The sequence below is a fragment of the Rhea pennata genome, chromosome 11 (genome assembly GCF_028389875.1).
Source record: "Rhea pennata isolate bPtePen1 chromosome 11, bPtePen1.pri, whole genome shotgun sequence".
Classification (NCBI taxonomy): domain Eukaryota; kingdom Metazoa; phylum Chordata; class Aves; order Rheiformes; family Rheidae; genus Rhea; species Rhea pennata.
Window position 1 is genome coordinate 20,023,932 of NC_084673.1, and position 115,507 is coordinate 20,139,438.

The 115,507-nt window shown below is 43.3% G+C and overlaps 2 protein-coding genes across 3 annotated transcripts in view; one reads left to right on the forward strand and one right to left on the reverse strand.

Moving 5' to 3' along the window:
- Positions 1–2,390: 2,390 nt before the first annotated feature.
- On the reverse strand, positions 2,391–77,305 carry DCX (doublecortin). Of its 2 annotated transcripts, none has more exons than XM_062584445.1 (7): positions 77,219–77,305; positions 75,356–75,746; positions 64,922–65,262; positions 22,002–22,104; positions 17,831–17,953; positions 7,244–7,338; positions 2,391–4,713 (listed from the first exon to the last, which is right to left on the reverse strand). In XM_062584445.1, exons 2-7 carry the CDS (start codon positions 75,717–75,719, stop codon positions 4,657–4,659), a joined length of 1,083 nt encoding a protein of 360 aa, XP_062440429.1. In that variant the 5' UTR covers positions 75,720–75,746; positions 77,219–77,305; the 3' UTR covers positions 2,391–4,656. The 2 variants fall into 2 exon arrangements, with proteins under 2 accessions (XP_062440429.1, XP_062440428.1); XM_062584444.1 differs by having other exon boundaries at positions 17,816–17,953.
- A 29,604-nt stretch (positions 77,306–106,909) lies between these two features.
- The window catches only part of SERTM2 (serine rich and transmembrane domain containing 2), a 9,663-nt gene continuing 1,065 nt past the window's right edge, over positions 106,910–115,507 (forward strand). The window contains exons 1-2 of the mRNA XM_062584989.1: positions 106,910–107,368; positions 112,535–115,507. The exon at positions 112,535–115,507 is cut by the window's right edge and continues 1,065 nt beyond it. Of these exons, the coding sequence (XP_062440973.1) occupies positions 113,139–113,417 (279 nt within the window). The 5' untranslated portion in view covers positions 106,910–107,368; positions 112,535–113,138 and the 3' untranslated portion in view covers positions 113,418–115,507. The remainder of the gene's footprint in view (positions 107,369–112,534) is intronic.

Here is a 115,507-nt window from a genome sequence, read left to right on the forward strand (position 1 = left end):
ACTCTAGTCAAAAACAGCTTTCCAGCTGACCCGAGTGAATGTGGGGTACCACTGATGTCAATGGCAAGATCCTCCCTGTGCTCCTACTGCAGTACACAAGGCTCATACTGTAAGGTCCATACTGTGCCCTTGCAGAAAGCATGCAGCTTCCAGGGATGGCTGTCACTGGAACAGCATCTGATTAGGGATACAGCATGGTCTTACAGAGCACTTTTGGGAGGTATTCTATGATTTAGCAGTAAGATCAGCACCGAGCAGGAAATGATGAAAAAGCAAACAGAAGACATCCTAGAAAATGTTATCACTATTAAAAGGATAAAAGGATACTAACACTTATACCATTGCTTCCTATTAAAACTCCCTACATATAACACTGTCTTGCTGTTTGCCATGATTATTTTGGTCCTACCTCCCTTTTTTCCCTTCAAAAGCACTATTCAAGGAAATGAGAGTGAAATAACAGCTAGATTCAGAGTGTGATTGTTTGCATGCACATATACATGTTAGCTAAATGTGAAAGAGTGATGTGGAAGTTGTTTTCTGGTGTCTATGAAAATAACAGTTAGTGCTGCCAGCTCCTGAGAAGTCTATGAACGATGCGCAGATATAGGAAACACAGACAATATTATGCAAAGCTATCTCCACCTCCCACCGCAGCGTGGACCAAGTTAAAATCCAGTTACCAAATTCTTTCAAAATTATTTTAAGGTGCAGAGACTTGGTTAGCTACTAAGCTGGTGGACTTCAAGTAGCTCTGTAATTTATACTAGATGAGGCTTTAATCCAGAAATCCGAGGATATAAATGCTTTAAAAAGTGACAAAAATGCCAACTTCAAGAACTTTGCTGCATGGCCCTGATCTTCTGCAGTCAAGACTATCACTGCAAAGTATGAATATGAATACTAAATATTTAAGTCTATCTATGCTTTGAGGGTTGTTCTAATTTCTCCTTAACAATTATGTATCTGAAAAAGGTATTTTAACTGTTTTATATGCAAATTCACTAAAATATATGGGGTACTGAATAAATAAAGGCAGATTACTAAGAAATAAAGCTCTACTAGTTTAAAAGTGTCTCCAATTTATTTTTAAATACTGCATTGCTTTAAAGCAGTGTAGTTTTAGTGATTCAATTAGTCTCTGAAAACACTAAAGGCAGCCTCAAGAGGGAAATTAGACAGGACCTTTATAGCAGAATTAATATAGCAAATCCTCATATCCTGTGGAGTTTTATGTGCTTATAAAAGTAGAAAAAATATAAAAAGTAAACTCTGGAGTATATAGTGGAATTACTATCATCTGCTCCAGGAAATCATAGGGTCTGGAATTATTATAGCATATTGAAAGTAACTCCTAATTCATTCCAGTTCAGGAAAGCATTCTGACCAAGCCCAAGCCAACACCTCATGAGAAATCAGCAGGAGTAAAGCACAAGCTGCAAGTTAAGCATATGCTTAAGTTCTTTTCTGAATCAGGGCTGTCCCTATATTTAAATGACTAAGGTATGATGCCTGTGCATTATTTGTCTTCATATTCAAATCTATGATCCTACAAAGCCAAAAATACCTACTGCTGAATGTATACTATGTTCCACATGCATTTCTGTACACGAACTCATGCAATATCAGCATTAATACAGACTTACCTATATGTTACGGCTGAAATGCTCACTGACTTCTACCTACTGCCCAGGCATTTCTATCTAAAAACCTGCTTATTAAAATTTGGGAGTTTGACCTCATACCCTGTTTTCTTTGTGGTTTTTGCTGGCTTGAATGGCTATTTTTCCCCCACTGAAGAACTTTCTCTCTTCTGTTAGGTCTCTTCAAGTTCCCTTGCTAATGCCACAAAAGTATTGCTGGGCTCAGCCCCCTGCAAGGTGATCCTGTACCAACAAAACTCCACTCCCAAGGGAGCATTTGCAGCTTGGAAAGATGACCTCAGTGATTCCTTAGCACACTCCACCAGAAAAGCCATCTTTAAATAACCGAATACTGATCGTGGTGGAAAGGAAAGTAATAATCTCTCAACAATGGTAACAACTGTCCATAGCACATCCACAGGCCCATTTACCCTCTGCCATCCTGCTTTACCTTTTCCAAACTGAACTGATGGATGCTGGAGGAAAGTACATCTCAGACTCCTTTCATATCGCTGTCAGCTCTAGCCCTTCAGTCTGCTCATAAATATCAAAGATTTAGATTTTCCTGGTGCACCTGTGGTGAGTGTCCTGCACTGGACACTGGCTGTGAGCAAAATGGCTTGTCACTGAAGTGACACCATCTTTGATTGGAGTTCAAATCCATTATCTCTAACCACCAGGGCCATGACTACTAGTCAGGGGCCTTGGAAAGGCAGAAGCGGCCTTTGACATCCTTATTCTCTCTACAGTAGCACCCAAAGGATTAAACAGCCCAAAATTAGCACCCATAACCAAATCTGCACCTAGAATAGCACCTTCTGTCAGAGGATCTGAAAGCACTTTACAAACGTTAGCAAACATTTGGCCTCACAACCCCCAGTGAGGTAGAGCAGCATTATCCCCATAGCACAGATAGACGTATTGAGGCACAGGATTACCAAGAGATCTGCTTGAGTTCCAACACCAAATCTAGCAGTGCCAAGAGCCGAATGAAGGTGTCCTGACTGCAGCAGCTACGCTGTGTCCACAGGACTATACTTTCCCCCCACAAAGCTTCAATGTTAGCCCTTATCCTTTCAAACTGATGTGGGCGTCTATGTACAATACGTCAAACGTTTAGCGGACATAGAGTGTTACTCAAAGCTGTTTATGGGCACAAATATTTTCTTGTGCAAAACTCTGAGTGTGAGTGATCAAGCACTAAGACTACAGGGTGCAAATTTGGTGCACAACAGCTCTGACCCCTCAGCAATTCCCAATCCTGTCTCTCAGATGCAGCTCTTTAAGTTGCACTGTATGCATCATTGTGTGAACCTCTGAAGACACAACCTGCACAGATTGTTTCATACCAGTAATGCAAAAATGTGAGTGGCTTTGGGAACAACCCAGCATTCATGTATGGTCAAACATCACAACATTATAATTCTTTCTAATCACAAGGGGCTGCAAAGGAATAAGGAATATGTATATACATTGAAACAAAGGCAAATACAGCAACAAAGAAAGGTTTGATTGCATGGATTTCATTTAGGTAAAGTTCTGTAATTCTCAGTTTCATCCAAAGCATATTCCATGAGAAATAGAGGCAATGCCAGCTAGCCTATGACAAAGCTTCGGTGTAGTAAAAACCACCAGCCTTGCATAAATAGATGAACTTTGCATTCTGTAGGAGTCATTATTGATTAATAAAAGCAAAAGATTTCTCTAAATACATTGTTTGTTTTTGTCCGATAGAAGAGTTTCTTAAAATATGGTTTTTTGAACACCACAAAGTTCCATTTGTTATATAAGTAGAGAATCTGGCCAAAGTTAGGAATACTGAAGTGTAAAAAACTGAATATGCAGCCTTAAACATTACAAAAACTATCAAAACGTTCAATATTTTGAATTGATTCCTTTTTTTCCCCTACAAGTGTCTGTTTTGGCAGTGACAAGAAGATATCTAAATTAAGTTGCTATTACTGTTCTGCAGTTGTTGGTTGGCTTTTTTTTTTTGTACATTTTTCTGAATGTGTTTTTTAAACAAAAGAAAACTACCAGCTTTTATAAAAAAGAAGGAGCTTGAATCCTTACTCTCAAAACACAGATACAAGGTTTCCTTTATAAAAAGTGTATTGATTTTTTGTTATAAAAAGTGACCTATAGGGTGTCAGACCTGAAAACAAATTTTCACAGTGTTTTCAGTGTTGGCTGTTTACAAGGCATTACTACTGTAAGCAGAGATAGAGAGATACCATAGAGTAAGTATAAAATTTGTCATCAGCCAGCAGTATCTTTGGATCATATATGAAAGCTGTTCCACTCTAGACAACTCAGCTGACTTTTTTTTTTTTTTTTTTTTTTGCTTAATCACTATAAAATATTCCAGTATTTGAATATCTGAAGAATCACTATTGTACTCACTTTAGTTAGCATCTTATGCAGCCATTCCCAATCTTTTCCAAGCTTCTGCTGGCATAGTAAGCTTCAAACTAATAAGTCATTTCCCTCCCTGTCCTCCAGAAACAAAAACAGTATTAATTGGCATGCAGGTGCTACAGTCAGGGGTGAAAATGAGAAGCAAGTATGCTAGCAAACACTGGCAGTTTGGACAGGTGAAGTATATAATTTGTTCTACTTGAGTTTGCAGATTGGTCAGCAAGAGATTGATTTGCATTCTTCCAGGGGAGCTATTTTACTATCACTAGGAAAATCATGTAGTTGCAGCAGAGGAAGAAATAACAGAAGTAAATGAGAAATGTACAGGTCATTGGCACTCTGGCCTAAAATTACTGGCACTGTCCATTTTGCATCCCTATAACTTTACTGAGAAGAATGGTATCCCTCTATCTCTATAGATTGATAGGTGTTGATTTGTGGCACGGAGGATAAATCACAGAAAAAAAAATGACATATAACTGTGTGTCCTTTGTCTGATCTGAAAGCACCAGTCACCTATCTGCTTCTTTTGGCAGAAGTACTCTACTGTATCTTAACCATAGCTTGCAATATGGACATTTAGCTTCATGTCGCTTTACATGGAATCTCCCAGGGAATCAGAGTCATCCAAAGACAGAGGCAGGTACAAGTCCTGTAGGGAAAAATAAGAAAATGTTAACTCACACACTTAGTTGCCAACTTTGCTCATGAGCAGTCAGCTAGTCCAGTTCCATGTACTTCACAGGGATCGGGTGAGTATCTTGGTCACTGGTTATGGGGTGGGCAAACCAGTCAGCCAAGTAGTTCATGGCTAACATCAAGGCAGGTTACTTGCACAGTGGATCTCTGTGCCAAAAGAAAGATGGTTGTTCAGTGATACGTTTGAGATTTTTTTTTTTAATCACTTCTGGATCAATATATTCATTGTAGCATATGCATGAAATAAGATCTTTCCTTAAATAGGTCATCTTGAATCTCAGTGCACAATAAAGAATCTTACTTTATTTTTTTAACAGCTGTCCTTAGGATCACTTTCTAGAAAAACCACCTGTTCTATGATTTGCTCTGTATTTTAAGCTATTTTGGATCGATTAGAAGGCTTAGGAAAACAATCCCCAAATTATTATTTGAATCTAGCACTGAATGTAAAAGTTCTTCAGGGTCCCTTTCTGGGATACCATTTTATTCCACTTCTTTACATTTCTGTATGGAACTAGGTACACTAGTTCCATACATCCTGCTCTAGGGCTAAAGCTTTCCTTGGTCCTTTTTGAACCTTGACCTATGCACAAGGAATAACTGTGAGCAAAATAAAGCAAAGCATAAATACACAGAAAGGGGAGTCACAACAAATGCTGACATGAGAAGAGGTAAAATATGTCTTTATGGTGAACTAACCCTAAGCATTTATCACTCAAACTTTAGGGGAAAAAAAGAAAAGTGATACTGTCATAAGCAGGAAATAGCTCCTAGGAGGAAAACAATGATGCATGAATATTCTGGTAATCTAAAATGTTACATTCATGTCTGCTGATTGGCTTAATTTAGTGGAGAAGCTCACAGATGGATTGGCTTTGCCTTCAGCAATCACCATCCACTATTGTGGATGTTCTGGGATTTCACTGCAAAGGTCATAAATCAGCCAGCCGAAAATATACATAAAACATTAAAGAAGGTGAGTTTATACTTGTCTTTACCAGGAAGCAAATCATCATCTCCAAATACCTAAATGAAGCAGTGTCTGGAAAGTATTTTCAGATCCTTAATTACTGAGGAAAAGGATGCAGTTTGCAGTTTACAGCTGTTGAATGCAAACTATGGGCCAGATCCTGTTCTCAGTTATAAATAAATAATAAATCTGGACCCATTCCATTAAAACCAGTAGGCTTCCTCAGACTTCAGCTGAGCAGCTGAGATCAGAGTGCAGTCCTGAGGAAAATACCAATTTCATCTGGTTTCAGCTATGCCTTTGTTAAACTCAGTCAAAGCGGAGTGGCTACAACCTCTCCATATGTTGCAAATATGTTAAGGACATGATTTCTGAGAAGCCGTAACTCCACCCCCGGCTCCCCAGGACACTGAACCCTATGTCCAAAGGTCTATGATCCAAGGTGTTATGTATTAGGGGTGTCATCCAAAGCCCACTGGACTTTTGGAGGGTTCTTCCCATTGACTTCTCTGTGCTTTGTTCTATCATCGCAACACCGTTGGTCCAACTTCTGCTACTATTACTCACTTTGAGAAATATAATCTTCAAAGTAATGAGTTGAACTTGTGCAATATAACCCACAACAAATGATGTGGCGGCTGACTGCAAACCCTCAGCACCATCACAATTTTGTAATTAGTGTTCCAGATTTTTATCTCAAGTCAATTCTTTCAAAATCAAACTCAGGCTGAGGAGGAAATTTTGATTAATAAATTCAAGCGGCATTTGATTTCTAAAGCAGAAATCCCACTGACTTCCTCTTAGCCCTTAGTTTATGTTCAAATTCCATCTAAAGGCTGTTGGAAGAAGCAAATAGCAACACTGTAGTTATCCCAGACATAAGAAAACCCATGGAAATGACAAATTGGATTCAGTGGGGAGACACTAAAAAGAACCATGAAAAGCTAAGACTACTGGTACCCCTTTCAAATAAATCAATACAAAAAATCATCTACAAGGCCAGCCCAAGTTTACTGATTTCTGCTAGGACTGCTAGCTACTTCTTAGACAGCTTGGATGTTACTAGGTAAAACAGCTACCATGGCAGAACACAATTAGTACACCTCCAGTAAAAGTCACTTATTGCCTGTAAAACAGAGCATGACGTAAAGCTTTTTAAAAAAATTCCTTTTGTAGCAGCACTAAAATGAAGTGTTACAGCTTCAATAACATTCATGTTTCTTCTGCTGTTTAATGCACCAGATTTGCCAACACTTAAGTTTTCCAAGAGAGGAAGATTTATATGAAGACGGTATTTATCAGTAACCCAGGAATTCTTTCAAATACTGATACTGATTTTTCATCATGTCACTAGCACCCAAAGTGACAATATTTCTAGGTAATGGGCCAAATTCTCCACTGGTTCAACTTACAGAGCTGCGCTTCCAGAGAATATGGTCCTGAATTAAATATCTTACATATCTGAGCAGACTAAGAAAGAAACAGATGTAGTAAGGTATAAGAAACGTAATACCTTGTGCTTACGGAGGCTCCCTGGGCTGGTGGGTGTGGAGATCGGAGACTGCTTGGATTTGGGTGTAGACAGCTGACTGCTTGAGGTCCCATTTGCTGTCACAAAACAAGAGAGAAGTCAGCAATCAGACAAGCAAGAACCCAATCATTTCTCTTCTTTCAGTAGATGGAAGATATCTAAACAGTCAAAAAAGAAAAACTATAGTTTATTCATGTTATGCAGGGGAAAAATAAACAAGCATGGCCATGCACCCGATTTAAATCTTTCTGTTGTTCAGGATACTGATCTGTAAAATACAAAGAAATTCAAAATACATTGAAGGAGCAACATTTTGCCTTACAAGTATTCACCAAACTGATCCAAGATATGCATCAATAGAAAAACAGAAGGACAATTTCTACATTCCCAAACATTTTAGCATGGCTGAAGCCCCTCGGTATTTAAAGGTATGAGTGGAAACCAAAGGCTGCAGATATCCTGGATCCTACACAAGAAATGCTAGAAGTCAAGTGCACACTAGAAATTATGCAGAAATCTAAACGACTGAGGGCCCTTCTGAAAACTCAGCATAAGCTAGGCAGTGGCTCCTGGTTCCCCTTGGCATCTCAAGGCTGGACCTGTTCTGTGGCTCCACCGCTGCTGGCCCTGACCTGCAGAGACATGAACGTGGCCTATCAAGGCGAGGAACAGCGGTACTGCATGAAGCAAAGAACCCCATTTCAAAGACCAAAATCTGGCCTTTGGAGTTGTTTCATTTGTTTGTGTTGTTTTGAGGAAAACAAAATTATTCTCAGTGTTCCTAGTCATTAAAAAATACGATTCAGCAAAACCAGCTTTTGGAAAGGTTGCTCTGTGATCCATTGGCAGAGATGGCTTTTAGTCAAAATGAAGGTGCTCGGGTCAATGCCAGAGTTGGCTATAATGTATTTATTGGACTAAAAAGAAATTAAAGGAAACAGCATATTACGGAGAAAATTGACAGGAAGCAAAATGGAATAAGGAGAAATTTAGTTTTTCTTACCACTGATATTCTTTGAAGTAAGTTAATGCCTTTGATAATTAACAAGTATCACGCTAAAAATGTCATAAGGGCATACTTCTAGTGAGTATGGTTGCGCATACGTTGTGTATCAGTTTCATGGATACAGCCCTTCACCCTGGCCTTGTTTCCACGGACTGCAAATGTATAGCTCTGGCAGCACAAGTAGCATTACCTGGGGGGAGGAAATTCAAACTCATGATGGCTATGTCTAAGCGTATTATCTCTTCTGGCCTTTTCTTTTTGCAATCCAAGCAGCAGCAAGCTGGAGGCCTTATGAGCATTAAACTAGGTTTCCTAGTCAAGCCTACAGGAAGTGACATTTCCAAAACCTATTCCAGATGTTAACATAGTCAGCACAGTCCACAAAACTAAACCCCAAGTATTTTGATTGTCACTTTCTTAAATGGCACTAATGTCGCCAACCCTCCAGACAGCTATACCAATCCCTCCCCCTCTTTTAAAGAAACTGTTTTTAATTGCTTTGGTATTTCATATAGAAAGACAAGCACGTAATGATTCAGGCTTGTCATCCTGCTCTCTGAGCGCCCAGAACCTGTGCATACCATTACTCTAACTGTAAAGGCACGTGACATCCACTGGAGGATGGATAACTTCAACATACAGGACTTATACTTTCAGTTATAGTAATTGCATATGCAAATTAGATGTACAATTCAGCAAGTATCTGAGTGTCTAGAGGAGGCCTTAAAAGTATAAAGTATCATACCTTGCCACTGGTTTTTAAGAGCAAAAACAGGAGTAATTGATAAAGGTGTAGTCAGATAAAGCAAGGTGGTAGCATATCAGTACCTGCACCTCCAGCCACCTGGCAGCCTCTTTGCCACTGACATGGAAACTGGAAATGAGAATTAGGAGCATCTCAGAGGGCTGCAGCCCTAAGGAGGGGGCGAGGTTTAGCCTGGGTGGAGATGGGTGGGCTGAGTCACAGCTGTACAGCCCTGACTCCAGTGATTCTGGCCAAGATGAATTGAATTTTCATGAAAATGTGGGAGTATATTCCCTACCACAGGTTTACATGCATGTGCAGCACCCAGTGGGGCTAAAACACATCAGGCCTTTTCATCAGTGCTTTTTTTGCAGAGTCTGGTCCCAATCAAGTAAGTATGTTTAACCTCAGGCTCATTACTGTGAAGGATGGCTGGAGGCAGACAGTTAAGTGTGTACTCGATTAACTGCCTCCAAGGGTCAACAGCAGAGCCTGGCTTGGCTTCAGCACTGCCAGATGCTTCACCTCAGTGCTCCAGCCCTTGGTTTGGACTATGCTGTGATCAGCCTGCTCAGCCCCTCCTCACAGAGCAGCTCCACTCTTCAAAATTACCAAAAAAAAAAAAAAAAAAAAAAAAAAAACCACTTGCACAGGGACTGATCTGATGTTCCTTATATGTCATACGGAAAGATATGTTCCTCCTTCCCACTCTCTGATCAGCAATTCCACATTGGACCTTCGATCTCTTTTCTGTCAACAAGCCCATACACCCTTCCTGCTAAAACTTATGGTTTCAATGTATTAACTTTTTTTTACTTGCAAAAATATTCCTAAGAGACTACAATCTGTAATTTGCTTTTTTAATCCATTTGTTGTTGGCTTTTAGGTCCTCGTTATTTGCCTCATTGCTCTCTGATGTAGTAACATCACTCTTGTTTTCATTCCTGAGCTGGCTTCATCCCTCTCCTCTCTCATCTTCAGGGGGCAGTTAAGGTTAGTTCTGGGCAGTACTACTGGATCAAATGTAGAGGTTATACACGTGAAATCGAGTGAGTGTAAAGTGAGTGTAAAGAAACATATGGCCCAAACCACAGGACAGAGGAGGAGAAGCAAGAGCAGACACGTTATTCCACCTCAGACTCAACAGATGCACAGTGACATGGGACCTCCATCTTCATATCCATCATTTCTATGCAAAAAGGACTGTTGGGAAAGGAGGCTATCCATCATAGATAGCTTTTTCTCATTACAAATGCACCGCACTGAGGAAGTAGGTATCTCTTAAAAGGTGGTAGAAATAATGATTTCTCTGTATTTAGGAAATGGAGTGACTCTTCACCTCCCTGTTCCACTCAGACCACTCCTTACTGGGGGGGGGGGGAGGGAGAAAGCTAGTTACAGAGACCCAGGAGCTATTGCACACTGGTCTCTGCTCTGTGACATTTCCACTTTTCACTTTGCTCCAGTTCTAAAAAGTGAATTGCCCTTAAGGTTGGTGGGAAGTAGAGTTCACTAGCTGTATGCCATATGATGAAGGCACTTCAGACAAAACCAGCTTGGATCTCTTTTATGTTTCCTTAGCAAGTGGCTTTGAATTTCCCATTAAAGCAAACGTGGAGTAGAATAATTCTAATGTCCTGTATTAGGTGGAATGCATCTCTAATTTCTAACATGCCTCTTTGTATTTATTTCCAGTTCTCACTGATCTTGAGGCAGGCAGTAATCCTTCCTATGATGAAGAGCACCACTTAGAAATCCCAGGAAGAACCCAAATTTCCCTTCCACAAACAGAAAAACTGGAGAATGGCTAACATTCAGTGTGTAGCAAATTGATGTAATTGCTGTAGGGAAGGAGAGAAATTCCCTAATACAATAAGACTTTTAAGTGCTATAGTGGGATGTTAATATTTTATGAGCACTGATGAAAAAACAGACACGACATCCCAACCAGTAATCCAATGAGACGGATGTATATCCGTTGCTGCAGCAGCAGCAGCAACAATTAAGAAACTCAGTTTAATTTTCTCTGTGTCTCCTAATGAAGAATAGCATTCATAATCAAACTTGCACACATTTCTTTTGAACTCAATGCAAGGAAATCACAAAAGGCAAAGAGCAGATCCCAGGTGGTATTTAATACAGCTACTCCACTGAAATTTGCTGATGACTTGCAGTAGCTGGGGATCTCACATAAGCTCAGCTATTAGATACCATTCTTCATAAACAGCTTTCATTTGAATTCATTTGTTCTTTCTGTGGCTTTACTGTTTGTGTTTATCTCTTATGTATGGCATTGTATCTGTTTTGCAACCTCAATTTACCTTAAATCTCCTTTGTGCCTATGACAGGTCCTTTAATTGCACAATCATCTGCCTCACCTTCCTCCCTAGGCCCCTTGCCTCATTCAGTGCACAAGACAGTTTGTACTCAGGAAAGGAATCATGCTTGTCCAGCAAAGGAGAGGGAGGATAGAAAAGACAGCATCATGTTGTGTTTGAGATGGCTATGAGATATCCAGGTAAACTGTAATCTCTGCCTGCCTCTCCCACAGATATTTTAGCTGAACTTCTCAAACACAGTCGGTCCTTGAGTGCTGCTCAAGTTTATTTGGCTAGCTGGGACTTTGGATCTGAATTTGCAGCACTGGTAAGCAGCGAGACCTGCAAATGAGGTTAGGGAGATCACTTTTTCAACCTGACATTTCTATCAATGAACAGAACCAGAAAAAAGCAGGGCCCAGAGATCAAAGGGAATGCTCAAAATCTCCTTTCCTCGTAATTTGAAAAATGAGGCTAATACTGCTTGCAATTTTGGGGTTCTGCAGATGACTTCTTCATTTGGGGAGCACAAGCTCATACACCAAAAAAGCGAGAGAAAGAAAACATGAAATTCACAGACAATTTTGTCTCCAGGTCAGGGACTGAAGAGTCACCAAGAAAATAAGAAGGGCAATGACCACACAAGCGGAGCACAAAGCAGATGTACCAATCGCAGCTCATTTACTGAGTACAAGCGATCCAGCCCCCCAGGACAGAGGAGCCTGCAGAAGAACTACAGACTCCATTATAGTGCTCACTTGGGAGCGGAAGAATTCAGAATATGCTGACATCCTCCACTCAGGCACCATCCTAACTTCTACGCGCTCAGCTTTGCAGCGTTGACACCCTTTTATCAGTGTTTTGCAAGGGCGATCCCTCCACTGGGTGCACACTGTGGACTGTGAGCTAGCAGAACGTAAGTGCAAGTGGGATAACAAGCTGCTCTGTCTTGTGTGCAATGCAAAAGACATCTGCTGCCTTTTTAACATATTCATATGTAATGACCCTTGGGAGCCAGATCTGCAGCCAGGACAGACTGAAGTTCTGTATCTGTCTTGCTAATTGTTGCTGCCTTGTGAATATGCTTTTGTCCCTCTCTGAATCCTGTCATTAGAGGAGTGAGAAATTAAAGTCCGAAGCCGTGCCTCAGAGCCCTGCTCGTAGGCTCCCTTAACCAAATCAGCGCAAGGCTGGGGAAAGCTGTATTCACGTTTCAGCACAGGCACCTGTGGCTCCGTACTGCAAGGAACTGCAGTCAATCTGTTTTTAAAAATCATAGACTCTCCTACCACAGCACCTGTAGTTACACAGCAGAACAATCATCTATCAAGCAAGTTACTGTAAAATTAATGAAGGTTTTCAAAATAAAGAAAAAAAAGGCAAATGACATCCTATTTTCTCCACTGCGTTCCTCACCTGAAGGTTTGACTTCATATTACAGCAGCCTGTTAAAGAAATCTTTTGTCGTAATGTTGCCCAACTTCATGCTGACCCTACCACATTTAAATTTCACAGACTCTATACAACACCTTCGTGCATCCTCCTCCTGGACTGCCTAACACATACCACAGCATCACCATAACACAGCATTTCCTCAGCACATCAGCACATAATGAATGTTTGTGAGCTGTTATGGAAGGACACAGCAGCTGGAACCCAGAGCCAATCTCATCTCACCCAGTCCTCCTCTAACATGTTACGAGAAGGCATTGCAGATATGGCTTAAGCTGGATTTTATTTCTCTAAGCTGAGTCATTTAGCAAAGCTGACTTCATGGAAAGAGATGTAGAGGCAGGGAAGAACCACAGAAGCTCCGTATCTCCAATTCAGTGCTCAAATTGCAATTGGGTATATTTGGGTCATCCTCAATAGACATCTGTCTAAATTATTTTCTAAAAAAACCCAGCAAGTCTGACTGGGAATCACAAGCTCCCTAGGCAACCTGTTTCAGCAATGAACGATCCTTTTAACAGAAAGGTATTACTAATATCTAGTCTATATATACCTTACGAAAAATTAAACCAATTACTTCCTTTCTTATTCCTAATGAACAGAGAAAAATTGACCCTATCTTCTTTTTAACACTTTGAATGCATTTGAAGGGTGTTAAATTGTCCTTTTGTGAACTTCCCCTTTTCTAAGCTGTCAGCTTCCTTCAACCTTGCCTCCCAAGCCAGTTTCTGGGAATTTTCTTCTATTCTGGATTTTCTCTAGTTTGCCTACATCTTTCTTGGATCTTACATCTTTGCCCTGCCCAGAACAAAGTACAATACCCCTAGCTCAGCCAAGGCCAAATAGTGAGAGCAGTCCCAGCCTGAAGGGCTGTGTTCCTGTCAATATGTCCCAAGAAAGGCTTTTGCCTTTTTTTAATAGAGCACCCCCTGGTTGATGTACATGCAGACAGGGTTCCACCGTAACTTTTAGATCTCTAGCCACAGCTCATCCCAGTTCACACTGATATATGAGACAGTAAAATCAATGGAGGTCTACTAGCTGTCATTTTGGGGATACAGAAGAAACAGGCACTTGGCTACATGCTTGTAGAGGGATCAGTAAAATGTTGTTGTATTTTGCTAACTGCCTTGCTGGAAACAATATATTGCAGGAGCTGCGTGATGGATGATCATGCAAAGCTGCATCAGAGCTTCAGCATCAGAGAGATGAGAAGCTAAAGGATGTTTGTGGAAGGACAGTGGGAACTGATGAACAGGTAGGCAGGGCCTTTCAGTCAAAACAAACCTAGAGGTGAAAACGGCTCCAAATGGAACAATCAGGACAGTATCTGCGGAAACTGCTGAATCACAATAGAAATGCAGTGGCATCACTGAGAAGGTGCATATATGGGCTGGAGTGGTGGGGAATGAGAGAAGAAAGAAAGTATTCTTCTTGGGAATATGGAGCTTGCTTGGGAGCTCTTCAAGTCCTGTCTCATCAGCACAGCTAGAATTCTCTCAGACACTGCACTCTGGCAACTGATCTCCACCAGAGGTAAGGAAACACGGCTATAAGGACTGTGGTCTTTACCACCTGATTATATGAAGACATTTCTTCATTGTCTGTTTATTCTTTCATCTCATGTTCATTCAATCATTCATTTAAATAACTGTAGGACAGAGAGATAAAAGTTCTGTCTCACCTCCTTTTCAGTGGCTTTGCAGACTTGTTACACATATTTCCTTCTGTATTCTGCCCTCATTCTGACTCAGCCTTGGCCCAGAGACCACAGTCAAGAAAAAGCTGTGGATGCCATCAGGGGAAACTAGACTCTGCCTCGCAATACGATCTCCCTGCGGCTCTCCCGGAATGTCCGTTGCACCAGGACCCATGTCACTCATTGAGAAGGAGATCACTGGATCCATAGCAAAAACCAGAAGGAGCAAAGGGTATCAAAGGTAAATAGCATCCGGCACAAAAAACAATCCCTACATAGGAAATTTCCAGGCTAGTGAATCAACTGCAATGGGGATCTGCGCAGTGTAATTTCTGTGACTACGGCTGACACAGCGTCAGGCCGCACAGCTGTGTTAATCCACCTGCACAATCTGACAGGTTACTGCAGCAGTATCGAATGGCTGTGGCAGAGTGTGTGGCATGCTGGAGCAGTCTTTGACCGCCTGGGGGGTGGCTTCCTTTGTCAGAAGGTCTGGGGCACGTGCCACAGGACACTGGGCACGCATGCACTGGATATGGCTCTCATCTCTGGCAATCTGGGAGCTCATAGCTTTTGTTTTGGCAGTATTATTCTCCTAACGCTTTCAGGCACACAAAAATCCCTAAATAGAGAGCCTAAGAGCTCTTTTTCCTGCATGATTCCAAATGTGGATTATACAACACTTTCTACCAATTGGTATTACTATCCAGGATGATCCATTAGGAAAGCAGGCCTAAGCAGTTTCAGCGATGTACTCAAAGCCACAGAGTGAGTCAGTGGAAGAGAATGGGGTAAAAGACACAAGTCTCCAAACACTGTGTTTGGAGGATAGCTGCTGGTTGTACATGAAGTGTTTCCACAGCTTTGAGTGAGAGGTGTTTTATTATGTTGACATACGAAGATCAGAAGTGTTCTTAGTGGTGAGCGGCAGGGTAGCAGATGTAATGTTTTCATGCTGCCAGCATTTCATCCTCCATATTAGCAGCACTAGCAAGCTGTGCTGAAGTTGCTTTTTCTTCTCTGTGTTGTAGCAGCAACATATTTCTTCTGTCCACTGTCTGCTGGCAGCACTGGAGTCCGTGCCAGTGCATGAGGCCTGACCCTGCATGCACAATTTGCTTTAAGACTTAAGCTGCCTGCATGGATGATGGATGAGCACTGGCAAAGGCTATTGACCAGGGTCCAGCTGTAAATCCACTGCATTCTACGTTTTGCTCTTAATAAATAATGTACCATTTTTCCATATGCTTTTGAAGGGAAATGGAATAATTAGGATGAGAAATGGAAAAAGAAATAACATCCTTTCCTATAATGGCAGTGCAATTGTAATGGTGATGGTTCAGACATTTCATTCAAGCAACTTGGAGATTTATCTCAGAATCTGCATTTACGTCTGCAGCAAGATTTCACAGTGGCCCTCAGAGACTATGGCAACCAAAATGATCAAAAAACTGTGGAAAAGAACTGAAAAGAACAGAATCTAATGACAGAATCAAGGAAACTCCAAGTTCTGATATGACGACTATAACAATAAAAGAGAGCAAAGATAAAAGTTGCAAATGGGTAGGAGATCAAACACATAGCAAAATATTTAACATACTTGAAATAAAACAGCTTCTAAATCCTTTCACTAATGAAATAGGTGAGAATTTGGCAAAAATGGGTCTGTTTTTTTATTGATCAGCCTTTGTTCAGCCTTCCTGCCTTTTTTGATGTGATAACTTCAAAACGCAGCCAAGCTTACTGCTTGTTTATGTAACAGAGTATTCATTCTTAAGTAGCACATAAAGCAACTGTTTTTATTACAAATCCAAAGGGACAAGAACACAAGATCATATTCTTTTTTCTCTCTATCCTGATAAGACAACCGTCTTTGATTACCTTTCCAGGACCAAAAGATCTCCATCATTTTAATTCTCATTGAACAGGACACACTGCCATTTTTTCTGTATTGAAATCACAGAGAAAAGTTTGAAAGACTCTTGTCTAGATGGATTAGAGAAACCTGAATTGTCCTTCATTACTGGTCTTAACTCTCGGAGCTGACTATTGTTTAGTGTTTGTGGTTATTTTCATTTCCTTCCTAAAAGCTTCACTAACTGTTTGACCTGAATGATTCTATGATTCTATGAAGCAAACAAGTAACAGTGTGTTCATTAAACTTCATCAGATGACTCACCATTTGGTTCCTACTGAGTAAATCAACCAGTTAAAATCAGGGACACAATAGTTGCCATTTCATATTATACTATATGCTCATGCCATAAGGTCTAATTCTGGTGATAATAAGCACTTGATGCTTAGTTTAAGTGCTGTCTCACAACTCATGCATGACCTGATTCCCAGATCACTGAATGTGAATTACTTACCAACAGTTTTGAATCTTGTCTTCTGTACACCTAGGGAACTCTACCATGCATTGGGGATTGTAAAAACTTTTTAGTTTGTAGCAAACCTAAGTTAAAGAACAGTGGATATGGGAATCTTGAAGGAAAGGTCTATAAATGCAGAACTACTCTCTAGAGAAGGAACTTTTTTTAAAAAACACTGAGTCTTCGCATGGATCAGACAATGTCATGTTGTCCTTTCCAATAGCTGAAGAACATCATGAGACTCTAAATAAATGAACTATTTTCTGGGGCAAATCTTTCTGAATACTGTCAGGAGAATTTTATTTCCAGAAAGCCAGTTCCTACTGATAGTCAACTGTTGTGTTGTGTTCACATGCAATGTGTTACCACGAAGGAGAAAAGCAATTTCTGCTATGCGTTGCCTGGGTTAACACTATGAGTCACTTGAATTCAAGCTACGAAGGTCTCCTGGAACAATTAAATGCTTATTTGGGGCTTTGGCTGTTTTAATGAAAGGCCACATGGGGACCTAGAGACCCACCCTTTCCGCTGCATGACTCTAAAAGCCACCAACTACCAGAGGTGTTGGTGATTCCCAGTCAGGCCTTAAGCTTACATGCACTGCAGGTCTCAAGGTGTGTTACACTGCCGTTCCAGTCGCAGTGCAATTGTTCCAGAGACACTCCTAGGCTGTGCAATAACTAAGTTTGCATCACACAGGAGCTTATTCTAGATCAGTCTGTATCTATAGGAAACACACAGGAGCACTGGATGATCCTTACCCCGCTATTACGCTTAACCAACCAGAGAATCCCTCTCCAGTATTTATTAAGCACCTCCTCACACTAGCACCAGCTTTTTGTGTGTAAAAATGCCAAAGTCTCAAAGCCAAACACCCAAGGTCAGTACATCCAAAGACAAACAGTATTTTTTTTCCTCTCCAAGCAGAGTTAATATTCAGACACCAGAAAACAATCACTCACCGTCCTGATGGTTACCTGAATCGGCTGGAGACTTACTCCGGCGCATGGGGGCTGGACTCTTTGCTGAGCTCTTCTGAGGTGTGGGAGATGACTTGCTGCCTGTGGCGGCTGCAGGGCTCCCTTTCATCACTCGACACTCTAAGGAACAGACAGCAAATGTGGTTACATCCTGACCCATGCTCTCTGCCAGGCAAAGTGCCTACGGATATGAGATATGAAACACCCACAGGCAGCTTAGGGCTTTCTGTCTCCAGGGAACCATGAAAGTATGAGCACCACGTGCGAAGTGGGTGTCAGCACGCTTTCTCCAGGGCAGCTGCACCAGAAACAAGACTTTCTGGAATGAGAGCAAGGAGCATTGCTCCTCCAGAAGAAGCCCTGAGAAAGGCTACGTCAAGACCAGGCTGGCTCCCAGCACTGCTCATCTCTATACCTCTGTCCTAGATGGATTTTCTGCCCTCTCCCTTCCCTTGGGGTCCCATCAAGTAGTGGACACCATGAAAGTGGTCAGAACCTACTGAGGGAAAAAATCAGGCAAAAACCAGTTAATTTGCTGTGAGCATAAAATGTAATAAAATGATGAGTTCAATTTACACAGGTGCAGAAAGCCTGCTCACAGCACCACTTAAAGATCCTGAAGCGATGCACGGGCCACCTGGGCCAGGGGGACTTTCACCCAACCTGAACCAACCTTCCTTCTGTGGTTTCACCAAGTTGCAGCATTTCAGATGCTATTTTTGAAGACAGAATAGCTTCACAAGAAGCTAATTACAAGGTTTGCAAAAGCATGTCCTCTGTCCTGGGCACTAAACACTTTTGGAAAGCTTTGTATACATATGTCTAGCAGATTTATGTACTTAAAGACATGAGCCCCAACCATGTTTCATTAAAAAATAAATAGACTAGAAACAGGGGAAAATGTAAACACAACCCACAGTGCCCTGCAGAAGGGAACTGAAATGCTAACAAACCTCCATGTGTCCTAGGATTTCAGGCGTACCAGACCTTCAAAAACAGGGTTTATTTACATGTAGAGCTAAGAGAAAAAGCAGTTTTCCATCTCTGAACTCAGTTAACAGGAAGACAACAAAAGTGGGATTTCCTCTTTGTCAAATGCTGACTGGTCTCACCTCATCTCTTACAGACTGTTCTCACTAAATACGCGAGAAATAGCTCTTTATCCCAGCCATGAAATAGATGTCTGACATACAGACTATGTTTCAGGGGCAAGTTCAGCTCAGCTTGCATGGCTTTTGCCTGAGAATCCCCTTGACTGGATTCTCTAATGGGAATGAAATAAGGCAGCACATAGCAGACAAATAATTGGTCAACTGAAAACAAGTTGTCTGACCTAAATGTGTGTTATTTATTTATATATCAGAATATCTTTGAAAATGTAATCACCCTAAATTTTTCCCCAGGCTTTCCTCATTATCAGTCAAGAGTCAGTCTCTTTTTCTTCCAGATGGTCTGCGAGAGAGTTTGCTGTTGGGTCATGCAGTGAAAGAATATAAGGAAAGGATGTTCTGTGCTCCAGGGATATTATGTGGGGATAATTAACCTACAAGGACTTTATCCCCTCACCTAGTAGATAGTACAACATAGATTTTGGAAACTGTAAATTAGAGATACAAACAATGTGCATTTTTTCTTAAGATACCTGATATCTTAGAGCTGATGCCACGGAAAGCTTGGTAGGACTCCAGCACTGATATATCCTCAATTTTTTTTACACAAAGGACAGTAATGGGGTGGAGTGGGGGGAAGACAGCCTATTCCTCCTTGTCAGTAAAGAATATACACTGTCTTATGTGCCATGGTGAGATAGCCACTAGGGAGAGCTGTGCGAGACTCTGCTCATGGTGTTAACCAGCCAAACCAAAACATGGGCAAAATCATCTTCAGTCACTGCAGAGGAAACATTTTTTCAGGGCTCTGGCACATACCTGTCTAACAAAAGCAGCGCAACATTTGGGTCTCGGGATGTGATTCAGTTGCCCAGCCACAGGCACTAAGGGCTCTGTGAGCTGTCCCGGAGCACAGCCTCTGCCTGATACCCGTCAGCCCCTCACGGGTAACTCAGATAGTGAGTGGCATCTCAAATGGTGCCAAGCACCTATATTTAGGCACCTGAATTATTCACTAAATATAATTTCGATTGGAAAAAATAATCCTAAAAAGTGGAAATACTCGATTTTGCCTCTTTTCAAGAGTTTATTCTGATTCCTCCCCCACAGTGGAGATATTCCTCAGAAAGGAGCTCGACACTGCATTTTCCAGCTCAGAAGAGCTGACGCTGAGGAATTCCTCCAGCTCTGCCGCAGGCAAGTGCCAGTGCACCAAAGGCAATCACTGCCTGTTTGCACGCCTTGAAACAAGGCACCAAGGGGAACCCTGCCTGTGCTGACAGCAGTGTCAACATGCCCCTGAACGTCTCTGGCGTGTGACACCTCAGTGCGTTTGGACTGGAAGTGGTGGGTACAAATGAGACAGAGCAGCAGCATCTGGAAGGTGCTCGGTGCAGGGATTATGAGGCGGAAGCTGCGGTGGGCGGTGAGGAGGAAGAAGATGACATAATCTTCTTTCTTTTATGCTATTTCTCATTTTGTTTCCTGATGTCCTGCCAGAATGAACATAATAGCCAGCAATCTGAGCACATGTCATCCAAACGGGCAAGAAAAAGTACCCGTGACAGAGGTTTTAATAAGTGACATTGATCTGCAAGACATTAGGACTCTCAGCTCTCCTGGCAGTGTCTGACTCGTATCAAGGAAGGATGATGGATGCATAACAGGAAAACACTGCTGGCTGAAAACTCTTCATATATTTCTTGAGAAGGGCAGGGCACCTCACTTCTCCTGAAAATACCACTACGAGGTGCAGTTGCTCAGTGTTTGCCCAGCAGCAGGCTTGGCTTATTTTCTTAGAGAAATCCAAGTAGGAAAAATTAGCAGTAACCAGGAGTGTAGGCAGAGATCTGGGCTTCCCATCAAGTCGTGCTGCTAGGATTGCATCTGAACTGTTTTACAGTTGAAACCACCACTCCCCCCCCCAGCTGACTCAACTGTGGAGCGTTAAAATAAAATATGAAGTTCAGGTTACAGATTGCTTCCCCGGCCTGACACAGGCTTTATTCTCTGTCTGCAATATTTCAGCTGAACCTTGGAAACTTTCTTTGAAATACCAAAGACCACCAGATGGGTTCATCTGGAGTACACAGGTCAGAAGTACCAGCATCAAATAAAATCAGGCTTGCAAAGGAGTCATAAAAATGCAGTGCTTGGAGATCGAAGGCCACTTGGCTTCCTGGTATACAACAGAAGTCCTGTTTGGTCTTCAAGCCTGAGTCAGTTTGCAGCACATGAGATAGCAAGTGACTCCTGTTCCTTATACAAGACACCTAGAGCTTTGGGAAATACGAGTCTGAATGTTTGGAGACCACATTTTCTCCTAGTTTAAATAGATTGGACTAATTTACAGGTACAAGTGCACAGGTGTGCTACTGGTATGCACAGTCGCCAGGTGTGGTAGGTGACAATCCTACAAGCAAGCTCTGTTTGTTCTCTGAAATCAAAGATTTCACGGTTTAATTGATCACATAAACTTGCATTATCACAGATCTGTGGTTGCAGTCATAACAGGGACAAATACTGGTGCTGTTCCACCTAAGGTGGGAATTATTAGCCTTTCAGCTTTTTCCTTTTTCAGTCAGCAGGAAGAAGCAGCAGAGAGATTTTTCCCCTTAACTATGCTTGCTCCCATTTTTTAATGTCCATGTACATACATAAGGACAAAAGTGATGAACTGCAGGTGTAGGTGTATATGTGTGTTCCTCTTGATCAGAAAAATAAAGATTATTTTCTTGCTTTTTGTTCTCAAGAAGAATATATCCTACTGAGTGTAATTAGGTAAAACTGAAAGGATATATACTAATGGATTTTTCAATAGATGTCAAAATGGTGGTATATTGTAGAATTCCACCTATTTGGACTTAGGCTGCATCTGTCAGCGTTTGTCAGATTATAATATTTGCTGACTGTTCCAATATGCGAAAAGGATGTTGTATTCCATGTACTAGGTCTTAAAAAACAGCACAAAAGCATGCAGCATTATTATTATCCAATACAAGCAATTGAAAGGAAATCAGATAAAAACAGAGACTGGAGAGCAGTGTGTTTGATGTTACCGCTTTCATCCAGAGAGAAGTCATCCTGTGCATAGCGGAATTTTTCTGGACCACAGGCGATAAACACATCATCATCCCCAAAGAAATCATGGAGACAGGTCACCTACACAGAGAACAAAGTCATTTATTTTATTTTTAATTGGCAACATTCTGATGTGGCTCAGTTTTAATTTAAGCATGAGAGTACTGCTTCTCAGTTCCCCCCATCCCATGCTAATTCCGTCCTTTTTTCCATAAGCTTGTTGCACAACACACAACATTCTCCAGCAAGTCAACCGTTACAGTATAATTTAAAAAAGGAAGAAAAAATCCCAACCACCTTACAAAATCCAATGAGGTATGCCCTTCCCACCCATTCAGGAGCTGACAAACTACATTAGTCATCCTAATGAATGATTCAGGCATTCCTGATCTACTGCGAAATACGAAGCAGGGGTGGCCCCCCACGCTGTATTGTTCAGCCAGGCTATGACACCATCGCCCACGCTGATGAGTACCTTAGTACCAACAAGGCCTGCAGAAGCAAAGGACCACTAAGAAGGTAAAGAGCTGCAGAGAATGGGATGCAGAAAGCTGTCTGAGATACATGGCAGCCACAGTCATGATGGCTAATGTCTCTGAACACCTCGCTTCTCTATTTTGCCATCCTAAATAGGCGGAAATTGTCTTGCAGCATCCGGAGCTCCAGATCGCATGTCTTGCTGTGCAGGGCTGAATGGAGCTGGAGATGAATGAAAGCAACACACAAGATGAGGGAGCTTCAGATCCTCTGATTTTCTCAGAGACCTGACATCTAAGAGTATGAAAATCTGAAAATGCAAGGCAGGTCTCAGGAAGCATGCTGTGAGGAAGGGAAGTTTAAAATGCAGTCACCCTAGGAGCTAATCCCCGATGAAAGCATATTCAACTGGCAGGGATCCGTAACTCACCTTAGTTCTCTACAGATAATGGATGTGTTGTTATTTTAACAATATTTTTAACAAGATCAAGAGGTTCTATTGATTGGTCAGAAAAATATCTGCTTAAAAGGAACAAGGGAAATGAAGAAAGTACTAAAGAATTAAAGTTCTGAAAAGCAGGTCCGAGCGGTAAACCTTGCTCCAAGGCTGTGCTGAGCCCTGCAGGCACACAAGGATGCTGGTATCTTTGTCTCCTGTCTTCCTGATTCTCTGTAATTAGCTGGGAGGGGAAGTAGAAGACAAAATTACCACCCTCCTCTGTCATCCCTGCTGGCTGAGGAATACCATCGCAGTGGCTGCTGGATGCCTTAGCTCTCTTGACAGCCAGGGCACTCCATTTGTTTTTCTCCCATCGCATGGGCCATGACAAGCTCTCTAGAAGCATTTGAGCAGTCTTGACAAATAAAATCCTGATCTGGATTTCATTTGTTTGCAACAGGACTCAAGTTTCTTACAGGGTGTTAAGAAACTTTCTGTGGAGTACATGGGGATGGGAACGGATATTCTCTGGGCCTTCCTGGCACAGCCACCTACTTCATACTTAAATATAATTGTAAAGAAATGGGCCCCCGATCCTATCCTGTTTCCACCATAATGAGAACTGAAGCTACAAGGAGATACCCTAGGACACATCAAAATCTGCTGATGCTCCCTTTCCAGAGAGGTGGGCCTGGCTCTGCTCGAGCTCACCTCCTTCAGCTGGCACATCCTGCATGAGGTATAGCCCCCTCATCCCTGTCTTCTACCATAAATACAGTACACACACATGAAAGAACATTCAGGCTTTCCTCAAAGTGAAAAAGATGGTGACTGCACTCATATTAAACCTTGATTGCCCAGATCCTAGCCCACATGGTGTGGGAAACACTCTGAAACCAAAATTAGCTGACTCCAGCTGTATGCTATGGCCATCAGTGCGAACATCACTTGGGAACACTTCTGTACCCAAGTAGCTTGCAGGGCTCTCCCAGTCCTTTGTCACCGTGCAATAGGTTGGCTGGAAGAGCTGGAGTCTCCCCGTGCATCTTCCAGATCGGCCAGGACAACACTACCAGTCACAGTCCAAAATCTACTTCATTAGGCGCTGCAGTGTGAATAATGAACTATTCAGATTTTTAGTATTACCCCCTGCACAGTTAAAGTTGTGGCACGTTAGTTACCAATGAAATTATGGAGGTACTTACATAGCGACAGCAAGATAACTACGCACACGATAACTCCCCTGAAACCAGTAACTCAGGTTAATGCTGTTGTGTTATCTCCAGGTAACTGGTGTTAATTCATGTCATCTCAGTGCAATGACTGGGGGGAAACGTGTACATCATTGCACTTTGGAGAACACCTTTAACACTACCACTTCTCATCAATATCTGGCAGAAAACGCCTCTTATCAGCCCCTGGCAGGCTGACAGGTGGTCTTCCGAAGCACAGAGAGATGATGCTCTTCCCTCTTCACAAAACACTTTGAAAATCAGTATGAAGTGTAAAGTATTGTTGTTATCTTTTAAGAAAGGAAAAAAGTTACTGAGGTAACGTTGGCAGCGTTTCCATGTTCCAAGCAGCTGTGTAGCCATCAAGAAGTAAATGCTCAGCACAGTACCTGCCTGCAAAGAGTTCTTTAGGAGACACCAAGGTACCTCCACTCGATTGACTTTGCTGGCTGTTCCCTCCCCTGGAGCTTCAGCCTGAGGTCCTGACATCCCTGAACCAGCCACTTAATGAGTTAGTGCTGTGTCACAAGGACAAAAACTGCTCATCCTTGAACACGGCACGTGGGAACACCTCCAGCAGCCTGCTGCAGCCCACCAGCAATGCTCTGCAGCGCCTGGGTGGGCTCAACCATACAACCATGCACCTGCAAGAGATGTGTGAACAGCTTAAAAAAAACAAACCCAGGTTCCATTTTTGGAGGCAGTTCCAAGCAACTGCAAGATCAGCACTGACACTGGCAGTGGAGGCACTGGGCTGGCGGCCGCTGTCCCTGGCTCTGGCAGGGCGGGACACCAGGGTCTTCGCAGAGGGTCGGGGCATAGCAAGGGACTGTGGAGGGCACTGGAAATAACAGCGACAAACTTACTGTAGATGGAGCTGAATTTCCTTATCTACTGATCTAGTTGAGCTGGACTGTGAAAAGTTAATTTCAAGCTCTAATAAATCAAATATAAAGAAGGCTTTTGGCTACCCTAATAAGGCTCAGAATTTCACGCTGGTTAATATAATGTACAATTAAAGCAGAGTCTAAGAGTGCCAGTTCTGGCTACAATGCCAAACGTTAGCGAAAAGCCTGCTTTTCACATCTGCGTGGCTTTCAAAATGAAGCAAGCTGAAATCTGTTATGGCTTCAATCGAAAATAGAATTTTCTTGGCAACTTTCAATGAACTCCAATTTCTCTTTGACTAAAATTAGGTTGAAAATAGTTAACGCATTACCTATAAGGAATTCTTCCACAGAAAAGACGACATTTCAAACCAGAGCAGGGCATTACAGTCCTCCCTAAGGATATGTGCCATTGATTCATTTGCAAATAATTGGGTTTGGCTCAATACACAAGTTCCCATCTGAATGCTATGCCATGTATTTATACCATGGCAAAGACTCACAGGTTGCTTTGCTCACCCTTCAATACGGAAGCGTGGTGTAGTTAACTTAGTGCTAAGCTAGATCACAGCATAAGGGTTCAAAACCTTTGCAGCCTTTTGGATTAAATCAAGAAGAATCTAGAGGTACTTTTACTGTCTCCAGGTCATGATACAAAATGTGTATTTTCTCCCTGAATTCCTACCACCACCGCAAGCAAAAAGGAAAACTAAGCAACCAAGAAACCCCTGAGAAATAATTCAAAAGTTCAAATGTAGTGGAAAACTGCAAGCATGCCCCAGGATAGAAACTTGATTACATGTCAGGCAGGGATACTTGCAACTCACTTTGTTGCATTCCTGTTCCTTCAGATAGTAAGATATTGTGCACGTTTTATAATTACGATCAGCTGGTGGGCTCAGTACTGAAGGCTGATAAAGAACTTGGTCTGTTTGTTGAGCTCCTAGTATTCAGGAAATTATAACTTCTGCATTTGCTTTACTTCTTCCCTTTTCTTTCCTGTTGCAATTTCCACACTTAAAAACTCATCATGGTATAGTAGAAAAGACACCCAGAAAACAACTCCTCTCCTCCCTTCAAACAGCAAAGTTCAGGAAATGCATCACATGTTATGCAGGTTTAACTTGGCTCCATTGCCTCTGTTCACCATGTAAGTGGTATTTCCTGTTTCACTTTTGCTCATTAATTGTAAATCCTTGCCCTGGATGCCTTGATTATTACTGTATGTCCCTGCAACGTGTCCCATATGTATTACTGTCAACACGAAGTTGTTTGAGTAAATTTTCTTAGTGGAAACATGTGCCTTAAGGGCTGGATCTTAGCGCATCAGACCCAACTTGTCCAAGAGGTGCCTAGCAAACACACCCCGGGGGAAGCTCCAGATACGCCCAGCGGCGGAGGCCCGGCCGCGGGAGGGCGGCGAGCGGCGCTGCCGCGCTGCGCCTTAGCCGGGACTCACCGTTTTCTCTCCCAGCGCAAGGCCGCTCTTGACCAGCAAAGTGCACATCAAGAGAAATGCATCCCTGCCAACAACCTCAAAAGCAGCGTTTCAAACGCTGCATTCTGCTGTTATCTATTAATTTATTAAAGCGCAGGACAGAAAACTGATAACAGCCTGCTAGTGCAAAGATCTATGCTACTATCTGAAATGGCAGTTTTGCTGGTGTAACTGTCACCGTGAACCAGCAGCAACAACACTGGAAACCATCAGATTAGTAAGATTTTGGCTTTCTACATTTTTTTATTTCCAAACTTTTTTCATTGTATTGACACATAAACCCTGTGTATACAATAGAAAAAAACTACAATAAGTAGAATAAATAGTGTTGGTTTCCAAGATAAATGTGCATGTCTTTGTTTAAAAGAGGATCATGTTTAATTTGAAATTCAGGATTAGAAAGACAATATTGACTTAAAAAAAGATCATATTGCATGAAATGTTTACAGTCTATTTCCTGTAGCTTAAACAATTCTAATGAAGGAAGTTGTGTCATCACACTCCAGTAGAGTAGACAAGGCACAAATTTATTTCTTGTTAAGCAATTATTTCTAATAGATTTCATAAACTTCCTTCTTTAACGTTTGATTTTTCTTTAACTTATAAATTACAGAAGAAATAGAAATTGGTAGAGATTAACAGAGATTAACAGGGAATGCAAGACGACTTGCAATTTCTCAGTTTTTTATTAAACATGGCATATTTTCTCCTTAAACGGAATCCTGCTCTGCTTATACTAGAAAAAACCTTTCCTGAGAGGGCAACGTAGCTAGGATTTCCAAGAGCGGATCTCTGCAGTGACACTCCATTAGTGTCTGCTGCAGCAATTTTAATTGCAGAAAGGAAAGATATGGCCTTCTGAGAGATGCTGAGCCTCCTCGTTCATTTTCACACAGGATTTGCAGAACTAAGCATTTTTCAGGATTTTGCAAACTGCAGCTCGCTTCAAGTATCTCTCTGGATGTGAGCTCTCCGTTGGCTGAAATTGCTGTGACACTACAGACACCGGTCCGTGTTCACCTGCGAAAGGAGCACTAAATACACAGGACATACCTGCAGCGTTGTGAATAACCAACTGTTTCTACTATCCTCCAGGAGGCAGCAGGAGTATTTAAAAAACATAATTCAGTGACAAATAAATAAAAGGAACTAGAAATTAAAAGCCTTTGTCCTCCAGGTTAAGCAATATAGCTTCATTTAAAAGCTACCAGTGCAAAACCATGCTGTGCTTTAAAAAGGTGCTGTGATTAACCAGCACCTCCCACTCCCTTTAACAACGTGCCGCATGACACAGTTTGCTGGGTCTGCGTGACCAGCAGGTCGACCTCAGAGTCCCTCTCAACTACCACAAATACTAAGATCGGCACAGCAGCAATGCAGACCGCTGCCACATTCCCGTTACTTTCACTGCTTGATGGGGCTCTGCAGCTCCTGGGTTGCCGCTTCAGCAGCCTGGTCTGGCCTTCACTCTTGCTGAGAGGAACATGGGGCACATCTCTGAAAAGGGGTGTGGCACAGGGAGGGTTAAATGAGCTGTCTTCCTCCCCATCTTTGAGAAATGGCTCTATCAGAGGTTCCTCTTCATAGCGGGTAGAGTCAAGTGAGGCTGTAGACAAACAGGCTAGTGACTCTTCAGAAGAGTGATATATGTGCATAACCCTGCCCCCAGACTTTCCATCTCTTCCTTGCATGCAAAAACCTCTGCCTAAGATGACAAGAAGAGATCTAACTAAGGAGATTTGCAGTAAGATCACAACAGGATAAACTCAGAGCTGAATTTCTTCCGCCTTGGGGGTTTTCACCTTGAACCAGCGGCTTGATTCTCCCCAAGCCTTAGCGGAAGTTGGGGCCAGCACTAGGCTTCTTTCTCTGTTTCTTCCTCCACTGGTCATGATGACTTTGTTAACTTCTCTCTCAGATCCCTCCTGTTCAAGGATTTAGGAGACAACAGGAAAAGATTCCAGCACAGGGGCAGGCTCAACTGTTCCCTGCATTTCTGCAGATCTGATGGCTATGCTCAGGGAGAAGAGAGATATCTATTTGCTTTCTTCTTCAAACTGTCACACTTCTGCAGTTTGGAAGCCTCGTAAGTTCAGAGCAGGGGGGAAATTGTCTTCAGAAATAATTTCCTTTAAGTCTGTAGAGGCCACAGGGGACAATTTGTATCTGACACATACATAAAGCCCATCAACAGCAGAACTGAGTGAACACTTACTCAACACTTAGCACTTCTCTAAGTTGCTCTGATAAATGCTATAAAATTCAGCATACCAGACCACCTGTTAGCTGAAGATAACTAACATATTTTAGAAGCCTGTAAATGTGCATTCTCTCTCAAGTGTCAAGCACTAGAAAATGTAGCTGGAGCTCAGAAGTCAGTGTAGAAGCTAAACAGACACTGAGAATTTAACTGAGTTGAGACCATAACTAAACTCTCTTCAAACTCTGGTTTAAATCAAGCCAGAAATCTGATGGACATCTTTGTATACCAGTACCTACCAGCACTACAAGTCAAAGTGGCAGTGGTATGTTTATTTTAGATATGAAAACCTGAAGTCCTAAATCATCAAAGCAACTTTGTTTTACAGTTAATCAGTTGCGTGTTTACAATCAATAAAGCATGATACAAAAACAAAACACAGAGACTTGTCCGGAGCAAGGTCATGTGTCAGAGTGAATATCAAGAACAAATGAACATGCCCAGTGGACTTTACAGAAATTACTTTCTCTTCTCTTGCAAGCTCTTCACCACATGTCCAGAAAGGAGATTTCAGGAGACTTAAGGGGTTAAGTAGATGTAATGGAAAATAAAGATGTTGATACTGGAATGCACAGCACTTAATACAGCTTTTTTATAACAGTCTAAAGACATGACGGCAAGCCCAGCGTAGACACTGAATTGATTTAGCTTTTATTAGATTCTGGTTTCCTGCATTTAAAAAGAAAGGATGTTTGGATTCAATTATTTTTTTAAGTTTGCGCACACCCACTCAATAGATTCCACATTTTCAATTTACAGAAACGGAATTACTGATCTGCTCTCAGGAGAAAGTACTGCTTAAAACAGATGAGCAAGAGAAAGATGAACTGAAAAATCAAGGATGTTGGCATCCACAAATGAATCAGGAACACCCCTGTTCCCCCAGCCCATGCCAAGGAAGTACGTGCAATTAAACTGTCTTTGGGAAGCTGCCCTCTGACCTGCCCAGCGTTGCAGGAAGAAGACTCTGTCCTCTGCTGTCCCATGCCACAGCACACCCATGTAGAAGCCAGGTCATGCCGCCCCTCACTGCTGTGGTCACAGCGAGCCATCACAACGCGAAGAAAGAAGCATCTCTACCACCTAGGTTTCAGGGCCTGTGATTTGCCCCCTTTACCGCTCTCTATAAAAGCCTAAAGCGAGACTTGCATGGCTGAAAACATTAGTCAAAGATTGCAGCTCTCTCTTATGTTGATGGAGAGCCACGGCTCACAATTACGTCTAGATTGATTAAAACAAACTCCACTCTTCTGTAGAGGTTTTTTTTTCCTTTCTCACCTCCAGCAGGGAAACTTCTAGCCAAGTTATCATGATTCAGGTGTTTTCTGTGATGCGTTAGGGAATTTTTACACTGCTTTTCATCATTTCTCCAACTTCATATTCTTTTTAATTGATGAAAAACCTAGATCTTCTTAATTAGGCTGAATAGTACATTAGGTTGATTACAGGTGCTTTATATCCACTTGGACTATTTTGTTTTAGTGCAACTAAACTAGAGTAAGGACACTAGCTTCTGACCAACATATATTATTTGGACTGATTCTGTGATGCTTATTCAAGTGGAATAAGAAATATTCTTGCACGTATATTTTCAGCAGCTTGTAAGACTTCATGCATGAAGAAGTGCTGCTCTTGATAGAGCTGTAGTACAAGGTGCCTCTTTATTTAAGTATTGGGAAAAGATCAGTTTGAAATAGAAAAGAATTAAAAATAGGGGGAAAAAGACAATAGGCAAAGTATCCAGTAGGAATGTTAAAACTGAATTTAATATATCTGGTGAATAATTGGTGCTTCCAAACTGTGTGAAATCCAATTAGCCCCTGGAAGAAAGGTTAGTTTGTTATCCCCATTCCCTATTCATATGGAGGGGGACTATGAAACAGATATTCAGGCTGCTGATCCTTTTTACCTAGAAGAAAGGCTTGTTCTCACATTCACACGGGAATTATGCCGAGGACAAATGTGTTGTGCAGTTCAGGGGCACGAGTAGTGCAGACATCAACACCACTAAATAAAAGGTCACCCTTTCTCCAGTCAGAAAACCATAAAATCAAAAATCCTAGGTGACAAATTAAGACCAGGAAAGGAAAGATTTCCAGCACAAATTGCCAAAAAATAGGTAGCATATAAGAATCCAGAGAATGGTCAAACCATTCTTCCTAAGTCTCCCCCTTTGCCATTCCAAGAGGAAACAGTTGCTCTGGAGCACAAAAGACCATCAGGGACTTTAGAAGTAGCATAACTGCACGGCCAACGGCAAGCGACACTGCAAGAGATGGCAGCCTTGGAAGTGGGGGTGCCAGGAGCCTATCAACCTCAAGGTCAGCCTCAAAAAACGATGGGCTGAAATTTCCAGTTAATGGGATTTCCAGCAACGAGCTCCTAATACCGATAGCTGTTGCTGATCCTGTTGTGCATATCTTCATAAAAGAGAACAGCTCTTGTTCTGCTTTGTGCGAGTTTTTCTTTAGCTACGACAACGGTGCTGACTGTGATGGAAAAACGCTGGTAAATAGTTCCTCACCCCGGTTAAAAAGGCGAACAAAACACTCCTGTGCCAGGCCCGAGTGGGTTGGATGCATGCCCACAAGCAACTGCCTCTGTCTTCAGCGAGCACAGGAAGAGTATTACCATTACCCAGCCAAAAAGCCCAGCATGGTAAAACACTATGCTGAGCATTTATGACTTATAAGTAAGCTCTAAGGGTCTGGAGAAAACCAAGAGTTGATCCTTACTTAGCCTTGCAACTGGTCCTTGCTCACTAAGAAGCCCTTTCCTCTGTTCCCCACTCCTCCACGGCTGCCTGACACCAGTCAGGGCTAGTGTTCCCCAAAGTCCCACCTCTAGTTGGAGAAGATACTGGGGAAGGGTGGCAGTAAAACTCTTTATTTTTGCTGTGAAAACTGCTCCTATCCTCACCTGCAGCATGCGTTGTTTGCCTAAAAGCCTAAGACGGCATCGTGGCTTTCCCTGTTGCTACCCACCAGGAGGGCACCTGGGGAGAGCCGTTCTCCTCTCCCACCATACAAACCTCCCTGGCTCCCACTCCTTTCCTTGCACCAGCCAGCACTAAGCAAAAATACTTCCAATAGTTAAGTGTTTTGTGGTTAAATGCACCAGGAACTTAATTCTCAGCCTGAATGTTACAGATACATTAACCATCTGCCAAAGAGATTTTTTTTCACCCACCTGGTTATGGACTTCAGCCCAGGCACACTTCTCCCAGTGGCAGTGGCCCAAGAGGAATCCTCCCAGGGGGAGGGAACTAATTTATTCATGCATTTGCACGTTCTGGCGATACGACCACTGCTCCTGTGAGCCCCCTGTTCTGCCAAACAACCGCCAGCACATAGCGATGGAGCCAGGGACAGCATCCCCCGGGGGCCGTCAGGCTGAGCAAAGATCAGGCAAAATGGAGAGCGTCGCGGAGGTGGGCAAAGCAGCAGGACTAGCTCCTACAGCCTCTCGGCAACATAGTCTAAAAAGTCACAAGAGAGGAAATTCTCTCTTTGATAATCACCTACAGTGACAAAGGAAATTGTATTAAATGAGAATGGGTTCAGTAACCATGCAACAAGCAGTATGTTTTATTACCCACTGAGGCTGTCTCTCTGTAAGAACTGCAGTTACTCCACTCTGTAGTGTGCCTGGATGACGTCAGTAACTTCTAAAATAAACGCTAGGGAAAAATCAGGGTCAGACTTGCCATTATTATTAGTGCTCACAAGAGCAGCTTGAGCTCAAGTCAGACATCGCCACTGACTCTGAAGGTGGCAGGTTCTGCACGAGCGGTGCCTTCCCCAGCGCTGCGGCAGGAACGCACTAGCACACTTCACTGCGGATAACCTTGTCTTCCCTAGGGCCTGTGGTAGGTAGCATATGTTAATGAACAATATGGCAATATATTATCACATTTTTTTTTCTGGGGGAGCTGCACTCCGTGTCTCAGTTTGAACTCAAAGCCTTTTTCTGAGCAGACAAGACTATTCTGCCAATTCAGCTTATACACATCCTTGTATCTCAGCCTGTGCTGAGTAGCTTCCAGCTTGCTTTATTCAGGGTCTGAGTCTCAAAACTACACAGACTTTCAAATATCTCTGCTATTTTTATCATTTCTAAAGATACTTCTTCTATTAATTAATTCTTGGATATGCCACTGGGCTCCTATTTTGAGAGTCCTCCTCTGTTTTGTTAAATACCTGAAAAATCTGAAACACCAAAGCAGGTATCAGAAAACTATTAACATTTTAGTTTCAATCAACATTAATGAAAATGACACGAGTATGACGTAGCCAACCTTCAAGCCATCCTTCCCAATACGCATCTCCAAATCTGACAGTCCTGTCCTCCTAGAGCATAACTTCACCTGCAGCCTCTGGGCCGAAGTCAGCCTCACTCTTGAAGAGGAGCAGGGGAAGGAACTGGTCCTGTCTCGTTAACGCTGGCCTTGCCTTTCACCCCACTCACAGCATCTGAGCTGTTGCTCAGTTGCTAAAATATTCCGAAAAGGTCCTGAAGGCACTTTGGTTAAATTTCAGTGTTTGCAAGGATCTTTATTGCACTGTTAATTCTGGAGATTAATGGGAATTAAAAATGGTGTCCTTTAAAAATTAAATTGTACCAGATGCTACATTAAACCTAAAGGAAAGTAACAATTGCTATCAAGCTGTTCTTTGAGGGAGTTAAAATTACTTCCTTAATTATAATTCTGAACATGTTCTTTGTGTTTTGGGAGATTTCCTGAATTTGCAGCAAATACATATGCCCTCACTATTGGAACAATTTTGTTTTCACCCTAATTTCTGTTAATCTTTGAATAAAGCTATTAATTTTTTCCTAATTAAACAGGTCTTTTCAGTTCAGCTGACAACTGAACTGAAAATGCAGCATTATGTCCTGAGCTAAACCACATTAGGGTAGAAATTACCAATGTTAAACAGGCTGTGAGATAAAAATACTTTGCACAGAACACGCAGCGAGGCTGCCGAAATGAATGTCCCAAACCCTCTCAAATGAAAATGCCTTTTTTTATTTGAAATATCGGCTATCCTTCCCATGTCTACATGACCCGGTGACAAGTTCTCGCTTAGCATGCAGTAATATTAATGGAATAATTGATGCAGGAGGACTGAAATAGATGATGTGTAAAATGGCAGGCTGCATAATTGTCTGGAGTGAGCTCAAGCATTTCTGCAGTGAAAAATGGTCCTGCTTTATAATCCTATCACGTCTCCCTGCTGCTGTGTAGCAGGCAAATTTCATTTGGAGACGATCCCAAGATGCAGTTGATTTAACAAGGGGATTCCTAAAGGCAGAAAGTTATGGCTTTCCTACCCCAACTAAACAGCACCAGGGAGGGATATTAAAGGGTCCACAGTAATTTGGGGAGTATCATTCAAATTATGTCATTATAATAAATGTATAGTGCATCAAGAGATATTCTCCATAGGCTGAATTTTTGCCATAGAGCAATGGCAGAAGTTACCTGGTAAAACACACTCCTTTTCAATATTCCCTTCTTTGAAATACAAAGTATTATGCAATGGAGCAAGGGGGAAAGCAGGAGAATTATGATGTGTTTAATTTCTATTTATCTGGAACACACAAGAATCTTTATATTTGGTCAGTATTTCTCATAAGATGAGTTTTAGGCTACTGAAACAATTAAAAATTAATTGCTATTTGCTAAAAAAAATCCCCCAAGAGATTCACAGTAAAAGGAATAGGAGACAGCCAGAGACTTAGCAGCAGAACTGTATCCAGTTCCATCCCATCCTCTCCGAAATAGCAAGTGCCACTTCTGCCTGTGCAGGGGCGACTGTATGAGCTCACACGTCCGCCGGCTGCAGATGGTTACACACATTTCCATTTCCTTTGTGCCTCCGTCTCTGGGATAATCGGCTATCGCTTTTCTTACTTAAACCACAGAAATACATCTGGATGTTTTCGCTCTTTTCTCCTTTGCTGCATGAATTCATCAGCTCTTCACACATCATTCGCTCTCTGTCTCTTCCCCATCCCTCACTTGCTAGATTGACTGTGTCATCTCCATGATAAACGGCTCCTTTCTGCTGGTGTGAAGACCATGAGCATCTGCCCACGTGGGGCTTTTCGCTGCTGCTGCTGCTGCTGCTGCTGCTGCTGCTACGAGCAGCGACGGCAGCAGGCGTCTCACCCTGAGCAGCAGTCTGGCGTGAGCCCGTAATGAGCCAGATCACACCTCGCAATAGTCTTCCTCCTTCCACGGAGAGATGTTTTAGGTTGGGGGGGGGGGGGTCAGATCCTTCCAGCACTGACATCCTCTCCCACCCTAGCAAAATAAAATATTTCTTGTTCCTTGCAGATTATGAGACAGTTTCTGATCTCATTTATGCACCCAACAACCCAAAGTTAAAGCACTGATTCTGAATTCTTGCTGCAACAGCGGTGATGCAACTGTAAATCATACCAACAAGTCAAATAAAAGATTCAGCGAAGCTGATAACGTAATATCAGTTAAGAGATAAGGGTTCATGTCTTTAATTTGTTGTGGAGGCTAAGAAGCTGCCTGTTCACTGTGAATAAACTGCTCATAACTAAACTCTTATGTAGACACTGCAAAAAGACTAAATACACAGTTATGAAAAGAAGTCTAAACAAAAGGGCTAAATTTGTATTAGCACACAAGCCTCTTGGTAGAAATCCACTAAAGTCAAAGCAATTACACACAGCATCAATCTGACTTTACTTCCCGATTAAATATACTGACAGCACTTCTAAAACTTTACATTCTTTTATTTTTTCTCTCAGATGCTTTAGAGCTTCCTTTTGCTCCCTTGCCCTTTCGTCTCGGATCACTTTTGAGAGGTAAGCCAGCACTAGCAGCTCTCCCGCTGGTGCGCTTCGCACTTGCTCTGGCGCCCTGGCGAACAGGGATGCCCAGCTGCGGGCTGGGCTCCTTCGAGAAGCCCCCGGAGCCTGCGCTCCAGCCGGTTTCACAACGCCCCGCAGCCGCCGGCACTCAGAGCCCGGCACAGCAGCAAGCGGCAGGGAGAGGTAACCGTAACAAGCCCAGTCCGCTGCGCTCGCCTACGACACGTTAGATATGTTTTCATTATCTCTGAAGAAATCCTGTTCAGTCCAGAATATACTTTTGCATAGGGAATGCAGTGCTGCTTCCCTGAAATGTCACGGTACTAAACCAACTGCCCCTTTTCTTTCCCTTATTTCTTCTCCGTATCAAGAGGCATTAAAAGCATCTGTGACAAAATAAGGCAACACAAGAACATCCTTAAAAAAAAAAAAAAAAAAAAAAATCCTGACAATTAACATGCTGGTGCAGTCAATGCTTGCAGCATCAAATCTGCTATGATATTAGCACACTAGGATGATTTAACAAGCGTTTTGCTTTTGCTGTGCTGCCTTGGACTCAAACATGCTGAAGTAATTAAAAAGAACTGATACTCTCTCCTTTACAGACTAGGCTAACCCATGCAGAGCCAAATGGTGTAAGTACACAGTTATTAAGGAATACCACAATTAAACACTAGATCGCAAGGAAAAGTTGCGAAAAGTTCATTAAAAATTTCATAAAAAATTTGTGCTATTCTGGATACTGGACTTAACCGTTAGGCCAGTAGCTGGCAGATAAAATTCCCAGTCTTTTCCTGAACAGATTTTTCTTCTCTTCAAGCTATAAATGGAGATCATGAAAGTCATATCTTGTGGGCTGGGCCGCTATTTTCCTAATCCTCCTTAAGACCCTCAACTCACCTATACTGAATTAAAAATAAGGCATCAATAGTGTCGGCCTTCCTGCCTTGCCCCGGTGATTCACTCTCATTCTGCCGTAAACAGCTATGCCTGAGGACTTCAGACAGTCCTTCTCCAGTCCTTGGCATCTCCCCTAATCCTCACGAGAGATCCCTCATCCACTCGAACATCAGAATTTAGTCCTTGAGCTTCCCCTTGTAAGTACTACCCCCAATGAGAAACACGGTCCTAAGTGTTTCAGTCCTAAATTTCGTACTAGCAATGCTTGGTAGCTGCTCTAATAATTATATTTGGTGCAGAGTTTAAACAATGTGACCTATGGCAGTCAGAGGCAAGGAGCAGTACCATTATGCATTGTGGTGCCTGGGCTGTACTAGGAAAAACATCATTCCATAATGCTATTCAATACAGGATTGCCTTGTACTAGATTTAATTTTGGACTTGCTGATGAGAACCTGCCCTTTACAGCAGGTACTATATAAACATTTAGACTGTATATGTTTTCATTTTGTTGTCATTTTCTACTCACAGTTACAGCCACTAATGAGACGATTATTGCTCTTTTCTCGTTGGTGTAGCAGACCACCTTGCCATTTGGGGGTTAACGAATGATGGCAAATGGAAGCGTGAAAATAAAATTAGCAATGCCCAGAGAAACCCACTTTATCAAACCCACCAGTTTATAGGATTAGCAATGGATTCAGTGCAAATCTCTGCTATGGGTATTATGAGTTAGATTTATGCCAATTAGCAGTAACAGTGCAGATTATTTGGGAAGAACACTGACGATAGTTTAAAGCTCCTTCTACTTTTAAACTACGGTGTTAGGACATCCATTTCAAGCATTCATGTCCACTTACAAGTCTATTTTTACTCATCTCCCAAGAGCTATTTAATTTCTTGCACGCATTCATGGCATTGTTTCCTGAGGCATTGAAGAACACTAAATAGTTCCTTTTCTAAGCAAAGTCTTCCAGTAGCTACTCTCAGCCTCTTCTGGTTGAAGTCAGGTTCCTCCCTGCAGAACCCATGGTGTATTACAGCCTTCCACTCCCTACAAAGGCCTCGATTCTGACCACACAGAAGTCAGCGGGAAATCTCCCTGTTGACTTCAGCGTGCTTTAGATCAGCACCTAAGCCTTCAAAAGCAATCAGGAGATTTGAAAGGAAGAATTGCAGTAATTTGTTGGCAGGTGCCACTTGAACAGAGGAAGACGTTGGCCTGTCTCCATCAGAGAAAGGCTGCCGATGGCACCGAGCATCAGGTATCTGCAACACACAGTTTTCCTGTGGACACCAGGACAGCAAAGCCAATACACATATTATTGGTAACCTGCTAAGAAAACATTGGGAAGGCAGACTTTTCCCATTAATGCTCATGTTACAAGACAGGAACAAGGCTCAGGCTAGTGCTATTCTAGAGGAAAACATTTTGCTCCCTTGAATAGTCCAAGTCCGATCCATTCTGCAGGAAAGACCTTTGGCTCTGGCTCTTTACAACCAGATTCTCATAAATTATGCAACTTTCAAAACAGTTTCCTCTCGCCTCTGCACAGGGCTTGTTCGGAGCCAAGGGGGATGCCTGAGCTGGCAGTACACTGCAGCACTTGCCGAGGCAAGGATGTCAGGTTCAGACTAATCCCATGCGTGCACTTGTTAGACATACACAAATAGACACCGTCTGCTTTTGCTCTAATACAGTTGATAATCTTAGTCAGTTTATCCCTGAAGAAAAGCCGGTTAATATAACTAGTTATTTACAACTGTGACAATTACACTGAAGCAATTTGTGCGTGGACAAAATTATATTCCTAATGAAGATTAATTTAAATTAAATGCTTTTAATTGCAATTTATGCAGCCTTTGGCTATTGCACTGACAGTATTCTGACGCTTACGCCTCATCAGAAATGAGATTTGTACTTTGCTGTGTCAAAGCTGACCATAATTATTTGCTGGATACGTGTTGTCAGATGCTGCTGGCACTGCAAAGCTTTCAGTGCTGTAAACCATGGTGCGGAGGGATTAGAGATTGAACCTTGCTTTGTCAGCCACTTTTGAAAGTCATTTGCGCAAACTCCTCTGCTAATGCCCCTTCTGCCTCCACGAGTGCAAATATGTCTGTGTGTCTGCTCCAGCTCTCTCCCAAAGCAAAGGCAATATTGCTTTTCATTTCATGAAGAGTGGCGGAGGCCTGAATATCTGTATGATTTGCCAATGTCTCTTCTTCTCAATGTTACACGAGGCAAAAAACAACCATGAGAGCCCAGCATACATATTAAATCCAAATTTGAAAAATTAATTCCAAAGGCTCCTAAGAGGCAACATACTTATTATTCAGAAAATCTTGGCATGTAAACTCCACCTACCAGCATTCAAAAGGAATGAGTGATCAAAGCCAGATTACAAATTCATTAGTGATTAATCTGTCTGGAGAACCTTCCCTGATGCTTTGCACAAATGTGACTGAATAGTAATCAGTACAATAGGTTTATGGTCAGAACTATAAACAGCTACTGACAAACAACGAGCCTTAGAGTTTCACTCCCAAGGGGATCGTGTTCAGTTGAGACGTATCCACCACGACTCTGCTCCTTCTGAACCACTACGGCCCATTGCGCCAGGCATTTTTGCAAGTTCCCGCACACCATGGCTAGTACGAGCAGTAGGAGACCTTAGTGCTGGAGCTGCGCTGCACTCCCAGACGTGTGCAGTGTCTTGCAGCACCCTAAGCTCCTGCCTCAGTTACACCCTATGCAACTCCAACGCCCTCAGTAAAACTGAAGAGGATGTAAGTCAGGGCAGAACCGGGCGCAGGGCTTCTAAGAGCAGGCTTCTCCTTTGGGGGAACTACTCATTCCTTCTACAGTGCTCTCTCAATGCCAAGGTATGGGATGGAGTTACAAAGAGTATTTCATCTGTCCTCCCTGCTTTCAGCAAAAGACTAGCACGGAAAAGACAATCACTGTAAGCATGTGTGCAACACGTCTCCTTTCTGACTGCATCCAGCTGGCCCAACCACCAGCCACCCTTGTGGCTCGAGGCTGGGTGAGCACTTTATCCTTCCCCGGGAGGCTGCGTCAGCTCCCTGCCTGCACCTCCAGCACGTCCCTGAGGACACATTTACTGACAACCAGAGATTTGGCAAAAGGCACCCCAGGCAGACCTGCAGTGGCATCTGAATCTGCTGAAGTAGAGAGCCCTCCTTTTGGGAAGGGGAACCGAAGGGTGTGAACATGGTCTCACCACACACAAGCAGAGTTTTGTGCAGTGAGACAACGTGGAAGCTCTTTAACATGTGCGCTGGGCTAACATGCAATAAGGCTTTTCTGTAATCCAGACAGTCAAAGTTGTAGGCTGCCAGATTTGTTTCAGCTGCGAGTCACGCTTATGCCAGCTAGCATTCATTCCAATACATATTTCATCATGTTAATACGTATTTTATTGTACTTTTTGTACTGATTCCTCCAGCACCTCACTTTTGCAATGGTGCCTAATAACCCATGATTGCATATAGCCCTGCATGCGTGTTTGTGACTCGAGCGATTCCCTCCCATCCCTAGGAGGGGCTAATCCTTCCAGACCCCTGCTCTTGCTGCACACTGCTTCCAGTTCAGTTCTCTGTCCCATATGTTCTCAATTGGAACGAGAGTGATTCCATACTGCAACTTCCCAACTCCACTTCAGACATTCCTACAACCTTACACCATGAGGATTTTCTAAAGATAACATCTAGGGCCAAACTCTGCACTTCACTCATATTAAGGTCTCGTAACTTCTGTTTGCACTCACTGTCTTCCTAGATGTGATAAATTTTATCCACATAAATGCAGATTATTATTTGGTAAAATAGTATGAAAAATAGGTTAGGATGAAAGACAGACCAGAGCTCCCCAGCCTTTTTTTGAGCTGTTATCTCTGATTTACAACACAGGTTCATGGGCTGGCCATCCCCAGCAGTGCACCATACTCTGTGAAAAATAAGACACTGAAAAACATGCCAACATTTCCGAAGTACGTTATTCCCAGAAAGTTACTGAACCAGCTGAAGAAGAGTCTCTTAACTTCCGAGCATTCCTCAAAAAGAACATATAGCAACAGTAGGATGGTTGAGCCACCTCTTCCCGCAGCCCAAGCAAATCCTATAGGAGCTATCTGTAAACACGTTTTTTTTAGAAGTGCATATGTGCAAGGCTGTGCATGTGTATGTATATTTTTATACAGTTATGTACACGCACACAAAGATCATTTCATCTCTTGAAAGAAAGTATGATACGACATTTAGAAACATGGAGCAACTGAACACAAGATAGTTTCACCACCAGATCCTTGAGGACCAGAGTTTAAAGCAGCTATTTAACTTGCTATGTTATCAAGTTAGTTTGAATCAGGAAGTGCTCTACTGTCTGGAGAAATCACTAGTGCTTTTAATGAATCGTGTAAGGATTTAAAACATTTGAGAAAAGCTCCATGAAAGTATCAAAATCATTAAAAATAGTATACTTGCAGAGTTTTTTTTTAATTCCACTCATCTTTTTTTAATGTAAAATATGGATTTATAGTCCATTTTCCCTAAGAGAAATTTAATATACAAATTTTATGTGCATTTATTTCTAGCTGTACAAAACACATCCTCTTCTCAGCATACCTCAGGGTAGATTTACGTAAACTAATTAAAAACAGATACATGTATACACACACACATCTCTCTGCCTCTGTGTAAGGGAAAAAATAACTCTCTTTGCTGACTCCACACCACGCTCAGGGAAACACAAAAGAGAATAGAGTCATTGACACTTCCTCAGTGTCAAATAATTCAGACATTACTGGGCCACTAGGGAAAGCAACTTCTTTCTAAATGTGAGGGCCCTCTGTGTAAAATTATCGGTAAGGTGTTAGATGAAGGAAGAATTCAGGGCACCTGGCTGATCCCAACTGGTAGCACAGCACGTGAGGTGCAAGGAGATTTGCAGGAATTCACGACCCAAACTACCTGGAGTTTTGCAAATCAAACTCAACACCTCAAATCTGCACTCAAAAGGTGAAAAGAAGCAAACCAGCGTGCAATGGTGCTTCTGTTCACACTAGCGAGTGATGGCCTCGCTTTTTTTTTTTTTCTGATGTTCCCTAAGCAGAACACAGGACAACAAAGACCAAACTCAAAGGTTACAAAGGGATGGATTAGCATCCTGAGACCCAGCGCTCCCGAAGCAGATGGCCCCAGCAGTCCCTTGGGCCTGTGCACCACAGACACCGACCCTCTTGAGCAAAGGCTGGAACAAAGCCCTCCACGCTGGGATACATGCTCGGGTCTGAACGGCCTCAGGATCCCTCCCACAACCCCACTGCAGAACCTGCAATTTGTCTGCATGGGCTTTAGGCAGTTTGCTCCTTGGCTGGCAAAGCATATACACTTAACTGACTCAATTTATTTATTTATTTATTTAAAAAAAGCATTTTACTCTCTCACTGAAGGTAATGTAACACAGCTTCTTCTCCCCCATCTACTGCTATGTCCCAGTCTACACAGCGCTAAGGAGAATAATACAAATAAAGTTCCATCATCTACCACGAAAAAAGCAAGGATGAAAGTGTTGACCAGCAGTACCCTTTCCCCATCCCTCAGAGGTGAGCAAACAACACCTCAGAGATTATTCTGGGCTGCCCAGGAACTGACAGGTTGCATGTGGACATTCAACAACTGCCCGCTGCAAGTAAAGCTGACCGGAAAGGCAAGGATATTCTCTATGTGTCCATAGGTGCGCAATAACAGGCAAGGCCATTTGTCTCACTAGCAAAACAGCTTGAAAGGCATCTTCTAGCACTTTTGTATAATAAATAATAAGCCAAGATGTGTGGGAAGGATGCTGAAAAAGCACTACTGACCGCATTTTAACTAGTTCCCTTCTCCTTTCTCCTGATTTTTCAAATTAGGTCCCCTGTGATAGGCTAATGATGTGGAAAAAAGGCTCTCCTACTCAGGAACACTGAGGCATTATCCCAAGCTTGAGGTCAAGCTGTTGTTTCATCTTGTATTACTTCCCATGAAGGCCTCTTTCCCACAAGGAATTCTTTATTCATTCTGGTGCTACGGAAAAAAGAGATTTCAGCTGTTCGCACCTTCAGACTGGTTTCTGGTTTCCAGCTCTCAGTTCCCCAGGGATAATCAAGATTAATTGACCTTCTCTGAAAGTCTTTGCTTGATAAATGAAGTCCGCTACAGCTTTTACTAGGAAGGACATTTCTGAACAGGTATGGAGTGCTCCTAGTGCAGCAGTCAGGCACAGCGCAGCTGTGAATGCAGTTTAGTTGACGAGGGAAAATAGATATAAGCCGTCCAACTACTGCAGGAAACAAGGCTACGTTAGTGGAGAAAGGGAAAAAGGGAAACAAAAGATCATTGAGCTGGGGGAGAGGGGGGAATACCTGGTGTCAGGATGACCTCAGCAAGCCAAACAGATTGAGGATGTGAAGCCATGAGAGCGCAGTTAAGGGAAGGGCACATAGCCACCTCGAGGAGCAGTGCGAGCATTTCTGCTCTGTGAAACGAGGACAAAAATACATGTTTCTTCTCTAATTTATCTGAACTGCACTGGTAACCTGCTTCCTAAGGACTGCTGTCTTCCACATCCAACACAGATCTCTCTGATGCTCTTCTCCAAAATGCACTTGCTTTCCTTGGATTTTGGTCTTACTCTTTCTTGAATAACTTAACCTACCATGAGGTGCCTAAAATAGTCTTATGTCTGACTAATTACTTGTTTTGGAAGGTTTCTTTTTTTTCCTCAATCAAAAAGTTTGTTTATCCAAAGTAATTTCATTTTGTTGAAACATAAATCCACTTTTGCCAATTATCACCCGGCTTTGCAGGACTTTCCTTGGATGGACCAAATTTCAAGTAATTTTCCATTTCATCAACATTTCCTGGACTTCCCACTCTAAATTCCTGCAGCAGAGATTCTGTCTTTCTCTGTCAACATCCTCACATTAAAATTTTTAATCTTATATGCCACCTGCTGGGACAATCTGAAAAAAAATCCAGAATAACCACAGTAATTGCAAGAATTCTTAACTTTGAACTTAAATTCATCCATTTGGCACCTGTGATTCCTGAATTTGAGCCCAATTTGCCACCACCCTTATTCTGATGCAAATTTGCCCTAACACTTCTTTTGCCATATGCCAGTTCAATTATAAGGATTCTCTCTCTGCGCTGCTGCCTTCCAGACACACTGAACTTCCCTCCTGCAGTCTAGGAGATGACAACTTGGCCTCTCTACCACTGCTCGCTTTTTACTTCATTACTTCAGGCAAAAAACACTAATTCAATACAAATTACTCTGGTTTATCACCTACAGTGCCCCCTCAACACACACACACACACACACACACACACACCACCATTTCTTTCTTTTACAAGGATTCAAAAATTATCCAAAGCTCACGCACTAGTAACTGGCATACCTAAAAGCCTATCTTCTCTCTTATTGCAGGGGAGGAGATGGATGGACAGAAAGCAAGAGGAGTCATTATGTCATCTCTCCATGAGGCAAATCTTGTTTGTCTTATACAACAGAATTATATTTACTGATGTTCAATGGGACAAATCCTGTTTGAACTTCTCTCTTACTTCTTAGTCTACCAGCTTTATATGAATGCAGGAGCAACATGGAGGAGAACATGGTTGAGTACGTTAAATGTGGCAAGGTAGCAAATATTTGACTCTGAGATTTTTATGCTGCTTCCAAGACCAAGTATCTTTGCTATAATTCATCCTGTGATAACTTTTAGAGCAGCACAGATGCACAGACATCTAGAACCAGGCAAAAGGGCAGTGCTTGCTTCCCTTACTCCTCAGTGAAGAAACCCCTGGCAGGGGAAGCACTGAGGACTTTATCTTAGCCCCTACAGATACAAGTTCAGCTCCAGCAAGCGAATACAACTGATCTGTTTGATAAGGCTGAAATAAATAGCCAAACTTTGTGTACACCTTACATCAAGCAAATGAACTTTTGAACCTTACAGATGCATCAGCTAGTCAAAAGAATAAGCTAAACTTTACTAGGTTGATATGCTACCAGTGACCACATGCACCACCTGAGGATTTGACCTTCTGTGTCAAGTTTCTAGAGCGGCTCTGCCTGCACCAGATGCATTTCTAAGCAAAGCTACCTGCAATACACAAGTCTCACGAGCATTTAAATCCACGAGGCCGAAGCAACGTACCTTTTCCTCCTTGGTTCACCTCCACTGAGGTGTCCTGAAAAGGCCCTGGGGAACCAAGGCTGTCCCTGCAGCGAGGCTACCACAGCAAGGCAGAAGAGCCCTATTTTCACTGCAGTCCTGATTTGCCATACCTTGGCTGCGCTCTGGGAGCCCACGATACAACAGGAGACTCTTCTCAGACCACAGCACTGCAGCCCAGGCTTGGCTTCGTCATTCACATCAACAGAAAGTCAGCGCAAATGATGATGAGAGATAGAAAATTGGGGTCTTTATGGTCAACTAAGCAATAAACAAGCATCCTAGCCTATTTAAGTATATTAATGCTTCTATTAAATTACAGGTATGTCAGTACACATACACATTTACAATCTGATTGGGACCGCTTGATGTTACAGGTGGCAGCCAGCTCTGGGGGGAAGTAAATTGAGCTTTTGATCCAAGCACATTCACACTCGGAAATGCAAGCTAGCATCCTAACCCGCTCCAATCAACCATGCCTCCATTTTCCTTTCAGCATATCAAGTGGATTCGTACCTTACCCCAAACTCTGACCAGGTTCAATTCGCTACCATGCTGATGATGCATGCTCGCTAACGACCTCTGCACAGCAGACAAGCAGGGCACAACGTGGAGATGTCTTCTCAGTGAGTAAAATTCAGAGCCAGCAAATTGTATCTACTGGAATGGAGGAAACCTGGAATCTGTTCATCTTTGAAAGTCTGGTTTTCTCCTGTGGTATGAACAGACACATAGTTGGGCTGAGGAAGTCCAGTTCTGCACACCAGATTCTCTTATGAGACAGGGACATCACAGCACTGTCTCTCTTGTCCTGTTTATCTATTCGCTACATCTCTCTGTAAATACTTTAGCATTACTGAGCCCAAGGCAGACTCTTTAGAGCTGTTTCACTGCATCCTGCTGATTTAACAGGGAATAAGGGGTGTACCCTGCAGCATGGAAAGCTTCAAACAGCAGCAGCTTGGAAGGCTAACAGTCCATCTCAGATACGAGCAAGCAGCACAAATGCCAAATAAAACCAAAATAATTAGGAAAGCATCTCAGAGGAAAGAGATGTTATTTCTCGGAGCACCTTTCTTTCCTGCTCAGTGCAGCTCGTCTGCTGCAGCCCGAGCAGCTCAGCTTTTCCAGCGAGCTGCAGCAAGCGCCGAAACAAAGGCTTTGCCAGGAGCTCAGCTCCGTCGCTGCTGCTGCTCCTGGCAGCTGCTGAAGGCGACGCGCGATTAACCTCTTAACCGAGGTGTGCAACGATCACCCCGCGGTCAGCTCCCCTCCAGCCGAGGAAAGGGTGCTCCAAGGACACAGCTTAGGAGTTACTTGGACCTCCTCAGGTCAGACAAGGCAGGACAGGTTTTTCATTTTCGTAATTTTTCATTTGCAACAACAAAGTGGACAAACAGAAAACCTCCTCCCTGCAGCTGCCTCAGATGCTGGGTGTTACTTAGCTGCGAGAAAAGAGTAATACTGTTTCACAAGGTGGCAATCTGGTGGCTAAGGGGATAAAATAGCAGATTTACCCTAGAGAGGAGATTGGGTAGCTGGTGAGACTGCTAGAACAATGCTCCTTTTAACAGTATCACGATCAAAATCCGCTAACACCCTTTCCAAATACATTTTTAAACTGTCAGCACTTAAGCAAGTGACAGAAGTAACAATGTAAGGAAGGACAAGGGCAAGCAATAAGAACTGCGTTACTTTGGTTTAAAAAGCAGTTTTAGGAACAGATTATCAGCTAGTATAAATCAATAAATCTGCACTGCCTTTAATAGAGCTACCCAGACTTACATCGGCTCATGCTCTGCAAACAGCACCTCAGGCCTGCCCATTCGCAGCATCTCAAGCTCTTGCTTTGGGGATGCTCTGTTGTCAGGAAGGATCTATTTTTCTAACAGAATTCTTGCAAACATAACCCAGAACATGACAGCCAGGCAGGATTTCTGCACGATCAAGATCTGCACGCGCTGGCTTTGGGAATATATTTGTTTTCAGTGCTGCCTGAAATAGCATCTCTAGCAGCTTGGGGAGAATTACATGGGTGCTACCCACAAACAGTATTTTCACAGCTCTCCACTGCAAGTTCAGCATCATCCTCCCATCCATCAAGCTCGGAGGAGTAATAGGGGTAAAAACCTAGATCATGATCCCTAGTTCGTGCAAATCCACTTAACTGGTAATTGATGCTAGCTGAGGACACAGCCCCAGCCTGGGGCCAAGGCCTCAGTGTGGACAGAGCGCTCCACGGAGCTTAGGCTCGCCCAAAGCTTACGGGCCCAATAGGATATTCTCTCCTGCAGACACCATTTTAAGTCCAGTACACGGATGTAGAGAAGAGACAACGGCCACATATTTTTCAGCACATTAGCAAGATATTTTTATGTGAGGACAAGCAGAAATGGCTGAGAGGGCACGCAGGAAAACACAGGAGAAGAGCTCAGTAAGGACTGAGCACCGGAAAGGCAGAGAGAGGCGAGCGTCGCTCCCTTCCCCCTGCGAGCACAGGCTGCAGACACAGGCTGGACACAGGAGCTGAGGCTCTCTGCTCAAGGCTCGTTCCAGCGAGGTTGGAAGAAACCTTTGGGTTTTGTGGTTTCTGGCTTGAACTGTCATGAGATATTTTTTCCTTCCTTATATGTTCTCTAATGAATTCTTTTAAACCCCCGGCTGGGGTATGTCGTAAAGGTATCGAAGGGTGATCACAGAGATAAACAGTCAGCTGAGTCACCAGAGGCACCTTTGGACACTCTTCCTGCCAGAAAATGCTGCCACAGCGTGTTAAAACATGAAATATCAGGATTGCTTTAGTCAGGCAGCATAAATGATGCGCAATCATTGAAAACAGCAGAAAAGTCCAGCAAGGGCTGCGTTCGCAGGGGAGCCACACAGGCGCTTGACCATCGCCCCGGCGTCCTTCCCTCTAGGCTTCTCCAGGGCTCCTCAGTGCCGCAGACTGCCCCAGCCAGGAGGGGGGCAGCTGTTCTCAGGGGGGCCGGAGCTTGCTCTCCCTTCATGCTGGGGGTAAGTAAGATCAAATGCAGCTCTCGGGGAAACTACGACCTTCGCTGCTCCTGATGGCTTTATTCTAAATGACAGAAACATTTAAAATAACTGGGCAACAGCCCCCCTCCAAAATTGCATTTCATGCTACATCAGACATTGCTGACTCTTAAATTATAGTTTGTCAGAAAGTGGATTTTCCAATCCTTGCTCCAGAGGATCCATCTGGGACAGTGATATCATTCCTAAGGAAAAGCCACAAGTTTTGAAATGAGCTACAGTCAGATTTGATTTAAAACAACACAAGTGTTTAGACTAATAAAGAACAAAACTTTCCACAGCCAGCTGGGCTGGGAAAAAAAATAATCAAGGCTTAGCCTGTGCATGCTCTCTTGTGTGGTGGCAGATTTGACTCAATGCACTGGCATTTTGGATGCAAATGCTCCAAGGGTGGCACTAGCAGAATAAACTCTGCAGAGAATAAATATAAAGGCCCAACTGTTGGAAGAGCCTCATTCGTGCACCAGTGAGATTCAAGTCCAAACTGAAGCATCTAGTAACTACAGGACAAACAAAGAGCAGCCAAGAGGGACTGGAGCTGCAACAAGAGACCAGGGCAGGGAATAACAAGCTTCTGCAGTGAGAAATAAACTCAAACAAAAGCCTGGTTTGGAAAACCTTTGGCAGTGGAAACAGCAGGACACATGTAGGCTGATTTGTTCCAAAGGGCCAGCTAACCACAGTTGCTTGTAAAGCCGTGTACACACTGCCCTCTGTTACTGGTTAATTCACAGCTGATTAAGATTCACCCCGCCACTGTATGCAGAAGAGGCACCTAGCAAACCCCAGGGGAAACGATGCTTAATAACAGCACTGATTGTGATCCAGTTCACTGATTTAAACTTACAATTATCTTCACAAGCAGGAGGGTAAGAGATACAAATGTGTTCTTTCTGAGTCTGAAAAAATGCCCCTGTGCATGATGTAGTTGCTTCTCATCGTCTATGATGTGAAATGCACTGTTGCATCTTTCTTTTCAGAGGTACCAAGGCAGCAACAGTGAATCAGGCCTGAAGGGGTTCAGCTGCTGGTCTTTCCAGTCTTCATGGGAAGCCCTGAACACAAGGGACCATCAGACCAAGGTGGTCTTTAGGGTCTGCAGAAGTCTTTCATGGGCTTAATGAGCTTTGGACAAGGCTCTGCAGCTTGTTAGGAAATAAACCTCCATAACTGAGATTATCACAGTCTATATTGACACATCTATAGTGACAAGGATGAGTTCAGGGTACTGCCCACATCCCCTGTATGCCACCTTTCAGGCTTTCAAATATTTCTTTGAGGTTATGTAACACTAAGTTACAGGTTTATTTGGAATGACACTACATACGCTGGTTGACACTTTTTCCAAGGGCTGCCAAGCCGTGAGGCACAGCCTGGGTTGCTGCAGGTTTTCCTCCCGCTCCTGCAGAGTGGTTGCGGCTCAGCTCAGCTGAGCTACCCCAGGAGCATTTCCTGTCCCAGCAAAAAGAACCAGCCCGGGCCAGGGGCAAAATGAAGGATGCGGCTGACTAATGGTCTCATTTGGTGTGGCAAATCTCCAGGACTCCATTGACAATTTAGGAATGTAATCCCCTCGCTCAGAGTGACACGCTTCACTCTTCCACACGAATGGGAGACTACAGGTTCACCACTGCCACAGATCTGTATACAGTTATTTTTCTCAGAATAGGAGGCATTTATCAAGTTGCCTAGCAGGAAGGTCTTTGCCCTTGATCATGCTGAGGATTAAGGTGTGAAATTCCTATTAGGGCAAGGGGATTAGGCTGTTGCATTTACATAGGGATTTGACATAGAGGATCAGTTCATCGGTGTATGCAGGCTGAGGCAGAGCCGCTGCAAGAGGCTAACAGCTGCTGTGGCAGGGGAGAGGGCAAACTCCTCCCTCATCAGTAATACACTTCAGTCTTCCTGCGCGATGCTGCTTGGAGGAGTAAATTCCCTCTTGATCCCTTCAGTGATGACTATAAATCCTAAAGCAAGAGCTATAGGATTGCCCTGATTGTCTCTACATATTTACATCTGAATAGTAAATTGAAAGTAACTGATGAGAAGCATTAAATTTGGTATCAACATTAAAAAAAACATGCAAATATCACATACAAATTTCTGGGAAGCAGCAGCTCAGGGATGAAAGTTATGGCAGAAGTACTTGAATTAGAGAGAGAAGATATCTGCAAACCCAAAAAAAGTCTATTGCTCAAACACACGTTCAGCAAAGAAATACCACTTTTCATCGTGGAAAAAAAAATCATGTAATAAGGCTTTGAAAGATCAAGAGGTACAGGCATGGGGGCATGAAAAAAAAAAAAAAAAAAAAAAAAAAAGAGCCAGTCCAAAGCAATGATCTGAAACACCTCCTATAAAATCTGCTATTACAGCTCATGAATGTGTGAGGCACTAACATTCAAATCCACATTTTTATGATTGGATGGCACCAGCTTAGCATGATCTTAGATTCAGTACTGTGTTAAGCAGGTACGTTCCCACTTTGATCCATGTTCCTCAATCTTACTTGAATTTAATCCTAGGAAGAGAGTAGATAAAACCCTCAAAAATTAGCTTTACTTCTTAGTACCTCAAAGCTTGGGGTCAGAGAAGAGAACACATGAACCCACAGTACTTTCTATTCTTACAAATTTAGCAGCAGGTCCTTCAGTGTACACAATATGTTCCTATATTAGCCTACACACTTTAGTACCTTCTATCAGTGAACTGTAAATATTCAGTGTTAGAACTTACTTGTTCAATAACTACATAGAACCTTACATAGTTACCCAAAAGCACAAGATTAACAACTGACTGAAATCAATACATTAGTCTTACTCAGATATAAAGCATAAAGTCCTGCAAAAGCAGACCGTACATCTTCAGTAATCTAGGAACACATTCACAGTTCCTCAGTCAAAATAACTACAAGCACGACGACATCGGCTTCAGCCATCGCTGGCTTCCTTGCCCCTGCGTGCCAAACTGCTTCTCCTGCACAAGATAACTTTCTGTGTGCTGGAACACTTTGATGCATCTGTATCTTCATGCACCTAGATCCAGCCAGGCTGACCCTAAGTAAAAATCAGTCAAGCCCAGGTTCCTCAGGAGATAATCATATTCCCCAGTCCATCAATGAGTTAGCTGAAACATGAAGAGCAAATAACTTGGCATCCCATAGCCTACGCAGGAGCAGAAATGAGAAACCAGAAGCTCTCAAAACCAAGGTCTGTGCCCAGATCATTAAATCAGAGCTCTTTCACCTCTGGAAGTTATTTGTTGTTTTCAATCTCGCAAAAAACTGAGGAGCAGCATATCCTTCTGAGGCAACAGAAAATCATTAACTGCTATTTCACAGAGGTGACCTGCACAGCATGTGATTACTACACAGAACAACCAGGCAGGCGAGCACACACTAACTTAAGGAGGGACCTTTCAGAAATCCAAGACCCAATCTGATGTGTGGCTTTCACAGAGGAGCTGGTGTTAAGGGACTGTCTGCACCCAAAGTGGAAATCGTGCTTTTTGCTTTAATCCTACACCTTTGCAATGACAGGCCACTTCTGCCCCACGCCGCCACTTCCCTGGCTCAGGGAGAGAAAGGTAGCTGTTAAGAAGCCATAAATAGGATCTGCTGGTGCTACCATCGCTATTAAAAGCTGACTTTGACTCAGCTCCGTACAATTAACAGGAACAAGAGGAAGAAATAAAATTCTCCCAGCTGTTTGCAGCCAGCAGACGTGGCCTCCCAGCCGAGCGCGCTTTGTGCCGCCGCAGCCGTCACCAAGCAACCAGCCCCTGCAGCTGCCAGGCGACAAAGAGCGGCGCGAGCCCGACCTGCGGAGAGGAAGCACGCGCGACGGGGACGAAGGCCGGGACGGAATCAGTCTCCGCTTTGTCTCCTGGCCCGAATACGGCACCGGACACAAGAGCAGCTCGCCCTCAGTGGATCGCACCCGCTGCGGGGGCAGGACCTGCGCACTTAGTTTGTTTTAGAAGCCAGAGCCTTGGAGTACTAAGGCCAGTTATCCCACCCCTGGTATCTGGATGCACTGAGAAGATGATATCGAGTATGTTATGCTGCCATTGGGATTTTATCTTCTTCAGTCTTAGCTGGCGGTCCAAAAAGCAGCAAAAGGTGGTCCACAATACAGCTGCCAGAATTACTATATTGTCCCAGTTGTAAGCCAAACCCACAAATAAGTCAAGTGGAGGTGAAAGAAGACTGTCTGGTAATTGGAACAATATGGCAAGGAAAGCAAAGCAAGCAGGCCAATCCCCATGCACACTAGCCAGGAACAAATAAAGCGAGAGAAAAATTAGAATAAGTGAACATTCAAAACAGTCTGGTTTACTGATCACTATAGAAACACTGTTAGAAATAGGTAGAAGATTCTCCCTCCCCCTCCCCCCGGGGCAGGCAGCCCTTTGCTAAAAAGGGTGGAGAAACCCTGATCTCTCCTGCTCTGCACCACAACACAAGTCTTGCACGTGAACCTTGTTCTAGCCATCTACCAAAGACTGCCTAAGACAAAGGTGCGTGAAAACTTTTCAGAATTGAGTATCAAACACAAATTAACAATCTGATTTCAGTCTTCATATGAGTTTAAATGAGGCAAGGCACACCAGTCTAAAATACTGAATAGGCTGCATTAACTTAGGTCCCACACTGCGACTAAATCTCAGATAAGAGCCCTGAGACCTGCTCTGCTGCTTGAACATCTAAGTTACACCTCCTCTCTTCCATGATATAAAATATTTCCTGTAACAACTGCCCTCCCCTGCTTTTAAAAAGTAAAAAAAGGCTTCAGCCAGTTATGCTTAGGGGGAAAAAAAAAAAAAGGCTAATTTTCACCAGTATTAAATACTACTAAACATTCCTTAAATTAACACTAAGTATAACCACTTTGGGGCTCAACTTTAGTTTGTCTTCATTACTGCTCACTTTAGACTCAAACACTTTGCACATGCAACTGGAAAAAATCCAAATAATGAATGTCAGGATCAGATGAGATTTTTTTTCCCCCGCATCTGTTCTCTGGAAGAAAAAGCATTCTGTAGAAACAGCACAAAATGAAGCAGTTCAATTGTGACACACCAAATCACTACCTGCTGTCAATAGCAGAGCAAAAAGTTTATGAAGCAGTTTATAATATATATAAAAATTCAAAGAAAATCAGAGATTTTAAGAACTGCTTTCCATTTTACCAAGGTTGCAGAGATTCTGTTGCTTAGAGAGCTAAAAATAACTTGCCTACAACTCTGTTGAGGTTCTTACATAAAATTCAGTCAGCTCTCTGGCTTTCATTTTGATCGTCAAATGTACACATCATTCTGCAACCCTCAGTGACTAGAGTTGTCTAAAATGAAGGAAATCCACAGCACCATTTGCTCTCAAAGTAATAGAGGGTATTAAAATTCACTAGAAGTAAGAGGATGCCTCAACTTTCAGCCGGTATTAAGAGATGCGGGTTCTTGTTTCTAATCCATTATGAAAAGCTTTCAAGTAGGCAAGAATAACGTTCTCAGCTCCTAATGTTGGCTATCTAACTCGACTCTTTGATTTGTTTAATTTACATGTAATCCTGCAGCCTGCCAGCAGTTGATAAGGTTCCCGATACGCGTATATTGGAGGGAGGGAAGTTTAGCCCCCTGACTGCCTGCTGCAGAGCTCAGCCTCGTGATGGAAGGCTGCTCAGATTTAAGGTTTCAAACAGGCTTTTGCTTCTCAGCCTGCTACATTTGTGCCCAAATGTTTTATGTGCTAAAACTCCTGAAAAAGTTCAATAGCTGCACTTGTATTTTTGCTGTTTCCATTAAAATGCTTCACAGACTACTGTACATACCAGGTGTTACAGACAAAGGTGATGTGCATAATCGCCTCTCTCCACTCCAGTGACACTATTTTGGAGATCTAAAGATAGTACAAAATTAGACATACCAAAGAAGTGGCTGACAGACATTATGAACCCTGAGTTAATGGCTATACTACACATTCAGCTGAAGAATGGACAAGTAGGAACCAAGAGGAAGACTTTCTACAAGTGTGTATTTTTGTGCTCCCAATGCAAAGAGTAGGATCACTACTTGCTATTTTGACAAACCCGCTTCAAACATTTGGTCATGAAGTGGGATGACATCTGTCACCTCTATGCAGAGGGTTTTCAAGTAGAAAAGTTTCCTACAGAAATAAGGATATTCATCCTCTGTAGAGCTACAGCTATAGCTTCTCTCAGCCTGTTTGTATAACTAAACATCTTCAGCCTCAAAAAGAGATTATCCATGAGCTGGGATTCAGCCTGCTAATGGAGAGCAGCAGGACCCATCCTCTCTGGACGCTCCAGGGGAAACTCTTCCAGACAAATACCATACTTGTAGGGATAAAACCGTACCACGACTTTTGCAGCCACAAAGAGCCACATAAGCCTGGGCAGTTTAGCCCCAAATGCTCCATGGTATATGTGCTCCAGGTATTCATAACCTGCTTCACTGAAGTGCCAGTTTTAACAGAGTGAGTTACCCAAGGCCTGCACGAGCTATCCCACTCCTGCTAGAGAAGGCAGAAGAGGTGCTGGACTGGGGAGGGAGGAGGGGACACAGAGCAGCATGCTCCGTGGCGAAGCTCCCCACTTCACCTTCTGAGCTACATTTCAGAATACGAAGAGGTGAAGTGGATAAGTAAATGGAAGAGTATCATTTAAAAAATAATATTAAAAAAACAGTTTTTTGTCTAAATTTTGATTGTATACCATGTGTTCTAGCATGTTGATTTGCTTTAATCCTGTGCTAAAGTACTTTTTTTACTAGCCTGTCTTTCAAGACCAATCCTCTCTGCTCTACAGGCAGATTTAATTTAAAAGCTAGGTATAAGAGTAATTTCTTTCAGTATGCATTAGTGTGCACTCATGATCTTCCATTATACTGCCTATTCCTCTGTCAGAGTAAGTCCCTCACTTTTCTCCAAGTTTGCTTTATCTGAGTAACTCTTTCTTCCTCTGTCTTTTTACCAAGTGCTTCCATATCCAGATAGCTCATGAATACTGTAAACAACCGTGGTCATAATACAGAGCCATGTGGTATCTTCATACTTGATTTTTACTGGAATAAAAAATTTGTTTCTACCTTGTTTATTTTTCCCTAAGCTGCTTCCAATCTTTGATAATATTTCTGCTTCTTATTACTTCAGCGTCCTTAACAAGTTCTTGACAGGGCCTGAAGGTTTTTCAGCCTGGTTCTGCCCTGTACTAGATTTCATTTGTTCTATTATTCCATTCTAACAAACTAGCAAGGGGAATTCTTTTGCAGCAGCAGCAGCCGCCTTGATTGAGCCAGTTGCGCTTTGTGATTCCTTTTGAGTTTCATGCCTGTTGACTTATGTAGTGCAGAAGCTGCGTTTCCTAGTGCGCTTTCACCAACAACCACATACAGCCAAACAGATACACCCAGCCGCTAGTCACCACTCCTAGTCCATCTGCTCCTCCTTCTGCAGCACCGGGGGTGTGAGGGACAGAGAGGGAAGGCAGAAAAGGTCATATACAGCAAGAGCACGGGGGTACAGCAGTAGCTTAAAGCAACACTTCTCTTTCACAAAACACGCATGCACCACAAGAGCCTTTCCTAAACCAATTACTCCTCCCTGTATCCAAATAAATCCAAATAAATCCAAATAAAAGACACATGTAGCCGTAAGCTGTCCTCTCCGCAGCAGTTAGCCTGGCTAGATGTTTCAGGGAGTGGCTTGAACTGTGAAGTCCATCATGAACAGAGCGATGCCCACGGATAGGAAACGGCAGATCCTGAGCGATGGCTCCCATCAGCCAAGGAGCGCGTAAGCAGCACCGAGCAGATGGCGAGGGCAGGGGAGCGCAATGGAGGCGACTGGAGTCCAGCTCTCCCCAGCGCCCTGCAGGCTCACTGGCTGCGTAATTATTCCTACGGAGCCGATAAAGCTCGTAGTATTCCTCATCCTTCAAGTAACAGGGCGCAGTCCTGGAAGGACTGACCTCTCGAGGCCAATCCTGGCTGCAGCAAAATCCTCTGCAAAAAGCTCTGCTAACAAAGGGCGAGCGTTAGCTCACCTTCCCACATCGAGTTTTTGTTCATGTCTAACTACATCTCCCATTCAGAGAAGGAAGAAAAAAAATCAGTAAAAAGCAGGCCATTTTACATCTACTCTATTTGAAACATCCTTGAGCTGAAGCATTTTTCAAGTTAAAAACCAGTAGAAAAACGCAACATGAACCAATACAAGTCCTCGATTTATTTTGGAATATAGTTTAGAAGTAAATAAATGCATTTTCAAAGTGCAGTTACAGGCTCTAGTTACAGGCCTTTAATTTGCAAGATTAACGGAAGAGGAGAGAACAATTCAACACAACTCAGGGACCTCACTTTCAGATCACAACAGTCCCTGTAATCCTTTTACCTAAAAGAGTTTCCTTGAACAGTAAGTTAAGCTGAAGAGTTATGTTTTGTAGCCCATGGTTTAAAAAAAATATATATATATATGCAGATATACACCCTCCCCCCCCCACAATTCATAGACTCATAAGCACCCTGTTTGCTGCTAGCCAGGAAACTACAGCTATGTCTATTAACTCAGAGAGCGCTGGCAGTAGGTTCACAGGGGAGAAGGTGTGTCTTCTTGCTTGCAGCACTGAATGCTTTGGTTATTCTCCTTGCCTATTTTCCCCTATTCAGTTTGAATTCAGAGCTAAGCCAACCTCCAGGAGCAGGTCTGCAATTCCAGTTTTGTATGCTAATCAATTTGCTACAGCCTGAGCAGCCCCAACCACAGGCTGGAATTGCCTGCAGAGCTTTCACGGCTTGTCTTTGCACTTCCTCACATATGCAGGCCTACCTTAGCCAGTTCTGAAAATCTGGATGGATCAGATCCAACCTTTTTCCTCCTAAGCTCCTTTAGACCTGCTTTTATTACCCGCATTTCTGTGCGGATACATTTTCTCACCCCGGCAGACCTGAGGGGGATGCAAACAGTCAGCCTCTGCGCACAAGCAAAGCAAGCGCTTGTCCCTTCATGGTCCTCCCAGAGGCCTCTGAATGACACTGGCAGCACGTTCAGAAACACGGTGCTGGGGGAACCGCTGGGAGCCTTCACTCCCTTGGCAGGCTAGACCAGGGCAGGAGAAGCAAACAAGCACATCATACGTGAGACCACTGAGCTGAAGGACTCAGGTTCACCAGAATAAGACATTCCCCCCATTACAAATGTGGAAACGACACGTACTTGTGTTTATTCTACGTTATCAAAAGAGACAAGACATCTACTGACATCCAAGCATGGAGGCGTACGTTTGCTCAGAATATACCCAGCACAACCTGCTCCTTCTCAGAGCAGGGACAGACTCTTTCACACTGATGGGATTTCAACTCGAACACCAAAAAGGAACATTTCACACGACAATACAGACAAGCAGTAGAGAAGACTAAGTCTTCTGTGGCCTGCCTTGTCTCCTGATACTGAGCCTAATTTTCCCTTGCTCATTTTCAGCCCATTTATTCCTAGTTAAACCCTCTGGCGCTACAATGATTAATCCTCTTCTCTCCTGGGATTAAGAATGAAAAGGGAACATGTCACTCTAGGAGACAAAAAACTGCTAGAATCAAGATGCTGGTAAGGATCGAATTTTTAACGTACTTTCCCTTCGGGGTGTGAATAGCACCAGGATTCAGTAATAGGAGCCACGTACGCCTAGGTCACCAGGTCAGATCTGACTGCATCCAGCAATAATTTTGACAGCCTGCCATCTGTGATACAAGTAGCAGGTGTTCATGCAGATTTTGGTGCATAGATGTCTACTAGCAAGGCCTGTGTTTCTCGAGCAACAACTCTGAGCAAGCGGCAGTGCAGCTCTGGAGCAAGCTCTGGAGCTTTGAACCTCATGGCCTCAAGAGGACAATAGATTCGTTGCAGCTTTGGCCAGCGTTTCCAGCCAAACAGAACAACCAACGTCCAGACTCCGCATCCTGCTGGGTGGCGGGAAGGAGCCTGACACCTCCTTCCAGAATCTGAAGCTGCAGGGAAACAACAGCAAAAATCTCTGCCAGAGTCTGAGGGAGGGACTGATCGAAATGATGGGCTCATTCCCGGTCCCCTGCGCTCCATGTGTGCTTTAGGGAGTGATCTGCAAACCACACGATAGCAGCCAGATCAGCCACAATGCCTGCAAAAGAGCAGATGCAAGCAAGAACTGAGCTGCTGATATCAGACTGTTTCTGCTTTAATAGATACAGAAACTAGGACTTGGAGGCTGCCAGAGTGGCCTCTCAGAAGAGAGGTGTCACCTTTTCACACCCTTAAACAGCACACCGTATGATGGAGCACAACAATAAAAAAAAAAAAAAAAAAAAAGCTGTAAGATGGAAAAACTTAAAGCCTGTCCATAGACCCCAACACCTCAAACAGCCTGTCCTTAGTGGGGGAAGAGACACCTTACACTGTCTGCACCAGGGATCATTTCCTTGGAAAGCTCCAGCCACAGGCAGCAGCTCTGAGACACGCTCGCTTAGCTATCTGGCAAGGACAGAGCCAAAGCTACGGACATCAGCAGGAACCTGCCAAAAATCCTCACAGAGCTGTCATCAGCCAAACCCCTGAAACTAAGCATTTTTTGTTCATTTGGCTTTAAACAGGCTGCAACAAAAACTGATCTATTTGTTATGAGAAGTAAATAGCTACAAGGAAAGAGCTTTCATAGATATTTAGTCATCTTCTGCTTAAACCAAGAACTCTTTAGGTTCCCTGAGGCTGGAGGACACCATTCTCAGGCTGCTTGCAGGCAGAGGTTATCATCGTATCAGTCCTACAGGTTTAGGCTATTTATAGTGCTATCTGTAGTTGCACTAATGGCACTAGCTGGGCATGGTTTCAGCAGTGATTCCTGATGGACCCACTCTGCAGATGTCAGTGTGCCAGACAGGTCCTTTTTTGCCCAGACTCTATAGCCCCTAGACCTATGTAAACAGAAATTAATAAGCATGAGGTTTCTGATTAATATCTGAGAAAAATCTTCTGAATGTTTTATCATAAGGACTTAGAGATACATTTATGGAAAGTTGGCTTACTCACTGTAGCATATGAGAAAATCCTTAAGGGATACCTGAGAACTAATTGGTTTTGTCTGTGCTGGTGTCTAGTCATTACATGATTCAGGCAACGCTGCATTTCCAGCATAGTCTAAGAGCTCCCTACAGATAGGGAACTAGGCTGCTTCGTCTGCCCGTGAAAGCAATTTGGGTTCAGAAGTTCTTCAGCCCATACATTATTACTGCTTTTTCCTGCATGACACATGGTTGCTAGTGAGGAATAATCTCACACAAACACTCCAAGTCAGAACAGTCTGCAAAAGCAATGAGGAGCAAAGCACGGAGTTCATCCTCCCTCGGCGCAATCTGTCAGAGGGGGAAGCAACGGGCAAAGACCCGGCACATGCTATTCCTCTGCTAGCGCTTGCGAGACAGACCTGTCCTCTTGATAGCAAAATGGGAGCCTTATGCAAGGCCTGACAAACCTCAGCAGTGAGATGAAAGGACTGAGGAAAAGATGTTAAACAGACACGGGGTTATTTTGCAGCTACAGCGTATGCTGCAGGGAGAGATGGTGGACTTCGCTTCTTCTCTATTAGCACCAGCTGCTGTGGAGCTTTTGCAGAAGGCACAATACAGAATACAGCTGCACCCTTCTCCTGCTCTTCCCTCCCCATTTGCTTTGGGGGTAGGCCTACCCTGGCTTTATACCAGCACATGAAACTGCTTCGTCTTCTAAAGGTCAATGAGTTGTGAAATCTCAGAAGGATGAGGAGTTTCCAGCAGACTCGGACATCCTACCCCTTGGCACGTGCAACAGTGCAAACCTACTTGTTTGCTTTGCAGCTTTGAACCTCACACCTCAAGGCATAAGTTAACTATTTCAAGGGCTCTAATGCGAATTTTTCTCCCTCTGATCTTTCACAGCAACACAAGTGTTACTATCATGGAGTTATTTCACCTTCTTGAGCACTGAGATTACAGGAGTTAGACATATTTGTGTACTTTGGCACCAACAAAGCTCCATGTCATATCAATACAAGTCCATTAATACAATCATAGAGCTATAGTAGCCTGGCAACAGAAGTTGGTCCATTGCTCATTTTGGACCTTCAGAAATGAAATTATATTGAAAGTTTGTTTCCAAATATCAGATTAAAATTAGTGTAGCTAATAGGCTGCTCAGGCATGGTTATGGTTGGTCTCTCCACTGCAATCTGAATGGATGCATCTGAGGTAGCTTTTGACCAATGTTGCACCAAAGGCTGCTTTATCAGCTATCTTACTGGCTGTGGTCTAGTAGTCCCAACCTTTAACCTGTTGTGAGCCTGCTCATCCTGCTTTTTCCTCTGAGCTGCTGCTGTCCTTCCTCAGTGCAAGTCATCTAAAGTGAAAAGGCAAGTTCTTCCCTGGCTGGCTTCGTATGCATTTGCATCAGCTTTGCTAACAGAAAGGTGAACTTCATTCATCACCTGGCACATGAGATCCTTGTCAAAGCAAAGACTGCTGGAGGGCACCATTTTTTTTTATGGCTGGAAATTCTTCTGGGAGCACAGTCACAAATGCCCTGACATATGAATATGTATATAATTTCATCTGGTGAGACAGCTAACACTCAGATGGAACAGAAGCACTTTGTCTAGGCTAGATACAGGCCAATGAATAGCACATGCGTGACCCTTTTCCCTATGTTTGAAGAGTTCAAAGTCCAGAAGAGATCACTGCCTTTTATTATGACTAAAAAGGCACTCAGTTGCCCTGCCAACCCTGTCAACCAAAACATATATATTTATGTGGAGCTAGAGCCTACAAGGTCTCTCCACTCTGAACATCATCAAATCCTGCTTTCTCAGTCACGGTAACAGAGAGGTTAGCAGAACAGGGTATTTAGTTAGTGAAAGACATGGTAAAACATCAGCCTGAGAAGAAAAACAGATGGATCTTCATACCACAGAAAAGTATCTTAGTGCAAACGTAAAGCTGAACCTGCCTGGTGAAGTTCTCGTCCTTCCAAAGTATCAGCCATGTAGCCGGTTTAACTAGGAATAAAATGACTGATTTTTGTCACTACATGTCCCCATGTAGAAGCTTAGCTGCTCGCAGGCTTTAGAATACCAGACAGAGCACGAAAAAATGAGTTTAGTATGTGTGTTTGACATGAGATGTAACAGTTCATTTAAAGCAGGAATGAATGCAGAGAGACATTCCCTGCAAAGCAAGGCAACAGAAAGCAAAAACATGCACTTGGTTCACTTACCTGCCAGGGACAAAATAGCTGCCTCTCTACCAGAGAAACACCTAGTAATTGCACAACGCAGTGAGAAAGCTCAAGCACAAATGGGAGAGTTCATCTATGCAACATTTTCAGTGCCTAGTTCAATCCATTGCACTCGAACTATTTGAACGCAGCTTCATCCACAGTCTCAAATTCTAATTTAGTTTATTAATCATGTGAGGCAGAAACAGCCATCATGTGTTTATAAAGCAGCCAGCGCTCCAAGGAATCCAGCCTTAATCAGGACTCTAGAAATTACTGTAAGAGTTCAAAAAGTATTTGCCATTGCAGGTGATTTCCAAAGTGATCCACAGATCAGACTAAATTTACTCCTATGTGTATCAACACAATAGGAGTTGTAGTCATGAAATCAAGTGCTGCCTTCTTTTGCATTACATCTCGCATTTGCTTAATGCACCGAGCACTTCGGCCTTCGCTACTTCCTATATGGCCGAGGGCACCTATGTTCCAAGAGTACAAAGGTAAGCCTCTAACACTGTGATTCTCTGACGTGACTTGGTCAACTCTTTGAAGCCCCTTTTGAGTTCTGGGGGGTCTGTCAAGACAAGGTGATAGGCTCCCAGGAGAGAAGCGGCTTGAATACAGACAGGTAAGGCACACCGGCGTGCAAGACCAAGCTACATGAGCTATGTGACAAAAGATGCTTATTTAGCAGTTTCAAAAGCATAGTATTTTACAGACAACCAAGAAATAAGAAGAAATAAAACTTCCTAGAAAGATGACCTAATCTCACTGCTGTTTTAAGCGTTAAATTTATCAAACATGCCCCCTTCAGCACTCAATTAACTGCTTTCTCATTTCAAATGCAGCAGGTCTGCAGTGCAAAGAAATGTAATTATTTGTACACCACTGTCATTGCCACTACCGCCTGTACTTGTAAAGCATCTTGATTACTCTGCTGATGAGCACCATGGAAATGCCTATGAATAAAGTAATCATCTCCTCTCATTAAGTTACAGCGCATGGACTGGGGAAGGATGATTTTCCTTTGTACATTCCCTTTGTAAATTTTATCATTTCACAGAGGGAGTAACGCAGCTCTGATGACACTGGAGACAGACTGACAGGATTCTTGTCACCATTTCATCTTTGAGCAGTTTGTGTATTTACATGAATATCTTCTCTTGAAAATAGTTTGCCAGAATTAGACATTAAGAACCTTTTTCTAATGTTGGAATCAGACATGCAAAAAAAAAAAATCTTTCTAATATTATCTCACAAGGTCAGACTTTATGGAGCAGTATGCAGTGGAAAAACTGAAAGCAAACCCACACAGGCAGGAGACTTAAAATACAAACATTAAAGGAAAACTTCCAATTAAGACAAAGCCTCAGTGGGCCAGATTTGCTCCTCAGGACACTTCAACACTAAATGATGCCACAAACAAATACTAAACATTCAATTAATGTCAAATCACAAGTAATCTCACTCTTTTCATTAACTGCAGTACTGCATGTATGTTTGCATGCAGTGAAACAGCTGGGATAGGAAAGATTCATATCTTGAATACACTGGGAAATACCACATTTCAGAAAATGTGGAATTACAAACTAAAACAGGCTAAATATAAAAACTTTACTCAGATTTTCAGTGAAATCTGATTTCTGCAGCAAAAACTGGGGGGCAAGCCATGATGTTGCCACAATGAAAACAGTGCTGAATTAAGGCACCAGTCACTGCATGGATATCAGACCGTGATGCAAGGAACTCAAGGATGCTGTTTATTTTTAGATTCAAGGAGAGTCATGTATTGTGGCTACTGTGGACAAAAGTTTGCAGCTGGAGCTGCTAAACTATTAATCTTTGTGCTCTATGAATAGCAGTAGCTCCACACAAGGCAGCAAATGCCAAAATGCACTCTGCCCCACAGCAGGACTTCTCCAGGCAAGCTGTAGTACGAGAGCATGCATCATTTCCCAAATCTCTGCTAAAGAATCAACACACAATTTCACAGGCTGATCCAACCACAAGGCCATAAGCTCAGTTCAGTCCATGGGTTAATGTGGTCTTGCTCGCTGGTCAAAAGTAGAGGGGAAAACAGCACTTACTCCTGTAACCAGTTTGCAGATAGACAAGGGACAGCAGTTCCACAAAAGCTCACAGGGCATCACCACTTCTGCACGTTGCCCCAAGCAGTAGCTCACCATCACCTCCAAAACTTTGGCTCTTCTCAAGGAACTGAGGCATTTTAAGGGTCCAGTTAAAAATCCTGATCCAGAACTGGAAGTGCAACAGGACTCTGCGTGTCAGCATTAATTGGCAACTGCTTTCAGATCAGACCCATGTATTAAGCCCTTTCTAAAGCAGTTGTGATATGATTTGCACGATCCTGTATATTTCTCACTGAGCTGCTGCTGAGGGATCATTTGACTCTCTCTTTCCTCTTCCTTCACCTCTTCTGTTCCTCCCTTCTACCATTTCCAGTGCTCCCACTGTATCACTCTGTGTCACCACCTATTTACAACATGCTACCATATCTATGGACAGCCCAGTGGGAAAGTCACCCACCCACATATAAATTATATGGATCACGAAGTAGAAGCACTGGGTCGACACAAGTGGAAACACAGGCTTTGACAGGCACAAGAGATTTTTGTATTTCTGAAGCTACAATAGGCCAGTAATGCATGGGATACTAGTGCTGAGAAAAAGTATGAATATCAGACAGGCTAGAGCAATATGCTATATTCAGCTCCCTGACGCTGCAACTGGATGAGTACACATTATGAGCCAATATTTGATATTGGAAGAATGAATATCACCATCAGTGAAGTCTGTGTGTTGGTTAGACACATTGCCGAGTACTGGCATGGTATTTCAAGAGCCAGTATTTGTATGATTCACTCCAAAGACAGGAGAGGGAATCACTTTAAAGTAGTAGTATCAATCCCAAGAATAGCCAGTGTCCATCCCACTCAAGAGCTGTGCTGCCTCACTCCAGAACATGAAACAAGAAGAACAACAGCAAAATAAGATCCTTCTTTTGTTACAGGAGACACAAACCTGCTAAATTAGGCTCAGAGTTTTCCTTGAGGAATCTAGCTCTTCCTGGTCCCTAAAAGGTTCCTTATACATTCCTTTAAGGCTTTTCATAGATATATTAATACTAAATGGATTATTGCTGTGCTGTTGCTAACAGGAGACAGATGTTTCCCTCAGTTCCAAGAACATGTAGACATGAAGTACATTATGATAGCCCATTACAGATTTTTGACCCAAGTCTCCTTTTGTATGTTATTTCTTTACACGTTTAGTCAAAAAAAATGCACCGCAGTTCCATACTTTTCCTGCTAACTGCTGAGCTAGCCAGAAGAGCATGCAGAGGTAATTACCTTACAAACTCTCCTCAGAGGACAGGAAAAGTCAAGCAACACATTTTCACTTAGTGACTCCATAGCTCAAGCGCTCCTGCAATTATTTAAGAGCCAGATCAACTGGTGCCTGTGAGCAGAATTTCTCGTGTTATTTATTTAGTCCACAAGACATTCACTGCACACTGGTGTGCAGGACAGAGCATCTGTTTCACTCAGACGGTTGGCTGCATTCTTTACTTGATATTAATATCAGTGAAAATTTAGTAACTTAACCACGGGCATGAGAAATCTGACTTCTAAAAGAACAGATGGCAGTGATCATCTCAGGTTAATTTTAGGCTTCAAGTCTGAGTCAGCAAAGCCTCAAAGTAAGAGAAAGTCAGGGAAAAAAGACAACATCTGTAAAACTTCCTACCTGTTTCCCATCCAGAGTATACAGCTTTTTGACTACTCCTGTCTCCAGCTTTATAGCTTCAGTGATGTCGGTGAGAACTTGCTCAAACGAATGGGCAGTTTTCTTGTTCAAGAGCACACGGACTGCCTTTCGGGGCTTCACCCCGCTACGGATGATGGTTACCAGCTTGGGACGCACAAAATCTTTGTTCTCTTTTGCCTGGGCGCTGTTGCTGCTGGCCAGGGACTGAGGCGCTTTCTGGTTGGCAGATGTCTTCACATTGACAGACCAGTTGGGGTTGACATTCTTGGTATATTCCACCTTCTTGAAGAAGTTGTCAGATGAGCAGACATAACTCTCCCCTTTTGAAAGAAAGGAACACAAGCGTAACTACATTTTTTTATTATTATTATTATGATAGGGCTGCCAGAAAGCAGACACTCTGCATTAGTTTGTTATTAAAACATGTCTTATTTTACAGTAATATTTATGTTTATTAAAAATATACCTATTACTTTCTCATCAGCAAACACACTGTCACTCAAAAACGACATGAGCCAGGGGTTAAAATACGATAAATGTATTTAGGTACCTAAGGATGCAGCCTAAGGAGGCTGTCTAAAAGCTCATAAACACCTAATTCATTTAATTATCATCTAAATCATTTCTGTTACTCTGCCAGCTTCCTTTTTACACCTTCACACCCCCAGTAACTACTTCAGTCTGTCATCTTTTGCCAAGAGGGTATCAACATTCATCCAAAAGGTACCTTTCATATCATGCCTAAAAACAGCAGAAATGTGGTAGTGAAGACTCTCTACCAAAAGCAGCTTTGATAAATCTAGCAGGCATAACAATTAAGCTCTGTTGTAGTGCCAGTTGTAGTACCAGTGGTTTATTGGAAGAGAGACCTGGAAGCTGCAGAGATAAAATGCTACACCATTGCTTGCTTCAAGATAGTTGGTATCAACAAAAGTGTTAATATATTAAATCCAAACTTACACATGATAGAGAAGGGTGAAATATTGCATTCACATTTCTAATTAACACAAGCTACCCCCATGCCTTCCAATGGTGGTTTGAAATTCAGTGCGCCATTTACAGTAACCTGTCTACCTTAGATTTGAAGAGTACCATAGCACACAAGGATTTGTAAGAATCTTCTCAGCCTGCAAATCTGATGGATCCTAGAAGTCTTTAATTTTTATTTTATTTTTATTAGAATGAGATTGTAGAAGAGTTTCCCTAAGGGAATGTAGCTGTCTAGTCTGAAATGACTCAGGCGGCTGAGCACTTGAGGATGCATTGGAAAAAAAGAAATTTAGTCATTGTTAGAATAAGAAATCTTTGTCTCCCCCATTTGATACAATTTTGATGGAAACTGAAGGCATAAGACATGCACCTATATGATCTTTCATTGTTTTTTTGGCATTTTATTGGGCTGATTTTAAAGGAGAAAGTGAAATTCTTCAAATGTTAGGGTAAGTTTGAAATCAAAACATAGATTTAACTATTTTGGGGGGAAAAAAAAAAACACACTTGTCCTTCACATAAACAGACTAGTTGTATTTCCTTATTTGTTACCTACCATGAACTCCAGGGCTTGAGCATCTATGAAAAGCCTGATGACTCAGACGTCAGGGTAGCTTTCCATTACAGGATGTCTAAGACATTTGACATCTATTCAGCTAGGATGTAAATAGAGATTTCCAAACAGCCCATTGACTTCCATAGAGAATTTCAGAGTCTGGACACGTATCAGATATCAAGGGCAGTGCCCATATAGTCATAGCTGACTATATGTACTAAATGATTATGTGACTGTGTATAGTGCCCACAGCTGACTAAATTATATTCCTGATGGAGTCGCTAAGACAATCCCTTCATAGGACACACACAAAGACTACTAATAGGTGCGTAACATAGTGGAGCCTTTAATATGCTTAGAACAAGCAGAGGTGTAGCTTTTGTGTCCTTACTACTGCTTGTTTGATGCCACAAGCAGCTACATTTGCCCTGACTTTATACCAAATTTGCCAGAAAGTGGTGTGTACTCTTGATGCTTGTACTACCACCTATTTGCATAAAATGAACCAAATCATTGCCAACAGGAAGCAAGTGATCTACCTTCTGTGTTTCTGCTTCTCCTTCAGAAGAGACAGCAGAAGAGCTGGAGAGATTTATGAAGAGCATATTTATCAACTGGGCATTTTTAATCAACTAGTGTATCCCAAACTGACTGACACAAAAACCCCATTATAAGGTTCTGTTGGCTTTAACTACACAAACCTATAGTCAAGGCATGTATATGACCAACAGAACCCCTCAGTAAACTGACAATGTAGTACCTATAGTTGAAGCCCCTTAATTCCTCACATTTCCCGAGATGGACTCTGTAGAAGCATAAAGATACCCCATAGAGTGCCATATATCATGATAAACTCCCACTGGAAATATTATTTTCCAGCAGCATCAAATCCCTTGGATCTTCTGATAAGTGATAAGTGGTTTATTCATCTGCTTCAGCCAAGCAACATCTGGCATAGAGGGGGCCCACGCCTCTCTCCAGTTTCACAGCTCACCAAGTGCTAAGTGGAGTAAGGGGAGTGCAACATGCTTGGGGGGAATCAGCCCTCCTAAGCAGCCAGAGCCTCCCAAGCCCGTAACTCCCCGGCAGCAGAACCTTTGCAAGCGTGCCTGAGAGAAGAGCAATAGCACACTGAGGGATGGCATTCCCATGTTGGAACACAACACTAGGACTTCTGCCCCAGGAAACTCCTCAGCTGACCTGTGCCTCACCTTCTCTAGCTGAAAAGCAGATGTAATGATTGTTGCTGCAGAAAGGTTGCAAGGCTTAACTTTCACCTGTGTTTACATAAAGCTTTGTGAGAGAAGGTACTGTGGTGGAAGAAAGTATATATTTGCACTGTTTTATAAACATGTGAGGTCTTAGATGTATTTTCCATGAATATGTTTCTCATTTTAAAGTAAACTGTAGAGATTATTGCTTCGTTTGGTAGAATACTATTATATTTATGTCCAACTGCTTCCTTTGAAGTTCTTCTCTATACTCTATAGATGTCTAGTGTATTTATAGTAGTGTACATTGAAGGCAACAGAGGCATGAAAGTAGTATTGCTTTCATAGGCTTTGTTTCCACAAAGGTGGTATTTAGTTGTATATACAGACTGGCCTTCAAATTGTGCTTACAGTCACAAGTGGAAAATGTAATCTGTGCTTTCCCACATTGTTCCATTTAACCTAACCTCTAGCAAATATTTTGTTCAATTCTAAAACTGGCCAGAAATTTTGGCTGCAGTGACACTGCTCTACAGCTCACCATAGCAGCTCTCCTCAGCAACACTTCTGCTGTTACAGCAGTACAGCTCAGGAAAGAGGTACCACCTCCTTCCCTGACCCACAGATGTAACCTGAAGCGTTCACTGATTTTTAAAGATGACTACAATTTATGTCTTCCCAAACTCAGACAGTTTATGGCCCTCAAATAACTGAATTATATTGCCAGTTCCTTAGTGAGGTACATCCCTTCTACCATTTGCCAACCATGAGAGTATACTCTATTTCACTTACTACAGCTGTATTTTACTCAGATTGTACCATGAGGTGGTAGCAGCAACAGGCAAGCACATTAAGTCCACAACTTGCCAGACTTGAACATGCGTACTATGACCAGAAGGTCACCAAGCAGAAAAATCTTACAGTGACTATCACTACCACAGGGAGAGGGGAGCTCTCTCCACCACGTCCGTCTGTGCTAATCCTGTAACGAGGAATCAAAGCGTGCCACCGTGCAGTTGCAACAAAATATAACTGTGAACAGCACAGCATGGTTGTCAAAGACATGCACAGTATAACAGAGAGGAAGGGGAGGAAGTGGATGGGAAGACTCACTCTAAAGCAAAAGAAAAAAACACTCAGAAGCACCTGGCTCCCCAGCCCTGAACGTGAAAGTCTGCACACACATTTGCAGGAACAAGCCAGGGAGTATAAGCAAGCAGCAGAGTACACATGCAGAAACCCAGCTGGAAGTCATGACTCCAAGGATGAAGAACAGCCATTTTGTTGCTTTCAAACAAAACCCCAAAAGGCAGCCCCAAAGCAACATTCGCTCACAGGACACCTTGCACATCAAGTTTGAGGTGGAGGTGTTTACAAAAAAAAAAAAAAAAAAAAAAAAAAAAAAAAAAAAAAAATCTGAAGCATCCTGACAACACCCAACCCACTGCTGAACGCACTGTCATTAGGGCCACGGTGCTTGCGGTGCCAAGGACAGCATTCTTCTAGTTCAGTGCCAGGTCAGCGCAAGATGCCCTGTCTACACTATGAAGCCAGAGCTCTGCAGGATGATGCACACTTGGCATCACGCCAGCGTGCTCCAGAGGCGCCACTATTTCTGTTATGCCATCAAACCAGGCACACCATTGATTTATTCCGTCTATCATGCCCTCAGCAAGAGATGGACTGACCGTAGAGCTTTGAACTTAAGTCACAATTGGCATATTTGCCATTTAAAGCCATGACTTGTATCATGCTGAATTACTCTGGCTGCAAGCGTGCTACCCATTGCTTTGCAACCTATTTTGTTGTAGCATGAGGAGATTATCCAGCTCCTAAAGAAGGGATGATCTGAACAAAGATAAGGTTTGCCTTAAGAGAAATTCCGAGCTCAAGATGAGCACTAAGCCTTCAACTCTTACAGCAGCTCCTGTTGACAATACTAAAAATGACAGGCTCTGCTTTCAAAAAAGTTATCCTCTCTCAGCATAGCAAGTTTAAGTGCAATGAACTGTTTAAGAGTCTTGCAGGAAAAATTGGAAAAGCTGGATTGAGGCCACTTCAAAAGTGTAACTGTTAACAGTTATTCAGAAAAACTGTCTCCATGGGCTGCAGTTTATTTTGGTTGTAAGCTCTGTTGTCTTAAAGTTGAGCAATTTATATTGTGCCCAGCTTTCACATTTATAACAACTTCACTAGAAAGCATGTTAACACCTTGCAGGAGTTCATTGTACTATGACAAACTAGGCCTTTAATTCCTACTGCATGGACCTGCCGCTACCTTACGCACTAAAAGCAATACGCCTGTCTCACGACCAACTCCACCAGGGCAAAACGGATCTGTGGGATAGCTTTCTTCTTTTGGCTTTTCCATGAGGACGTCTTGCACAAGTGAGAAGCACCTCTTGTTTTACTTATAAAATGAACGAAATGCATGATCATTAAATTGCCTTCAAAACCACGTAATGCCCAAAGCTACATAAAGAATTTGCCACATCAAGTTATCTGTAGAGACCAGCACAGTCCCAGTATGACAGCCAGGACGAGCAAGCAAAGCAAACAGATCTGCAAAGATAAGCTTTGTTACACAGGATGTAGTCAGCCAAGCTGTCAGGATAACAGCCACACAGGACAACGCCGCAGGTCGCCTAGATCGCAGTATTAGGCTACGTGAACTTCAGCCTTCCAGGCAAATCGGAACATGTGCACGTTGGGTGGAGATCTCCATACGCTTCCTAAAACCCCCCAGCCCCAGCACACACCAGGCTCTGTAGAGCTTCAGGGTGGAACCTCTCCTGTGACTACTTTAAATGTTCCTGGACAGGAATTTGGAAAAGATTCCCCAGGGTATGACAGAATATAAAAGCTTGGAAACACTTTCTGGAACATCTCACACAACCCCCAAATGTTTGCAATTAAATCCCATCAAGCAAAACAAAATCCTATTCAGCTTTTTCTGATACTTAAACTGAACTGGTTTCAGACTGGAGCAGCCCAGTATAGGACAAGGACGTAAATCCACTAGATGAAAGACCATCCAGCTCCAAGGCACAGCAGGGCTGGGTAGCACTTTAACAGCCCAGGCACACCAGGGGCTGAGATAGCAGCTGTGCAGCTTCCCCTGAATGTCGCATCTTCAGCATTAGTGTTAGTCTCTGGTCTGAATTTCTGCCTTTATTCACCATGTCTAATCTATGATATATTTACACCTGATAGGCTTATTTCACATTTATTTCTGACTCTGACCATGGGCAAAGGACCTTTTATTTGTATTAAACTTGCTTCTGCTTAGAAGCAGGCCCAAAGTCCATGTATAACAAAAAAATTGAAAGATGTAGGCACCTCAAATCCACTGACTAGATCCTGAGGAAGAGTATGGAAGGGAAGGAAAGTACTTGAACAAGAAGACTCAGAGCTCTGACTTCTATCTGTCTCTCCCCTAAAGCATTAGGGCAAGCAATTGCTACAGGAGGTAGGACTGGGCAGCAGGACTGGCCAAGCTTCCCTTCTGCATCTCAGTTCCTCGCTGAGAACACCACCTTCTTCCACCTTGACATGTTTACCCACAACCTCTCTAGCAGCTCTTCCTGCTCACTTGACAGCGCACAGTAGGATGACCAGTTTTTTTTTGGTGCCTCTAAACACAGCATAAAAAAAAACACACATGTCATCTTGGCAAGGGCGAAATCTGGTTTCTTCAGGAGGTATCAGCCTCTTCTTTCAGAGGGAACAAAGTACAGCCTCCTCAGCCCTGAGGTTAACTCAGCGCTGTGTTAGCTTCAGCAGTTAGGGATCTGTTCCATGTGCCTTTAGCTCACTCAAGTTGTGGCTCAGCATCCCTGTCATTATTTTAAGAAACTGCTAGTGGGGCCATGTGGAAAAGTTGCAAAATTATGAGCTGCACTAAAAATAAACTTTTGTCCCACAAAGATCTTGGCAGAATGGAGACAGTGAGTTGGGACCCAAGATTGGGACACAGGGCCAAGAATGGTATTTCTTAAGTCATCTCTGCTGCCAAAGCCAATGTATAACATCAGTTTGTGTCTTTATCCAGCCCTCCATTTAATGATAAGAGCAACCAGAGCTTATACATGGAGCATTTATCTTATTGCAATGGGTCTATCAGAATGTGGGTGCTGAAAATGAACCAAGGAACAAGCCACCTTGTAGAGATGTCAAGCCACCTTGTAAAGGCACTGGATTTCAGTAGAGCCTCAGCTGACAATGTAAGCTGCTCTAACATCAACTACAGCATGGCTGGGAAAAAGGCACAATATACATATTTTTAGAAACATCTTTCATAATAGGTTTTCTCATTGCACAATGGACAGAATTAGCTGTTACAATAGTAGCTCAGCAATAATCTATAAGCAAACTTCATATATAGATTTCCTAAAGCTGTGGTCCTTGGAACCCATTATAATAAGAAAGGCAATAAAGATTGTCTGGTGCTATTTTTCAGAAAATCCACTTACTGACTGGAATAACCATTACAGATAGCTGCACTTGGGCCCAGGATCCAGTCCTGCCTCCATATCTCAGGCAAGGGGCCTCTGGAGTACTAAGTGGGGGGTTCTGCCAGCAATTTACCTGATAGGCAAGGTCAGGTGTAAAAGTGCCGTAACAGGCTGCTGCATAAAACCAACATATAAATCAAGGAGGAGCACACTCCTAGTCAATGCCAGCCTGTACTCACATATTATTTACAACCACATGAAAAAATGAATAGCCGAAGATAGAGACAAAATTAAGAAGCAATTGCAGTGATGGAAGACAGCCATTATGGGCAAGAAAAACTGATCCGACCAGCAGGCTGCAGAAGGAGAGGGTCCTTGAGAGACAAGGATTGGGCCAGCTGTCTGGGCACAGGAAAGATGGACAGCAATGCAGTGATGGGTGAGGGAGAGCTCCGGGGGGAGCAAGGAGCACCTGCACAGCAGAGTCTTGGTGGGAAACGTGATCACAAGAGTAGGAGACACCCCACTTGTTCCATTTGTGAAGTGGGAAGAAGAACATTCATCTAGACTCTTATGAGAGTGATTTCTAATACCATAGGAGGAAAGTCTCCCAAGTCTGGGGCTGGAGACCAGCAGCATTATTTCCAAGTTATGTTGAAATAGTAGCACACCAAATCTCTTTGTTCACTTGAAGTGTCTGCTGTCTCAAGGATATAAGTTATTGTTCAATGATTCTCTACCCTACATAAATGTATTTAGACTACACCATGCAAGCATGTTTTTTTAATCACACAGATGTAATCAAGTACATTGAACATGACATGAAATACTAATACCAGCTATTGCAGAGCAAAGTACCAAGATTAGCATCCTCGATGGCCTCTTTTCCTAGGTTCTACTTGTTTTTTGGAAACTATAACAATAAATTAGTCATAGCATAGAAAACAATTCTGCATTAGTTACCCTCATTATCACACCTCCAATGATCATCTCAGTCTAACCAAAAACCTGATTTATATAACACACACTCTCCATCCTTATGCGGTTTTACATTGTGTCTACCTCAGTTCCACTACTCTGAAGTTCTGTTTTTCCATCTCGTACACAGTCATACAAACAAGCTAATAGTACAGGTTACCACAAGGTTGAAATTACAGTATAACAACCACCACTGCATTATAAATTAAAAGTAATGTCTCACCCAGATTGCTTTTCTGCAACAGATGAGTAGCCCATTGCTAGAAATATGGGAACATATTCCCTCTCACAAAGCTGCCAATGACAGCGTACAGAGCTACTTTTGCATTTTCGGCCACTGTATTCCTTTGTTTTCACTCTGCTCAGCCTGCAATCCCCTGGCCGACGTGTGCATGGCCAAGTCCCCAGCAGAGCAATAATTCCACTCCTGTCTTAGTGCCACTTCTTCAGTGCTCTGTTTCCAGATATCATTTTGGTAGAACAAAGCCAGATTTCAAATGCCAGCATCTCCTGCCTGCATCCTACCTAAAAAAAATATCTTTTCAAAAACTAGGGACCTTCCTGCCTGCAGCACCAAAAATAGTCTACAGCAAGTATAATAATGGAAGACTTGTTAACTTATTTGACAAAAAGCAGGAAGGGTAAAAAATAACAAAGTAGATTTTCTCTTGGAGTTATTTCTGAAGATGTACATGAAGCCTTGGAAAAGCAGGACTGAGAGCAGCCACCAGAGGAAGGCTGTGGCCGTACTGAGAGATCAGACTGAAAGATGGCAGAATCTCTAAAATTTAGAACGGCCACACCTCCATTTAACAGCTCTATCACAACAGGGCTGGGAATAACTCCACTGCGACAGCATCGTCTCTGAAAGACAGCAACTCGTCCCGAGTAAAACGCTCACCTGGACAGCAGTATTTATTCTATTGTGTTTCCCCTACTCCAACTATTTTGGGAGAGTGAGCATCCCACTTGAGAAGAGGAATTGTAGGGAAAGAGGCTGTAGACAAGGTCACGCAGTGACTCCTGGCTGACACCAGCCTGCTCTTGGATGGCTCACCCGCTCGCATCCACCGTGTTTTATGAAAGGCCTGCTGGTTTGTCAACATTTCTCAAGGGTCACCAAATGAGCCAGGTCACCTGTGTGGAATATTATACCAAGGAGCTGGGAAAAGCAATTCCCCTCTCCAACAAAGCAACCAGAATATTCCAGACCCGAACAAAGGATCGAGCATCCTGATCACTTTGGGAAGGGAAAAACGAGGTGGCTGGGGGCCCCCACACACTTCTGTGCACAGGTCTCAGCACCCCTTCCACGCACAGCACCCCAGCACTCACTCCTGGCACCAGCCCCCTCGGGAACCCCAGCACCCCTCTCTAATCAACCCTCCCAACACACCTCCTCCATATGCACCCCCAGCACCAAAACCAGTCTCTTTGGATGCAGCCCCCTAATTCCCCCCCCCTTTACACACACACAGTATTCCTGAACTCCCCCTCCAAACACCCTACCTGAATGCACAGCACCCCAACACACCCAGCACGAACCAACACCCCCTTCTGCACTCCCATGCACATACACTGTACCAACTGTACCAACCCCACACTCCCGACACCCTGCATGACTCCCAACTCCCCACAACATCCTTTTCCACACCCCCTACAAACACCCTGCACGGACCCCTAGCAACCCCTACACACACAGTCTGCACAATCCCCAAATGCCCCCTGCACAAATCCACAATATCCCCTTCCACAGCGCCTACATACACTGCACCGTTCCCTTACACCCACCTACACACACCCAGCATGGACCCCCAGCACCCCCTACACACCCAGCACAGACCCCCAGCACTGAACCACCCATACACATGCACCACCTGCGAACCCCCCAAGACTCCCCTTTTCCACTTGCAGGTGGAAGCCCCCCACCGCACACAGCTGGGACCCTGGCCTAAAGGGCAGGGGACACCCTGGCGATGGGCACGCAGCCATGCCTGCCGAGGAGCAGGACACACCCCTGCAGCTCCACACCGGCACCGGGGGACAGCCCCCGCGCTGCTGCCCCCTCAGGCAAGCTCAGCCCAGGGTGTGGGGGGGGGGGCAGAAACGTCCCCAAACCAGGAGGAAAGGAAAGGTGACCTCAGAGCAGCCCCGAGTGGCGCAGCCCCCTCCCACCCCGCCTCCTCACTGCGCCAGGCGGCCACGCTTGCCGACAGCTCATTACCTTCCTCCAGCTCGTCCATGCTCCCGATCTTGCGCGAGCCATCGATGGTGTATATGTACCGCACTCCCTGAGGCAGGTTAATGTTGTCGGACAGGGACCGGGTCAGGTCAGCAAGGAGAGCATCGAAACTCCGGAAGCGGTCGGAGGACACGGCGTATACAATCCCCTTGAAGTAGCGGTCCCCGTTGCGATAGAAGCGCACCTTCTTGGCTTTCTTCTCGTTGCTCAGCGCCTGCAAGGTGCGGGTCCTGTAGAAGCTGCAGTGGGCGCTGTGAGTGGGGCTGGGCAGGCCATTCATGCGGGAGCCTCGCATGTTTCTGGACGCCTTGTCTCTTTCGTCAAAGTGTCCAAAATCAAGTTCCATAGTTTGGTGAGCCCTAAAGATCTGAAGCTGAGCGGGAGGGAGACGGGGAAGGAAGGAGCGCAAAGGGCGCACGTTAGGGCTGAGCAAAATGACAGTCCGGAGAGAAAAATTACCCTAATGCAGGAGCTGCGTCTGGAGTGGGACACAGATGTGTTTGGGAAGTGCCCCCTCCCCTGACCCAGATTTGTATCGATCCTGGGGGCTGAGAGAAGGAGGGTCCTCACGTTTTGAAAGGGATCCAACTACTGGGGGCAGGGATCACGTTTCGAGCGAGCAGTCTGCTCCCACAGCTCGGAGTTCTCAAAGTGCAGTAAACGGGGACTTGGAGCCAAAGGAATACATGACAATTACAGGTCAGCCCCAAAAACTCATCCAAACATCAGCTGGTAATGAATTAAACCTCTAAGCCTCATGAGGTTTCCTTTGGCAACCAAAAACAAGGAGATCCCAGTGAGTCAGCCCTTCAGTCTGGCAAATCGTGGAAGGAACAAGAGCATCTGAATATTTAACATTAGAATAAACTGGCATTTATGAAAGAATACTCACAGGGGAATAAGCCGTTTCTTTGTGACAGCCTGTTCAATAAGGGTTAGCAACGAGACCAGCCCACCCTTCCCCCTCTCCGCAGCCCCCTCCTCGCCCATCAATCAATTCCCAGGACCAGCCTACATCTCTAAGAAATGACTGCAAAGAAAAATCTGTCATTGAAAAGAGGCTTCAGTAAGCTCTCTTCAGTCTGAGTCTCCTTGGCATTGCATTTCTGCTCCTGTTTAATGAGGAGAAAAGAGCGGGGCTAGTCCCCCTTCCTCCCCGCCAGGTCGATGTGCCTGGGGAGCGCTGGCCAGCCCTGGCGGCACCTTTCATTGTTCCCAGCGCCAGCAAAGCGGAGGCTTGGGCTGACACCCGGCCAGCGGCGTTTTTGCCTAGCATATCATTTTTGCTCAAGACCAACCTTCCTCACCCACCTAACCCTGACACAAAAGGGGGAGTCTCCTTCGGTGTGGGGGGAGAAGCGCCTGGTTCTGCCCTGGCACAGCCAACAACATGCCACTTGCATCTGCCGGGTCGTGTTGGGCAGAAGCGGGATTTACACCCAGCACTTGGCAGCCAGGTATAAATCCAGGAAAAGCTGTTGCTATCTCTACCCCCACTCCTTGCATTTGCCGGAACAGGGCTCCCTCACAATGTCACTGTGACCTGGGGGAGATGGAAATCATTGTCTCCAAACTGCAGTAAAGCTGAAGGTGGCAATGCAGGGGGCCTGCCCAGAAAGCCCAAGTGGGGAGCGGCCCCCCACGGTACCAGCTGTGGCAGAGTCAGCCTGGTGCCGCGCACTGAACAATGAAACAGCCAAGCAACTTTGAGAATGAATTGGTGGATGCGAGCGTTTTGTTTTAAAAATGAACTGCAGATGCTGCAAGGTCCTACAAGAGATTCCTCCCTTCCTTCTGATATCCATTACTTTTCTGCAGGCAAGTCACTAAAAAAGCTTTACTCACCGGTTTGCAGCACACAGGGTGGAGATGCTGAGAGAAAGAAAACCAGGCTCACTCTGCCTTTGTTGTCTGAGCTCCAAGCAAGAAATTCCTGCCAGGGTGGATGAGACTCCTCCTAGGTCCTAGTGCCTTGTTCAATCCCTTCATGGTAACTTTGCCTCAGTTGTTTTCACTCAGTCATCTGCTTGTAGTCTTCCTGTCTGTATTTGAGACGAAAAGGATACATTCATTCCAGCTCAATTTTGTTAACAGATGGATAAACAAAAACTTTAAAGGGGCAAATCTTGGGGTCATGTTCTGAGGGAGCAAGTTTCCCCTTGGCTCTAGCTTCACCAAAAAAGCATCTGGCCCCACTGGAAAAAAAAAAAAAAAAAAAAAAAAAAAAAACAACAACAAAAAAACCCTACATAATTAGTCTGCTGCACCAATATTACAGGATTACCACTGCAGTGAGATCACAGCTACAACCCTGCAACACGCTGCGATGCTGGCACATGACTCCAGTGTGTTGGAAAAGCAACTAAGAGTAAGAGTTCACAAGTTGCACTGGACCCAGTACTGCTTCTGTACTGGCTCTACACAGCATTCATGGTTTATACTGGCAAGTAGAAAACAAGAATTAACTTGGTGGTTCTGCATGCCAGTGCCCCTGAATAATTTTCCTCCGTTAACATTGGACATATGCCAGAACTAGAACTCTGAATCCCAGTTCATTCAGATCTCCAAGGGATTCGGGCTGGAGTCATTTTATATAAACGTAACCAAACGGATTCAGCCTGGCTCATGTCCCATATTAAGAGAAGTTTGTTTTCTGATCCCACTGCAGAAGGGCTCAGCTGTTAAGAAACTGCACAATGCTCTTTCCTTGAAACTCAGAAATCCTTCACCTGCTTTGTGGATGGATATTTCCATTCTGCAGGTAGGAGAGCCGCATCCTACTCCTAACCCCATTGCTGCTGGTCCATTTTTATTCCAGGTAACAACAGATCATGGAACGAGGAGGATCTTATCTGCAGCAGGGAATCTTTCATAACAATGCTGTGTCTGTTTTGAATGAGAACCATTAGATTTTGTCATTTTGGCACATCATGGCATATCACATTTAAAAAGAAATATTTAGTATTTATTCCAGCTGTCTGCCTTGTACATGATAGGTTTGTGTCAGTGTTGCCTGAACTACTAAAAGCTCATCTTTTGTTTCCTGGAAACTTTCACACATTACATTTGTAAAAATGTTCTTATTCCTGAAGAATGTTCTTATTCCTGAAGATCATCCTCTCTCATTCATAGAGGGTTCCTCTCCATCTTTTGCTAAAGCTGTCAGCTCCTCCAGCACATGTTTGGTGGGATCACTGGTGAGCAGACTGCAGTTTACCTCTCTCTTCAGAGATTAGCAACCAAGGGGCCACAGGAAAGAGCAGAATCTGTGCTCTCCAGCACACATTTCAGTAGGCTTCTGCATGCAGATGCAAGAGGCAGATGGGACTTTAAGCCTTCCCCATCCCACTCCCAGATTAGATAACGCCTGGCCATTTATGATCATGTGCCTAATCTGTCTAGAATAAACACAGTTCTTCTCTGCATCACAGTACTGTTGTAAATATAAATTCATTCATATTTAAAAATGCAAAGATGCAAGTACTAAGTGTAATAACAAGAATACAGAAAAGGAAACCAAATCTAGTCCTCAGCAGTGCACACAGCTTTGATACAGAAGATGCAGACTATAGGGGATCACATCCAAGGCACTGGATACTACTGCAGGGGGAGCCTAGAAGGATGATGCCAATCTCCACAGCCAGCAGAATCACACAGTGGTTGCTCATCTCTCCCATTTGACTCATACAGAATATTCTGAGGACAACAAAGGGTTTCGCATCACATTAACACATGGCTCTTGACCTCTTTCCACATCTGAACCTACTGGTGAGAAGATGAAGCACATCGATGTGGACATGTTTGCTCAGCACACTAGCAGAAGCTTTTATAGTATGTTCACTTGCTTTTAGAAACATTCAGAATTAAGCAGAATTACTCCAGTAAAAGACACTGCATTTTCCTGACTGAAGGATAAGGCTTCTCTGGCCAATGACTGCACTGTTCATCTTTGATCTGACCTCAAATTATTCCTAAGAGATGCCCAAATCACCTTCAGTTCAGTTGGCCTCCTCTAAACCTGCCATGAGGCAAGAAAGATCTCAGCCAGAGCATCACCAGACCCTGGAGATCTGACGTGATCCCAGTGAAACTGCACCACATTTACTACTCTATCAGTAGGATGAGATTTGTTATCATTTGTTTTGTCTGGGCTGTTCAGTATGGCAGGAAAACAGAAGTTTCTTGATGAGCGCAAGGGCCTGCTCCTTCATAAATCCTCTTGATTTCACATCTGTTGGTCAGGCAGAAGAGCTTCTTCTCTGGCCCCAAGAAGTTCATGCAGGTCAAAACCTATTTGCATTAGGAAAGACTCACCCTCAAGATAGTAACCTAGAATCATAGAATGGTAAGATTGGAAGGGACCTCTGAAGATCATCTAGTCCAACCCTCAGCATAGCCCATATGGGGACTGAACCTGCAACCTTGGCATTAGCAGCACCACGCTCTAACTGAGCTAAACCTGCAACCTAAACCATTTTAGGCAGTATGAGTGATGGAAAATTGGAAAAACAATCTTTTTCCCATCAGAAAATTCATCCAGCTAAAAAGGAAAGATAAATTTAACTCTTTGGATTAGATTACGTGCTTTAAATCAGGTGAATCATCTTTACTCCAGGAAACAAGCCATTGATCTTTTGCCTGTGAAACTAAATCTGGATAAACACACTTGTTGACATTGCTGAGCAACCATGGTATTTTGGAAAGGGTCGGCACAGAAGCAGTCACAAAATCCCTTTCACCTGTACAACTTATGTCCTGCACATACACCTAGAAACCCTAATTTCCATCACTTAAGAGTTGCAGTCTTAAGTACTCTATGTCAATACCAAGTTGCCCTGCTACTTGGTATTCTCACATCTAAAAAAATTGTCACAATTTTAACACATTTTGTTATTAGAATCTAAGAGCAATAATCAGAGCTCTGGCTGCACCATAGATGAAAATTCTGGAAAGTTTAAATCAAGTGTTCATGGCTCTTAAGGGAAGTCTTGGGTCATCATTTTCAAGTCAATCTATTTAAATACACATTTTAATTAAATTTATTTTAGCCTCTTCTTACAGACTGCTTTGAGTGTTATCCCAACCACTGCTTTCAAAGCTTTGTTTAATAAGAACTTCTATGCTAAAACTCTGGAGTTGCAAATGATTTTCAGGGCTCTGTCAAATGTCTCAAGTAAGGCATCTAAAACCTAAAGACGAGGCCAGTCTGCACTTGGTTTCAACTCTGCCGAGTGACAAGTTTTAAGCCTGAATCTTCAGAAGGGCTGACAGTTCATCAAAGAATTATCCTATACAAAACTATAGGGTTAAGTCTCTTACATGATACTATGAGCTAATAAGCAATGGGGACTTGGCAGACTTACTACATAAAAATAAATCTCCAAAGGAAACATATGTTACAGGGACCACACACATCTGAGTCTCTTAAATATCCACGCTGGTGAGCCAAAGTCAGCTTGGCTGCTGAGGAGAGACGAGTGGAAGAATATCCCCATATCAAAACCTCACCACTCATCTCAGGTTTGCTAGCCATCTGCAGAGGATGTTCCAACCCTGAAGTCATGGGACTGAACCCCAGGGAACAGCAGGGGCAAAGTTTTCCTTTTCAGTTTGGGAAAGAAGAGGGTGGAAGCTGAAGCACTGAAGAGAGAAATCCAACCAGTCTGGCACAGATGGGGCAGGTCAGGCTCCAAAGTCACCTCCAACTGCTGGCCAACATGTACTGCTCAGTGGGAGCAGTCACTCTTTTGAAGCCATCCAACAACAGCTGCCAGCTGGGGTGGAGAAGCAGTGCTGGGTCAGTGCTTCTCTGATGAGCCTTGCAGCTCAGGCTGATCCCCCTAAACCTCAGCAGATAACTTTGGTTTCCATCAATAAACACCTGCTGAAAAGTAGGAGAAAAAGGCCTTTATGTCCTCTGCAGGGTCAATAGGAAGGATGCTGCAAGAGAGAAGGTTGTTTTCTGTGCTGATAAACCCTTTAAGTATCTGGAAATGATGCAGCTCATAATGAGTTTAGTGACTCACTGAAGATATCCCCATTGCATTCCAACAGGAGACTTAACACAGTCATTCAAAAGAAAAATGCCTTTTGTACTACATTTCACTCTGGCTCATTCCCTCCCTACTACAAGCAACTGATCACCACAATAAGTCAACTGAAAATGAATTCCTGAGCAGGGGGGAAGAAGCAGTAACACCCCCAGCCCATTACAACTCTCAACTTAAATCATGACAAGCCCAGTGGGTTCCACAAGCTAAATTTTGGTGGCAGTTCAGTGGCAGCATTTCCCCTGAGCAGCAGTTTGCAAAGCTTGCAGAAAGCTACGGAAGTCTGCCACATGTCTTGCTTCTGCCCTGGGGGACTTCAGAACCTTGGAGGTTGTCAAGATGTTTTTGCTGACCCATACTGTGTGATACATAGCCTGCAAGTCCTGGCCAAGGTCATGACAAATGGAACCACAAGAAATCCAGATGTCTTCTTTCGCTAAGGTTGTCCATTGGCTGTATCACAGTAGTCAAGAGATTCATGACCAGAACTTTAAACAATTTCTTGATAATTCCAGATTATAGAGTAATTCTAACTGCATGCATTATTACCACCCTCTCACAAAATGCTTGCTGAAAGTAACATGGATTTGAGGGACATTTCTGATCAAATAAAAAAAAATTAAAAAAAAAAAAAAAAAGGAAAAATCCCATCAAAGCCATCACAGGATCATGTCACATTCAAGTTGGAAATGCAAGTGTTTCCAAGCAAACACAGATCCTTTCTGTCATCCAAAGACAGTGACAGATGTCAGGTGACACTGGAGGAGACAAACAGCCTGTCCTATGCCCTTTGAAATTTCAACAATAGACTACTCCCAATTTTACTTTTGCAAGAGATTTCCATTCAGGGTACATCCCACCCCTACATCAATGCAATCCCAGACCAAGCCTGGTCTGCAGAGGCTGCAGGATTATATCAGTCTCCCAGGCAAATAGCTTCTCACTACCAGCTAACGAATAGGTGCAACCTACAATACAAAAAATTTAAATAGAAGCCAAAAAGGTGCCGTTGGTGGCCTTTGGAGACATTAAGTGCTTTTGATCTCTGACAGCATGTTCAGCACTGCATAGGACAGATTTGAAGCAACAAGAGGGCAAATTAAACCAATCGAGAGTTAGAGTTTATTGCAGGCTCATTTTTAACTCTGAGGTTAAAAGAAAACTAGTCATCCTGCTAGACAGGCAAGGACTATGGGCCTGCAAAAGTTTCATAAATTCCTCAAGATCAGAGTCAGAATTCAGGCAGGAGCTGGAGTTCAAGTGCTCTTGGTTTTGAGCCCCAACTCATTCCAGTGCCCACAGAAGTCCCAGTACTAGGTCCTGGTTTCAGCAGTCCTAAGCTTTTGCCTATACCTCCACATCCTGTGTGTAAGTACTCTGGGTTCAGGTCCACATCATCTTTGGAGCAGGATCTGTATGCAAACATAGCCTCACTGCTGGAGGTCTCACATGCTGGCACAGGCAGCGTTTGTGCCAGCACATCTGGCCCCTGGCTGCAGACCATGGGTGCCGGAAGCTCCCCGGAAAGCTGCACGGCTCTGAGGAAACCTGTCTCTTGGCAGGAGATAAGTAATCAGTATTTAGAGTGTGGATTCTGGCTGAGCTCAGCTGTTGTGCAGAGGCGCTGAGCTGTCAGCTACATAGTAGAAATAATTGTCATTCAGTGTGCTCACCTCCTTTTACCAGCAGTAGCAGCTGAGAGGTGGAGGCAGCTCACAAAGGTTTATATGCTCTCTAGGAAAGGGAAGAACAGAGCAGGAATAAAGTGCTTTTGTGCTGATGTTTCACTGTTTTCAGGGAATTGTTCCTATCTATTTTATCCTAAAAATTCAGAGAACAGTAATAAGTGATTTTTTCCCATGACTGCAGATACTGTATAGCTATTTTCCCATTATTCTTCAGGCAACACACTACTTATCTGTAAGGAAGGAATTGACAATCTTTGTTTTGCATCAGTACAGAAATTCAAAGGTAAGCCTAGCATAGAAAAAAAAAAAAAAAAGTCTCAGATTAAAAGGAAAGATTTATCTGCTCAAAATCTCATGCAAATCAGAATTCACAAACACATCAGCCATTGTTTAAACATTAGTGAACTGATATTTGTTGTCTACATAGCTGTAGTCTCTCACTACAGAAAAACATAAGCTCATTGCAGGTAGAAAAATAGTAAAATACACTATAACACACACAATCAGGACTGACATCTTCATGCACATTTCTCCAGCAACCAGAGCCAACACCAAGCTAAGCCGAATCAGACTTGATTCTGACCTCCCAGAATTACTAGCAGGCTTTGAAAGGATGGGGCTCTCGTAGGCAGAGCCCACAACATCCCATTTGCTTCTGGTACAAGCCACCCTTGAGCATCGTGAGCATGGGAAGCAGGCAAGCTCCAAACACGTGGCAACATATAAAGTTCTGCCCCTAGCAGCTACTGACAGTATCCAGGGATTTCAGATACCTCTTGAGAGCCTACATAAGACATAAACATCTAGAATATATCTTTGCAACAAAGCCTTAAGTGTAAACATCTTAAGACCGTGCTTTCTAAAGAGCCCTGTATTTAAACCACTGCTCTGAACTTCTGAAGCTTTTCTGCTCTCTCCATGCATACAAGAGCTAGACTGACAAGCGAGAGATGACTTCAGGTAGAAGCTCTTCCCTGCTTACAATGTGACATCAAGACTGAAGCACAGGGCAACAGGACTCTCCTACTCCATTAATGGACCTGCTTAGACTCAACAGAGAGAAGCATCTACTCCAGCAGGGCAACATTGGCTGCTGGCCTTTTTAGGGAAGAAAAAAGAAAAGTAGCATCTGGTTTTTGGAACATCTGCAGCTTGCTGGAAACCATGTCATTAAAAAGAAAAAAATCTCAAGAGAGTGCTAGCTGGTGATGTTTCTGGTGCCAGTTTTTAGGCCAACAGCTCTCAAAACACCACAGTGCAGATTCAGATGTTATTTTGTCTTTAGGTTATGCAAGTCCCATTCATTACGAAGGAGCCCCAATGAAGATAAGTTATTACACATTGCTCAAGGATTATTTGTTCTTCCTCATTACAAGAAGCCCCCAAACTGGAAAAGCTTGCAAATTGAGTTAATTGAACAAGAAAGCAGGGGCTGTACCAGAACATCAGGATTAGTATCTCAAGGTTTGGATCAAGAATCAGATCAAAAGGGACTCCTGATTTCTCATCTGAAGGTGCTGCTGTCTGCACTTCCAATTCAATGAGCTCTCATAAGGGCTAGTTAGAACCAGCTGAGCCAAGACTCAAATGAAGCAAAGATGGTAGGCATTCAGGCACCAGCTAAAGCAGGCTTCTGTTTTATACCACTCAGCTCTAAGCAGTTATTCATCACCACAGACAGAGCTAGAGCCAAAAATGCAGCTATGTGCAAGCCACAAGGAAATATCCACATATTTCCTGCAGCTTCAAACTCATCACAGCCAAAAAAACCTAGAGCCACTTATCGAGTGTGTAAGTATGCCCACGCAAATGGGACTAATTCTCCCTTCTTCATTGATTTGATATTGGTCTTCAGATGGGATGATTTTAATGGCACAAGTCAAACTCAGCTGATGAAACACTGTGGTAGTGCCAAAAAAAAAAAAAAAAAAAAAAAAAAAAAAAAAAAAAAAAAAAAAAAAAAAAAAAAGGAAACAAACAGGTTCAATCCTCACCAACTGCAAGAAGCAGGCATCAAAACCAGACTTTACCAAGGGTCCAGTGGGCCACAACCAGTCATCTCCTCCAGTAGCACCTGCTAAACATCAAAGCAGAGGGCACTCCTGCAGCAATAGGTCTCAGCCCCCAGGGCTGCCTGTATATCATTAGGTAGTGACATCTCAGCAGAATGTCACTATTCTTTCAACTGTGCAGTAATGGATAGATTTATCCATAGGTGTTGCTAAAGCTGCTACCTTTGTCCATCTCTTGCTTTTTGCCAACCATTGGGGAAGAGTGAATCAGAAATATTTGACTGCAGAAACAGGGCATAGACATAAAAGCTAATTAAAATGTGACTGGACAGTGCTCTGCACCGACATTCATCTCAGGGTCAGGAAAGGGTTTGAGCTTCATGAGTTTTAACAAGTAGCAGCAGAGCCAGGCAATGCAGGGGCCATGCAGGCTCCTTGTTCTGTTCCCTGCACCCATGAGGTACTGCACTGCTTTACTCAGCTGTTTCATTCCGCTTCCAATTAGAGATCCAAAAAACCCAGCCTGCTGGCTTAGGTGATTTTCACTTACTAAGCAATAAATAAATATAATAATAAAATAAAAAAAAAAAGAACTTTGCAGTTTGATCCTTTCAGTTTTTAACCCCTAAAATGTATGCAGCACTTCTCAAATGCTTCTTATTTTCTTATTCAGGACTAATTAAAGGCCCACACCACAATATGAGTAGCTCCTGCATGTCCCCTGGGCATTGCCATGACTTGTTTCGTTAAGGTCCCCATGCAATGACTGGTGATCTAGGCCTCACCACTGCAGAGTGGCCCAAGCCGCCAGTTTGTGGGCTAAGGCTGCAGACACAACCCTAAGAGCCAGGTATGAAAGCCAGCACTTGTCTCTTTTAGCCCACACAAGCCCACTCATCTCCAGGCTGGCTAGAGTTATCCCTCATCCTCCACATCCTGGCGCCCTTCCTACAGTTTGCTTTGAGATATCCATTTCAGGCCCTTCTCCTTGTCTCTTCCACAGAGGTGCAAAAAGGCAAGCTGCAAAGGGACAGAGGTGCCAGTATCTAAGATCTAGCTGTACATTTTGCTGTGCCAGTCACAGCAGAGAAGGCTGAAGTTTGTCACATGCACATAACATTACAGATGTAGTAACAGCACCGTACGCCAGCTCCCTGCAAAGCTGACAGATGTGATAGCAAACACCCTGTGAGCCGCAGATGAGACTAGATGAGTAGATTCAGTGCACATAAGGGATGTATGTAGGCTGCCTTGCACAGCAGGGCCCTGCGGGATCCCCAAGCTCAGGCACTGGCCAGACTGCAAGCACCTCGAGGCAGCCCACCCGGGGCGGTGTGCCTGCCTTCGGGCATCTGTGTCCAGGACAGCAACGGTGCCACCCGGTGGTAAAACCGAGCATCAGGCGAGCAGAAGTGATCCTCACTGGAGTGTAACCCACAGAGCAGGAGCTCCTCAGCAGCACCCTGGTTTGGTGCCTGGGAAGCCAGGCGAGGCCAGGCTGGCTGGCACTGTGTGCTTGTAGCACGGGCGCTGGGGCAGAGAGCCATGAAACTCCAGGCACAAAAGCCTGAAGCTTGTCACTTTAGCACAAATTGTTACAGCAAGGAGGACATGAATCCCCTCTCCCTCCCTGCTCTGCTGTTCCCCTCCTGCTAACCCCTTTGTAGGACAGCAAGAAGCAAGGCTGCAACAAAAAGCTCGGCATTTGCCATGGTGATGTGTGTAGATACCACAGCCCAGAAACATGCCCACGTCCCTACGCTTAGGGAGCAGTAACACAAGCATGCAGCAATGCATTTTTCGCTTTCCCACTTACCAAGCCAACAACCACATATCAGCTACTCATCAGAGCATGCAGTGTTTGTACAGCAACACATCACTTTTGGCAGGAAGTAAGGTGATCATTTGTGATCAGAAATGCAGGCAAAGCTGAACAATACATTAAGTACTTAGTGATAATGAATTTACTTTGAAGAAACTCATGCTAATACTTGGAGTCCAGCTCCATTAAAGCCAGCAGGACTTTCCACCAGAAAGGCAGAATTCACTCACTTGACGTCAGGGTTATAAAACTTCTTACCAAGAATCTCATTCAACCTGAGCCCCTCTCCCAATTTTAAGGGTAAATGCTCTGCATCAAAGGGCTTCAGTCACACATAAAAGTTCAAGATTTTAGCTTTTTCTCTGAGCAAGGGTTTGACAGCTTTTACTACACCTTTAGTCTCATGTTTCAACTTCCTCTTAGCAATCCAACTCCTAAAACCTGGTTATTCTCCCTACAAGTTTCAGCATAGACTAAGTACAAACTTGTAAGAGCCTGGCAGTAATAAAGGCAAACTCAATTTTAACAGGCTCACCTGAGCCTGTGGGTTTTTAGCCTCTCTTGCAAACTCTTGAAGAGTTAGGTACGCCTGGACTCCTTTTTCATAGTAGTCATATAGACAGCTTTACACACACCTTTCTCCATTTGCACATTGGCACAAGCAATTTACCATCCCTGAGCTGGAAGAGGAACAAACATAGCCTGTTTTTGCCTTACAGGCTCATCAAAAGCAACATGGCCCTTGCTCAAGCCATACTAGTTTCTGATTTGAGCCATTTTTAAGGGAAACAAGCCCCAGAGAGGGAATCTCAGCTCAGTCAATATTGACCTGAGACATTAGCTGCAATGTGACTTATTTGATCATGTCAGGCTAAATGAAGACTTTGCAGAAGCTAATTATTGTTTGTTTCATGTGGCCCATTGGGTGATGGCTGTAAAAAAAACATTTCAAATTAGAAGAGATGCTAGGAACAGGCTCCCCACATGAGAGCATTTGGGACAGCATAGCTTTCTTCCTTTCCGTGCAAGGCCTGCTAAGCCAGCACAGACAATTGTTTGAAGAACTTAAACACTAGAAGAAAATAAGTTATCAGGCACTTACTTTTCAGACTTGCTTCCCCCCCTTTTGAAGGTGCCCTTCTCTTTGCTACCCTCCCATAAGGAGCAGCTAAACGCAATGCCAGCAGATGGCAACCCAGTAAGAAGTTTCCCTTTGCAATAGCAGTTTTGAGCTGCACAAGCCTGGAGCGTGGGCAGCGAAAGGCATCTGCTTTCCCACTTTGGCAAAGTACGAAGATGAGCAGAAAAAGATTTTTTGCTCATTGCAATTTGATCTTCAAAAGGGGATTTGAGACTAAAGAGAATGTGAATATTTCAGATACTAGTCCAGCCACTCTGCAGTATTCCCTAAGCAAAAAGTTTTGATACTCTTGAACTCATTCCATGAAATTCTTACTAGCTTCTCAATGCTAACACACAGGAAGTTCACACCGCATGCACATGGTCACCAGCTGCTGTGATTTCAGTGTCCAGCTCTGCAATATCCAGGGCACTATCTCTGTATACTCCACATCCCTGCTGAAGACCAGATGCAAGTAGTCTCCTTTGAATAGCACTGTCTGAAGAGCAGGTTTGACCTCATGCAATGCTGGCATCTCAGGCAGCATAAAGCCACCTGTACACAACCCACTTTTTCTAAGTCCCCATGCCTAGGATTTCCTTTTGGGCAGCTCTAGGAAAACTTCTCCTTTGTGCTGTGAATTGCTTTTCAAGCTCCCCTCTATCCCCACCAAACAGTGCTGAGGGCCTGGTTAAGTTTTGTGTACATAAATCATTTTTATTTTAAACACTTTTAAAGTCCATAAGGCAGCAGGCCTGATGTTCCCTGCAGCATTAATATACTAAGAGCCTCTTTACTAGGCACAGTGCTTTATTTCAGTCCACAGATACAGAGCCAGGGTGCCCAGGGACACATCTGAAACCCTGAGCAAGGGCTGGAGCTAGAGCACAAATTCTGACAAGCCACAACCTGCATGCTTTTCCACAATGCTGGCAACAACTCAGTGCTGAGGAAGAGCCCAGCTCAACATGCCAGCTAGCCTAATATGCTGCTTCCCACATGTCTTATCAGTCTGGCCTATACAAACAGGAGTACATGCAGAATACCTGCTCCCTTCAGACTGGAAACCAGTCTATCCTTTAGCTTGTGCTTTTGTGTTTACAATGGGGAGAGCTTAAATCTGAAGCTGGGAGGACTGCTCAGTCTTCCCAGTGCTTGACCATCCCCTAAGCCAAGGCAAGCACTTCAGGAACTTTAGGTTTCTTGAAGGGGTGAATTGAAGGACATTCCTACACAGCAACCTTACCAGAAACAACAAATTGGAGGAGGACTACTGGAAAAGGGTGACTATTTTGGAGCCATTAAACAGAAGAGCAGTCTAGTGAAAGAAGAGATCACCACAACACCCAGCTAATTAGTGAGGGAGGAGAGGGGAGAGGAGGTTCCATTCACTGAACTACTGATGGAGCTGCTGCTTTTAATTAGGATCTGGAGTGGCTGTGTTGGAGGGCTGCTTTCCACCTCCTCACCCAGGGTAGAGATTAGCAGTGGTTTTATGCTAATATACATTGGCTGAAAAGCTAGCAATTTAAGGGATACAACTAGATTTTGGAGAGGAACTTAATATTCATCTCAGCTTCTATAAATGGATTTCTAATCCACTGCAGGATTTAGCAAGCTGTGATGTCGAAGGTGTCACTGCATGCATTGGTTTTATTACGCAGCACTCCTTAACATGCGGGTTACTCCTGGACACGTAGGTTTCCGAGGGCAGCAGCAAACCCATGCTGCAACAGGGATGGACATTGGCTTACCAGCTGCAGGATGGAGAGGTTGGCATATTTGTGTTTACACTGCAGGGACAGAGCTTGACAAGCCCTAGGACAAGTACATACAAAAAGTCTCATTAACAGCTGCTACAAGCAGCAGTCCTGGCTCACTCTCTTAAGCTTATCCCCTTCCCACCTCAGGCTTCTCATACTAATTTCAACTTACTATCCCTTAACAGAGCAGTCTCATGTTTTCCAAAATCCCTGTTATCTCTTTGCCCCAAAAGGGGGTAAAAAAAACTAGAGTTCAGACTGTATTTATTGTTTGAAGCAGTGACTGGCCCACACCAGTTTCAGCCACAGCAGAAGCAGAGCATTTATTCTTTTAACTCCCCTATTACCAGCTTACTGTGTTCACAAAGTGCCCAGAGGGGATATAAGGCGATCCATGAGCAAAGCAGATTAACAGTATACAAGACCTAAGGTCCTGGATGCAGGCCTAAGACATCTAGAGGACCAAAACAAAGAATTTTTCAAGTGCGAGGAAAGATGACACCACTTAAACACTACCAAATTACTCAGAAGTAGGCAGAAGCTGCATCACAGGTTGGGAGAAGAGCTTTTGGCCCTTTTACATTCCACATACCAGCTAGAAAAATAGCCATGAAGTGGATAAAACCAGGAGTGAGCAGTCCTAAAGAGACAGTCTCATCATCAGGCTAAGACAACACCAAAGAAACAGAGGTGCTGCCACAGCTTCCTTGGAAGCCAGGCTGCTCCATACCTCAGTGAGGAAGCTCTGTAATGGATTCAGAGCAACTTTAATGAAAGATTTCTTCACTAGCATGGAAAACCTTCAGAAAGTAAAAGGGGCAGTAATTTAGTCTGGTAAAACTGTTCCCTGAAGTAAAAAGCATTGGATTTCTTTTTTGAATAACTAGCTCATTACCTCAGCCTGTGGCAGAAGCAGCAAGTGCCAGCCATCTGGAGTGCTAGATGGCCCATTGCCAGCATAGCTTTGATGCTGCAGCAGAGCTGGAGAGCAGGGGTGAGCTAAAGCAGTGAGCAGGAGTACAGCATACACAGAAGGAAGAGCAAGGGAAGGGACATGTAACAAAAAGCTAAGGAAGAGAAAATTATTTTAAGAGGCCAATTGAGGTCTGGCTTAAAAAAAAAAAAAAAGTGTTAGAAGCAAGCTATTTCCAATCTATTTGTTAATATGAAGTTAAGGAAAGAGGTTAGTAAACCACAGAGCATAACGAGAAAACAGAGGCTAAAGAACTGTTCAGGAAGGTATTGAACTTACTGCACTGAATCAAGAAATCCTGGGACAATGTAAATACTCTGACCTGAACCCCAGTGCCATAGTAGGGTCTTCATAACAAGGTTTTCTGCTTCACTCATGGACATAGAGTGCATCCTCCTCAGTAAGAGTGCTCAGGAGAACACAGAGCTCTCCTACAGACTCAAGTAGGTGCCACAGGCAAGGGCTCAAGCCATCACATAGCCTCTCCTCCCCTCCTTCTGAGGTGACAGTATAAAGGGTGCTCAAACAAAACTAGGCCCTTTGTATAGCCAAAATTCCCCCAAAATACTGTACTGGGACTAACTTGACCACACCAATAAAGCTACTATCTATCTCACAAAGAATAGGCTCTTTCTATGAGCCCAGGTTTAAAACAAACAAACAAACACTACTTACCACTGATGAAAAGAGGCCTCAAAACACCAACTCCTCTTGACCTAGCTCACCAAGCAACCACATGTTTGTGCTTACTGAGGGCTTATATACTTTTGAAATAGAGGCTTGTTGGCAAGGTTTGGTTAAGAGCAGAGGCCAGGTGAGGCTGTTCAGAGTACTTAGAGGAAATTGGGCAGGATAATTTCCCTGTATTTTCCCTAGCACCTTTCAGAGTGAGCCTGAGGTAAGGAAAGTGAAATACCTTACTGGTGCCTCAGTTTTGTATTAGTCTGCTGTGCAAAAGGCTGTTTCTCTTTCCTGCCACCACGGGCTCTCCTGATGTGAGCTCCTTGTGCTGCAGGGAGAGGTTATCATAGGCCAGGGCAGCTGTGCTTGCCTTCTGCTAACATGAGGGTATCAATTAATTGGTGACTCTCACTTCTTGAAAGGTCAAAAAGTAAAGGCCTCTAATGAGTGTCTCCCACAGCTCTGCCTTCTCTTTTTTCCCCTCCTCTTTCCCTCAGGCTCCTTAAAGAAAGTTGTCCTACTGTTTAGGGAAACTACATGTGAAAGTCATGCCTGCAGAGAGCTAAAGCACTATTGCTGTGCTGTAGAGCTGCAATCCCTTTCTTTGGAAGCAGAGAAGAACAAAGCTTTCTCTGTAAGGCAGATGCACAAGCCATTTTAGGTGAAACATGGCAAACAATTTTGCTCTTTCCCCCGAAGTAAAATGTGCAAGCTTGGGCTGCTTCTAGGGAGGAAATGTCATATCACCAGATGACCAGGAGACCAGCAGCTAACACTGGTTTGCCAGCCACAAACTAGGAAGCTAGGTCAGATCAGGATTCACCTAGTTCTGTATGCCCCAGACACAGCAAGACAGCTGCTTCTGAAGCTGCTGTAAAACCTATGGTAGTAATATTTGGGCAATAACCTATCCACAGCTTGTTTCTCAACCTCAGGTGGTTATTGATTGCTCCACACTGGAAAATTTTGGGGACTTTTTAAGTCTATTTAACTCTGTAAATGCTTTGAAGCCCTGAGATCCCTGATAGTACCCCAAAACAATGATTTCTAGATGTTATTTAGAAACTTTCAATTGGCATTCCCTGTGCAAAGTGGTTGTTGGTGAATACTCCTGTGTATTCCTGCTTATTGATGCTTATTACTGTTTACGAATGAGTATTAACACCAAATAAAACAACATAATGGGATATGCACTGAAGATGTGGTTGATATTTTTGGCTTCTAGCACATCAATCCATTCTTCTTTAGTGACAGAAATCTCTGACGTAATGAAATTGTTATTGCTGCAAGTTTAAGTATCAGCCAGATCCTGTACTCAAGAGCTGAACAAACCCTTGATCAGTATTATGTATTTTACAGATGTAAATTGAAACAGAATCTGGTTCTGCCCTCTGCATCTCAGACACTGGTCTGAACCCAGAGATGGCTAGCAATAAAAAAATAAACCCTGGCATTCAAATGCCTGACTCACAAAGCCTGGCCATGAGGTCAAGGAAACTGAGGAGCTTCTGGATACAGTAAAAGCAAACTCTCAGTGAAAACCCAAAGCTGTTTCTATTATGAATTCAAACTTACTCTCAGTCCAGAGGCAAGCAAAACTGAGGATTAGGAGTATTTCAAATAAACAAGGGTATGCAGATGATTTTGCTTCGTACTTTTAATCCTTTGCACACCCCACCAACCTTGACACTTCATCGTTTGGGTGAAGTATGATTACAAGCGGTGAATTTGACAACTAGCTCAACCAAAAAGGAAAATTTATATGACAAAAGCAAGTGAAGCAAAGCCCTCAGAGGAAGTGATTCCAAATGGCTGTCTCATTTCAGGACTGGCCAAGACGGAATTCGTTTGTGGCCATTTCCCTCCTCCTGCTGACCTAGTAGTTTTTCAGGAGCTGCTGAAACTGCAGCAGGTCCTTTTCACGTCAACTGCCAGCTTTTGGAGTCCTTGATTTTAGCTGCACTTTCCGCTCCTGTCTCTCAGTGACTCTGCACTGTGTCATGCACAAGTAGTTGCCATCCCAGCTACAGGGGAAAAGGCTGTGCCTTTCAAGCCAAGCCTGAGTGCTCTTCTTGTCCAAGAAGACATTTATTAAGACTTCACACATTTCTTTCAGACAAAACCCACTAAATCAAAGAGGAGTAGAGCTAAGTGATGGAGGACAAATGGCAGAAGCAAGGTCTCCAGTGTAACAGCTGAGCCCCATCTTCCATCCCTGCTGTCCCTGCTTGGGAACAAGAGATCCTGCCAACATTAAATGACCAAGGAGCTGTTGTACCTTCTTCTTCCTGAAATACATGCATCTATCTTCTTTGTGAGAGAAAGTCTTTAATGAAAAGCACCTTTTTTCTTTCCCTAAGATCATCTGTGCTGGGATGAGGTTCCTGCTTTGCTGGTTTCAGCCATCTAATTAGGAAAGGGGTTGTGTAAACAAGCAGGTAGTTTGGGAGCCAATTTTTTGTGAGCAGAGCAAATTTCGTTTGTGCAAAGAGAAACCTGGAGCTTAGGCTGAATTACCAGATGAATTGTAACAACAGATCACTTGCTTTTGTACTGATTTAATTATCAAAGATTTTCCAAATGAAGGGGAGGGAGGAACCAGAGAAGGGACAGAGCATTTCCTGAGGGAAGTATCAGCTCTGCAGTTGCACTCCTTACCTGGAGATGACAGGCCAAGATCATTAAGGGAAGGTCATGTGCTACAATCATTTGTAATGGTCCGTGTTGCTAAGCATCAGCTTTTCCATGACGTGGCATATACATTTCCATGTAGAAATAACTATGTAAATTAAAATAGTCAAATGAAAACTGAGCACTTTTGTCCTCAGGACAAAGACAGTCAGCTCTCATCATGTGTATTAAAGCCACATCAGACAGACAGATGAGGGAGCAAAAAATTAAGCCAATTTCACTGGTGGTGAACTGAGACACAGAAAATTAAGTGCCTGGAACAGAGCAAGGACAGAATCTGGGACAAAGCTCAGAGCTGCATCCAGAGCTCATACTGATCTTCCACTTACCACGAAGTATATGAGCTATTTCTAGGAAAAACTGTTATGCTACTAATTAGTATTTGTCTGATTGAATATAAGTGGTCCGAACTTTCAGGGTACAGCATCATGGGAAGATGAAGGGTGTTCCAAAACTTTATTTTAGGGAAGACAGTCTGCACCAGCCCAGCAGCCATACAGTGTCCAAAAATACACTCAAGCTATTTGATTATAACTGCACGAAAATTGGCAGCATCCCATGGATTTCTGTGAGAAACAGCAGTGCTAAGCAGACAAAAGATAAAAGTTATGGATACCCCAATATTAGCTCATCATTACCCCATCTAGTTAGCAACTTGCCTTCCAGGTGGCACTAATCAGCATAACACTAAAATTTAAGTCCAGTTTATTCCTACACTAAAATTTAACTCCAGTTTATTCCTACTTTACTCCAATGAGTTGAAGGTTGTTGCATCATTTCAGACAGCCCTTATTCTAAAGAGGTTTTGGCTTGGCCTCCCACTACTTTGCCCTGATGAACCATTGTAGGTGCAAGTCACAAGCGGTATAAATCACGTCACTGCTGTTAAACCCTATGGCTTTGCATACAGACAAATAGAAAGTCATTTAAATGGGCTTCTGTTTTTACTGTCAAGTGTTTTCAGAAGGAATGCTATTTTTGCTGCTCCATCCGCTCTGACACAGTTCAACTTTGAGGTTGCACCAGAAGGCAAGGGAGCTGCAATGGTACATCAAGAAATGAAAATGGTGCTCAGATTGTCAGCAGTGTCGGGAGGTGTTTCAAAGTACTGAGACCTGAGCAAGATCAGCCCAGGTAACTGAAATGTTCCTCCTGCTGCTTGGATGAGTGGTACTGGAATTCTTCTGTATGTGTGCAGTCGCTTCAACTGCTTCTCCATAGTTCTTTCAGGCAGGCTACCATGCTTCCTGTGCAAGGAACTTACCCTCTGTTTCAGATGAATTATCCAAAGTACCTCCGACACTTGAACATTTCTTCTCAGACTCATAAAACAAGTCACCCCTCAGCTGTCAATGAATCCGATGTGCTGTGACAGTCACAAGCAGGACAACAAAGAGCACTGTTAAATGTCAGTATATTTGAGAAAGACCTCAATATTCCACTGCCCAGAAAGAATAGGATGTCTCCAAATGTGATAGTCCTGATTTCTGCATATAGAACTGTGTGAATGTAGAGACTGACATACTGAGTTTTATTAATGCAGGTTTGATTTGAGAGGAATTATTCATTTATGAACCTTGTCTTATAATTAGGCCTGAGATTATGCTCATTGTGAAAAAGAGCAGGAAAGAGATCTCCATTGTCACCATTTGTTTTAAAAAATGTTTTCCTGTCTATTGGAAATATTTGATGGCGGAAGACAGGCCCTATAACACAGGCCATGTATCACAAAATATGTGGAGGTTTTACACAACATGGAAGTAACTTGTGTAATTATAGCCAATGAAAATGAAATATCCCTAAATATGAAAGAGTAAGAGAAATTCAAATCTTCCCACTATAACTTAGTAAAACAAGATCATCAGCTGGTTCAGGAAGAGATTAAAATTCCCTTCCAGAGAACTTCAATGTAAAGTAGCAGAGTTAATCAACATTGCCCTACCTTGCAGGCTTTTCAGACCTTCTTCTTTGTGGGCTGGACTTTGCCACACAGCAACATTTACAGTATATCACTAAAATGGACAGAAAGACTCATCAGAGGAACCTTCCAAAGCAAAATCACTGCCAGCTCCAAAAATACACAATACAAAAATACCTAATACATGATTACTTTGATGTGACCCTGGACCAGCAAGAGTGAATCAGCCAGTAAATTTCTGTACTGTCACCACAGCCACAAAATCTAGCTTAAAGCCTAGCTGAGCCAGGCTAAAGCTTCTTCTTCTTCTTTTTTTTTTTTTTTTTTTTTTTTTTCCCCACGAGGGAAGAAGCACATTCATTTTCATAAGTGACCAGCTCTTTTCTAGTACAGCCTGCAGCTTTCCTACTGTCCCTATGAAATAGAAGAATGCCCGTGCAGTGCTTTGGCAACAGAAGCCACAAGAATCAGATACTTGCAGCCAACAAGTATGTGGCGCAAAGGAGCTAAGAGCTGCAGGGGTTTTGCTGTGGTACTGGGTGGCAAAAATCAAGCTAACACTGCTGACGAGATATGCAGACACCTAGTGAATCTAGAAATTCAGAAGCAGCTGGCTGATACCCAACCAACCAACAAAGCAGATGCTAAAAGGTTACATGTGAATAAATGGGAAACAGCTGCCCACTGCTGCTTTTCCACTGCAGTCATTTCCAACATGACCTACTCACTGAAATATGAATGTTGCAATGAATTGGCTTTGCTCCTGCAAGCCTTGTGTAAGCCTGAGGTGGGCTGGGGCTGGGGGAGGAGAGCTCTGAAAAGGAGGAGGATGGACAACAGACACAAAGAGTTATCAGGACAGGAGGGAATTTGAAGTGCATAGTTGGTGTGGGGACTATGAGCTGGGGACACCAACACTACAGCTAGAGCAGCAAGGGGTAACTTAGACTTGAGCAACTAAGCAAATTCCGGACCAGACATCCTCTATCCTTCTAAAAACATATATCTTAATTGCCAGTAGCTTTTAACAAGGCTTCTCCAGAGTCACTAGCATGAGTTGCAAAGTCCAGTGTAACATGGGTAACAGGCCCATCTCTGCTTTGTGCAGAGCAACAAGGACTTGTCAGTGACTTACAACTGCCCACATCAGGCTGCAGCTGCTGCGCTTTGGCAATAATAACATCCAACATGGATATGGTGAATTCCAGAGGGTCTGCCAAATAAATAACATTAGGTAAGCTAATGCAGCCCCCCGCCCCCGGAGGAACACAGTACCTCTGGGTGCTCCAAGCCATCTCTTAGCCTCCAGCAATGCTATTGAGCAGTTCAGCTTTCACAAATAACCAAGCAAGTAGGAGTGCATCAAACACTAGTGATTAGGGAAGCATTCACAGAACCAGCCCCGACATTAACCTCAGCCCAAATCTCCAGGGGATGCTAAACAAGGATCACTATAGCCCCCTACCTGGCGATGCTACTACGCAGCAAGGTTTCCTTTAGGATTTATGCAGGACTGGGCTCTCTGTAGGCAAGTCAGGCATGGAGCCAGTTGCACTGTCAGTGATGGAGTCCCCATCATCCCACTCACAAAGGGCTCCTCTGTGGAGCCCAGTGCTGGGAAGTGAGCACATGAAATTGGAAGAGTGCCTGTGGAAAGCACAACTTCACCAAGGAGTGACCTCAGTGCAGTCCAGCCGAGCGTTGCTATCCCAAGCCTTGGTCATCAGTACAGAGCCTTTGCATCTGTGTGATATGTGAATAATCTCCTGCGTTACTGTGTGATTGCTCAACTAGTTGCATTAAACCAGGCAGAGCCCTCATTGCAGTCTGGTCGAGTCTACATACAGAGATTTTTACAGATTGGTGTAAAAATATTATAGCTGTTGATTTTGTGTCTGCTTGAAGCCCACTGAAATTGAGATTTCCTCATTTTAAAGCAGTGACATTCCTTAGAAGTCTAATCTCCCACACTGGCATTCCATTTAAATGCACACATTTATTCCCAGGATAATCTTTACAGGACTGACCTCTGCTGAGAGTCCCAGAACATCACACACACAGGGTATGCTCCTGTTTTATAACTTAAAAAATAGATCAGCAGTTCATTGCATTATTTTCTTTTTTTTTTTTCCTTCTTGATTATGCTGAGCTTGTCATTAGAAGTACAGCTAAAGCAGGACGAATTGTCAATAATGAATTGTATGCAGAAGCAGATAATGTGTGTTGCTTTCATTGCATAGAACTAAAATCCTAGGAACTGGAAACGGGGATTTTGTTGGCATAAGCTGGTAAGATAGCAAATTACTATCTTTTCAAAGAGTAAAAATAGGCCATTTGAAAGCTTTGTGAAGAACAGCACTAGTACTGGACAGACACTGATACAGATTTAACGTTTCCTAAAGCTGTTTATTGTCAGGGAGAGGTAGAATGCCTTTGCATCTGCACTGGGAGTTGCATGGGTGTTTGGAGGGTAAATCTGACTCAGAATTTTTTAAAGTCCTTTAATTTGGGCACATGAAATTGCTGTTTGGATAGTAACAGGGATCTGCCAGAGAAAATGCTAGTCTTCACCAGTACTCTTCAGCAGCAGCATGGCAGCTCTAAAGTATCTCTTTTCAGTATTATCCACTATCGCAAAGCACATCTCATGTGGCCACCACTGCCCATCAAGGAGATTTTTTAATGTTTCATAGGACAAGAAGCCTCTCGCTCTTTTAAAGAGCACATTCTGAATTCAGTGTAAGACCTGCAGGGCAAAATGCTCAGTGTTTGGAGATGGTGCCTACACTAGAGAAGTCTGCATTTTAAGAAGCTGGAAGAGTGTGGTAATGTGGAGCTGGGACATGGATAAAACCTCCTATTTTTAGTGGGAATGAAGAGAGCTTGTGTGTGGTGAACCAGTTTGTAATGTGTACTCGGGGCCTGAAAAAAGAAGGACCAAATGACCAAGCAGTGCAGCTCACGTGTGCCATGCAGGAGAACCATGTGGTGAATGTTTCTGGGCAGAGCTTTGTCACTATCAAAAAGATGTCTTCATCCATGAATAGTGAAGCAATAAAGCAACTTCTGTTGATAACATGCTAAAAATAAATAGAGACAGACCAGTCTTCTGATAAAAAGGAAGGGATGTTCAATAAGCTTTTTGTCCAGTCTCTTCACAGAACAGCAACTTCCCAAACAGCTTGATCTTGGAGACAGAACGGCATAAAGGCAGAGAGCAGGACCAAAGTTGGCTATTAATAATCAGACACATTAGTTAAACACATAGACACACAGTAACATCTTATTCTTTGCTTCACCAGAAATGAATGATAATTAAGTGGAACTGGCCAGTGAGCTAAGTGAGTTTGCTCTGTTACTGACCTAGAGACTGGGGAAGAGGGAACTTGTGACTGCTATTAGACAAAATAAGCATCAAATGGGAACACCCCTGGATTTACCATACATACATAGGAACTGCTGTCTCAAGTCAGACTGAGAGTCTGCCTAGGCCGACATTCTGTCTCCACTGTTTGGGGTAAGCAGCAGATGCTTAAAGAAGTTGTATAAAGAGGCCTTCAATGAAACAGGGTGGGAACACAAACACACAGTCACACTAGACAGTTGTTCTTCATTTGTCTTCATATTGTCTATTTTTATCTCTTCCTTGCTCTTCCTCCTCTTCAGTGCTCTAGAAGTCCAACTGAGGATTGCAGTTTGGAAGTAGGGCTCAAGTCCCATCCCTAATCTGATCTCACTGGTAATGTCTGGTTTCTACTATTGCACTTGAGCTGAATGATAACAGTTTATCTTCTTTTCAGCCAATGAATCACAAAACACATCAAAACTGTTTTACTTGGCAGCTGAACAAGTGGGATACCATTGCATAGGATTAGGGCAATGCATGGGGCCTCTGTCACAGCACACATCTAAGGGGCTTCTCAGACATAACCTGCAGCTGTTGAGGCACAGATGCCTTGAGGCAGAGGCAACAGCAGGACTTAGGGAGCCATGGCAAAAGAGGGACTTCTGCTAATGGGAAGGGTTACTCCTTCAAAGTGGATTAAGAGAATTACTTCAATGACTTTTTTGTGATATGAAGGAGCATGGACTTTTCTATCATTTGCAGATATTTTTTTTAACCTAAAACTGGTAACTCTATTAGCACAACTGTCAGGGGCTCAGGATTTCTGCACTGTAATCTCTAGTATATGACAGAGAAAGGATTTATTCAAAATTACAATGAAAACTAGCAGCAGGGCAGAGATGGAGGTGTTTGCATCTACCACTGCTTTTCACTCTCCTGTTGTAAGAATTTCCACCATATTTCCTCCAGGAGAGTTTAGAAAGAGTTCATCCAGCCCTGGATGGAAATGCTGATATATGAAATGTCAGAGTGTGTGGGTGGGCAGAGTCCTCTCAGCTGCATATTTTGTAAATGAGAACTGAGAAAAGGGATTTTCTTCTTCAAGACTAGAATTAAAACAAACAAACCAAAGAAATAAAAAATGTTGTAATGGGGTCATCAAAAATTGTTTTCCTCTCAGTATAAACCGTCATTATTATTATTTAACAACTGCAGTTGAAGAACCATTCCCCACTGAATATAGGCATGAGCCCATCTGTTAACTGTGAATCATGCAAATAATGTGACATCGAAGACTTTGGAGAAGGATTTAACTGTTTTGCAGCCAGTGTTCCCCACACTCTACCCCATGTGCATTCATCTGTATGATCTGGTTGGGAGGATTTGGTTAGCGAGTGCATTCAGGAAAGATCTGTTCTTATGTTAAAGATTCTGAAAGTTATGCCTCGTAAGTCCCTGCCAGAAATACGTTAGTGAATACTTGAGTCTATTAGCTTTGGGCTCAGACCAAAATCCCATTCTGCATAAAAGTGAACTCCAGCTTTAGGGAAGTTCTGCATGGGATTTGAACTCTGAAGAAAAAGCCTTTTTCTGAGCAGCACTGCAATCACAGTGCTGCCTGACAAGTTCAGGTGATACCCTTGAGTGTAACAGGAGGAAAGGCACACATTTTAACTTGCTTGATTGTATCTGAAACCTTCCTGAGCATCATCTGCGCTGTGAAAAGCACATTTCAGGGAATCACAACTCAGCCTCAGTAATGCAAGCTGTTTCTGTAGGCAGAAATCTGTGTGAAGCCCACAGGAGTCAAAAGGCTCTTTGCAGAGAGAGGGGCCCAGCTTCCAGCAGGCTGAGACAGGCTTTGTGGTGACAGGGAGATCATGTAGTCACTGGCTCAAGAGTGACTCACGTGCTTGTCCATGCAACAACATCAACTGACACTGAAGGCAATTCTGAGCTGTCTACAGTCAGAGGATGGGGCCAGGCTGTGGGGAATGAGGTGAGAATAAAAATGAAAGGAGGAGAGAAGTATATTTTGAGGCTCCATCAAGAATAACCAGAAATTCAGGAAAAACAAATAGAACATCAAAGGAGAAAACATGCACATTTCACAGATATTCCCAGTAAAGGTGCTGTTTTTCTTGTTGAGGTCTGTGCCGAGTCTCCCCTGGCACACCATCTCTCTCATGCAGATAGGAAGAAAAAAATCCTTTGAGTGACCCAGTTCCTGGCAAATGCTGCACTGTCCACATGGATTATTTGTCCATCATGTAGAGTAACAACCTACTCTCCTGGAAGCCAGGCCATTTTTTTGTTGCCAAAATAAGGCCCAGTTGTTAGCATTCATTGTGCACCGTCATCAGTCATGCTAAGATCATCTGGCAAGCAGTGCAGATGGGCCGAACGACAAGCTTGGATAATGAGTGTTAAAAACGAGTGCCTGCTTCAAGTGACTAAAACAGAGTGGCTCACTGCCAAGCAAGCACCTCTCAGGTTGTATCTTAGCAACTGGCCAACCAAAGCTAGATCATCAGCACATCCCAAAACTTACCTGAAGCTCTTGGGACTAGGAATTGTGCTGACTTCCCTAAAAAGAGGCACTGTTGTGAGAACTATCCTACTTCAGAGGAAATTAAAACATTGCAGACTGTGGGTTAGAGAACATGATACCTAGTTTTAGTACTATGCCTGACTCATTGCTCCATTAATTTTTACCAAGGCCCATAATGAGCTGTGTGGGACCTTGGTGGAGGGTGAATACAATGTCCTTGCAGTTTGGATCCAGCTGGAACCTGCTGTTTAGGCGACCCCCGCTCCAAAGGATGATATCCATATGACCCTGCTCAGCACCACCCAGCCCTACCTAAGTTAGCTCTCATCGACTTACCTAGAGCACAGGAAATCTATTCTGTGAGTGGCAATATTACCATTTGGGGGATCTGCAATGCACTTCACAAGCTCAGTCACCAGGACTGTTTCAGGCAGAACTCTGTGACAGGACAATGCAGCCCTTCATTGACATCAGAAAAATCAAATTAGAAATGTTCCTAAAAATTAGCAGTAACATCAGACCAGGCTGAGTATCTTCAGTTATCTGTGGGAGAATTAGTTTCTATAAATAAACTGAAAGATTGCAATATTTTTGACGACGAAAGTTCAAAACAAAGACAAATTGTTAAAGCAGCCTGAGGTCTTTCAAAACAATGAAACTCTTTTAGTTCAAACACATAAGCCATTTCAGGCATACTGTACTGGGCAAAACAAGATTGTGTGGGAATGCACAGGGGGAAAGGCACTCAGCTCTGCTGGAGCAGTGGGCATATGACCACACGCATTTGCACAGCCTTTTATATTAACAGACTGCTTACAGGGGAGAGGTAGTAATAACTTTTCCCTTTTCCTGTGAAAGAAATGAAGCAGAGAGAAGTCAGTATATTTGCTTGGAGCCCTTAGTGGCCTAGGTAAGAAACAAAACCAAGGCAACTCTCTGCTTTCAAGGTTGCCATCCAATGGACTGTGGTATTTCTCCTTTAAGTTGGTGGTTGCTAAACCTATTTCATCCAAATCTGAATGAGTCTAAACATAAATTTACAGACTCATGATTCAAAATCTACTAATATATGATTTTTTATGTTTTGTACGTGTCTCTTGGTGGTGTAAAATCACCTGCCATTCAGTGCCATGGCTATAAGAACAAAATGTATTTGAACAAAAACACATTTACAGTAGAATCCATTCTGCTAAGGTAAAGAGAGCAAAGTACTACCACCTGCTTCAGTGTCACTTCCATAGTGACTTACCTCTTGTCCCGAGCCCTCGCAGCCTTCAAGATGGAAACCATGAACCACCCTGATCATTAGAGGAACAACTCCCAGAACAACCACCTCAGGGACTTCTAGTTACCAGACACCTCTCAGGGCAGCAATGGGCCCCCTGGCCATGGCAACTGATGAGGAAGGAAGGAAGGGTAAAGGACAGGTTTTTCACCATGTGACACATCTAACATCAGCTGGACACTTCAGCAGCTGTATTTTGTACACAAGAGTGAGGAGAGGCTGGGCACCTCTTCAAAAAGGTGTCCTGTGGGTAGCCACGTGTGGCACAGCTACACAACCTGTAGCAGACACAAAAGCTGTGAAGAAGGTGACACTTGGCAGCCCACCTCACTGCCTGACTACACCTCACTGAGAGCCTGAGTAACTGTTTGTAAATGACTAGAAAACACAGAAGTGCTAAGTATGACTATTATTGCCATATGTAATGACTGCTACTAGAGGCTCACAGTGCTGAGTTGATTCCTAAGCCATCTGGTGCAGGTTTCTAGCAGTGTTCTCGGAGACGAGTAGGTGATCTTCCCCTAAGCCCTTCATGAGCCAGTGAAACTCCAGGCAAGCAAAGCTGCCTTGGCTCAGCACAGTGGCTCTGTCAGCCAAACTCTTGTCCAGGCAGAGATTAATCGTATAGATAGAGGAGAGAAGTTGCTTTAATAGAAGAAAGGAAATGACCATAATGAAGAGAGAAAGGGTGAGCTAGTATTGACTGTAACTTCTAAACAACAGGCGGAAAATATGTCCAAGCACAGAATATGTTTCAGATGTTAGACAGCTCTGAGTTAAAAGGCTGCTCTCACTTTACATACTCTCTCTCCTGTACAGTTAATAGTGAAGACTCAATCACTGCTTTTGTTTTCTTTATCATTTTTGACACAAGCATAGGCACTGACCAAGGTGTGGTTTTCTCCTGAGTTCAAGAATCAGCATCTACATCAGCAAAAGACACGTTCTGCTTGGCCCTGACTCTCCCTCACACAAACAGCCAAGAATAATGGAAGGTCCTTGCAGCTCAGGGCTTGAAGAAATCAGTTTGGGATGTCTGCAAAGGGGACATCTCAGGGAGAGGAAAGTATAGCTCTTTTTCTGTTCTTTGCAGCTGCACTGAAAGCAATTCGTAAAGACTCAAAGTATGCACTGTGTTCACAGATTCATGAATTTGGTAACATAAGAATCCCCAGGGGAAAATATAGACTTTACCCACTAGCAACCATTCAGAAATCTTATTTATTCTTTGCCAAAACCAAATTTCACTCTAAGACTGGTATGGGACCATTGTAAAAAAGATGTGTGAAATGGCATGTCTGATACAAAACTTGATACGCAGGTCAAATAATGCAGAGGAAAGCATCCAACCAGCCTGCAATCTTCTGCCCCCAAATTCTCAACAGCTGCTTGAAAAATAACTTTCACTGGGTTCACAGCTCTGTGTATCTTCACAGAAATTTGAACACCTTCATTTTATACAGCACAAATTTACCATTTGGTTGGTCCAAGAATTTACATAGAGAGAAAGCCTTATGTACTTCTCAGTAATTCAGGAACCCAGCAATCTGTCAGCCAAGCATTCATCAGCTTCAGCTGGTATAAATTGTGGCATTATCTAAAATTCATCTGTCTTTATTATACACAGCTACAAAGGAAACTAGAAATCTAAGCATGCCCATCCGGCAAACAGCAGTTCTGGGCTACAAAAGGGAGAGATAATTTACTGCAAAATCAACAAAGGGAAAATAAGCTGAGTGGTGAAGCTGGGTTGTATGGATGGGAAACGAGAGCCTTTCATTTCAGTGCTGCTCATTAGCATTATTTGGAAAGCCAGGTCACAGCATTTCAACATAGACTTGCCTCTTCTGGGTCTCATAATTCAATCAGGAACATTATTCCTAGTAAGTAGAACTCTCACTTATTTCTGCTTAAATCAGAGGATGTGTGTGCAGGGTTTGGAGGTGCTGTCAGGTAGTTTGTTTGTAAAGGAGTAATTGTACAGAGTCCAGGGCAAAATACACATAGTATTCCTTCTGATTTATGACAGTACTTTCATTCCTATGTGCCTAGCAGGAAATTCAGTATCTATGGCACAGAGTGCAATATTGGGTACTGTGTTACAGTAAAAGAAATGTGAAAGGAAATCAGCAATCAAAGCTGCCTTCTATGGCTTGGCTTTCAGAGGGTTCAGCTCACCACAAAGTATGGAGGAACTGTATTTTTTCCAGGGGCTACATTTCATTTATCTAAATAGCGCTCCATTACAATCACACATTGTGCTTGTCAGCTCCAAAGACTGAAGCCATTAGAAAGATGGACATATAACACAGCCTTCCACTCCAGGCCTAATCCACATGCCTTGAAGGACCAGTGGGAGGATGAAAGAGTTGCACAGCTCCTGGTTTCATTAGCCTTTGGCCCTTCTGCTCAGGCTGTGTGGGGGGCCTAAGAGGGAGAACTATTTCAGAGAGACAATTTTGAGAGGAACTGTCTCTGTCTTGTGACACAAAAAACTGCAGAGAGGAGAATGAAATCCTCTTCCCCAAACTTCTATGTGGAACTCCTTTTCCAGAGGGGAGCCTTGTTCCTAGTGCCCAAGAGCTCAGACCATAAAGGACAACTGCCATGCACTGGGAACTACCACCAGCCAAACGACCAGCTGCAGGCCTGCAGGTCAGGCTTACCTTGTGAAGTGCCTCCAGCCAACCCATCTTCTGGGGGGAGAGGGGTCATGGAGAGCAGCTGCTCGAACAGCACATGACATATGAAATCCAGCTGCACACAGCTGCACATGGCTCAGTGCTTAGAGCTGCAAACTGTCACTACCTGTCTGTGTGCCGGTCACTGCCAGCGAAACCTTGGAGTCCCCTGCGAGGCCTCCCAAACTGGCCTCTGTTCCCAGTAGATTCAACTACACTGCAGAAAGCAAAGTAAATTTTGTTCCCCTGTCCTCTTTCTGAAACATGCACACAGCTAAAATTACAGATTCACTGATGCAGAGTCTACTCTTACTTGTGTAACAACTCTAACAGAGTCGCAAAACTTTCTTTATCAGCCTGAGCAGAGTGAAGAAAAGCAGATCAAAAGAGCTGGCAATCAGAAGGATCAGGATATTTTGGGTTCTCACCCTGACTTTGGCTCCTCCTGCCTCATTTCTGTGTAGCCGTGTAGCTGGACCTCAGCTTCACACATTCATAAATTGGTGGAAAACATTTTTTGCCCACAACACAGCATAACTGGGGTCATGCTTACCCACACACAGTTGCAAACTCTTCAAGAGAGAGATGGTCTCTAAACTAAATTAGCTGCAGAGCCTTCACAAAGCATCAGACACTGAGCACAGACAAAAATACCTCAAAAGCATCAATGCCAAAGAGCAATGCTTAGGGCTGATCCTGAGGGTCTCAGCTGGCATGTGATGCCTGTCCCTGGCTCCAGACAAAGCCCAGCTGGGATCTTTCACCAGCTAACCCTCCCAAGAGGCATGAAATAAAAACCTGTTTACCCTCTAGAAAACTAGAGAGAGAAACTGATAGCCTGTCCCCCTAGTTCATGTCTTTCTCTGCGACTGTCAGCCAACTTAGGCTTGTTTACTGCTTGCAAGCACCAAAGGGTTAAAGTGAACCTTGCAGAAACTTTGCTGTGAGCTGAGCTCGCAGCCTCCCTCCCTTCCCTCCTTGTCTGCTGCGAGACGCAGCAGTGCCGGAGCACTACCGATCCTCTCTGCTCTAACTGTTGCCTGCCGCTGCTGAGGGGACTGGCTGGCTCATGCTGCTTCCATCCCAGCAGCGAAACACAAGAAGAGAAGGCTTCTTGCCCCCTTCTTTTATTGCCTACAAAGGAAGGACATCACCATTGATGCTGTTCAGCCAGCTGGCATCTCAAGACCTGGAGTAAGAGGCATCCCTGCCACTGAACTACATGAATTCAAGAGCAGGGGAGAAGAAAGTGCACTTGGCATGTTTATTGCTAAAAAGATAGTGTCCTTACTCCAACAATAAGAAATCTTTTCTACACAAATCCCGCTAACTGGGAGGAGATGTTCCTAGATAAATCACCAGCAAGCTCATGGTCTGAACCAGATGCTCAAATGTGCCCTACCTGCTCTGAAAGGTAACTATGTTTTACTCTGTTCTCTCTTCCTATGCACTGCCACAGCTGAGGTACTGACATATGATCTTGTACTTCAGCATGAGAACACAAAATACTGTTTGCCATTGAAGAAAGAGACACCCTCCCTTTCCTCTCCCTCAGATCCTCCCCGGAGAAAATGCAACCCATGGATGGAACTGATACTTTAATGCTTTGCCTGCTTTTCTTCAATGATGATTTTTTTTTCTGTAAATGTTACTCAGATAAAATACACCTGGTACTATCTGTATTCAAAACCAAACCTTTCTACTCTTGTCAGCCAGCTAAGTGCAAGTTAAACTAATAGCCTCAGAGGCTACACATGGGTTGTTGTTCTGTTCTGTCCCTCTTTGTAGTAGATTTAGTACCGGGTGAAAAAGCAAAAAAGAACTCAGAAAAGTTGCCTGCACTTTCAGAGATGCCTTGCTAGCAAGCAGCACTTAAACTGATCATGGCAGCAAAAGGAAGCAGCTAGGCAAGATAATGCATTTATCGCAGTTGCAAGTTCAATTTGTGCTGTCTGTCTGCACTGTTTTGGGGGAGTCTTTCTTTCTCTCTGTTCCTCTCTGACCTACAAAGCTGCAGAGTAGGGCTGTGTGGGCTTCATTAAAACAGGCCAAATCTTAAGAGTTACTGAAGCTCCCCAAACCCGGGTAGCTGCAGTGGGAGGGTGGTAATTTCAGCACCCTTAAAGTTTTGGCTCATGAATTTGCTGTCTCAATGACACTCTAAGAAAAAAAAATGCTTTTTTTTTTTTTTTTGTTTGGGGCTTCTAATTTTCATTATGCATTATTTGTTAAATTAAATATGTTGCTTATTTTAATCCTTGCTTAAAAACAAACACAAACCGTTAAAAAAAAAAAAAAAAAAAAAAAAAGAAGAAGAAGAAGAAGTGTCTGCTTGGAATCAATCTGTATCCGCTGAGCATTAGTGAGCACTAATGGTGCTTGGCACCTCAGACCTGGATGTATTGTCTAGCCAGAGAACAATGACTAAACCTCGATCTGCAGCTAAGATCACAGGAAATTTGAGTTCTAGCTGTGCTGCTCTGCTCTATAACGAACACCTACTTCTCTCTCAGTCAGTGGCTTTGGGGGCTTCTCAGTGTAACCCGGGAGGTTTTGCCTCTGGTGTGCTGAGGTGAACAAAACTATAATCCCAACCTGCCTTATACACCGGTTCACAGACTCTCTGTGCACCCTGTGGGTCTGTTTCCCATGACCTTGGTCTCTCTAGCTCTCAAGCTCTATGCCTTAAAGGGGAGTTTGCTCCCTTTTAGTAATCTCCAGAGATGTGCTCACTGAGGTAACTAGTTAACTGAAAGGCAAAAATCTTTAGGGTTGACTGGGGCTACTGAATTATTTCTGGAAAAGATTTTAATAGTCTGAAGAGTTGATTGCTCCTGACCATTCTAGAGTTGAGCCTTAAAAAAAAAGGGGGGGGGGGGGGAAAGAAAGCTATGCTAACTCTCCATCGCCAGTATCTTCTACTCTTAATCCGATCCTTTTATTAATAAGTGCCCAGTAAGTGCCCAGTAGCTCTTTCTTAATTCAAGGTCTTGGCTTGTACTTAATAATTGAACTCTAAACTAATGTCCTTAGCATTATGCAGTTTAATTTTATGAAGTACATAAAGCTATTAGGCTCTTTACTCCTTAAGGAGAGAAACAAGCTCTGGCTTTTGCTCTCAGCAAGACAGCAGATGAGATGGGCAAGGACACTGCTCTGTACTTTCCTCAAGCATATGTCAGATTCTGGACTGTTTGCATTTCGTTACCAACAGAGAAACCATACTGTAATACCAGAGGTTTAATACAGCCAGTACCCTTCATACCCTCTGTTTCCCATCTACCATATAATGTAAGAGTATTCTTCATGGGAAATAATTTCCATTTATATATCCAAAGTGTGAAAATCACAAAATTAGGATGTATCTGACAGCCAGTGCTTGATTCTAACACAATCTTCACCTTCATGTCCTTCCACCTCAGCACTGAATCTGCAGCCAGAGTCAATGCCATAGACTACATAACAAGGCTCCAAGAGCTCTGCAAACACAGATCCCTCTTTTCATGCTGCTCAGGGATGGAGGTCCTGAGGGGTGCCCCTAGGCTGCCCTAAGACCAGATGGTGAGATTACAAAGCTGCGCTCATGCCCATGTCTCTAGAGGTTTGAGCACATCCAACCACTTGCTCTGCTACTTGCACGCTGTCGGGCAGCTTAGTACGACGCCAGCACAGGCTGTCCGAGGTTGCCTGCCGTGCCTGTGTCAGCAAGAGGCACAGGGATGTGGGAGCCCAGAGGGATGTAAGAGCTGAGAAAGCTCCCTTCTGTTTCTGAGCCTGTTCTTGGGTTATGGTGTGGACATCCCAGGAGACTTCTAGACACACGAAGGAGCAGGGATCCAGCACAAGGCTGCCATTCATCCTCAGAGTATACTTCACTCTGTATCTCTCTCCATTGCAGCCATGAACTCACTGGCATGATCAGCTGCCTCCTTGTCTTCTGTTTCTTATATTAGGAACGTGTGGCATGGCCCCTCTGGGCGGCTAAACCAATCAAAACGGGGAAAAGCTTTGAATCCTTATTAGCATGTCAGCACTATATTGCTAACGACAATGTTTATATGGCACCCTTCTTTATAGTTTAGCAGCATATGTTTACACAAGCCGATGTTTCTGAGTCACAAGTGACTCTGGATTGGAGTTTGGGGTTGAAAATCTGAGAAATCAGAAATATTCAAAAACTGAGAATATTTCCTTGTTAACTAAGTACATTTGAAGTATTTCGCTTTAAAGCACCCTATGCCACCTTTAATTAGGAATTACTGAAATGTGAGGATGTTCTCATTTGGTTCATTTTGATAGAACTGTGGTTAGGTTCTTAATCTGTTTGCTTTTCTCCTGAAAACAGTTGTTTGGAGAGATCAGTAGAAGATGGTTGGAGTAGTGGGAGACAAAACCTAAACTTAACTCTAGTAAATTCTGACTGAAGCTTTCAAATCTAGACGCCTTCCAAGCTCTTAAGCAACTAGCCGAGTACTTTGAAATGTGAACCCTTTTAGGCATTCTCTAGTCTTGGTGGCAAGTTCTTGCTAATGATCTTCCTTCCACAAAAAATTGCATTTTTACGATACTGTTACCTATAGCAGTTTGCAAGGATTTCTTTGAGTATTCTGTAAACCTTTGTTTTTTTGGGAGGTTCATAATCTGCACAAAAAATATTCATTTGGCTTGAAGTGTGACATTTGCAGGGCTAGTTACAATGGAAATGTCTTGCTTTAGTTATTTGCAGGTACCATGTGCATAGGTATTCTGATAGCCCAACTGTTACTTGCCCACACAGATTCAGAAGAAATTTTTCAAAGATACCTAGGGGATACTGGAAGTGCAAATGAAACTGATGAGGCTTGAATGCTCCTAGAAAATCCACCTCTCATTTCCAGTGCTCCTCTTTCCTCCCCAGACCTGCATGACTGAAGCCCACTGTAGACTGCACCTGTCAGTCCTCAGAACTTAAGTGTTTAGGTATCATAGCCCAGGTTGACAGACCAGCAGTCCCCAAATATTGGCTTTGAGAGATGATATTATCCTAAATATCCTTCAAGATCCTCGCCTCTCAAGTCTAGGTTAAAAGAGAGAGGAAAGTACTCTACCTATGATTTATTGCTGCCTATGCATCTGTGAAGACTGGGAATCTCTGTAACAGGCAAAAAGAAATCATGTTGTCAAAACCAACATGACCTTGGATCTGAGATGTACACTCAGTCTGCCCTGTGCAAACAGCCCAGAGCCCTGCTTAATCTGAAGATTTCTCTTTTCTATTCCCCACTTTACAAAGCTCCAAAGAGTCTGCGTCACCTGCTAGAAAAATGTTGAGCCATGCTTCTGCCATGCTTCCCCGTATTCTCCTACAAGAAGCACAAACCAGCTACCCATCCAGGGACTGCAGAAGTTGAATCCCTAGGCAATTTTTGCACCAGCAATTTGGCCCAGGTTAGCCAGCCAATTACCAAGCAGGACCTAGCCCGATATTCCCTAAACTGGGTTACTGTGGTCTCAAATGCTTTGAAATCAAAGAAGAAGCCCCAGGATTTGGGAATCAGGTAAAGACAGTGTGGACAACTGTCAAGAGTCCCTCCTCCAAAAGCTGAATACAACAGATGTTTCTCCATTATATGAAGCAAAGTAGGTCTGTCTTGCTTGTCAGGAAAGCCTGAATGCCTCAGGCATCCAGAGCTCAACCACCTCCCTCTACAAGGCATTGCTGCATGGGGAAGACTGAACCAAACACTGTTATTAAAATAACAGGAACTGAAGCCCTGCCAAGGCTAGAATGTTCTGCAGCATTGTGTCTTTTGGGTGAAATCTTTTATCTAAAAGCATCAGAGAACATCATTTTGACCTAATGTTTCATTTTAATGACTGCCATAGTATACTAACATAATAATACTATTCCACTTATATCCCATCTAGATGTATACATAGTGAAGATTATAAATGACTACATTGCATTATTTCAGTACCATTTTCGCTTCAGCTACAACCAAAATTCTGAGTTTTTTTCAAAGCAGAGCATGATGCTTTTGGATGCACTATTCAGAGAGAAATTTTAGCATTTAGGTTTCCCGTTTCCATCTGGAAGAAACTATGGTGCTGAAATGTTAAGATTCCCCCATTTCTGTTAAGTTTTGCTCCCAGGACATGAGCAAAAGGTCACATCCTGGGGCAGAGTCCCCCAGAGGTGGTGGCAGTGCTCTAGCAACCTGCTGTGCATGCACTGCCACAGAAACGGGGGTCCTGAGAGATGACACAGCACAGACACATGGTAGGGGACACTGACTGGATTCATATTTTTCTCTTCCTTTGCGACATCTAATTGCCTACCACTAACTACTTACAAGCAAGAGAAGGTCTTGGGGCCTTCTCTTACTCATAAGTAGTTAGTGGTAGGAGAGACCATAGCATTTAGATTTGCATGGTCTTCCCCTAAAGTTAAATATTCAGTGCTTCTCCCAATCACCAGTGGCTCACAGGAGGAAATGAGAGATGATTAACCTCATTTTTTACCTATTTGTTCTAAAGATACCACGTACAGCCTAAGCTGTTTTGGTTTTATTTCTCTCTTGCTCTCTTTTTTTCCTTTTAGAAAAATGACTTTTCGACTGTCCCTAATGAGCAACTCAAAACTCCATATTCTTTAAGCAAGTATTAGTAACCCTGGCTTAAGAGAGGAGAGATCCCCCAGCAGACTGGCAAAGGAGAAAACAACCTTCCCCAGCTCATGAAAGGATTAACCACTTGCCGTGGGAGAAGCTGGCAGAAATCTCACTCGTTCTGTTCGGAAGAAAAATTCTTACAAAGACCAAAGCTGTGCTACCCTTTGCAGCTCAGTTTAAGAAAAGGACCACAGCATACCACCTAACAAACGACGTGTCCTATCAGAAGGACCACTGCACTTTTAGGACAAAATAAAAACCTAGTATCAGTGTAAAACACAAGTCTAATGCTTGCTGTCATTGTAACAGCAACTCTAAGAATGATCCTACAGGCCTGTCTCATGCAATTTGCCTATCTATGTGAACCAGCAGTCCTGGGACCAGCAGGAAGGAGTATTTCCTGATGAATTCTGCTCAGAAGCTATCCTGCAATCAGGCCTAAGTCTCCTCACTTGACCTGCTTTGTGAGTTTGTGAGGTAAGACAGGAAATTTGATGGTAAATAGAGAAAATGGACCAAAGCTGACAGAGAGCAATGACTGAGATTTATTTTAAATTCCGTGGAAATCTGACTGGCCGTGTCCACTTTCCAACTCTGGCTACAGAAGTCGACACAACAGCAGATAAATATTCCAGCCTGTACATGTACATGGGGTTGTTCTTAACACTTCTGGCTATTCTTCTCATATTGCTTTTCACCATGCTCTTGCGCCTGAAGCACGTTATTTCCCCTATCACCACACCTCCAGAGAGCACTGAGAATGCCCAGCAGTTCACAGATGTGGAAATGCACAGTAGGATTCCCAGCACTTAGAGACCCTGAAATAAAGAGAGTTCTGGCGATACAACGCGTACAGCAAAATGGTGGTGGAAAAGATCTTTGCCTGTCTGCTGAGCCCTACAACTTATTGCACCACCTTCAACAGCAGCACAGAGCATCTGGAGAATGTCAGGCAACTAAGACACTGACTGGCTTGGACCCACTGGATGTTGACACTACAGGCAACATGTGTGCAATACCCTCAATAAAATTTACATTGTAGAAACCCACGGCTCACAGGAAAAGCTTATATCACTCTAAAAGCCCTTGCAGCAAATGATAAAAGCCACAATAATGACAGCCAAAAAAACAGAGATGCACATACCAGAATGTGTCCTGGAGCCTGTATTTGCTGACCTCTCTCTTTACCCTCAAATTCCTTGCCTGTGAAAAGAGTTGAGTCAACAAAGTTAAGTGGTGTAAGCTCGAAAAGCCCACAGGGCACATACAGAAATGATCAGTGATTTGGAAATTCTCAGACATCTTTCCATTCAAGAAACTTAAAATGCTTTTTTTTCACTTGAATAGCAGATTTCACAACTGAGTTTGAAAAGTATACAACTGTTCCTATGCTGCGGATGTGCATCGCCTGCTGGAGCTATTCATTTATGACATTAAAAACCATACAGTGAACAGTTGCATTCCAAATATCAGAAAGAGATAGCACTTTTACAAGAGGAAATAAAATAAAGGTAAATCTTAATAAAAGTTTAAAATAAAAAGGAAGTATCAGCAGGAAATGAGCAGTAGGAGAGAAAAACGTTAAAAGACAATCTACTTCTCTTCCCTTGCTCTCCTTTACATTAACTGAGCTGACTACAAATACATTAATGTCTTTCAATTACAATTGCTCAATAGCAAATGTCAAATTTGTGAATCAAATGGACATTGTCCTCCTAACGGGCTCAAATTCAGAGTAACATTTCCTCTCATATCTATGTTGGTTTTTCTTCCTCAAAAATAAACCAGTTCTTCCAAAGCTTTTTTATTTGTCTTTCTCCAAAGAAGGTTGAAGAAATGCCAGGACTTGGTACTGTAATAATGAACCATGTGAACAGCTCTGGCAGGGAATATGCAGATGGGAAGCAAACTGACTGAGCACTAAAAGATAGGATTGCATTCAAATATCCTCTCAGATCATTTGGAACACTGAGAAAAAAAATATTTACTTAAATTTATGAAACAACATTCTAACCCAATCCTTTCACCTATGAAAGTTATGCAGACATACACTTCCTTCCTGTAGATGGAAAAGATGGTATTATATACATCATATCACTTCTCAGAGGCCACTGCCTCTTACAGAAAAAAAATATGGATGAGACTGTTTCAGCTCTATCTCCAAAAGCATGGATTTCACTCAGTTTATCTTCTTTATCACTGTCTAATGCTAGCTTAGTGACAAAATCCCTTGGTGCTTTCTCCTTTATATACACTTAATTGCCAGTTCCCCACTCTCCATGAGACTGGAAACTGCAAACTCCCCACACATGAACAGTGCTAAAATTAGAGATGACACTAACTTCATGGACTTGTGATAGCAACAACAAAACTGTTCTTCAAGTGCTTTTCATACAATAGTTTCTTTATTTACCTTTAAGAGTCTGCAGATGAATGAGCTGTTTGGACTGGGAATCTGGCTTTTTCAGCTAACTGAGAAAGGGCAAAAAATGATGTGAAACATCTATACTGAATATGGTTGGTCCACAAGAAGGACTGCTGTATTTAATACAAAACTGTTTAAAGATTGCCTCTTCATATTGAATAGCATCTTTTATACAGCATCTTTTATACTCCAGGTACCCCCAGAGAAGCAGGCTTAATCTGCTTTGTATAGCATAGTGACTGTGTAAGGGAAGTACAGTATCCAATATGCTCTCAGCAGTATGTCTCCATGTCATGCTTGTCTGTGTTTATCAGGAAAAAAAGGCAGGAGGCAGGTTGCCCTCAACCATTCTGCCATGAGGCCATCACATGGACACCACCAGGCAGGATAGTGGCCACATCTGAAGGGTGGCGCCTCAAGAAGTGCTATTATCAGTACTGTGAAAGAGCCAAAATTCTGTGTAATGGAGGATCTGAAC

What these genes read in the sequence shown, in the direction of transcription:
- DCX (XM_062584444.1), bottom strand. Translation starts at nt 75,719, where the DNA reads ATGGAACTTGATTTTGGACACTTTGACGAAAGAGACAAGGCGTCCAGA. An exon ending in ATACTCTGGATGGGAAACAG is followed by an intron (nt 22,105 to 64,921) that starts GTAGGAAGTTTT and finishes TTCTCTGTGTAG; the next exon opens with GTGACCTGTCTCCATGATTT. An exon ending in CTTCTCTCTGGATGAAAGCG is followed by an intron (nt 17,954 to 22,001) that starts GTAACATCAAAC and finishes TCTGTTCCTTAG; the next exon opens with AGTGTCGAGTGATGAAAGGG.